This window comes from Eublepharis macularius, chromosome 2 (assembly GCF_028583425.1).
Source record: "Eublepharis macularius isolate TG4126 chromosome 2, MPM_Emac_v1.0, whole genome shotgun sequence".
Lineage (NCBI taxonomy): Eukaryota > Metazoa > Chordata > Lepidosauria > Squamata > Eublepharidae > Eublepharis > Eublepharis macularius.
This window is the reverse complement of record NC_072791.1, coordinates 25,360,212-25,504,390: the sequence shown is the minus strand read 5'-3', so window position 1 is coordinate 25,504,390 and position 144,179 is coordinate 25,360,212. Positions and strand designations below refer to the sequence as shown.

At 45.9% G+C, this 144,179-nt stretch overlaps 1 protein-coding gene across 1 annotated transcript; it reads left to right on the top strand.

Moving 5' to 3' along the window:
- The first annotated feature begins 35,707 nt into the window (after nucleotides 1-35,707).
- LOC129324895 (cholesterol 24-hydroxylase-like) lies at nucleotides 35,708-141,153 on the top strand. Its single transcript, XM_054972337.1, has 16 exons — nucleotides 35,708-35,763; nucleotides 62,309-62,538; nucleotides 64,410-64,487; nucleotides 65,881-65,962; nucleotides 87,582-87,655; nucleotides 89,061-89,147; nucleotides 105,072-105,210; nucleotides 105,872-105,982; nucleotides 110,661-110,817; nucleotides 116,260-116,322; nucleotides 122,234-122,306; nucleotides 123,952-124,036; nucleotides 127,384-127,494; nucleotides 128,211-128,299; nucleotides 136,842-136,908; nucleotides 140,873-141,153. Exons 2-16 carry the CDS (start codon nucleotides 62,387-62,389, stop codon nucleotides 141,023-141,025), a joined length of 1,521 nt encoding a protein of 506 aa, XP_054828312.1. The 5' UTR covers nucleotides 35,708-35,763; nucleotides 62,309-62,386; the 3' UTR covers nucleotides 141,026-141,153.
- Nucleotides 141,154-144,179: the final 3,026 nt, after the last annotated feature.

The following is a 144,179-nucleotide window of genomic DNA, read 5'->3' as shown; positions in this document are numbered from 1 at the left end:
CCCTTTCAAAGATGGCGATTCCCTTCTTCCTGTCATCCGGCAAGGGCTGCTTCTCTCCAGCAACTCTATCACTGTTACGTACTTCCTGTTTCCCGACTTCCCACAGCAGTTCTCGCGATGGTAAAACTTTCTCACAGCCTGATATCTCCTTGTGACCACAGGTATGTAAAACAATAGTCCAATTTCTTTAATAACTCCGTTTAGCTTAGTCCTTTTTCTAATATTATTCTTGCCGGATCCTCCCCTCCTTATAATCAATCTGTTGCAGTTTAAAAGTCTACTTTAATGATTCGTTGCTTTAAGTAATCTGTCCCGTTTCAAGAGATAGTGATCTTTACCTTCTCAAGCACTTTTCACGGGTTGTAATCGCTGTTTCAATCTCAGATTCCCATCAGCTCTTCTTGCCCTTGTTGAAGCTTGGGCATGTAGGTCTTATGCCAACCGCATTGGCTCCAGGACTGCTGCAGAGATTTTAGCCGACCTGTCTTCGGGTGGGACCTCAAGGGACGGGAGAGAGTCGGTTGCGCAGGACCCCCCCTCGCCCGAGATCAAAGCGCCCTGAGGTACTTAAGCGTTCTATGCCTGTTCTCCGCCTGAGAACAGTTGGCCGCGAGCTTATTTTCAGCACTTAGAGCTGCGTTAGACCTGCATGAATCCCAAGCCGGAAGTCAGATCATGTCTATTCTTGATAGTGTGAAATGCCTTGCAGAGTAAAATGTATATTGTCTGTTTTTAGGGTATTGTCTCCTCTCTTCTAAGCGTTCTTGTCCCTTAAGCGTAAAAAACGCCTTTGGCAGTAGTCCTCTTTTTTTGTGAGCGACTTTAGACTGCTTGTCTTCCTCCAAGTTTGTAACTCCATTGAAGTCACCCGCCAAAATTACGTGATCATAGGACAGTTCATCTAGTTGTTTCTCTAAGTCCTTAAAAAAATTTTCTTTTGCACCATTGGGTGCATAAATCCCAATCATCAATATCTTCTTAGAATTCCAAATAATTTCCACTGCTAGATGGCTTCTGCATCTTTTAAAACTAATCTGGCTGCAATTCATCTTTTATATACAGTACAACTCCCCTCTTTTTCTTTTTAGAGGCAGCAACAAATTCTTTTCCCAATTAATTTAACAAATTTCAAATATTTTTCATCTTGCTTTCTAATATGTGTCTCTTGTAGACAGACTATATTGCATTTTTGTTTTGATAGCCAGTGGAAAGTAGCCTTACGTTTACAAGGTGAGTTTAGTCCATTAACATTCCAAGATATAACTTTACACTCCATGATCACTTTCTTGTACTTTTTGGTAAGTCCTTTTCATTTTCCCTAATAAAAGTCTCCATCTCGTGACCAGATCTGATGCTCTTTCTTATTCCACCAAACTCAAATGCCAGTCCTTCTGGTATTTCCCATCTATATCTAATTTTCAGTTCCTTTAGCATCTGTACCAGTTCTCTGTATTTCTTCCGCTCGAATAGCACCGATCTGGGCAGCTCTTTCATAATTCTCACCATTTTTCCATCGACTTCTAATGGATCCTGAAACTGTTTGCTCACAATTAATTCTCTTGTGTTTCTAGTCGTAAATTGCACAATCATGTCCCTTGGGAGTTTCCTCTGGGCTACAAATCTGGAATTGATTCTGTACGCCACGTCCAAAAAAGCTGCAATTTCTTCCTCCTCTTTCCCCAGGTAGTCTGCCAAGATTTCTGTAATCTGGTCTTGGGCTGATTTTCCCTCTACTTCTGGGATCGCACGAAATCTTAGTTGCTTTTCCATCTGTTTACATTCTGCAATGGCCATTCTGTCTCTCATTCCTCTCATTTCAGTCTTTTGTGCATCTGCTAAAGTTTCTACCGTTTCCTCTACTACGTTAACTCTCTGCTGTGTAACTTGTAAGTCATTTTGTATTTTATCCATACCTTTTGTCAGTTCTGCCATTTCCGATTTAAGTGTCTCTTTAAAATCTTTTAGTTCTTTCACCATCTCTTGCATCATGTCCTTAAGCTCTTTATTTCCCTCTGAAACTTTTTTGTCCAGGTTCTCCATCGTAGTTTGCCACTCTTTCTTTGACATCGTGGGGCTGGCTCTGCTTCGCTCCCACGAGTCTGCCCTTTTCCTTAGATCCGTGGTGCTTTTTTAATGCTTTCTATTATTTTTAAAAGTCCAATTCCAGTTTATTTTTGTCAAACACTATTTTAAAGTGTCAAAATGTCGGGCGTTTTTTCTCTATGGTTTTATACTGAAGTACTCGCCCTTACCTTCTTCAAAGATGGCCTATTTCCGTTTTCATTGAAGTCACTAGTTGCCCTGTTCCAAAATGGCGTCGCCCTACTTCCGGCGTTTGAGGAAAGGGCCCTTCTTTCCAGTCTCTTTGTAGTTCTGATGTACTTCCTGTTCCCCTATGTTGCACAGCAGTTCTCACGATTTTTAAACTTTCTCACAGTCCATTATCTCTTCTCCGCCACAGGTATGTAAACAATAATCCAATTTCCCCACTAGCTTCTCTTTACAAAATTACTTTTTCAAATTTTTTCTTGCCGGAATCTTCCCCCTTATGTAACTAGTCTGTTGCAGTTCTTAAATCCACTTTAGCCACTTATTTCTTTTTGTAATCTGTCCCGTACTGAGAGATAGCGATCTTTACCTTCTTAAACGTTTTTCTTGGGTTGTAGTCGCTGCTTCTGTAATCCGATCAAATCCAGTCCCTTTGCTGTTTTACTGAGGCTTGGGCATGTAGGTCTTATGCCAGAATTTGACTCCAGAGCCACTGCAGAGATCTTGGCAACCTTTCTTCGGGTGGGACCTCAAGGGTGGGTGGGAGTTCGTTGTGTAGAACCCCCCCCTCACCCAAGATCAACGCGCCCTCAGGTTCTCGAGCGTTCTCACCTGTTCTCCGCCTGAGAACAGGTGGCTGCAGGCAGCTTGCACCCCTCCAGCCTTCCAAACAGTGGCACGGACAGCTCAACACTTAGAGCTGCGTTAGACCTCCATGGATCCCAAGCCGGAAGTTGGGAGGATCACAAGTAGAGTGATTATAATGACTGAGAAGAGCTTAATGTGAATGGGATATGCATGCGAACAAACAAATGTGTCCTGAGGTGTTGCAAGAGACATCTTAATAATGAGATCAAGGGAAGACACTGCCAAGGGAAGTTCTAAAATTCTCTTGCTTGGATGTTTTTAAAATTGGCCAATCACCTATCAAGGATGAAACTATAGAAAGAAAATGTAGACTATTATGACTGAAGTAAATTAAAAAAACAACAGGAAGATCTGCTGTTGAGACACCAAAGGATATGAATCTCCTGACTGTCTCTCAGCATCAAACGGAGATCTCTGTTGAGTGCTAGTACCTTCTGGTGTATCGCCCCACTTAAAATTATTGTGCCTTCACATGTGATTTCATGTTCTATAGCCCTGTGTTCTTACATAGGATACTTTCTTACTTCACTACAGAGCTTCTTCCTAAGTAATATTTTTTTATTTGTTCAGTTACCTGATAGGGTTAATGGGAATCTTCAATGACAAAGCAGAAGAGCTTATGAAGGTGTTGGAAGAGAAAGCCAATGGAGGGACAAAAGTTGATATAATGAGCCTGCTGAGACGAGTGACTCTTGACATCATTGAAAAGGTGTTGAATCACTTTTTGCTCATAACAAGTGAAACTGTTTACATAAATGGGGAGGGGCCAGGGATCTGTGATACAACATCTACTTTGCATTTGGTATTAGAAATAGTTATATTTTGTTTGGTAGCCGAGTTACCCAGTCAGAAAAGTGTTCACCAACATGCAGTAATTAATTCTCAGGGAATAAAATTGTAGAAAAGATAGAACTTACATTTACTGAGGTAGATTCTATTCACAGAAATTTCTTGCAGAAGAAATAAAGAATTCTAGTCTAAAGCATTATTTTCCCTATAACATTGCCAGCTAGTTCAGCATCGTAGCTGCAGCCAGGTCTGCGGATCAGGCCTTCATGGTAGGAGCTCTGAAAAGGTGCATCTTCCTCCTTGGAAAGTCGTGAGGTAAGAGAGAGAATCTCTTATCAATGGACACAGGAAGAGAGGAAGAGTTAGGAGTAGGGGTGTGCAAGGCCTGTCTGTTTCGTTAAACCTGATTCAGTTTTAACTGAATCAGGAAACCGTTTCGGTATTCAGGGAATACCGAAACAGCAAGCCAATTTGGTATTCGCGTTTCGGCTTGATTCGGCCATTGTTTTCAATGAGAAAACCTTCTCCCGGCTTTCTGGGAGTCTGGGGGGGGGGCATTTTCTGTCCAAATCACACCAAACTTGGTGGAGACCTTCTTCCAGCTCTTGCCTAACTACCCTCCTAGTTTCAGAAAGATTGGACTTTGGGGGGCTATGTTATGCCCCCCAAAACAAGGTGCCCCATCCTCCTACACTCTCCATGGTTCTCTATGGGGAAAACAAGTCATCTTTCTAGGTGGCATGGGGTGGCATTTTGTAAGCAAAATGCAACCAACTTTCCAGGGACTTGCACCCACCTGTCCTCCCACCCTCCACCAAGTTTCAGGTAGATTCCACTTTGGGGGGCCATTTTATGGCCTTCCAAAGATGCTGCTCTTAGCTCCCCCCCTTTCTCCATTATTTCCTATGGGGGAAATAAGACAGGCTTGTCTGGCTAGGGGTGGCATTTTGCATGCAAAATGCCCCCAACCTCCAGGGGCCCATTTGCTACCTGTCCTCCCACCCTCCACCAAGGCCCAAGCTGATCCCACTTTGGGGGGGCCATTTTATGCCCCCCCAAAGGTGGTTCTCTTGCCACACCACTTTGTCTTTCTACTGTGGGGAAGACTTCCACACCACAAAAACACATGGGATTGGGGCTGCCAATGGCCACAGCCACAGTCCATCTGCACCCAAACTGCCAAATACCACACACACCCTCCCCAAAACCTAACCTCCCCTGTCCTGTGGCCAGCCACTTTCTATTGATTCCTGTTATGGGAAAATCTCCCACAGCAGGGGCCCATCTCTCACCTGTCCTCCCTCCCTCCACCAAGGCTCAAGCTGATCCCACTTTGGCAGGCCATTTTATGGCCTCCCAAAGATGCTGCTCTTAGCCCCCCCCCTTTCTCCATTATTTCCTATGGGGGAAATAAGAGAGGCTTGTCTGGCTAGGGGTGGCATTTTGCATGCAAAATGCCCCCAACCTCCAGGGGCCCATTTGCTACCTGTCCTCCCACCCTCCACCAAGGCCCAAGCTGATCCCACTTTGGGGGGGCATTTTATGCCCCCCCAAAGGTGGTTCTCTTGCCACACCACTTTGTCTTTCTACTGTGGGGAAGACTTCCACACCACAGAAACACATGGGATTGGGGCTGCCAATGGCCACAGCCACAGTCCATCTGCACCCAAACTGCCAAATACCACACACACCCTCCCCAAAACCTAACCTCCCCTGTCCTGTGGCCAGCCACTTTCTATTGATTCCTGTTATGGGAAAATCTCCCACAGCAGGAACCCAGGAATGTGGCATCTATGGCCACAGGAACAGTCCCCCTTTTAAATCTCCCCCCACAGCCCCACACTGACCCAAAGACACCCTCCCCAACATTCCCACACCAGCCACTACCCCAGGAGCAGGCTGGCCAGCCATCCCCCATTGTTCCCTGTGATGGGAACTTTTAAACTCTCTTTCCCTGGGCAATTATGCACAGCCCAGGGGTGCCACAATGGTGGGCACACTCCTGAGTGCAAGCTTGTCCCTGTGAAAGAGCACCTGAACCACAGACACCTTCCCCTAAATTCCCCCACCACCTACAGAGATGGCTGGCCAGCCAGGCCCATTGTTCCCTATGATGGGAACCAACTGCACAACAAAAAATAAAACACAAACACACCCTGAATAATGTTTTTTTTAAAAATATTTTCTCACTTTCAAAGTACAAGTAGGCAAAGCATTATGACACATTACACCAGCAGTCCCCCACACAGAAAAATAACACAACTCACTTAACATCAGAGAATCACAAAAACACAATTCCTGTCAAAAACACTTTATTTCTTTAACAGCTGTAGGTTATACAGCAGGGGGGCACACCAAAGGGCATGCCAGCAGTATCTTACACAAAAATAACACATCTCACTTCACATTAAAGAATCACAAAACACGATTCCTGTCAAAAACACTTTATTTCTTGAACAGCTTTAGGTTGCACAGCAGGGGGGCACAACAAAGGGCATGCCAGCAGTATCTTACACAAAAATAACACAACTCACTCCACATTAAAGAATCACCCAAAACACAATTGCTGTCAAAAACACTTTATTTCATTAACTGCTTTAGGTTACACAGTAGGAGGGCACAACAGGGCATGAAAGCAGTCTACTACACAAAGTAACACAACTCACATCACCGTTTTTGACAGCAATTGTGTTTGGGTGATTCTCTGATGTGAAGTGAGTTGTGTTATTTTTGTGTAGTAGACTGCTTTTATGGCCCCCCAAAGTCCAATATTTCTGAAACTTGGAGGGTAATTAGAGGAGAGTTAGGAGAAGGTCTCCACCAAGTTTGGTGTGATTTAGACAGAAAATGCCCCCCCAGACTCCCAGAAAGCTGGGAGAAGCTTTTCTCATTGAAAACAATGGCCGAATCGTTTCAGCAATCTCTGTTTCAGTATTACCAAATTTTTTCAGTATTCAGAAAAAGTTTCAGTAATACTGAAAAAAACCAAAACGGCCCTGATTCGGTATTTTTAACTTAATCAGAATACCGAACTGCACACCCCTAGTTAGGAGATATCCCTACCTTAGACAAAGAGAAGTCACTTGCTTAACAGAAAAGTAACACATACATATAGAGACACATGCAGTGACCCCCAATGTCCAAGGCATGCTGAGTTTTCTATCACAACATACATAAGGTCCTAGGTTCAATCCTTGGCATCTCTGTTTAAAAGATAAGGTAGTAAGTTATGCAAAATGCCTCTGTGACCCCATACACTGCCATCCATCAGAAACCTCTCTGCACAAGTTTGTGATTTCACAGGCAGTTAAGGGCAGTCACACAACACCATTTGTCTAATTTCTATTTATCTGGCAAAGAGACCTGACCAAAGTCCACAAAGGTCTCCTATTCCCAGTGTTTCCACCAAACAAGCAGCCTGTTCATTTATTTACTTCCCCTCACCCAGCTATGGCCCAGGGCTATTGGGGAAAGGGAACTCAGAATTAACTTTCCCTAATATGCTGCCACCATTTATTTAAACATGGCCCATTTGCCATGACCAGAGTGTTTGAGTTTTTTTGTGTGTGTTTTATTTCCCCTCAGCCAACAACTTCAAGCTAGCCAGGATGAAAACAAAAACAAGAATTTTTTTTTTTACAACACAGAACACTGTAATAAGAACATTCAATTTATATACTGCCCTTCAGAACAACTTAACAACCACTCAGAGCAGTTTACAGTGTGTTATTATTATTTTCACAACAACCACCCTGTGAGGTGAGTGGGGCTGAGAGAGCTCTAGAGAGCTGTGACCGACCCAAGGTCACCCAGCTGGCTTCAAGTGGAGGAGTGGGGAATCAAACCTGGTTCTCCAAATTAGACTACTGCCACTCTTAACTACTACACCAAGCTGTAGTGAATGATTTAAAAAAAAACATGGATATATTGTGGATAAACAGGGAGTGATTACTATGTAATAGAAAAGGAGTTAACAGCCAGCTATATTTCTGCTGTGTCAGGTCTGACATATGTTCCTTATGAGATCTAACCAGAGAGACTCCATTTTAATCCTGTCAGTTTTTTAAGCTCTTCTCTTGCAGGTGCCAAGCAGTCCAGCAACAGTTATCTCAGAGAAGAGGAATGTTTTGACTACAACCCTTTCAGCCTTGGGAAAGTTTCAATCTCTTAGCTTCAAGCCGCTTGTTTTGAGAACTGTGGGGGGAGGATGGGATTTGCTGGTCTATGCTATTCTGTACCTTAACCTTTACCTTCATTCGTAACAACATCCATGTACCAGCCAAGATATTGAATCTTGGCCAGTGGACTATAATGGTTGTTTATATTCAGTAAAGTCTTTTGAAACCAATGGACTCATGTCTAATTGCAAGAGATAGTCTGGATTGCAACTTTTAATAAGCCACAGTCTGACATTTTGTTACGAATCACATCTGTTCCAATGCCTAAACCGGGGCAGACGGAATCCAAGGGTGCTCCCAACAGGGACCCTTTGTTTGATCCCTATGCCTCCCCTGGTTCGGAAGGACTGGAACCTACGGGACCCATCCAGGGAGGAACGGAGCCCAGATGTACTGCGCTGATTACCCTTGCACCTGATCGAGCCGAAGGTAGGCCCAGGGCGGTGGCAGAACCTCTGATATCCCTGCCTACACCGAGGCAGTGGGGCTCGAGGCCGCGCGAGATGAGGGAAAGGAGGACAAGTGCAGTGTTTACCAAGTCGCAGATGGACGGAAAACAAAGTATCGGCTCTATACCCGAGCATCCAGGTAGCCAACCGTGGTACCACTGGAATCGAGAAGCCGATCAACTTGAGTGGAACCGAAGAGCTGCAGAAAGTACCCAGATGTGGGAAACCTCCCGTCGCGATGTGATGAGTTGGGATTATGCAGAGAGTACCCTGTGGATGGGGCAACGCAAGCCAACCGAACAGAGTTGGGTACAATTGCAAAGCCGAACTTTGGCGGTTGATGCTGGAATTTCGGCGGTAACTAGTTTGGCCAAAGGAATATTGGCGGGGAGATTGGAAATAGAGCAAGGTAACGGGGCTCAGGGCATGGGAGAAATTCGGCCTTGGCCTCGAGCTACAGCGTCTTACACAGAATATATGGAAACTACACAAGTTCCCAGGGAAACTCCCCAAGAGTATGCTGAATTGGGGGCCACGGCAGCCCCAGAACGGGTACAAATACTAGAAGAAAGACTCTGTACTATGGAGGAGAGCTTAGCACATGCGGTTCATCTACTCTCCGTACTTGTTGTAGGAGGATCCGGGGAAGCCCCAACCCAACTGGAAGGGGCTCCCGGCCGAGTTGTAGAGCAAAATCTGGCTGCCCTGCAAGCTATGGTCCCGAGGGGACAACCGCTAATACCTCTTGATGATCAGCAACAGCCAGTACAACCACCGGATCAACCTCCGGGGCCGGCAGATGAGAGACCGGAGTAACTTCCCCTGGAGGAGCTGAGAGGACCACGAGATGAGGAGGACGAGGAAGAGGCACTGCAGGAACAGCCCCAAGAACAACTGCAGGAGCAGCCCCAAGAGTTGCCGCCGGGGCAACCCCAAGAGCAGCCGCAGGAGCTTCCGGTACGCCCAGTACAGCCGCAAGAGGAGGCTCCGGTACTCCCGCCGCCGCCACGGGGGCAGCCACAGTTTCCAGGGCCTAGACTTCCTCCACCGCTAAGACCGAGAGGTCCGCCTCCACAAGGCCCACCAGCTCCGCGACCGCTGAGGCCTCAGCTGAGACTACAAGCTCCTCCAATACCAAGGCCCCATGGGATCCCGCAGCCAAGACCCCAATTCCCTCCGATGCAACCGCTCCCGCGCCAACCTGACTGGCAGCCAAGGCAGGAATTGGTGCCTGTACCATATCACCCACTCCCAGCACCTGTGGCCAGACCTCAAGAGTTACCAATGGGATGGGTGAAGTTGGAAGCTACTTCCGATGGGGATCCCTCGAAGTTGGGATTTTTTTTAGTACAAGCCCTGCAATTTTTTAATCGCTGGGGACACTTATTCGAAGACGAAGCTAGTCTGATCGAGCATTTGGGATCCTGATTGCAAGGAAAAGCTGCGGAATGGTATGTAGCATTATACAATTTGGGGGCTCCCAAATTAGATTCTCTACAAGGGTTAGTAAATGCACTCCGAGCGCAATACGAAGACCCACTAGAGGAGAGCAGAGCCCGAACGGAATTACAATCGATCAGGCAAGGTAGCATGTCAGCTAGAGACTATGTTACAAAGTTCCGACAGTTAGCTGCCAAATACCCAAGGTGTGAGGAATCCACCAAAATAATCATGTTTAAGCAAGGCATGAATCCCAGACTGTTAGATCGAGCCCTCGTGCAAGATAATCCCCCCACACTCTTGGGTTGGATTCAATTGGCTTGTGAAGTAGAGAACCAGATGCAAGAAGTGCGTCGGGTTGAGCAACAGCAATCGGATGGCAGCCGGCGAACCTCCATAATTGTCAGAGGGGGCAGAGGGGCAGGATACGCAACTAGAGGAGCGAGAGATGCTAGATGGCAACAAGGACTGTGTCTACAGTGTGGTCAAGGCGGCCACGTTGCAGCGCAATGTCCCTTCCAGCCTGTGCAAAGAACTCCGTTCCCGCCAAGGCGTCCAGCCCCTGCCACCCTTCCTCAGCCGTCCCGCCCGACGCCCGCTCCGCGATCTTCGCGTGGGAGAGGTACGTTCAGCAGAAATCCTCCCGAAAAAGGATTAGAGCTGGAGGAAGTTATGGACTTTGTTAGCTTGGCTGTTAGCCAACAGTTTACTGTGCGAAAGGGGGGAATCTTTGATATATCTTCAACTGAATCAGATTTTCCCAAATGAAGAGAGAGCAAGGATACAACACAGGCCTGGACATAAATTTCAGTAAGTTTTATTCAAATCATTCTGCATAGGTTACATAGACTTTAAGTATCATGGTACAGCATGGTCTTAGCATAGCAATAGCTTGATCAACCATACAACAAGAACAAGGCATAGTAAATCATCTTACCAATCCTGGAGATGTCCCAGAGATTCTCGTTGATGGAAAGAATGGGTGAGCATTTGGCCAACCTGAAAAGGAAAAGGTGAGAGATAGCAAGGAGGTATTCCTTCCTTTCTCTCCTCCTAGCTTCTTAGACTCCATGATTTTCTTGCTCATTTTTATACAGTTTTGGCTTACATCAACCCATTCAAATTCACCAATGAGATTCTTCAGAGTCATTCCTGGCACTGGAAATCACCTAAAAATTGCAGCATTTGCAGATTTTGCGCTGAGATCGTGACTAGGGGTGTGCAAGCCAAAAAATTTCAGCTAAAGCCGAAAGCCAAAAGCCGAAAGAAGAATCTCTTTCGAATAAGCCGAAAGCCGAAACGGCCAGCCGTTTCGGCTTTCGGCTTTCAGCTTTCTTTCGGCTTTCTTTCGGCTTTCAGCTTTTCAATGGGAAAATGCCTCCGTCTTCCCGGACGTCTGGGGGAGGCATTTTCCCACCGAATCAGCCCAAACTTGGTGGGGACCTTCCACTAACCCCTCGCTAAAAAACTCCCAAGTTTCAGACCGATTGGACTTTGGGGGGCCATGTTATGGCCCCCCAAAGCAGGTCCCCCTATCCTCCCTTAAGAAAGCGAAGGAGCAGCATATTGTTAGCATGCTGCTGCTCATCTTCTTCATTATTTCCTATGGGGAAAAATGAAGAAGCAGGCTTCCTTTGCCAGGGGTGGCATTTTGCATGCCAAATGCCCCCTTACCCTCAGGGGCCCTTCTCCCACCCTTCCTCCCACCCCCCACCAAGGCTCAGCCTGCTCAAACTTGGGGGGGCCATTTCATGGCCTCCCCAACTAGGTGCTCTGCTCTCATCTCTACCACTGACAGCTGGGGGACGCTTGTCTTGCCAGGGGTGGCATTTTGCATGCAAAATGCCCCCCAGCCCTCAGGGGCCCTCCTCCCACCCCTCCTCCCACCCCCCAGCAAGGCTCAGCCTGCTCCCACTTGGGGGGGGCATTTCATGGCCTCCCCAAGTAGGTGCTCTAATCTCTACCACTGACAGCTGGGGGAGGCTTGTCTTGCCAGGGGTGGCATTTTGCATGCAAAATGCCCCCCAGCCCGCTGGGACCCTTCTCCCACCCTTCCTCCCACCCCCCACCAAGGCTCAGACTGCTCCCACTTGGGGGGGCCATTTCATGGCCTCCCCAACTAGGTGCTCTGCTCTCATCTCTACCACTGACAGCTGGGGGAGGCTTGTCTTGCCAGGGGTGGCATTTTGCATGCAAAATGCCCCCCAGCCCTCTGGGGCCCTTCTCCCACCCCTCCTCCCACTCCCCACCAAGGCTCAGCCTGCTCCCACTTGTGGGGGGGGCATTTCATGGCCTCCCCAAGTAGGTCCTCTCAGCCCCTAAAGTCCACCCCTTACAGCCCCACACAAACCCAATTCCCCCCCAGCTGCCACACACAGACCCAAATCCCCACATTAGCCCCTCACAGACCCAAATCCACCCCCACCTGCCCCACACCCATAACCCCAGGAACAGGCTGGCAAAGGCCAGCCCTCTCCCTTTGTTCCCTATGCTGGGAACTTCTAAACTCTCTTTCCCTGGGCAATTCTGCACAGCCCAGGGGTGCCACAATGGTGGGCACACTTCTGAGTGCCAGCTGGTCCCTGTGAAAGAGCACCTGAACCACAGACAGCCTCCCTCAAATTCCCCCACCACCTACAGAGATGGCTGGCCAGCCAGCCCCATTGTTCCCTATGATGGGAACCAACTGCACAACAAAGAATAAAACACGAACAACACAAAATAAAGTTTTTTAAAAATTATTTTCTCCCTTTCAAAGTACAAGTAGGCAAAGCATTATGACACATTACACCAGCAGTCCCCCACACAGAAAAATTAACACAACTCACTTAACATCAGAGAATCACAAAACACGATTCCTGTCAAAAACACTTTATTTCTTGAACAGCTTTAGGTTACACAGCAGGGGGGCACATCAAAGGGCATGGCAGCAGTATCTTACACAAAAATAACACAACTCACTTAACATCAGAGAATCACAAAAGCACAATTCCTGTCAAAAACACTTTATTTCTTGAACAGCTTTAGGATACACAGCAGGGGGGCGCACCAAAGGGCATGGCAGCAGTATCTTGCACAAAAATAACACAACTCACTTAACATCAGAGAATCACCCCAAAATATTGCTGTCAAAAGCACTTTATTTCCTTAACTGCTTTAGGTTACACAGTAGGAAGGCACAACAGGGCATGAAAGCAGTGTACTACATAAAAATAACACAACTCACTTCACATCAGAGAATCACACAAACACAACTGCTGTCAAAAACGGTGAAGTGGGTTGTATTTTTTTGTGTAGTACACTTCTATCATGCCCTTTGGTGCGCCCCCCTGCTGTGTATCCTAAAGCTGTTCAAGAAATAAAGTGTTTTTGACAGGAATTGTGCTTTTGTGATTCTCTGATGTTAAGTGAGTTGTGTTATTTTTGTGTAAGATACTGCTGCCATGCCCTTTGGTGTGCCCCCCTGCTGTGTAACCTAAAGCTGTTCAAGAAATAAAGTGTTTTTGACAGGAATCGTGTTTTGTGATTCTCTGATGTTAAGTGAGTTGTGTTAATTTTTCTGTGTGGGGGACTGCTGGTGTAATGTGTCATAATGCTTTGCCTACTTGTACTTTGAAAGGGAGAAAATAATTTTTAAAAAACTTTATTTTGTGTTGTTCGTGTTTTATTCTTTGTTGTGCAGTTGGTTCCCATCATAGGGAACAATGGGGCTGGCTGGCCAGCCATCTCTGTAGGTGGTGGGGGAATTTGAGGGAGGCTGTCTGTGGTTCAGGTGCTCTTTCACAGGGACCAGCTGGCACTTAGAAGTGTGCCCACCATTGTGGCACCCCTGGGCTGTGCAGAATTGCCCAGGGAAAGAGAGTTTAGAAGTTCCCAGCATAGGGAACAAAGGGAGAGGGCTGGCCTTTGCCAGCCTGTTCCTGGGGTTATGGGTGTGGGGCAGGTGGGGGTGGATTTGGGTCTGTGAGGGGCTAATGTGAGGATTTGGGTCTGTGTGTGGCGGCTGGGGGGGAATTGGGTTTGTGTGGGGCTGTAAGGGGTGGACTTTAGGGGCTGAGAGGACCTACTTGGGGAGGCCATGAAATGGCCCCCCCAAGTGGGAGCAGGCTGAGCCTTGGTGGGGGGTGGGAGGAGGGGTGGGAGAAGGGCCCCTGAGGGCTGGGGGGCATTTTGCATGCAAAATGCCACCCCTGGCAAGACAAGCCTACCCCAGCTGTCAGTGGTAGAGATTAGAGCACCTACTTGGGGAGGCCATGAAATGCCCCCCCCCAAGTGGGAGCAGTCTGAGCCTTGGTGGGCGGTGGGAGGAAGGGTGGGAGAAGGGCCCCTGAGGGCTGGGGGGCATTTTGCATGCAAAATGCCACCCCTGGCAAGACAAGCCTCCCCCAGCTGTCAGTGGTAGAGATGAGAGCAGAGCACCTACTTGGGGAGGCCATGAAATGCCCCCCCCAAGTGGGAGCAGGCTGAGCCTTGCTGGGGGGTGGGAGGAGGGGTGGGAGAAGGGCCCCTGAGGGCTGGGGGGCATTTTGCATGCAAAATGCCACCCCTGGCAAGACAAGCGTCCCCCAGCTGTCAGTGGTAGAGATGAGAGCAGAGCACCTAGTTGGGGAGGCCATGAAATGCCCCCCCCCAAGTGGGAGCAGGCTGAGCCTTGGTGGGGGGTGGGAGGAAGGGTGGGAGAAGGGCCCCTGAGGGTAAGGGGGCATTTTGCATGCAAAATGCCACCCCTGGCAAAGGAAGCCTGCTTCTTCATTTTTCCCCGTAGGAAATAATGAAGAAGATGAGCAGCAGCATGCTAACAATATGCTGCTCCTTCGCTTTCTTAAGGGAGGATAGGGGGACCTGCTTTGGGGGGCCATAACATGGCCCCCCAAAGTCCAATCGGTCTGAATCTTGGGGGTTTTTTAGCGAGGGGTTAGTGGAAGGTCCCCACCAATTTTGGGCTGATTCGGTGGGAAAATGCCTCCCCCAGACGTCCAGGAAAACGGAGGCATTTTCCCATTGAAAAGCTGAAAGAAAGCCGAAAGAAGCCAAAACGTTTCGGCTTTTTTTCTTTCGGCTAGCCGAAACGTTTCGGCTTTCTCCTAAACGTTTCGGCTAACCCGAAAGGAGCCAAAACACTTTTGTTTCGGCTTTCTTTCGGCATTCAGAAAGCCGAAACGCACATCCCTAATCGTGACATCTGTAAAACGGTCAGGTCATTCTGATCCCTTAGTATTTGCTATCATTACTCATATGAATATCATGTATCAGCAAAAATCCCCTAGATCTTAGTTTATTGCCACGTTTCCATTCAAAGTTCATTTAGACTCCATTTTGTTTGGTTCAGTATATCCTTAGTTCCTTATGATTAAGGCCTATGTGACTGATATATGCATAATGATTGCTGAGTTATTTCATGTAGAGATATAGTGAGATTGATTGAGCTGTGAATATATGGATATATGCATGCATGTATGTGTGTTTCCGGCAATACAATCATGTGGTTAGTGTCAGCGTGATGTTATAGTCAAGGCAGTGTTTCTCAGTCACTTGAACTAGTATTTCTGAATGGTCTGAACTAAATCTGCAATTGGTCAGTCAGTGTTTCCTCCTTTAAAACCAAAAGCTCTTTAAAAGAATCTCTCTTGCTGTGGATTTTCCTCATGTTCTCTCTTTGATTGTGTTCTCATGATTGCTAGTGTGTGCACAGTGTTTTCCTTCTTCTTTAGGCATAAGAGTAGATGTATGAATTACTGTGTTTTAACGTCTTTGAATCTTAAAAGAGAGAAAAGTTATCCGTTTAAAGTAAGCCTCTGAGTTTGTTGTCTGTCAGCCCCTCCTTTTCTGCTAGGTTCCTGTGACACTGAGCATGATCAGGTTCTGGCCGACTGACAAGATACTGACCTGCTATCGATTTTTGCTTCTGTACACTGGCTAATGCAAACAGCAAAAGCAAACACTTTGTCCTTTCCCGTTCAGAATATGTCATATTGGAATTCTTCCCAAATGAGCATAGCTGTGTGTGTCAAGTAAAATAGTCTGGTACTTTCCATACTTAAAATGGATTCCAGGATCTTAGAAAATAGGCCGGTTTCACTTATACAGGAATACAACATCTCCCCCTCTTGATTGGGAATGATAAGGAAGACGTAGGCTTCCAAATTCACAATCACACCACAAACAGACCAACCTGAGCCATCAGGCTGCGTTATCTAGGCACAGGGGTTTTGAATGCTGCTCCCCGACAATGAGAACCCTAGCCCATGTCAAAATCCTTGTAATCGTTTCAGCTTATGCTTGATCCAAATGACAATCACTACCAGGAAAAGGAATAAGAATATTTGACAAAGAAGCAAAACGATAATTGGGTGTGCCACAAACCTTAAAAAGCTTGCTGCGGTTGGACTGAGAACATCAAAGAAAATGGAGGACCACGTTGTGTTCCATTCAGGTTCTCATGAAAACATTCATCTCTTTGCTGAAAATTATAATCTTCACAAATGAAGCCTAAGTTATCATAATACACACATCCTTCCATATTTAGAGTTTCCCATTTACCTTGTTTCATATAGGCCCAAGAGTGATGGTCTGTAGCATACATGACTAAACCTTCTGACACTTGGATTCCCAAAGGTACAATAGGGTATACATCATAGTAATCAGTTTGATATACAGTGAGTACAAATGCTGTGACTTTAGATTGAAGAGGATCATATGTAAAATTTACTAACTTCCACCAATCAACCAAATCCCGTTCTCCTTGGGTTACATTATTCCATAGCAAAGATCTGATTTCTATGGGCAAATTCCCCAATAACCCTTCTCGAATGATTTGCATAACTACCATTTGAGTGAGATCTTGTGCTTGAGTGCAGGCCAAAGCCAGCGCACTACTTATCTGTAATGATGCGAGTCCTTGCACCACAGCTTCCTCATCTTTTTGTTCTACCTGTTGCCAAAAGGGTAAAATACTAGCTATCATCTTCTGTCCTGCGCCTAGCTTAACCAATGATGAAGCAATTGGAGTTCCCATTTTCTTTATATCTGCGGTAGTGTAACTAATCTTGTTAGCTAACACTTCTATGTCCATTGCGTCCAATGCTCCAGCTGCTAATCCTGATGCTCCCAATATTGTGTCCAGTCCTCTGGCAAAACGAGTCTTTGCCCGCTGAGTTGTATACCATAAATCTATCCAGTTTTTCCATCCTTCATGACTTGTTGTAACATATGGAGCACATTCTGGAACTGCTTGAGATATGTTTAATCCTGTCAAATCCAATCTGATTTCCTTCAAAGAACGAACCGGAGTTAGCATTGCTCTCATCTTATCGTCCTTTTTCACGACATGGGGACCCATCAAAGGATGTTTCCGTGGTTTTAACAAATCATTTTCCCCTGCTAATACTTCAAATTGAAGAACTTTCCCTGGTTGTTGCAATCGATAAATACCAGCTTCTGCAGGAACGGATGAAAATTGTCGATGGCACTGATATCGAAATGTTATGAATGGCTGTTGATGGTTACATTGGCTGCCATCTAGTTGTACATCCCATTGCGGCGGACCCCATTCGCCAATCTCAGTAGTATCTAGCTTCCATATCGTCTGTTGGCAAGTTCCATTTATAATAAATTCTCTACCGGATGGAGTCAATAACGTACTGTTGAGAATTTGCCATTTCTCAGCCATCTGAGTTCCATTAAACCCCGTAAGTGTAAAAATAGGAATGTATCCTGTAGCCGTGAATGCAAAAGCGTTAACTTTCAAAACAGCACAATTTGTTTCATTGTTGGAAACCGTGAATTTCCCAAACCTTTCCTTTATAAGTCTCCCTTTGTAATGGTATTCCATGGAACAATCTGCTATTGCATTGGTGTCTTCTGGCTCATCTCCATTCCATATACAGATGTTGTGAGCATACCCTGGCATGTCTCTCAGCATGTGCATATGTATATGCCAAATTCTTCCCGAAATTGTCACCCGTGTTCCAATTAGTTCTTCCCCTGAAATTTCACAATCCATGGCATCATCTTCCCCTCGAGCCATCATCCAAACAATATTCCCTTCCATGGGATCCCATTGTACTAAACTCCTATCACACCAAGCCAATCTGTCAGGACATATTGCTGCTGTTCCTGTCAGAGTGCATAACCCAACTTCTGGTCTTGGAAGAGAAAATCCTTCCTCTCCTCTGTCGTTTCCTGCTGCTGGGAAAACCTTGGTGGTCCCACCAAATGTCTTTCTCCTGGTGCAGGTTCCCCCTCTGTCTGGGTGTGGGTATCTAAATCTTCTCCCAAATCCTCAGATTCCTCAACAACATCTCCCTCTCGTGGAGGATGGATTGCCAAATGTGATGTTGGAGTTGCGGCTGGTTTTCTTGGGGGTGTTGGTACATTTGGTACCGGTGGTCGAAGAATTGCTCTGCCTATGCACTCTTCTATAGGTCCCCCTTCTCCTATTATCTTTATTGTGCATCCCCCTGCATCAGAGCATTGGGCTCTTGATTCCCGTCTGGACCAAATGCAAGTGTATGAATCATTTAAATTGTGTGCTTCAAGAATGATGTTTATGAACAGCAATCCAGCAGTTTCTGAATGAATGAATGGTTTTCCCTCATATGGACATCGCTTTCCAGTCTCACTCACCAGTATCACTCGGGGTCTGGTGGGTATCCAGGAAATCTGATATCTTTTGCAAGTACCTGTGAACAGACCTGTTCCACAGACATCGTCCATGCTGGAAGGGCATCTTTCTGGTTGTCCCTTCTGCACTATATCTGAAACCTTAGTTATCAATTCATGAGCATTTTGTAATGTTTGGAGCACTGGTTGAGCTTGTGGGTTGTTCCTAGGCTCTGAGATTCCTGCACGTGTTTCTCCCAGTAACCATTTGAACACTTCCGCTCTGGAAGCTTCTCTTTCACAACTCACCAGGTTGGTCTCCCAAACACATATTCCCCCTTCTGTCTGTAGTCCAAATAGATAGGGTCCTTCTAGACCTCCATCTAGAAAAACATGGGATGTTTTGGTTGCGGGTATGCGAACGTGACATCTTGTGTCCCCATATCGCATTGAGAGTGTGCATGTGCTGTCGTGTAAAAGAAGGATGTTCATGTCCAGAATTGGTTTGGATGGTTGTGGGCACTGGAATCCCTGAATTGATGTTCTTTTCGTTACTCTACTGATTGTGGCTGCGTTCCACAAGCAGTACCATCCTCTTGGAAGTTCAGCCTGGGGTGACGTCACTCCCCAACCTGTCCCCTCAGAGGTGGGCGACCCTTCAAGTGCTATTGTGGATTCCTTTGTTGAACTGATCTTTTGGAGAATGTCTGGACTCAAAGCAAGGGGTGCTTCATCTTCCTCTTCCCCCTCTGGGTCACATGTCAGCAGGGAAATGTCCCATTCACATGCTCTTTCTTCCCACAGAACTGTCCCCATCAAGACTGGGTCTTGATCTTTTGTTCCTATAAACACATGTTCCATTTCTCCCACTGGGAGAGATATCTGACAATTTCTGGCCTTTTGTTGAATTTGAATGGAACATATGCCCCTGTGATAATGAAATGTTATGCTCACCCATCCTTCGAGGTCTTCCCATAGCTCCTGTGGCGATTCTCCACAATTTATCCCACTCACTCGAGTATCTGGCGTAACTCGTCTCACGCTTTCCGGATTCCAAACACAACTCCATGTATCGGGTAATCGAGACCATTTCAAAGTATACGAAACAAGTGTATCCGTCACTCTGGATCCATTATTCGAATCAGTTTGCTGATCAGGTGCAACGTATGTGTTGCCACTGGAACTTCCGGTGGTGGTACGATCCAAAAGAAGAACAGGGCAAACAGCAAAACAAAAAAGAACAAACAGCAACAACACCTCACGCACATTGTCTCTCATCTGTCTGGTTCAACCTTTTCTGTAGAATCTCCAATCCTGAAAATAAATTGTACAATGCTTCTTGGCTACTATCTCTATATATTCAAGCATAAAATCTCAAACGTATATTACTAAAACAGATTATTCTTATACCATAACATGCAATAACAACATTTTATCATAACAAGTAACATAACATTTTCATGTAGAACTGAGAAAACTGGAAATATGCATCATGGTTCATTCTATGTTCCTTTCCAGGCTTTCAATTGAGATGAATGAAACCATTTCCGTTTCGTGTCTTCATTTGTACCAGATGCTTTCTTTATTTCTACCAAGTAGACTGTAGGTGAAGCTCTATCAACAATGTAACATGGTCCTTTCCAATTTGAAGCTAAAGGATGCTTCCTTTTTGAAAAATCCCAGTACATCACCTTGGATCCTATTTCCCATTCTATGGGATTCTTCACCCATCCCAGATACTTATCCATCCTTTTTATGTTCACTCCCAATTGATTTGCAACGTTCCTGTGAACTTCCTCCAGTCTTTCACTTAGCTGTTGTATCCAGTGGTCTGTTAGCACTTTGGGTTGCCATTCAACAGGTATTTCTGTGTTTAGCCACCATTGCTGTGGAGTATTCATTAGTCTACCTGTCATGACCTCAAAAGGGGTGTAACCATGGGAAGCAGTGGAAGCTCTAATAGCCATTAATATTGTGGGTAACTTCTGGTCCCAATCTTTACCATCTGCTTTCACCAATTTCTTTAGCGCTTCCTTAATCACACGATTTTGACGTTCGATTTGTCCAGAGGATTGCGGATGGGCTGCTATATGAAACCTCTGTTTTATCCCCAAAAGTTGACACATTTCACGCATCACCTGACCCACAAAGTGCGTGCCTAAATCTGAATTCACGCTTTTTGGTATTCCTAATTTTGAAAAGACGTGGTTATATAGGTGTTTAGCGGTGGTTAAAGCTGTGTTGTCTTTTGTAGGGAGTGCCTCCACCCATTTTGAGAAACCATCTACCAGTACCAGGCAGTACTGATTCCCATTCTTAGTTTTTGGGAGTGGGCCTATGAAATCTATCTGTACATCTGACAATACTCCACTTGTCCTCTGGTGTCTCATAGCTCCCTTTTTAACTTTAGTATCTGCATTCACCATAGCACACTTTAAACAATTGAGACACCATCGCTTCACATCCTGTTTTATTTGAGGCCACCATCCTACACCTAGGACTTGCTCTAAGGTTCTTTCCCAACCGAAATGAGCTTGATCGTGCACATATTGAATCAGATCATTTCTAACCTTCCCAGGAACTATCCATGACTTGGACCCCTCTTTCTCTGCCCAAACTATTCCTTCAGTTTTGCAGATAGAGTACTTACCATCAGCACTTCTCCCTTCCTTCAGCAACTTCTGAATCTCTGCATCATCTACTTGCAGCGTTTCTAAATCCAGTATAGGAGGAGGTAGCATCCTAGCCTTTGACCTTGTGGTCACAGCTACCTTTCCTTCCTCCCTTGGAGGTTCTGATCTGGCAATTCGCTTTGCTAATGCGTCTGCCTTGTTATTCCAGTGGGTTTCTTTAGATTTACCTTTCTGATGTGCTTTTACCCACATGACTTTGATTTTTCCTTTCCAATTCTCAATACGTCCAGCAATTTCTCTCCACAAATTGGCATGCGCTACTGGTTTGTCATCTGATGTACGCATGTCACGGGACTTCCAGATAGGTAACCATACTAAGAGCGCTTGTTTTATCCAATCTGAGTCTGTGAAAATTGCAAGGTTCTCAGTGCTAGCTTCTGTATTGAACACCTCTTTTATTGCATTGAGCTCTGCAGCTTGAGCAGAGTGTGGTGTCACTATTCCACCCTTTTCTAGTCCATCATTTACCCTTATGCAGCCGTAGGCTGTCTTTGGGGTTCCCTTCTCATAGAAACAATTCCCGTCTGTGCACCAAACCTGGAAATTCTGTTGTAGGGCTGCTTCCATTGAGATCCCTGATGTCACAGGCCATTCTATATGTTTGTACTCCAGTAGAGGGCAATTGTGTTCTGTCCCTTGAATGATTAATCCATAGGGAGCAGGAGATATCACCTTCCCTTTTTCTATTTGGATGCCTCGATTAATGATTGACAGTGACCAAGAGGCAATTCTGGCATTACTTACGTGGCCGTCTTGGATCTTACCAGAGACTATATACTGTAGGGGGCTGTGAACTGTTTGAACGATGACTTTACTTTCCCCCAGTATGTATTCCCAATGTCCCAGAGCCCAAAAAAGAGCGAGAACTTCTCGTTCACAAAAGGTGTAGTTCTGTTCTGCACCTCTAAGAGGCCTAGATGCATACGCAATAACTCTTTGTTTCCCCTCTTGGGTTTGAATCAGTGTTGCAGCTATTGCCCTATCAGTGGATGCCAACTGTATCTTATATGGCTCCCCCATCTGAGGGTATGCTAAAGCTGGTGCTTGTGCCAAATCTTGCTTTAGCCGATCAAGTGCTTGTGTGTGTTTTGGACCCCATTCCCATCGTCTACCTTTCTTTAATAGAGCCCACAAAACACGTGTCTTATCAGCAAAGCCTTCTATGAACTCTCGAGAAAAGTTTAACATTCCCAAGATGGCTCTAAGAGAGTGAGCGTCATTGGGGAGTGGCAGTTTTCCTAAAGCTTCCACCCTTTGTATATCTGGAGTCCTTCCCTCTTGACCTAAGTGTACTCCCAGATATTTAACCTCTTGTTGTACCAGTTGTGCTTTATCCCAGTTAATTTTGAACCCTGTGTCTTGCAAGAATTGTAGGACCGCCCTAGTTGCATCATGTGTGAACTGCAAACTCTTTCCTGAAATTAAAATGTCGTCCACAAATGAAGTGACTGCCCCTTTGTACTCTGAAGGGAGTTTTTCTAACATCTGTACTACCATCTTGTTGCAGATCGTGGGAGCAGAATGGAGACCTTGTGGGACCCTTGTGTAGGCATATTGTTTCCCTTTGAATGTGAATGCAAACTTGTACCAACATTCCTCAGCCAGTGGGATGGAGTGAAAGCAATTTGCTATGTCAATTACGCTGAAGTACTTTGCTCCTCCTGCTATGGCTGCAATTACCTCTGGGTAATTGGCCACTACTGGAACTGTAGCTGGTGTGACATTGTTCAGAGCACGAAAATCTACTACTAACCTGTAAGTTCCATCCTTTTTCTTTACTGGCCAAATGGGTGCATTGTTAATGCTTTCCATTTGAACTAGAAATCCTTGATTCACTAGAGATTCTATAATCTCTGCAACTGGCTCCTCTGCCTGTTTGGGAAAAGGGTATTGCCTCTGTGGCTTCGGATCCTTTCCCACTATTAACACTTTTGCATCTATTTTTCCACACTCATTTCTGTTTTTGATTCCCAGCTGAGGGAATTCTTTCATCCATTCCTCTTTCCCTTGAGGTTTTACTTCCTGAGGTTCCTTTAAAGCACTTGTTTTCTGTACTGAATAAATGGGAAGAGAGATGTCTCCCCCATCAGGTATCTGCCACAGGCAATCATTGGACAAGTCTACCACCAACTGGTGTTCTCTTAAAAATGGGTTCCCAATGATTCCACATTCCTGATTGTTAGCTACACAAAATTCTATCTCAGTTTGCAAAGATCCTATCTGAATGGGACAAAGATTCATTACTTTAGCAGAAGAATCATGTCCTGCAAATCCAGTCAGCTGTATCTGGTTTATTTCTTTCGCTGACAAACTTTCAGGCACATGTTGACAGATGCTCCCGTATCTAACAAGATAGAAAGAGGCTGTTTCTCCCGCTTCCTCAGTCTTGCCTCCAAAATGGGTCTTCCCCAACAATCATATGTCAAATCTACAATTCGTTTGGGGTACTCCTGGAGAGGGCCCCCCTATTGCTGCTTAGAGGTAGAAGGGATAGAATCCTTGGGCATGGAAGAAAGAGGACACTTACCTGTCAGGACTCTTGCACATGCTTGTGGTGCTGCCTGGTTTTGTGCCAATGCACAAGCTGCATCCTCTTGCTGTTTTATTATTTCTGCCAAACCTTTAATCAGTTCAGTAATGGGTTTCCTGTCCCATTTCTCTCTTGGTTCTCCAGCTTCCATCAATTTTTCCCATATCCCAGATCTAATTCCTTCATTCCAATCCTGTCTAGGTGGTCTTGGAGGGCATTCCCAATTTTGCACCCCTGAATCCTCTTGGTATCTCCTAGGTGGTGTATTTCTTCCCCCTCTAGGACTAACCCATGCGGTGTTAGGTCTGAAGTTACTTCCTGATGTGTTTGTGTAATTGTTTCGAGGTGGACTAGTCCTGAAATTACGTTGCTGTGCATCTGGTGCACGATTCCAAGGTCCATTGTTAGAGAAAGTTACATTATGCAAGACCCCATGTTTGTCTTTTCCTTTTTTGCTTTCTGCCTTTCTGCTTTCCCTAAACAAGTTTCCTGCATTTTTGATCCTTTCCAGGAGTTCTGGATAAGTCATGGGTCCAACAACAATTGGTCCTAGAATCATTTTTGTTTGAACATTCAAGCCATCTACCAATTCCCGTTTAAATTTGACCGTATTAAAGTCGGCTTGACCTTGGGGTAAGCGGACTAGGTCGCTAGCAATTGCCAAAATTTCCTTACGTTGAATGTATATCTCGGGTGATTCATCTGGTTTTTGTTCCTCCTGGTAATATGCCTTTGAGATGCTTCTGCCAGGCATTAATGCTTTTACACAGCTGGCAAGAAATCCTCCAAAACTTTGAACTCCATTAGTTGCATGAAGATCAATAGTTGCCCAAGTCTCCGGGTCTCAGGACTGTCTAGCAATTCGTTTTATGTCCTCTAGGGCAAACTCTGGGTGACGATTGGCCTCAAAAAGCCATGGCAAAACTGTTTCAGCATTTAAAGGGCCAAACTTCTTTGCTGCTGCTTGTAATTCATTAAATTTCATTGGGGCTACCTCGTCTATTTGATCAAATGTGGCTTGGCCACCATTCCGCCGTGTGCGGACTGATCTTCTGATTACAGGCTCTACTGGGTACGGAACTTCAGTATCACAGTCTTCTCCCATCTCTTCTAGCACTGCTTGTGTGTTTTCATTACAAATGCTTTGGACTACTTCCCAGACTTCTTCCTCACAGTCTACAAGATTCGGGTCACATTCAGGGAACGAATCCAACCCTTCTACAACTGCAGAAATCAATCCCCTTTTTGCAGCTAAAGCGTTTTTCAGTTTCTGCATATGTTCCCGGCATTTCTTATGCTCCTGTCCTTCCATAGGTGGCTTGTGTCCTGTGATCACACGAATCGCTGCTTGAGTCTCTGCTATTTTATTTGTTAAGGCAGATACTCTTTTTCCCGCTTGTTCTGCCATTTCTCTCCAGATTTGGCAGTCTGTCTCCTTTTGCCTTAAGGCTGCGGAGTTCTGTAAATTTTGAGCCACTCTATCAAGATATTGGGCTTTGCTTAAATCCTGTTTGTCTTTCAAATCCTCAATTTGGTTCTATTGATCATTTATTTTAGCTTTACACTCTTGAAGTTTATTGTTTTGCTCTTGAAGAGTTAACCACAGTGTCCATACTCCAAATTTGTCTAACTGCTTTTTGTTTTTGGTCAAGCTTTTCAGTTCTTTAAAGGTTAAGCTTGCAACGTCCAAAGTGTTAGCTTGCTTACTAGCCAACATTTTACCGTGCAAAAGGGGGGAATCTTTGATTATCTTCAACTGAATCAGATTTTCCCAAATGAAGAGAGAGCAAGGATACAGCACAGGCCTGGACATAAATTTCAGTAAGTTTTATTCAAATCATTCTGCATAGGTTACATAGACTTTAAGTATCATGGTACCGCATGGTTTTAGCATAGCAATAGCTTGATCAACAATACAACAAGAACAAGGCATAGTAAGTCATCTTACCAATCCTGGAGATGTCCCAGAGATTCTCGTTGATGGAAAGAATGGGTGAGCGTCTGGCCAACCTGAAAAGGAAAAGGAGAGAGATAGCAAGGAGGTATTCCTTCCTTTCTCTCCTCCTAGCTTCTTAGACTCCATGGTTTTCTTGCTCATTTTTATACTGTTTTGGCTTACATCAACCCATTCAAATTCACCAATGAGATTCTTCAGAGTCATTCCTGGCATTGGAAATCACCTAAAAATTGCAGCATTTGCAGATTTTGCGCTATCGTGACATCTGTAAAACGGTCAGGTCATTCTGATCCCTTAGTATTTGCTATCATTACTCATATGAATATCATGTATCAGCAAAAATCCCCTAGATCTTAGCTTATTGCCACGTTTCCATTCAAAGTTCATTTAGACTCAATTTTGTTTGGTTCAGTATATCCTTAGTTCCTTATGATTAAGGCCTATGTGATTGGTATATGCATAGTGATTGCTGAGTTATTTCATGTAGGGATATAGTAAGATTGATTGAGCTGTGAATATATGGATATATGCATGCATGTACGTGTGCTTCCAGCAAAATAATCATGTGGTTAGTGTCAGTGTGATGTTATAGTCAAGGCAGTGTTTCTCAGTCACTTGAACTAGTATTTCTGAATGGTCTGAACTAAGTCTGCAATCGGTCAGTCAGTGTTTCCTCCTTTAAAACCAAAAGCTCTTTAAAAGAATCTCTCTTGTTGTGGATTTTCCCTCTTGTTTCTCTCTTTAATTGTGTTCTCATGATTGCTAGTGTGTGCACAGTGTTTTCCTTCTTTAGGCATAAGAATAGGTGTATGAATTGCTGTGTTTTAACGTCTTTGAATCTTAAAAGAGAGAAAAGTTATCCGTTTAAAATAAGCTTCTGAATTATTGTCTGTCAGCCCTTCCTTTTCTGCTAGGCTCCTGTGACACTGAGCATGATCAGGTTCTGGCTGACTGACAAGATACTGACCTGCTATCGATTTTTGCTTCTGTACACTGGCTAATGCAAACAGCAAAAACAAACACTTTGTCCTTTCCCGTTCAGAATATGTCACTTTGGAATTCGTCCCAAATGAGCATAGCTGTGTGTGTCAAGTAAAATAGTCTGGTACTTTCCATACTTAAAATGGATTCCAGGATCTCAGAAAATAGGCCGGCTTCACTTATACAGGAATACAACATCTCCCCCTCTTGATTGGGAATGATAAGGAAGACGTAGGCTTCCAAATTCACAATCACACCACAAACAGACCAACCTGAGCCGTCAGGCTGCGTTATCTAGGCACAGGGGTTTGGAATGCTGCTCCCCGACAATGAGAACTCTAGCCCATATCAAAATCCTTGTAATTGTTTCAGCTTATGCTTGATCCAAATGACAATCACTACCAGGAAAAGGAATAAGAATATTTGACAAAGAAGCAAAACGATAATAGGGTGTGTCACAAACCTTAAAAAGCTTGCTGCGGTTGGACTGAGAACATCAAAGAAAATGGAGGACCACAAAGATTCTCCTCCTACGGTGGCTATCCTTTCTGCCACTTTTAAGATTCGAGACCCATCATGTTGAACTTCCATTGCTATTGAATCTCCTGTCTGCTTAACTGTTTGTAGGTGTTTTTGCAACTCAGGATGTTGGACTAGCTTTCTTAAAACTTCCAAATCCATTCCTAGTGTTACAGGTTGTATGTTTGTGTACAAGTGTGGATGCTGCTGCATTAATTGAGCTGTCCACTGAGGAATATGATAATGAAAATTACATCCTCTGATTTGTGTTACATAACAATAGAAGCGGCTTATCTGTGGTGATACATAAAATAACTGAAATTCATCCACATGATCTAGAGGACAGTGTGTTCTCACACAAATGCATCCAGAACCAACATATACTACAGAAGATTCCCTTTCAGACATAATTTCAAAAGTACAACGTTGTGTTCCATTCAGGTTCTCATGAAAACATTCGTCTCTTTGCTGAAAATTATAATCTTCACAAATAAAGCCTAAGTTATCATAATACACACATCCTTCCATGTTTAGAGTTTCCCATTTACCTTGTTTCATATAGGCCCAAGAGTGATGGTCTGTAGCATACATGACTAAACCTTCTGACACTTGGATTCCTAAAGGTACAATAGGGTATACATCATAGTAATCAGTTTGATATACAGTGAGTACAAATGCTGTGACTTTAGATTGAAGAGGATCATATGTAAAATTTACTAACTTCCACCAATCAACCAAATCCTGTTCTCCTTGGGTTACATTATTCCATAGCAAAGATCTAATTTCTATGGGCAAATTCCCCAATAACCCTTCTCGAATGATTTGCATAACTACCATTTGAGTGAGATCTTGTGCTTGAGTGCAGGCCAAAGCCAGCGCACTACTTATCTGTAATGATGCGAGTCCTTGCACCACAGCTTCCTCATCTTTCTGTTCTACCTGTTGCCAAAAGGGTAAAATACTAGCTATTATCTTCTGTCCTGCACCTAGCTTAACCAATGATGAAGCAATTGGAGTTCCCATTTTCTTTATATCTGCGGTAGTGTAACTAATCTTGTTAGCTAACACTTCTATGTCCATTGCGTCCAATGCTCCAGCTGCTAATCCTGATGCTCCCAATATTGTGTCCAGTCCTCTGGTAAAACGAGTCTTTGCCCGCTGAGTTGTATACCAGAAATCTATCCAGTTTTTCCATCCTTCATGACTTGTTGTAACATATGGAGCACATTCTGGAACTGCTTGAGATATGTTTAATCCTGTCAAATCCAATCTGATTTCCTTCAAAGAACAAACCGGAGTTAGCATTGCTCTCATCTTATGGTCCTTTTTCACGACATGGGGACCCATCAAAGGATGTTTCCGTGGTTTTAACAAATCATTTTCCCCTGCTAATACTTCAAATTGAAGAACTTTCCCTGGTTGTTGCAATCGATAAATACCAGCTTCTGCAGGAACGGATGAAAATTGTCGATGGCACTGATATCGAAATGTTATGAATGGCTGTTGACGGTTACATTGGCTGCCATCTAGTTGTACATCCCATTGCGGCGGACCCCGTTCGCCAATCTCAGTAGTATCTAGCTTCCATATCGTCTGTTGGCAAGTTCCATTTATAATAAATTCTCTACCGGATGGAGTCAATAACGTACTGTTGAGATTTTGCCATTTCTCAACCATCTGAGTTCCATTAAACCCCGTAAGTGTAAAAATAGGAATGTATCCTGTAGCCGTGAATGTAAAAGCGTTAACTTTCAAAACAACACCATTTGTTTCATTGTTGGAAACCGTGAATTTCCCAAACCTTTCCTTTATAAGTCTCCCTTTGTAATGGTATTCCATGGATGAACTTCCTCCAGTCTTTCACTTAGCTGTTGTATCCAGTGGTCTGTTAGCACTTTGGGTTGCCATTCATCAGGTATTTCTGTGTTTAGCCACCATTGCTGTGGAGTATTCATTAGTCTACCTGTCATGACCTCAAAAGGGGTGTAACCATGGGAAGCAGTGGAAGCTTTAATAGCCATTAATATTGTGGGTAACTTCTGGTCCCAATCTTTACCATCTGCTTTCATCAATTTCTTTAGCGCTTCCTTAATCACGCGATTTTGACGTTCAATTGTCCCCGAGGATTGTGGGTGATTTGCTATACGAAACCTCTGTTTTATCCCCAAAAGTTGGCACATTTCACGCATCACCTGACCCACAAAGTGTGTGCCTTGGTCTGAATTCACGCTTTTTGGTATTCCTAATTTTGAAAAGACGTGGTTGTATAGGTGTTTAGCGGTGGTTAGAGCTGTGTTGTCTTTTGTAGGGAGTGCCTCCACCCATTTTGAGAAACCATCTACCAGTACCAGGCAGTACTGATTCCCATTCTTAGTTTTTGGGAGTGGGCCTATGAAATCTATCTGTACATCTGACCATACTCCACTTGTCCTCTGGTGTCTCATAGCTCCCTTTTTAACTTTAGTATCTGCATTCACCATAGCACACTTTAAACAATTGAGACACCATCGCTTCACATCCTGTTTTATTTGAGGCCACCATCCTACACCTAGGACTTGCTCTAAGGTTCTCTCCCAACCGAAATGAGCTTGATCGTGCACATATTGAATCAGATCATTTCTAACCTTCCCAGGAACTATCCATGATTTGGACCCCTCTTTTTCTGCCCAAACTATTCCTTCAGTTTTGCAGATAGAGTACTTACCATCAGCACTTCTCCCTTCCTTTAGCAACTTCTGAATCTCTGCATCATCTACTTGCAGCGTTTCCAAGTCCAGTATAGGAGGAGGTAGCATCCTAGCCTTTGACCTTGTGGTCACAGCTACCTTTCCTTCCTCCCTTGGAGGTTCTGATCTGGCAATTCGCTTTGCTAATGCATCTGCCTTGTTATTCCAGTGGGTTTCTTTAGATTTACCTTTCTGATGTGCCTTTACCCACATGACTTTGATTTTTCCTTTCCATTTCTCAATGCATCCAGCAATTTCTCTCCACAAATTGGCATGCGCTACTGGTTTGTCATCTGATGTACGCATGTCACGGGACTTCCAGATAGGTAACCATACTAAGAGTGGTTGTTGTGGGTTTTCCGGGCTGTATTGCTGTGGTCTTGGCATTGTAGTTCCTGACGTTTCGCCAGCAGCTGTGGCTGGCATCTTCAGAGGTGTAGCACCAAAAGATAGAGATCTCTCAGTGTCACAGTGTGGAAAAGATGTGGCAGGTCATTTATATCTACTCAGGAGGGGTGGGACTGAGCTGAGTCATCCTGTAGGAGTTTCCCAGGGTGTGGAATGCTAATGGTGGGAGGCTTCACTGTATCCTGAGGAGGTTCTTTTGCATATGGATTGGTGCTTGATGTGCTAATCTTCTCTGCAGGGCTATTGTCGGGTGTGGAGTGTTTTGTTAGCCTGGTGTTTTTCAGAACTGGAAACCATGCTCTGTTCATTCTTAAGGTTTCTTCTTTCCTGTTGAATGGCTACTCCAGAAATGAAATCCGAAGAGCAATCAAACCCAGGATGAATCAAACAACCAAGGAAAAACAGTCTCCTACAGGAAAAGTGTTTTTGCCATATATCAAAGGAATTACTGATCAGATGGGAAAGCTTATGAAAAAGCATAACCTCCAAGCAGTATTCAGACCCACCCGAAAAATACAACAGATGCTACGATCAGCAAAAGACAGTAGAGACCCCCTCACCTCTGCAGGAGTATACCGTATACCCTGCAGCTGTGGACAAGTGTACATCGGGACCACAAAGCGTAGCATCCAGACAAGAATAAAAGAACATGAAAGACACTGCAGACTTGGACAACCTGAAAAATCAGCAGTGGCTGAACATAGCCTAACTCAAACAGGGCACAGTATCTTATTCCAGGACACCAAAATACTGGACAACACTTCCAACTACTTTGTCAGACTGCACAGGGAAGCCATTGAAATTCACAAGCATAAGCAAAACTTCAACAGGAAAGAAGAAACCTTAAGAATGAACAGAGCATGGTTTCCAGTTCTGAAAAACACCAGGCTAACAAAACACTCCACACCCGACAATAGCCCTGCAGAGAAGATTAGCACATCAAGCACCAATCCATATGCAAAAGAACCTCCTCAGGATACAGTGAAGCCTCCCACCATTAGCATTCCACACCCTGGGAAACTCCTACAGGATGACTCAGCTCAGTCCCACCCCTCCTGAGTAGATATAAATGACCTGCCACATCTTTTCCACACTGTGACACTGAGAGATCTCTATCTTTTGGTGCTACACCTCTGAAGATGCCAGCCACAGCTGCTGGCGAAACGTCAGGAACTACAATGCCAAGACCACGGCAATACAGCCCGGAAAACCCACAACAACCATCGTTCTCCGGCCGTGAAAGCCTTCGACAATACATCATACTAAGAGTGCTTGCTTTATCCAGTCTGAGTCTGTGAAAATTGCAAGGTTCTCAGTGCTAGCTTCTGTATTGAACACCTCTTTTATTGCATTGAGCTCTGCAGCTTGAGCAGAGTGTGGTGTCACTATTCCACCCTTTTCTAGTCCATCATTTACCCTTATGCTGCCGTAGGCTGTTTTTGGGGTTCCCTTCTCATAGAAACAAGTCCCATCTGTGCACCAAACCTGGAAATTCTGTTGTAGGGCTGCTTCCATTGAGATCCCTGATGTTACAGGCCATTCTATATGTTTGTACTCCGGTAGAGGACAATCATGTTCCGTCCCTTGAATGATTAATCCATAGGGAGCAGGAGATATCACCTTCCCTTTTTCTATTTGGATGCCTCGATTAATGATTGACAGTGACCAAGAGGCAATTCTGGCATTACTTACGTGGCCATCTTGGATCTTACCAGAGACTATATACTGTAGGGGGCTGTGAACTGTTTGAACGATGACTTTACTTTCCCCCAGTATGTATTCCCAATGTCCCAGAGCCCAAAAAAGAGTGAGAACTTCTCGTTCACAAAAGGTGTAGTTCTGTTCTGCACCTCTAAGAGGCCTAGATGCATAAGCAATAACTCTTTGTTTCCCCTCTTGGGTTTGAATCAGTGTTGCAGCTATTGCCCTACCAGTGGATGCCAACTGTATCTTATATGGCTCCCCCATCCGAGGGTATGCTAAAGCTGGTGCTTGTGCCAAATCTTGCTTTAGCCGGTCAAGTGCTTGTGTGTGTTCTGGACCCCATTCCCATCATCTACCTTTCTTTAATAGAGCCCACAAAACACGTGTCTTATCAGCAAAGCCTTCTATGAACTCTCGAGAAAAGTTTAACATTCCCAAGATGGCTCTAAGAGAGTGAGCGTCATTGGGGAGTGGCAGTTTTCCTAAAGCTTCCACCCTTTGTGTATCTGGAGTCCTTCCCTCTTGACCTAAGTGTACTCCTAGATATTTAACCTCTTGTTGTACCAGTTGTGCTTTATCCCAATTAATTTTGAACCCTGTGTCTTGCAAGAGTTGTAGGACCGCCCTAGTTGCATCATGTGTGAACTGCAGACTCTTTCCTGAAATTAAAATGTCGTCCACAAACGAAATGACCGCCCCTTTGTACTCTAAAGGGAGTTTTTCTAGCATCTGTACCACCATCTTGTTGCAGATCGTGGGAGCAGAATGGAGACCTTGTGGGACCCGCGTGTAGGCATATTGTTTCCCCTTGAATGTGAATGCAAACTTGTACCAACATTCCTCAGCCAGTGGGATGGAGTGAAAGCAATTCGCTATGTCAATTACGCTGAAGTACTTTGCTCCTCCTGCTATGGCTGCAATTACCTCTGGGTAATTGGCCACTACTGGAACTGTAGCTGGTGTGACATTGTTCAGAGCACGAAAATCTACTACTAACCTGTAAGTTCCATCCTTTTTCTTTACTGGCCAAATGGGTGCATTGTTAATGCTTTCCATTTGAACTAGAAATCCTTGATTCACTAGAGATTCTATAATCTCTGCAACTGGCTCCTCTGCCTGTTTGGGAAAAGGGTATTGCCTCTGTGGCTTCGGATTCTTTCCCACTATTAACACTTTTGCATCTATTTTTCCACACTCATTTCTGTTTTTGATTCCCAGCTGAGGGAATTCTTTTATCCATTCCTCTTTCCCTTGAGGTTTTACTTCCTGAGGCTCCTTTAAAGCACTTGTTTTCTGTACTGGATAAACGGGAAGAGAAATGTCCCCCTCATCAGATATCTGCCACAGGCAATCATTGGACAAGTCTACCACCAACTGGTGTTCTTTTAAAAATGGGTTCCCAATGATTCCACATTCCTGATTGTCAGCTACAGAAAATTCTATCTCAGTTTGCAAAGATCCTATCTGAATGGGACAAAGATTCATTACTTTAGCAGAAGAATCATGTCCTGCAAATCCAGTCAGCTGTATCTGGTTTATTTCTTTCGCTGACAAATTTTTAGGCACATGTTCAGGGCTTAAAATGTTGGCAGATGCTCCCGTATCTAACAAAATAGAAAGAGGCTGTTTCCCCCCCCTTCACCAGTCTTGCCTCCAAAATGGGTCTTCCCCAACGATCATATGTCAAGTCTACAATTTGTTTGGGGTACTCCTGGAGAGGGCCCCCCTATTGCTGCTTAGAGGTAGAAGGGATAGAATCCTTGGGCATGGAAGAAAGAGGACTCTTACCTGTCAGGACTCTTGCACATGCTTGCGGTGCTGCCTGATTTTGTGCCAATGCACAAGCTGCATCCTCTTGCTGTTTTATTATTTCTGCCAAACCTTTAATCAATTCAGTAGTGGGTTTCCTGTCCCATTTCTCTCTTGGTTCTCCAGCTTCCATCAATTTTTCCCATATCCCAGATCTAATTCCTTCATTCCAATCCTGTCTAGGTGGTCTTGGAGGGCATTCCCAATTTTGCACCCCTGAATCCTCTTGGTATCTCCTAGGTGGTGTATTTCTTCCCCCTCTAGGACTAACCCATGCGGTGTTAGGTCTGAAGTTACTTCCTGATGTGTTTGTGTAATTGTTTCGAGGTGGACTAGTCCTGAAATTACGTTGCTGTGCATCTGGTGCACGATTCCAAGGTCCATTGTTAGAGAAAGTTACATTATGCAAGACCCCATGTTTGTCTTTTCCTTTTTTGCTTTCTGCCTTTCTGCTTTCCCTAAACAAGTTTCCTGCATTTTTGATCCTTTCCAGGAGCTCTGGATAAGTCATGGGTCCAACAACAATTGGTCCTAGAATCATTTTTGTTTGAACATTCAAGCCATCTACCAATTCCCGTTTAAATTCGACCGTATTAAAGTCGGCTTGACCTTGGGGTAAGCGGACTAGGTCGCTAGCAATTGCCAAAATTTCCTTACGTTGAATGTATATCTCGGGTGATTCATCTGGTTTTTGTTCCTCCTGGTAATATGCCTTTGAGATGCTTCTGCCAGGCATTAATGCTTTTACACAGCTGGCAAGAAATCCTCCAAAACTTTGAACTCCATTAGTTGCATGAAGATCAATAGTTGCCCAAGTCTCTGGGTCTGAGGACTGTCTTGCAATTTGTTTTATGTCCTCTAGGGCAAACTCTGGGTGACGATTGGCCTCAAAAAGCCATGGCAAAACTGTTTCAGCATTTAAAGGGCCAAACTTCTTTGCTGCTGCTTGTAATTCATTAAATTTCATTGGGGCTACCTCGTCTATTTGATCAAATGTGGCTTGGCCACCATTCCGCCGTGTGCGGACTGATCTTCTGATTACAGGCTCTACTGGCTATGGAACTTCAGTATCACAGTCTTCTCCCATCTCTTCTAGCACTGCTTGTGTGTTTTCATTACAAATGCTTTGGACTACTTCCCAGACTTCTTCCTCACAGTCTACAAGATTCGGGTCACATTCAGGGAATGAATCCAACCCTTCTACAACTGCAGAAATCAATCCCCTTTTTGCAGCTAAAGCGTTTTTCAGTTTCTGCATATGTTCCCGGCATTTCTTATGCTCCTGTCCTTCCATAGGTGGCTTGTGTCCTGTGATCACACGAATCGCTGCTTGAGTCTCTGCTATTTTATTTGTTAAGGCAGATACTCTTTTTCCCGCTTGTTCTGCCATTTCTCTCCAGATTTGGCAGTCTGTCTCCTTTTGCCTTAAGGCTGCGGAGTTCTGTAAATTTTGAGCCACTCTATCAAGATATTGGGCTTTGCTTAAATCCTGTTTGTCTTTCAAATCCTCAATTTGGTTCTCTTGATCATTTATTTTAGCTTTACACTCTTGAAGTTTATTGTTTTGCTCTTGAAGAGTTAACCACAGTGTCCATACTCCAAATTTATCTAACTGCTTTTTGTTTTTGGTCAAGCTTTTCAGTTCTTTAAAGGTTAAGCTTGCAGCGTCCAAGGGGTTATCTCCCTGGAACATTTCAGGTTTCAGAATGTCAACTTTCCCTTTTTTCTCTATCCATTTCTGCAGCGGATCGTTTACGTTCTTGCCTTTCTTTCTCCAGATAAACAATTTAGCTTTCTGTGACTCTGGTTCAACAGATGTCTTATTCCCCATGTTGCTCTAATGGTTAAATTTTTACCGTTACACAATTGTTTGCTCTCTTTTCCCCTGGGTTTCTCTGTCAGTTCAAAGATATGCATGCTTTCTCCACCAATCTGTTAGCTTGGCTGTTAGCCAACAGTTTACTGTGCGAAAGGGGGGAATCTTTGATATATCTTCAACTGAATCAGATTTTCCCAAATGAAGAGAGAGCAAGGATACAACACAGGCCTGGACATAAATTTCAGTAAGTTTTATTCAAATCATTCTGCATAGGTTACATAGACTTTAAGTATCATGGTACAGCATGGTCTTAGCATAGCAATAGCTTGATCAACCATACAACAAGAACAAGGCATAGTAAATCATCTTACCAATCCTGGAGATGTCCCAGAGATTCTCGTTGATGGAAAGAATGGGCGAGCATTTGGCCAACCTGAAAAGGAAAAGGAGAGAGATAGCAAGGAGGTATTCCTTCCTTTCTCTCCTCCTAGCTTCTTAGACTCCATGGTTTTCTTGCTCATTTTTATACAGTTTTGGCTTACATCAACCCATTCAAATTCACCAATGAGATTCTTCAGTGTCATTCCTGGCACTGGAAATCACCTAAAAATTGCAGCATTTGCAGATTTTGTGCTGAGATCGTGACATCTGTAAAATGGTCAGGTCATTCTGATCCCTTAGTATTTGCTATCATTACTCATATGAATATCATGAGAAGGGCCCCTGAGGGCTGGGGGGCATTTTGCATGCAAAATGCCACCCCTGGCAAGACAAGCGTCTCCCAGCTGTCAGTGGTAGAGATGAGAGCAGAGCACCTAGTTGGGGAGGCCATGAAATGCCCCCCCCAAGTGGGAGCAGGCTGAGCCTTGGTGGGGGGTGGGAGGAAGGGTGGGAGAAGGGCCCCTGAGGGTAAGGGGGCATTTTGCATGCAAAATGCCACCCCTGGCAAAGGAAGCCTGCTTCTTCATTTTTCCCCATAGGAAATAATGAAGAAGATGAGCAGCAGCATGCTAACAATATGCTGCTCCTTCGCTTTCTTAAGGGAGGATAGGGGGACCTGATTTGGGGGGCCATAACATGGCCCCCCAAAGTCCAATCGGTCTGAATCTTGGGGGTTTTTTAGCGAGGGGTTAGTGGAAGGTCCCCACCAATTTTGGGCTGATTCGGTGGGAAAATGCCTCTCCCAGACGTCCAGGAAGACGGAGGCATTTTCCCATTGAAAAGCTGAAAGAAAGCCGAAAGAAGCCGAAACGTTTCGGCTTTTTTTCTTTCGGCTAGCCGAAACGTTTCGGCTTTCTCCTAAACGTTTCGGCTAACCCGAAAGGAGCCAAAACACTTTTGTTTCGGCTTTCTTTCGGCATTCAGAAAGCCGAAACGCACATCCCTAATCGTGACATCTGTAAAACGGTCAGGTCATTCTGATCCCTTAGTATTTGCTATCATTACTCATATGAATATCATGTATCAGCAAAAATCCCCTAGATCTTAGTTTATTGCCACGTTTCCATTCAAAGTTCATTTAGACTCCATTTTGTTTGGTTCAGTATATCCTTAGTTCCTTATGATTAAGGCCTATGTGACTGATATATGCATAATGATTGCTGAGTTATTTCATGTAGAGATATAGTGAGATTGATTGAGCTGTGAATATATGGATATATGCATGCATGTATGTGTGTTTCCGGCAATACAATCATGTGGTTAGTGTCAGCGTGATGTTATAGTCAAGGCAGTGTTTCTCAGTCACTTGAACTAGTATTTCTGAATGGTCTGAACTAAATCTGCAATTGGTCAGTCAGTGTTTCCTCCTTTAAACCCAAAAGCTCTTTAAAAGAATCTCTCTTGCTGTGGATTTTCCTCATGTTCTCTCTTTGATTGTGTTCTCATGATTGCTAGTGTGTGCACAGTGTTTTCCTTCTTCTTTAGGCATAAGAGTAGATGTATGAATTACTGTGTTTTAACGTCTTTGAATCTTAAAAGAGAGAAAAGTTATCCGTTTAAAGTAAGCCTCTGAGTTTGTTGTCTGTCAGCCCCTCCTTTTCTGCTAGGTTCCTGTGACACTGAGCATGAACAGGTTCTGGCCGACTGACAAGATACTGACCTGCTATCGATTTTTGCTTCTGTACACTGGCTAATGCAAACAGCAAAAGCAAACACTTTGTCCTTTCCCGTTCAGAATATGTCATATTGGAATTCGTCCCAAATGAGCATAGCTGTGTGTGTCAAGTAAAATAGTCTGGTACTTTCCATACTTAAAATGGATTCTAGGATCTTAGAAAATAGGCCGGTTTCACTTATACAGGAATACAACAACTTTGACCCAACCGCTCTAATCGGCGAAGAAGTGCCCGAGAGTCCTAATTCGGGAAATGAGATGGATCTGTCGTAAGCGGACCCAAACGGCAGATCAACACTCAGTCAGTTCCCGTAGTGGATAGACCTCAAGGGTCCATACTATTCATGCCTGTTACATTAGTTAATCCTGAACGAAAGACTCATATTCGGGTGCAAGCGCTCATCGACTCTGAGTGCTCCAGAGACATAATTGCACCAGCCTTAGTGAATGGTTTAGTACTCCCAGTAAGAGAACTTGAAAATCCGGTAATTTTTGAACAAATGGATGGCACTAATATGAATCCAGTTACTACCGAAACAGTACTGGTCATTACAGGCATGGGTCAACACTGGGAGACAAGTTCATTTGTAATTAGCTCTACAGCAAAATACCTGTTAATTTTGGGAAGCAGATGGTTGTGGGATCACAACCCGGACATTAATTGGGCAGCTGGAAGTATCACATTCAAAACGGATATTTGCAAGTCTCATCGTTGGGACCAGAATTGGGGTAATAATCCTACCCTCACAGAGCTCGCACTCCTGACCCAGGAGGAAATTAACCAAATACCCAAACATTACAGAGCCTATTTACAAGCTTTCACCGAAGAAGAGGCCAATACCTTACCTCCCCATAGAAGAACCGATTGTGCAGTGGAACTCATCCCAGGAGCCACCTTACCCAAAGGTAGACTTTATCCCATGAGCTCAAATGAGAGAAAGGAGCTCCGAAAATTCATTGACACTAATCTTCAAAGGGGATTCATCCGACCAGCAAACAGCCCCCATGCTGCACCAGTACTGTTTGTTAAAAAGAAAGATGGGGGACTGAGACTGTGCATGGACTTCAGAGGGCTTAATGCAGTCTCCTCCACAAATGCCTATCCCATTCCTCTCATCAGGGATCTACTCAACGTCGTGGCCCAAGGTAAGATCGTCACAAAATTGGACTTAAAAGATGCTTATTTCCACGTTCGTATACGAGAGGGGGATGAGTGGAAAACCGCGTTCAATACGCCATTGGGACAATATGAATATTTAGTTATGCCTTTTGGCTTGTCTGTGGCCCCTTCGGTTTTCATGTCCATGATCAATGAAGTACTGCACAAATTCTTGTACAAGGGAGTAGTTGTTTACCTAGATGATGTGTTAATTTACTCTGATTCTGAAGAAGAACATGTTCACCTAGTGCAGCAAGTATTGACTACCCTCATGTGTAATAATTTACCCATCAAACTGTCTAAATGTGAGTTCCACAAAACTGAACTTACTTACTTGGGATATTGCATCTCAAAAGATGGGTTAAAAATGGATCCAGGCAAAGTAAAAGCCGTTCAAGACTGGCATACCCCCACAACTCGTAAAGAACTGCAATCCTTCCTGGGGTTTGCCAATTTCTATCGAGAATTCATACAAAACTTTGCCCAAATAACTCTCCCCCTCACTGAACTTCTAAAGACAAAAGACAAAGGGGAGCAAGCTAAAAAACCAAAAGCCAAATTAAATTGGACACCACAATGCCAATTAGCCTTTAATCAATTAAAGCAGCAATTCATATCTGAACCGGTGCTGCAACACGCCGATGAAAATCGCCCGTTTATAGTGCAGGTGGACGCCAGCGATACGGTGATTGGGGGTGTCCTTCTCCAGCGGGGGACTGATAATATCCTCAAACCCTGTGCATACCTTTCACGTAAATTTTCTGAAGCAGAAAGAAATTGGAATGTTTGGGAGAAGGAGGCATTTGCTGTAAAAGCGGCACTCTCCACCTGGATACATTGGCTAGAAGGGGCACACCATCCGTTTGAGGTTTGGACTGATCACAAAAATTTAGAAGCGTTACGCAGCCCTCGGAGACTCAATGCCAAACAATTAAGATGGGCGGAATACTTTTCAAAATTTAACTTCACTCTCCAATTCCTGCCTGGCAAAACTAATTTCCTAGCGGATGCCCTTTCGCATATGCCCCAACATAAAAGCAAGCGGGAGGAGACAATAGACACAGTATTTTCGCCTACCCAACTGGGGTGTGTGGTTACTACGCGCAGTCGCACAACACAACCTCCTCAGACGGACAATGGGTGGAGACAGAAACTGAAAAGCGAAGTCGAAAAGGAGGGGGACAATATGCCCAAAGAGAAATTGGTTCAATCCAAACAAGGGGAATGGCTTTGGGGTAATCGATTTTATGTACCAAAGAGTTTGAGAAAAGAAATGCTGCAACGCTGTCATGATGCCCCAACAGCTGGCCATTATGGATATTTAAAAACACTTCATCTGGTTCAAAGACAATTTTGGTGGCCGGGCATGCGCAGAGACATTTCACAATATGTAGCTTCCTGTCCCATTTGCCTCAGCGCCAAAACCCGAAAGGGAAAACCTCCTGGACTTTTACAACCCCTTGAGACCCCAAGCAGACTGTGGGAAATTATTTCTATGGATTTCATCACAGATCTTCACCCCTCCAAAAATCACACCTGTATTTTAGTAGTGGTGGATCTGTTTTCTAAACAAGCCCACTTCATTTCTTGCACTACTATGCCCTCGGCAAAACGATTGGCGGATATTTTTTCTGAAATACATTGTAAAACTCCATTCTTTTCCATCAAAGGTGATATCCGACCACGGTGGACAATTCGTTGCCAACTTCTGGTGGGAGCTTATGCAACTAATGGGCATTGAGCAAGGTTTAAGCTCCGCACACCATCCGCAAACCGATGGACAGTCGGAAAAAACAAATCAATTATTGTAACAGTTTCTCCGTTGCTATATCAATTTCCAACAAGACAATTGGATTGATTTATTACCCTTAGCAGAATTTTCGTACAACAATAGCGTGCATGCGTCTACAGGAGAAACACCGTTCAAAGTAGTTTATGGATATCATTTTAAGCCGTTTCCTTTTGAAGCTCTTCCCCCCGCTACAGCCTCCAACGATGTTTCAGAATGGTGGGGGGAGGCAGCGCAGCAATGGACTCTTATTCAGCAGCATCTTAACAAAGCCAAGCAAGATTATAAGAAGTACGCTGATCGCCATCGTGTGGCTGACTGGGAATTACACTCAGGGGACCTTGTTTATTTGTCTATGAAAAATTTGAAAGTCGTCCAAACCAGCCGCAAGTTAGCACTGAAATACTTGGGACCATTTCCAATCCGTAAAATCATCAATAACTTGACTGTAGCACTCGATTTGCCAAAGAACCTCCACCACGTCCATCCGACTTTCCACATCAGCTTACTGAAAAGGGTCCCTCCAGCAAACCAGTGGCATACCTGTTCTCCCCCAATACCAAATCTAATTGATGACCAAATCCATTATGAAGTACAACAGATCTTGGACTCTAAAATCAAACGTAATAGGCTGTTTTACCTCATCAGGTGGAAAGACTTTGATTCTGGGTTTGATGAGTGGGTGGAGGATATTCATGTCCATGCTCCTAGATTGGTTAAGTCTTTTCATAACCTCTACCCTCTCAAGCCTGGGGGAAGGACATTTTAGAGGGGGCAGAAATGTCAGGTCTGACATATGTTCCTTATGAGATCTAACCAGAGAGACTCCATTTTAATCCTGTCAGTGTTTTAAGCTCTTCTCTTGCAGGCGCCAAGCAGTCCAGCAACAGTTATCTCAGAGAAGAGGAATGTTTTGACTACAGCCCTTTCAGCCTTGGGAAAGTTTCAATCTCTTAGCTTCAAGCCGCTTGTTTTGAGAACTGTGGGGGGAGGATGGGATTTGCTGGTCTATGCTGTTCTGTACCTTAACCTTTACCTTCATTCGTAACAACATCTGTGTACCAGTCAAGATATTGAATCTTGGCCAGTGGACTATAATGGTTGTTTATATTCAGTAAAGTCTTTTGAAACCAATGGACTCATGTCTAATTGCAAGGGATAGTCTGGATTGCAACTTTTAATAAGCCACAGTCTGACATGCTGCGTCCCTTAGCAGCTTCCAAAACCTTGTCTCTCAATAACTGCCTTTCCAACGGACTTTCAACTGTCACTGGCCCAACATTCCACCAGCTCTCATTGGCTGTTTCCCAGGAGACGCAGAGCTGAAATTATTCCTGTCTGTCACAACCTGTCTGAGATTCTAGAGAGCCACTGCCTGTCAGATTAGACAGTTCTGCCCCTGATAAACAAATAGTCTGACTCTGTATAAGTTAATTCCATGAGTTCATGTCAGACAATGATTGAACAGCCACTAGGGGCACAGGAGATGTAATGAGAAGATTATCCAAGGACACTGGCCCTCAAATTCAGTTTCTACAGAGAATCTGAGCTACCAGCCTACTACCATAATCATTAGATCAGTGTTTCTCAACCTGTGAGTGCTGATCAAAAAAGCAGGTCTCAAACCCTGTAAATGTGGGTCATAGGCTTTTGCAGTTTTATTGATTTGGGCATGCGGTGTTTCTTTTGGTTTTTTTTTTTAAGTGAGTCACAATACCAAGAAAACTGGGGCTTGGGGAGTCATCATACCAAAAAAAGTTGGGAACCCCACTTCGTTAGATGATAATGAGTGATTTTGAAAGGAAGAGGAACTAAGCTTGAGAAGCCGCATACCATAATCTCTAGAAACCCTTTGAAGGCCCAGGTTATGTTGTTGGCATGCTTTCCTCCCTAATAATGAGGGCTAACTCCTATCTATCTATCCATCTTTACCTTTGCAAGAAACTACGTGAGCTGATATTCTTCTTGGCATAAAATTTGCAGATACGTAAACAAAGCAAAGCCAAGTAGTAGAATATATATCAGCCCCTACCTCACCCTACCCCATGAATTCCAATCTCTGAGCAATCTTCTGATTTTTCTCAATATTGTCAGTTGGGTTTTGACTTAGAACTGAACACTCTGTATTTTTATTTATTTATATTTCAATTTATATACCGCCCATCCCCAGGGGCTCTGGGTGGTGAACAGTTAAAAATCGATAAAAACAAGAAAACAACAAAACTAAAATCAATATACAAACAATGAAACAAATTAACAAAGTGCAGTGGTGGGGAGAACCCTCCCCCACCCCAAAGATGGGAGGCCGACATGGCACCGCCCCCTTCAACCACCGAACGCCTGGCAGAACAGCTCCGTCTTACAGGCCCAGCGGAACGATAATATGTCCTGCTGGGCCTGGGTCTCCATTGACAGAGTGTTCCACCAGGCTGGGGCCAGGACTGAAAAGGCCCTGGCCCTGGTTGAAGCGAGGCAGGCTTCCTTAGGGCCGGGGACCACAAGTAAACATTTATTCGCTGATTGAAGCGATCTCCCGGGAACGTACAGGGAGAGGCGGTCATCTCCCTGTACGACCAAACACCTTTCCCACATGAAGTGACTATGATCATGGAAGGAGTTTCAGAGGCACACATCCCTACTTTTGAGGTCAGTGCAGCCTTTCTTCTTATGAATTCTTTCCCTATACAGCTGCTGCATTCTTGTGTGTGTGTTATGTGTCTTTGAGTTGCTTCAAACTTAAGGCAACCCTATGAATTAACGGCCTCCAAAATGGCAGCCTTACAAAGCCATTTAATAAAAAAGAGTCAAATGGAGGGAGGATCACTTTTAATTGGTAAAATGTTAGAAGTGTTTTATGACCCTGACCCAAAGCAAGGTCCTGTGTAGCTGGCATTTCTCTTTAAATACACTGGGGAGAGCCATCCACATTTTCTTTTGCCCTCAGTCTGAGCTGCTTATTGACTGCTCATATCTGTATGCCTGCTTGCCTCCAGTCCACAAGCCTTGGCCTGACGTTGGCCAAGAGTTCATATACAGTACATAACTCTTAACAGGAATGGCAGACCAGAACCAATGGGTTGAAATTAAATCAAAAGAGCTTTAGGCTAAACATTAGGAAGAACTTCCTGACAGAGCAATCCCTCAGTGGAACAGGCTTCCTCAGGAGGTGGTGGGCTCTCCTTCTTTGGGGTTATTTTAAGCAGAAGCTAGATGGCCATCTGACAGCAATGCTGATTCTGTGAATCTAAGCAGATCATGAGAGGGAGGTCAGGAAGGGTTATATCAGTGCTTAGTTCTCGTGGCCCCTTCTTATCTGCCCAGGATAATGCCAATTGCCACTTTGGGGTCAGGAAGCAATTTTCTCCAGGCCAGTTTGGCTAGGGATCCTGACAGAGTTTTGTCATCTTGTGGTCACTGGGGTATGGGGGGAGGTAGTTGTGAATTCCCTGCATTGTGCAGGGGATTGGACTAGATGACCCTGGAGGTCCCTTCCAACTCTGATTCTGAGCTCCTCTGTACACATGCCCTGGATTCTTAAGCTGTATCTGGCAGTGGTCCCATGCCTCATTTCAGGCTGACAGATGTGACATTTCTAGGGGGAAGGGCTGTAGCTCAGTGGGAGAGCATCTGCTTTGCTTGCTGAAGTTCCCAGGTTCAATACCCAGCGTCTCCAGTTAAAAGAAAAGTAAAGAACATGTCTATCCGAGTACAGGCAAACGGGAAGGCTAACAGCTTTCAAAGATAAAACATTTCTTGGAGTGGCAGGGCATTGCCATCCAGAAAAGGGTATTATGCACTTCATTATTTTCTTACAGGGGCACCTAAGTAGTATGGCTCAGATTTGCTCAACCTCTACCATAGTACAATAGTCATCCTAAACTTTTCATTAAAAATCAGCACTATGAACACTTCTAGAAGTATGCCAGTACTTGTAACCAGGGGTCATTCCGTAGAAAAAGAGCTGGAGGAACTCATTAGCATAACTCAGGGGGAAGCTGCTGAAGTCCAGACTGTTGTTTACTGTACCTTAGATAAGTAGAGGTGGTGGTACTACTAGACTTGGCTGAGAAAAACGGCTACCACAAGGAAGTGTGCAGGGAGAGGCAGCCTTTCTGCTATGTGGGCCTCAGGTCATGAACAGCTTTAAAGGTGAGCACCCAGACCTTCCACTGGACCTGGAAACTAATTGGCAGCCATTGCAGGTACCTCAGAATAGGAGTGATGCGGTCCCACCGGCTACCCCAGATAACAAAGGATTGCTGCATTTTGTAGTTTCCAGATCATCTTCAAGATCAACCCCGTGTACAGTATGTTACAGTAACCTCACTTTGAAATTACTGAAGCATGGATCAGCGTGGCCAGATCAGGTTGAAATAATCCAAGCAACAGTGACTTGATGGTGCTAAAACTACCTCTACTGTGGTTAGATTTCCCAGGGCTGCCAGCAGCGAGCAAACTCTGGAGGGTTTGCCCCATTTCCTGCTGATCTGCCAGCAATCAGCAGGAGCTGGCAAGCACCCCAGAGGTTGCCCACCACCAGTAGGCACCCTGGGAACACACACTGCATGCATGCTCCCTGGAGGTGCCATGACATCACTTCCTGAAGGGACGTCAAGCCAGACACAGGTGTGCTCCCATGCTTTGTTTTGGGCTGATTTTGGTGCCAAATGGAAGCGTTCCCGTGGCTGCCACAATCATCACGCAAGTGCCAGGAGCACACATGTGAGGACAGACACATGGAAGGCAAAAGATAAATGCCAGGTCTCCCCCCCCCCCACACACACCACCAGAAGGAGAAGGGGACCCGACAACTCTAACTGTGGTTAACTCAGCATTTAAGCCAGATCTGGTCTGAGAAATTTTAGCGGCAAAGAACCATGAAAAAATATCACAGCTAAATGCCAAATCACTTACATTTAGAGGCTCATTCCTGGGAATTGTCAACTACCTAGCTAATCTAAATAATTGTGCTTGACATGATTTAGCTGATGTAATGGCAGCAGAGAAATAAGATTTCCTAGCTGCCACTAGCTCATGAGCTTTCCAATGGGATCTATACATCCAATCTGATAGGGTGTAATGTTTTCCCTGTAAATAGTTTGTGGATTATATTTCTGCTAGTTAATCTGGGGTTTTGAATGCATGTTGCCATGGTTTAAAATGCAGACCTCTGAAGTAAGGAAGGTGGCTAGATAGGTGAGTGCTGTGCTGTGATTAGATGATAGCTGTACACTCGGGGCAGAGTGAACTGCAGCTTAATCAGAGTGCAGAAGGAAAGGGTCCAGTCAGCCAGCCAATCTGTCTGTGTGGAAGCCAGAGTCTGTTCATGTCTGTGTGGGTGAGAGGAAAGAGTTATTCTGCGAGTAGTTTGTGTGTTTATTTTGTGTATGAAATCAGCTTATATGGCAAGTGAACTTCTGGGAACACAGAATTCTGTGTTCAGCTATTGTGGGGGGGGGGGCAGCCAAAACAGCTGCTCCAGAGGCGAAGCTAAACCCAAAATGGCTTCCACAGTAAGTGAGGCCAAACACAAAATGGCTGACTCAGGATATAGAGGCAAACACTATACCTTCCTCTATGTTTTGCAAAAGAATTGCAGAGGAAGAATAAAAATAAATGAAGAAAAGCCTAGGGGGAGGAAGGGAGAGAGAGAAGGGGGAATTAAAATGAGGAAAGCCTGAAAAGGGACTGGAACCACAAGCCTGGGTGCCTATCTGCCCTCTTGATCCTCCAGTGGCTGCAGCTTCTGTTGCAGCCATGGGGAACTTATTTCCATGAAGGGCGCCAATAAAAATATCTGCCTTACAATGGCCCTACACACTTTCTAAAATGTTTGGCAGGTACCAGGGGGAGTACCAGCAGGCACCATGGTGCCCATGGCTGCCACATTGGGGAATCCTGAAGTAGAGGATATCTAGAGGTGGCCCTGTCTATCATCTGGCAGAGCCTATCATTGCAATATCCCAGCAGTCTTTCCACAGAGTTAGCAACTGGGCTCCCAAAGTCCCTCAGCACTTCTTGGAATCTCATAGTTGTGGGGGAAGACTAACTTAAAAGGTCCACTTGGGATGATCGGTATGCCAAGCAAATGCTGCGTTCTAACAGCACTCTGTGCCCCATCCAGGACATTTCTGTCTTTTAAAAAGCTTGTGTACCTAGCATTGGGATCATGAGACAGGAATGGGATTCTATTGGTATACCACTCATCCCGCTATCTAGCAGTCTTACTACCTGAGTTGGAGGAGGTGGTCTCAGAGGTAGTGTTAAAGATTCCTGGGCTCATCGTCCTGTGGAATTTCAGCGTTCATGCCAATGCTGCCTACCTATTTGGGAGCAGCTCAAGATTTCATAGTCTCTATGATAACCATGGCCTTGTCTTAAGTTACTGATCAACTGATATGGTCAGTGTTCCTGTTAATGCTCTAATTAACCTCTGGGATGAGAAAATGACCAGAGAGATTGATACGATTGCTCCTAAATGCCCTCTCTCAAGTGCTAGAGTAGCTCCCTGGTTTACTGAGCCAGTTTGGTGTAGTGTTTAATAGACATGGGCACAAACAGCATTACGAACGCAAAAAAGCCACGAACAGCCTTTGGTTCCAGGGCTGCTGCCAGGCCCTGGTGCCAAGCTCAGTGGGCACCTCAGCTGAGGGCTCACACTGATTATTATTATTATCAGTGCCTGATCTGGTCAGGTTTCTGGGAGTGCTGGGCTAGGGCTCTAGCCCTTCCCTCTGGTTCCAGGGCTGCTGCCAGGCCCTGGTGCCAAGCTCAGTGTGCACCTCGGCTGAGGGCACACAGTGTTCTCTCCTTTTCTCTCCTCCTCAATTCTTGTTCGTTGGCAGTATGAGGTTTCGGCCGGGGGCAAAGTGTGGTCATGGAGGGGAAGTATAAAGATTGCCCCAGTTGCCCCACGGGAATCAGTACTGGGCAGGGCTTTGGGGCAGCAGAGACTCCCCCTCCCCAAAAATCACCTGTGGGGACTGTGGAAGAGGCCAAAGAGATCTTGCCGCTGGTGGAAGAGGAACTCTTTAAAGGGTTTGAGGAGGAGGAGGGTGAGGGATCCATGGAGGAATGGTTGGGGTTCGATGAAATAGCCAGCTCATCCCCATCTCAAACTCCTGGTGCTGCCCCTGCCTGCAGTCCACCCCTCACTCTGTCTTCCGTTTCCAGCTCCGTGGCGCAGCATGTGACCCTTCGTCCTCCGTCCCCTGGAACAGTTAGTGGGCCATGGTTCAAACTCTCTGTATAGAAGCACTTTCGGGTCCTTCCAAATGACCCCTGTGTGGTGCGATACAGTGTGATGGCCTGGTGGGCAGGGGAAATGACCCGAAGCACCTGTCATCGACGGTCCTGACTAGGTACCTGAAGATTCACCACCCGAGCCTGTGGTCTCCGTCCTCATCCAGAAAAACATCCGACGGGGGAAGACAGAGATCCACCAGCTCCTCTGAGCTGGGATCAGTGGGAGAGTCACCGGAATGCACCCCAAGCAAGAAGCCTTGCCCCGAGGGTGCTGCTGGTGGGAGCGGAACGGTCAGGCAGGCCGCCCTTGGGGAAGTTGTTCCATTGGGGTTGGGGATAGTGCCATTGAAAATGGTGAGGTCAAGGGCTCAGGAGGCGGGCATTCGTGTCGTGGCAGAGACGATTGCCCTGCAAGGATTCCCCCTATCCATCGTGGAGGGTGTGGGCTTCCAAAGGCCCCATGGTTCTCCATGCCATCACGGCACACAGTTGGGCGTCAAGTCCTGTTTGCCCTCTACCAGTCTGTGCGAGACATGGTGCTCATCAGCCGCAAAAGGCCAAACAGTACACTTCATGACAGACCTCTGGAGTGGCTGCCATCATGGCTACCTTGCCATCACCGCCCACTGGTGGCAACCAGAGGACCTCTGCCGTCCCAGGCCAAGAACTGGCACTCGGAAAAATGTGCCATGCTTGACACTGGGCTACAGGGTAGTTCTTCTCCAGACCCGAGGAATGGACAATGTCCATACTGGGAAGAACATCGCCACCACTGTAAAGGCGACTCTGAGGGAGTGGATGGCTGCGGGGGGGGGGGAGGGTTTGTCTGTGGCTTCATGGTGATGGATGTGGGAAGCAATGTTGGCAGCCCTGAAAGAGGCATCCCTCCCGGGCCTGGTGTGCCTGGCGCACAAGATGTACCTGGTGATGAGGGACATTTTCAGGCTGGGGAGCAAGCCAAGGGTCAGCTGGTACAAGGGAATGTTGTGGACGCATAATCTGCTGGACAGCTTCCATCGCATCGCTTACCACTTCTCATGCAGCATCAACTCTTCCCGCAAGCTGTTCCAGAGGCAGGGGAAGGGGGGACCCCGAGCACCAACTCTTTCAGGACCTGCCTACCGACTGGAACTCCACCACCGACATGATATGTCATCTGGTGGACCAGAGGGCCCTGTTGCAGGACATCCTGTCATCTGTGGACATTCTGAGGAGGGGAGAGGAGCTGAGCCTCAGCTCCATGGAATGGAGAGTCCTTGCCCAGATGTTCCAGATGCTGAAACCCTTTAAGGATGCTACTGAGCTCTTGTGCTCGTACAAGGTCAGCCTGGGTCAGGTCATCCCCCTGATCCACGGGCTCAACCAGTTCCTGGCCAAGGAGCTTGAGCACGAGAAAGAGCTGCTCCTCAGGGTCAGGCACTTTGTGAGGAGGATGCAGGCATGTGTGGCCATGTGCTTGCATCCTCTGCATCACGAGGTGCCGTACCAAATGGCCGCCCTCCGTGACCCCTGGATCAAGGGTATCATCGCCTGCAGGCGGGTCAGATGCAGTGCTGGAAAAAGGAGCTCCACACAGCAGTGCTCTGTTTCCAGAAAGAGAAGGCAGGACGGAGGGAACTGGGCAGGGGTGAGAGGCTGGCGGCAGAGAAGGAAGAGGAGGGGGAGGAGGAGGGGGAGGAGGAAAGAAGAGAGCCACACCAGGAGAGACCCACCCAAACGGCCTCACTTGATCTCTGGGCCTCATCGGTGGGCTGTGTGGTTGGACACAGCACAGTGGGCACGTCTTTCACAGTGGAGGACTTGGCCGGGGCCATGTTGCGAGAGTACCTTGCGGAGCCCACTGAGCCCCCCCATTCCAACCCGTTGGAGTATTGGGCAAGTAAATCTGCCGAATGGCTGGACCTGTCCATCGTGACAACCAACATCCTGCCCTGCCCTCCCTCCAGCGTGCAGAGCGAGCAGGTGTTCTCCCACCTAGGAGACTTCCTCCGTCCCCACCACACATGTCTGCACCTGGACCTGGTGGACATGTTGACCTTCATCAAGGTCAACCTCAACCTACTTGGGTATCCCTCCATGGACCTGGACCTACCTGGGCTCTGAGCCACCCCAGTCTACTATGGTTCTAGGCCAAGTTCCTGTGCAGTGGGCTCTAGCCCCCCTCAGTTCTTGGGGCTGATTCCACGGCTGGTAACCCTTTGTCCTTCTCTCCCAGACAAGTTCCCGTTCCCTCTTTCAACCTCTCCCTCTCTGGATGGCACCAATACGACCCTTCCCCACAACTTGTCATGCACATCGTGTCGTCTCCTTGACAAGGTCCTGGAAGTTCCCTCTTTCAACCTCACCTCGTCTGGATGGAACCACTATGACCCTTCCCAATGACCTCTCCTGTCCTGCCCATCCCGTTCTTTCCACGAAGGCAGGTAGGTGGGCGATGTCAGCTGCTGCCGCTCGTGTACACAAGGGACTACCATGGCACTGCTGCTGCCTTTGGGCCTTCCTGGTCCCGCTCTGCAATGCAGCTGGTGACAACCCTTTGTCCTCCTCCCCCTGACAAGTTCCCTCTTTCAACCAAGACGTTCCCTCTTTCAACCTCTCCCTCTCTGGATGGAACCAATATGACCCTTCCCAATGACCTCTCCTGTCCTTCCCATCCCGTCCCTTCTGGTAAGGCAGGAAGGTGGGTGCTGTCAGTTGCCGCCACATTTTGCCATGAGGGACAGCTCAGCTGCTGTTGCACATGTGGTTGTATGATACCGCATGGTGCCCCCTGTCCATGGCACCTTCTTCTGTCCCCTCTGAGCAGGGGGGAATGGGTCCCATGCTGTTACTCACATCCTTTCCGTGAAGGCAGGAAGGTGGGTCATGTCGTCTGCTGCAGCTGCCCCGTGACTCAGTGGGTTTCTCGGCTCATGGCTTGCCAATGAAGGGGTCTTCCTGGTCCTGCTCCACAATGCGGCCGGTAACCATTTGTCCCCCTCTCCCTGACAAGTTCCCTGACGGTTCCTCTTTCAACCTCTTCCTCTCCGGAACCGCTCAGATGCCTGTCAACCTCTCCTGTCTTGCCCATCCCATCCTTTTTGCGAAGGTAGGAAGGTGGGTCATGTCCACTGCCGCCGCTGCCCCACAACTCAGTGGGTTTCTCGGCTCATGGCTCGCTAATGAAGGAGTCTTTCTGGTCCTGCTCCTCGATGCAGCTGGCAACCCTTTGTCCCCCTCTCCCTGACAAGTTCCCAGACAATCCCTCTTTTATACTGTCCTTCTCTGGATGGTACCCAACTGACCCTTCCCCATGTCCTGCCCATCACGTCCTCTCCCTGACAAGTTCCTGGACGGCCCCTCTTTCAACCTCACCCTCTATGGATGGAACCAATATGACCCTTCCCAATGACCTCTCCTGTCCTGACGTTCCCGTCCTTTCCGCGAAGGCAGGAAACTGGGTCATGTCAGCTGCCACCGCTGTCACATGACTCAGTGGGTTTCTTGGTTCACAGCTTGCCTATGAAGGGGCCTTCCCGGTCCTGCTCTTTCAACTCTGTCCTCTCTGGATAGAACCACTACGACCCTTCCCCACAACTTCTCTTGCCCATCTCGCCTTTTCCACGAAGGTGGGAAGGTGGGTTATGTCTGCAGCCGCCAGTTTTGGGCACGAGGGGCAGCTCAAATGCTGTTGCTGATATGGTTGTGCTGCACAGTGCCCCCATTCCATGGCACCTGCTGTCCCCTTTGAGCAGGGGGGGAATGGGTCCATCTTTCCCTTTCCGTGAAGGCAGGAAGGTGTGTGCTGTCTGCTGCTGCTGCTTTTGGACACGAAGGGCAGTTCAGGAGCTGTTGCACATATGGTTGCTCAGCATGGTGCCCCCTATCCATGGCACCTGCTTTCCCTTCTGAGCAGGGGGGAATGGGTCTGACTCTCACCCTTTCCATGAAGGCAGGAAGGTGGGTGGTGTCTGCTGCTGCTGGTTTTGGGCACAAGGGGCAGCTCAGGAGCTGTCATTGATATGGTTGTGCCGCATGGTGCCCTCCATTCCCTGGGACCTGCTGTCCCCTCTGAGCAGGGGGGAATGGGTCCCATGACTCCTGTCCTTTCTGTGAAGGCAGGAAGGTGGGTGCTGTCTGCTGGTGCTGGTTTTGGGCACGGGGCAGCTCAGGAACAGTTGCTGATATGGTTGTGTCGCACAGTGTCCCCATTCCATGGCACCTGCTGTGCCCTGTGAGCAGGGGGGAATGGGTCCCATGACTCCTGTCCTTTCCATGAAGGCAGGAAGGTGGGTGATGCGGGGGGCAGCCTACACTACTTATTAGTAGTGCCTGTACTGCCTGCACAGGTAAGGTGTGGTGTGGTGTGGATTCTGTGGAACTGCCGTCTTCTGTAGGGTGTTGAATAGACTGCCATGTCTGTGACGGCAGGCTGGTGGGTGATGTGTGTGTGGGGGGAGCCCACAGCTCCCTATGTGGGCACCTACCTGTCTGCCCACAATCCCCATTCCTAGGGGAACCTATGCCTCCCCCATGATGGGGGGGGGGGAAGGCATCCTCCACTGCCTCAGTGGCCAGCATATGAGCCTCCACTTCTACATGTTACGAGCAGGCCCCACCTCCCACCCTTGGTTCTTTACTTCCAACTTTCTAATGACTGGATAATGCAAATATTTATGCAATCCATCTGTCTCCATGGTATCTGTCTCTCCTGTCAATCCAATTCAGGTATTCCATGTATCAATGCATCCCTCTATCCTATACACCTATCCCATACAGCTATGCACCTGTCTGTCGAGAAACCTATCTATCCCATGTACCTAAATGTCCAATGGGTGAGAACTGTCTCTGCACCATGCGAGGTGTGGACAACAGTATTGGTCCCAATGCCATGATGTCCCCATCTGGTGGACGTATGTTGGTGTCTCTGACCTCTAAGAACTTTTCAACATGTTCTACATCCAATGTAATATACATTCACATTCTTAAATGCATGTGCACTTTAATGCATATCGGCAGTACCACCCACCCAATCCGCACCCGAATACAAGAGCATCTCTCTAAAGTACGTACTAAAAATAGAGAGGCTCCTCTAACTAAGCACTTTGAATGACATCATAGACACAAAAGAGAATTTCAATTCTCTGTCCTTGAAGTGATGAATCCGTCTGTTAATAACGATAAGATCTTACTACAGTCTGAAGCAAGATGTATTTTTAGAATGAATACTCTGACTCCAGAAGGACTCAATAATGAAACTGATTTTTCAGCATTTTTATAACATCACCGGTTCTTTATAACGTCAATGGTCTTTCAAGAGTCCACGTATATATATTTTGGTGCAATGATTTTTATAATAAGTATTTTTTTACCAAGGATATTTTTCTATATAATGTATTTTTATACAAAATATTGTAAATGGCATATACTATATATTGAATGTATGTATTTATTTATTTTTTTTATAAAATTTTTTTATTGGATTAGACACATATAAAATTTATTACAATCACATTCCCTTAAATTTTCCAATTCTAACCCCCTCCCTTCCCCCCCTTTTGTTGACTTCCAACAGTTTTCCAACCCCTTATCTATTCTCCCTCTACTCATTTCAAACTTATTATGCTTATTGTAATATACTTTCAAACTCTTCTAAGCTTATCTGTAATAACATAGTGCTATCTCTAATTCCCTTCCCAAATGGGTAAAAGTATAACACTCTTAACTTATCTTCTTCAATAATAATAATAATAATAATAATAATCATTTTGATAGTCTGTACTCTATCTTACTCTTTCTAATTACTTCAAAATGGGACAAACAATTTGTCCCTCCTTATGCATAACTTCAAATACTTCTATAAACATTGCATACATTTATTATAAATCAATCAGTTTGACTTATACTCTATATGTTGCTCTTTACTTTCTTTTACATATCTTGTCCATTTTAATTAACTAATTTCTCCATTATAAAACTATCCAACAAAAATAAACAATTCATGTACACGTTCAGCATAAGTCTATCAATTAGACCCACATTCTGTATGCTAATGTATATTCATTCTCCATTGTACAGTTATCTATTAGCATAAAAAATTAATTAAATTCTATCCTTATAATCCTTATGATAATAACACTATTAATACCCAACTATTCATACTAATCAAATAAAATAATTGCTTAGAATTTTTTCACTTAACTCTCTCCCCCCGGTATAGTCACTCCCCTCTCCTTTTGTTATATTTCAGTAATTTTCGAACTGCCACAGTCCTCCCACCTCCCATTTTTTCACCAAATATTGTTTCAGCTTCTCCCAGTCCGTGTTAAACTGTCCTGAGTCAAGGTCTCTCAATTTTCTTGTCATTTTATCCATCTCCGCCATGTATAGCAATTTATAAATCCAGTCCTCAATAGTTGGCACTTCTTGTACTTTCCATTTCTGCGCGTACAAAAGTCTAGCTGCTGCTGTCATGTAAAATAACAATGTCCTGTATTGTGCTGGAATGTCTTCCATTCCCAAGTTCAGTAGCAGGAGTTCTGGGTTCTTATTAACTTGAAATTGTAAAATCTCACTCATTACTCTTATTATTTCCCCCCAGTACTGCCTAGCTACCTCACAAGTCCACCACATGTGATACAAAGATCCCTCATGCTTTTTACATTTCCAGCATTTATTAGACGTATTCAAATTCCCTAGCGCAATTTTCTTTGGTGTCAAATACCAACGGTAAATCATTTTGTAGAGATTCTCTTTGATACTGGTGCATGTCGTAATCTTCAATGTATTTTTCCACAAGTATTCCCACGCCTCCATTGTTATTTCTTTATTAAAGTTTATAGCCCACTTCACCATTTGCACTTTAACTACTTCATCTTCCGTGTACCATTTTAACAACACTTTGTAAATCTTAGAGATTTCCTTTTTATCTTCTTGTAAAATTACTTTCTCTAAGTCTGAATTCTCCATTCTTATCCCTCCCTTCACACAGTCCGAGTAGTAAAGATCTCTAACTTGTCTATATTGAAACCAGTCATAATTTGGAGACAGCTCTTGTTGCGTCTTTATTCTTATTTTAGAAGATTCTATTCGCGTTATCTCCTTATACGTTAAGCACTGTTGTTCATTGTCAACCGTTCTCGGATCTATTACTTCATATGGAACCACCCAGGAGGGAATTCCTTCTTGTAGGTAATCTTTGTACTTCTTCCAAATTGTGAAGAGGCTTCTCCGAATGTAATGGTGCAAAAACATAGAGTCTGCTTTTACTTTGTCGTACCATAGGTATGCATGCCATCCAAATAATTTTTTATATCCCTCTAAGGCCAGCAATTTGCAATTTTTCAGCTTCATCCAATCTTTCAACCATACCAAACAAATTGCATCATAATAAAGTCTCAAATTGGGCAGTTGCATTCCACCTCTTTCTTTTGCATCCTGTAATACTTTCATTTTCACTCGAGGCTTCCTGCCTGCCCACACAAATTCCAATATTTTCCTCTGCCATTTGTCAAACTGCTTAGAGTCCCTAATAATTGGTATTGTCTGTAACAGAAACATCACTCTTGGCAACACATTCATCTTAACTACTGCAATTCTTCCCAACCATGACAGGTTCAATCTATTCCATTTAATCAAATCATGCTCTATTTGAGTCCATAATTTCTCATAATTATTCTTGAATAGATCTATATTTTTTGCAGTCAGTTCAATTCCCAAATATTTCACCTTATTTGTTACTTCACAATCTGTTACTTCCATCATCTTGTAGGAGAGCCAGTTTGGTGTAGTGGTTAAGAGCACGGGACTCTAATCTGGAGAGCCGGGTTTGATTCCCCACTCCTCCACAAAGCCAGCTGGGTGACCTTGGGCGAGTCACAGTTCTCTTGAGCTCTCTTAGCCCCACCCACCTCACAGGGTGATTGTTGTGGGGTAATAATAACACTTTGTAAACCGCTCTGAGTGGGCATTAAAGTTGTCCTGAAGGGCGGTATATAAATCGAATGTTATTATTATGTTATTATTATCAATTGCTGCTGTTTTAACTTAGTCATATTTTTACACAGTATCTTTGATTTCTTTTTGTTTACATAAAAACCTGCCAAATCTCCAAATTCTTTGATTTTTTCTATTACCTTAGGCATATTTTCAATTGGATCTTCCACAATTAACATTATATCATCTGCAAATGCTCTGACCTTATAGGAAAAATCTTTTATCTTTATTCCACGGATTGCATTGTCTTCTCGAATCTGTATCATTAGAATTTCCAAGACCAAAATAAACAACAGTGGAGACAACGGGCAACCTTGTCTAGTACCTTTGCCAATAGTCAGTTTTTTGGTCAACTCGTCATTCACCACAATTGCTGCACTCTGGTCTCTGTAAATTTCTTTCACTGCTCTTATGAATCTTTCTCCCATTTGTAGCTGTTCCATAGTGGCAAACATAAAGTCCCAGTTCAAATTATCAAATGCTTTTTCAGCATCTACAAAGAAGAAACCAACCTCCTTGTCACAACGCCTATCGTAATATTCAATAGCATTTATAACTGTCCTTAGATTGTCTCTGATTTGTCTGTTTGGTAAAAAACCTGCTTGTTCTTCCCCAATAACTTCGGATAACCATCCCTTTAGTCTCTCTGCCAAGACCTTCGCAAAGATCTTGTAGTCATTGTTAAGTAAGGAAATAGGTCTATAGTTTTTAACATTAGTCAAGTCCTGTCCTTCTTTAGGGATCAATGATATATTAGCTTCACTCCAAGTATCTGGAATTCTTTGATCTCTCAAAGCACCATTGATCACTTCTTTTAAAAATGATGCCAGCTCACTGACCATTACCTTGTAAAATTTAGCTGTAAGTCCGTCAGGTCCCGGCGCCTTCCCCAAATTTGTTGACTGTATTGCTTTCCTTATCTCTTCCTCTGTTACTTCACTGTTCAATTTAGCTCTCCAATCATCCGAGATTACTGGAAGCTTAATTTTCCCCAAATATGTCGCTATTGAATCTTTATTCACTTCTTTTTTGTCATACAATTTAGCATAAAATTTGTAGAAAGCTCTACTAATAGCAGTCTGTTCCAGATGCACTTTATTGTCCTCACGTATTTTGTTAATTGTCTTTTTCTCCTTTCTCTTCTTCAGTTGCCATGCCAAATATTTCCCAGGTTTATTTGCACCTTCAAACGACTTTTGATTCATTCTTTTAAGATTCCATTCCAATTCTTTATTATTCATTGCCGTCAACTGCTCTTGAAGGATTTTAATATCTTGATAGATTTTCTTTTTCCCTGGTCTTTTCTTTAATTGTATTTCTTTTGCTTTTATTTTTTCCATAATCTCCTGTCTCTTCTCCTCTCTTTTCTTTCGAGCTCTTCCATTTAAGTCCATTAGTATGCCTCTAATTACTGCTTTATATGTATCCCATACCTTATTGGTTGGTACTTCTCGATTCATATTGTGCTGTATGAAGAACTTAGTTTCCCTTCTCAACATCTCCATATTTTCTCCCTCTTGTAACAAGTCCTCATTTATTCTCCATCCTTTCCTCTTAGTTCTTTTTCCAAACTTCCACATTACTGGGTTATGATCTGAGCCTACCATGGGCATTATTTCTACATCCTTAGTCCAAAGCACTAAGTCCTTTGAGGCCCAGATCATATCAATTCGTGATAGGGTAGAATGCCTTGCGGAGAAAAATGTATAATGTCTACCTGTGGGATTCTGCATTCTCCACACATCTTCCAAAGTTTCCTGTTGCATTAATAGTCCTCTTTTCTTTTGTGCAGTTACTGATTTTTTATCTTGTTCTAAATTTGTAACTCCATTGAAGTCTCCTGCAAGGATTATCTGATCATAAGAAAATTCATCTAATTGCTTCCTTAGATCCTCAAAGAAGCTCTCTTTTGCTCCATTTGGTGCATAAATTCCAATCACCAACACTTTCTTTAAATTCCATGTGCATTCCACTGCTATAAATCTGGCTTCCGCGTCTCTAATCATTAGCTTTGGCTGTAGCTCCTCTCTTATGTATAATACCACTCCCCTTTTTTTCTTTTTTGAGGCCGCTACAAACTCATTGCCCAACTTACCCAATTTAAGATATTTTACATCCTGATTTCTAATATGGGTCTCTTGCAAGCACACAATATCACATTTTTGTTTTAATAGCCAGTGGAAAATACTTTTTCTCTTATTAGGTGAATTAAGTCCATTTACATTCCAAGATAATACTTTACACTCCATATTCATAGCCCTGTTGTTGGTAAGTCTTTTTCATTGTCTCTCATAAACTTTTCCATCTCAAATTCAGATCTGATGAGCTTTTTCACTCCTCTGAATTCAAAGGATATCCCTTCCGGTAATTCCCATCTGTATCTTACTTTCATGTCCTTCAAATTCTGAACTAAGACTTTGTATTTTTTCCGATCAAGCAGCACCGATCTGGGTAACTCTTTCATGATGATAATCGTCTTGCCATCAACTATCAATGGATCTTGAAACTGCTTACACTCTATCATTTCTCTTGAGTTCCTTGTCGTAAATTGCACAATCACATCCCTTGGTAATTTCCTCTGGGTCGCAAATCTGGAATTTATTCGATACACCACATCAAGGATAGCCACAACCTCCTCCTCCTCCTTTCCCAGGTATTCAGCTAACACCTCTATAACCTGTTCTTGTGCTGTCTTTCCATCTATTTCCGGCAAACCTCGAAACCTCAGCTGCTTCTCCATGTACTTGCTCTCCACAACTGCCATCCTTCCCCTCATCGCTCTCATATCCATTCGTTGCGTCTCTGTAAGATTCTCCACCGCCTTCTCAACAACATTAACTTTTTGCTGCGCTGCTTGCAAGTCATTTTGTATTGTTTTCATTCCCTTCTTTACTTCTGCCAATTCATTTTTTACTGTCTCTTTGACATCTTTAACTTCCCTCACCAACTCCTGTTTTGTCTCCTTCAATTCCTTTAACATTTCAAGAAATTTTTTATCCAGGTTCTCAATAGCCGTTTGCCACTCTTTTTTCGACATCGTGGGGCTTGATTTACCTCGCTCCCACGAGTCTGCACGTTTCCTTAACTCCGTGGCGTTTAAGTTTGTGTCCCTTTAAATTAATTTAAATGTCCCGATTCTTAAAAAAAGCAAAAGATGTTTAAAAAATCCAAAATGTCGGGCGTCTTTTCTCTATGGTTTTTCTATAGTCTTTTTGTAATCCAAGATGTCCTACTTCCTCTCCTGTTGAAGTCAAAGTCCTTCCCTTTTCAAAAATGGCGATTCCCTTCTTCCTGTCCTCCAATAAGGGCCGTCTCTCTCCAGCAGCTCTATCACTATGACACACTTCCTGTTTCCCGTTTCTCCACTGCAGCTCTCGCGATGATAGAAATTTTCTCACAGCCTGCTATCACTTTCTGACCACAGGTATGAAAAACAATTGTCCAATTTCTTTAATAACTTCGTTTAACTTAGTCCTTTTTCTAAGCTATTTCTTGCCGAGTCTTCCCCTCATTATATTCCGTCTGTTGCAGTTTAAGATTTCACTTTAAAAGTTCGTTACTTTAAGCAATCCATCCCGATTCGAGAGATAGTGATCTTTACCTTTTCAAGCGTCTTTCTGGGTTGTAATCACTGCTTCGATCTCAAATTCTTTTCCACCTTCTTTTCTCCTGTTGAAGCTTGGGCATGTAGGTCTTATGCCAGCCACACTGGCCCCGGTTCTGCCGCAGAGATTTTAGCCGACCTGTCTTAGGGTGGGACCTCAAGGGACGAGAGAGAGTCCTTAGCGCAGAACCCCCCCTCGCCCGAGATCGACGCGCCCTGAGGTTCTTGAGCGTTCTTTGCCTGTTCTCCGCCTGAGAGCAGGTGGCCGCGGGCTAGTTGTGCCCCACCAGCCGCTGAAATGGCAGCCCGGTCAGCTCTGCACTTAGAGCTGCGTTAGACCTCCATGGATCCCAAACCGGAAGTTGAATGTATGTATTTATTTATTGATTGATAATGGTCTTTCATTTTGACACCGTGGTAACCATATAATTAGACAGGTCACTTTAAAAATTTGTTCTCTGCTCATGAGTCTGGAGATAAATACCCAATTAACTAAAGCAGTGCACCCCACACCGGTAACTGAAATGGTTGAGAAAGTGTCTGGTGAAATGCCGTTGAGTGCAGATCACAGAGGCATGGACCTGCGCCTATGAGCATGGGGTGGGCAAAGGGAGAGAATAAAGCCTCCTGGCACAAGGAGAAAGGTTTCTTTGGCTGACTTGAGCTGGAAGCTGAAGGAGCTGAGAGCTGGCCCCTTGCAGGTGGTGGCCATTGACCACGTGGAGGCTGGAGGCCTGATCCAGGAAAGGTATGAGGACAAGCGGGAACTTTCTAAGACAGAGAGCCTGCCTAAACAGCAGATCTAAGTTAGGCATGTACAGTCTGAGGGATAGAGGAACTGTAAGAACTTTTTACCAGCTTCTTTTTGTTGTTGCCATGCTTAAAGTGAGGGTGAACCTTTTTTATCTTTTCTTCAATTTTTAAAAAATTCTTAAATGCAGGTAGCTCTTCTCTGTATTACATAGACTCCCACTGCTCAACATGCTACCTAAAACAGGTGCCATGAGAAGGGGGTGGTCTGTTGGCAATTGACGGATCCCCCCAGTGGTGCACAAGTGCCGTACACCATCCCTGTGGTAACCAGGTGCTGGAGAGCAGGAGACTGGGCACAAGGCAGGATTCAGAGTGGTAAGCCTGTCCAAGGGAATGGGGAGTTTCTGTCTTGACCCTCCCCACAGGCAATTCCCACAGAGGCCAAGTGGTGGCAGCAGGTGCAAGAGAGAAGGCGCAAAAGCCCCTCTGAGGGTTGGGGGTGGAGACTTGGACTGCCACTGGTGAATTCCAGACACCCCAGTAGGCAAGAAGGGGCAGTGCCCATGGGTCAGTGGAGGTTGACACATCCCGAAAATAAGCGGCCCTGGACAATTTGTTACCCTCACCAACTGAATGTAGGCTACCTGTATAGATAGTTCGGGGGGGGGGGGGCTAATTTATTGTCTTTATATCCCCACTTTTCTCCCCAATGAATGCTCATTCTGCCACTAAAACTCACTGGGTGATCTTGGACCAGTCATTCCCACACAGCCTAACCTACTTCACAGAGTGGCTGTTGTGAGGATAATACGGAGGCCAATGTTATCAGCCTTTTAAGTTTGTTATGCAATGTTCACAATGTGCTTTCACCATGAACTCAATAAATTAAAAATGAGGTACACACCTCAATGAGGTCTTTGAGATGGAATTCTGTGTTCTTGCTAGGTGCCTTGTTTCCCCTTTCTCAGGCATGCAGCAGTGCCAGTTTGGTGTAGTGGGTAGTGTCAGAATAAGATCTGAGAGAGACAATAATAATAATAACATTCAATTTATATACCAGGAGTGGCCGAATTTGCTTAATGTAAAAGCCACATAGAATAAACAGCAGACGTCTGAGAGACACAAGATATGATGCATTGAAGTGACTTCAGATGAGGAGGTGGGTTTGGGGGAGTGTTGTGGAAGTGAGATCATCGGAAGGGGTGGAGCTGGGGAAGAGCCATCACCTGACCTTTTACTTGGAAGTGACATCACAAAAGTCACATCATATCCTTGCTAGGCTTCACCTCCAAAGTCCCCAGATATTTTCTGAGTCAGATCTGGCAACCCCAACATTTTTATTGAAAATATGAAAGACATGGAAAGAAAGGAGGAAAGGGAGGAAAGGAGGGAGGGAAATAAACTAGACTAAAATAAAATGTATGGCCACAGCGATACTCAGAGACCTCTGGGAGTCACACAATATGTCTAGAAGAGCCACATGCAGCTCCCGAGCCACAGTTTGGCCACCCCTGTTATATACCGCCCTTCAGGACAACTTAACACCCACTCAGAGCAGTTTACAAAGTATGTTATTATCATCCCCACAGTAATCATCCTGTGAGGTGAGTGGGGCTGAGAGAGCTCCTAGAAGCTGACTGACCCAAGGTCACCCAGCTGGCTTCAAGAGGAGGAGAGGGGAATCAAACCTGATTCGCCAGATTAGAGTCCTGCTGCTCTTAACGACTACATGGAACTGGCTCTCAAACTAGCCTCCATATAATGAATACTCTAGGAAATGTGCTTAGTCTCTGTGATAAAGACCAAAAAGACTAGAAGAGGCACCCAAAATGACATTGTCCCCGAATTCCACTCTCAGTAAACCAAGTTGCTACTCTAGCACTCTAGCATTTAGGAGCAATCAGGACACTTGAGACTGGCCTATGGTTGTCATAGAGGCCATGCAATAATGCAGTTCCACATTAACTGGATCCTAGTTCCAATTTGCAAATAATAATGAAGGCAGCCTTTCCAGCTACTTTGGAATCCATGCCCTGGATTTAATGAGGCTGAAAACAAGCAGAGACCTTAATGCAGATTTCTCCCTGCCTATCTCCACCCAGTATAAAAGTGCTTTCTCAAGAACTCCACCATGCCAATCTTCTTCTAGGAACCAACAAAACCTGAGAGAAACAGAGACAGACAGACACAGACGGAGACGGACCTTGGCATTGCAGTGGTCAAAGGGATGTTCCTGGCAGTTATGGAAGTACAGGAGGTGATCGGGGGTTTGCTGTACCTCTTGCTTGCTGTGGCCCTCCTGGCTCTTGTGCTTTACTGCTGCTACATAAAATATATCCACATGAAGTATGACTACATCCCTGGCCCTCCAAGGGCAAGGTAAGTAGAGCTGCAGAGTCCAATACTACTGAAAGTTACTGCATAAATATTAGATGAAATGGAGGAAAAAGGAGCCCCATGTATACCACCCTGAGCTCCTTGCAGGAGACTAGAATAAAAATGTGATAGAAGAGTGTAAGCTCAGCCTCTTGTCTCCAATGTATGGATAATAATACTGGCCTACCTTACAGTTCTGTAAAACTTACTAATAATACCACCAGCGCTTGCATGCATGGGTCCAAAGAGCCCTCCAAATGCCTTTCCTGATTAGGGGGTGGTCTGATGCCCTGGTAGTACATATTCTAATTTGTGGCCTGCAGTTTGAGCTATGGTGTTCGCTGAGGTTTGCTGCTTCCTGTAAGGATCCCACAGAAGGATTGCACACTTTATAAATAGCTTGTTTTGGAGCAGAGGCCATCTACCTACTCATAACTTTGGGAGAAAGACCCAGAAGTTGGTGCTGTAAAATAGCTGTTGGAATTGTTTTAGGGCCTCTTGGCAAAAGTTGTGTAATATTAAAATAACCATGTGTGACGGACAGGATTGGATCCATCTCCACCTTTCCTGAGAGGCAGCCAATGGGAATGGGTAGAATGCTGGGTCAATCAGAGTTAAGAGCCTGTTGGAGGGGGAAAGAGGCTCTTGAGAGAGGCTGAGGGAGAAGGGTTTGAGGCGCTGCTAAGAGAGGCAGCAGAAAGATAACTGGCTGTTAATCTGTCCTTTTACTTTGAAGCCTTTCCTGTTCAGCCCCAGTATGTTTGATAGTTTAAAATCTGTTTGTTCCTATATCCCATCATGTAAATAAAGTTTATTTTTATTTTGTTTATTCTTGGATGGCCTGAAGTTGATAGCTGAGGGGAAATAAGACACACACACACACAGCGGTCACATTAAATGGGCCTAGTCTAAATGGTGGCAGCATATATTGAGGGTAGGGATCCCAGGTGCCTACCAGTTTATCAACTTTCCCACTGGTTGCTGGTGACTGGTGGGAGGTTTTGAACCACCTGGAGATTGCTCGCTACTGGCATGCACCCCACGCGCGCTCTCTCCCAGTGGACACAACAATGTCATTTCCAGAAGGGACGTCATCTGCACGAGTGCTCTGACACTTTGTTTGGGGCTGATTTTCAAAGAATCAGCCCTGTGTGGAGTGGAGGAGCACTCCTGTCGATGGCGTGATGACATCACTTCTGGAAGTGATTGTTACATTGGTGTCAGGAGCTTGTGTGTGCAAAGAACACACTCCTGGTAAGTACCATACCCCCCTGCCCGCCTCCGGGAGGGTATAAGACATGGGTATCTTAATTGAGGGAAAGTAACTTCTGAGTTCCCTTTTCCCCATTAGCCCTCAATTGTAGCTGAGTGAGGGGAGGTACATATAGGGAACAGAGTGCTTGTCTGGTCATGCCATGTTAATTTCCTTCATAAGAGGAAACTTGAAAGAACGTTCTAAACTCTATTACAACACCCTGCACATTCCTCCTGAAGTTCAATCTCATGCAATTCAGAATGCACATAATTCTCCTTGTGTTAGTGCTGTTTCGTGTTCTGTGGTTCTTAACTGAGTAGGGTTGCTAACTGTAGCTTGATAAATTCCTGGAGATTTGGGGGCAGTGCCAGGGGAAGCCAGAGTTTGTGGAGGGGAGCTCAGCAGGGGTGTAGTGCCAGAGTCTGCTGTCCAAAGTTGCCATTTCCTTCAGGGTGACTTCTCTCTGTGCTTTGGAGATCAGTTGTAATTCCAGAAGGACTATAAACTCCAGAAGAGCTACATTTTAGTGTAGAATTTTTAAGGGAAAGATGTAAGAGTCCCTGCTGTTTTTGAATGTTTCCTATTGTCATTTACCTTTTAATTTGTTTTTTAACTGCAGCTTTTTCCTTGGTCATATGACAATCCTCTTGAAAATAATTCTAAAGAATGAAGCCTTTCATGAATATTTGCAAGAGTGGTAAGTTATTTTTCATTAATAAAATAGCAATGCCAGTAAAGACACTAACCTTTTCTCTGGTAGGATGCATTAGAAGATTTTTTTAAAGTCAAATATTAGCTTTTTGGTCATGCAAGAATTGGCATGGGAGCTTTTGATTCAGTGTTTGCAGAACAGGATAGGATTGACAGATGTCAGAATTCACTTTGAGTATTCATATCAGGCTGTCTTATATTTTTGGCAATCACAGTATCAATATAGCTATAGTTACCTTTGTTAGCTGGAAGAAAATATTATTTAAAAATATTATTTAAAGTATTTATATGCCCATCTTTCTCCAAGGCATCCTAGGATAAAAGGTGGTTAGGTATGAAATCTAGAAATAACCATTACCCTAGCAGTGCAATCTGAAGAGCACTTTCGAGACAGTAAAAACCACTGAGTAGACTTCAGTAGGATTTTGAGTTGACCAGTTTTAGGATTCCACTGTGTTTTGCTGATGCATACAGTCCCCTTACACTAAGGACAGTGAAGTAAAGAGCCACTGTGCAGTCAGCCAAGGATCTCAGATTGTTTCATGGAACACAGTGAAGTTATCTACTCTCAAGCTACCTCTGCTGCCCTGGGAGAATCAGTAGGGTGTGCTCAGCTACCTCCCCCAGAAGTTGTCTGAAGGTCCGTGGTTTCTACCCCAGAGCTTCAGGTCAGGAGGGAAGCCTTACAGGTCCATGTTTTTTTGTTCAGCTTCTCTTGGGATTTCCCCATCCTTTGAACCCCACCCATATTTAGCTGTCTATTGGTCCAACATTTGCTGTGCTCTTTCAACTGCTCAGGTCTCAGCCAGTTTTCCAGGCAAGTGGTAACAATAGGATGCTTTAGAAGCAGGGCTTTTTTCTGGGAAAAGACGTGGTGGAACTCAGTGGGTTGCCAGCACAGGGGGCAACTCTTTGCGGGAGGTGGTGCCCCTGGTACCACATGTGCGTGCACAAAGTGCACACATGCTCCCAGGGCCAATGACGTCACTTTGGGTCAGCTGGAACAAAGGGGGGAATTTTCAAAAGTTTAAATTGCCCTCAGCGAAAATGGTTATATGGCTGGTGGCCCCGCCCCCTGATCTCCAGACAGAGGGGAGTTTAGATTGCCCTCCATGCCATTCCACTGGTGCGGAGGGCAATCTAAACTCCCCTCTGTCTGGAGATCAGGGGGCGGGGCCACCAGCCATGTGACCATTTTCAAGATGTTCCGGAACTCTGTTCCACTGCATTCCAGCTGGAAAAAAAGCCCTATTTAAAAGAAATGGTGCTCAATCTGATATTGGCCAAGAATGACTTCAGCATGTCTTATGTCTTGTACTTTCTTTGTTTTCTTTTAAAAACAAACCTTTAAAGTATTCTTTGGCTGCTTCTCTTTGCAGGGCTGAAGAATATGGACCAATTGTGCGGCTTAACATTGTACACAGAATTGCAATATGTGTATTGAGTCCTGAGGGTGTAAAGGTATGTTACGAAAAACTGTAGAATAAGATAGCTATAACCTGGATAGCTGAGGCAAACTCAATCTCATGAGATATCCTAAGGTAAGCAGGGTCAGGCTTGGTTAGTAATTGGATGGGAGATCTCTAACAAAGACCAGGGTTGCAAAGGCAGGCAATGGCAAACTACCTCCAGAAAGAGAACTATAGACCTGGGTTCTGTCAGCTTATTAATGACACCCAGTTCCAAATCTATGAATAATTTCTTCTAAGATCTTTTGTGGTAGGGTCTTAAATTCTGTTGAAATAGAAATAGGGTTCTATAAGGCTCAACCAGTGGTCTCTCTTACCCAATCCTCTACCTGACAGACTTAACATGAGTGGTTTCCAAAGAATATAAATTCAGCACTCATGAGGGAAACAGAAAAACAACAATAACAACAATAACATTTGATTTATAAACCAACATTTAGGACAACTTAACATCCACTCAGAGAAATTTACATAGTATGTTATTATTATCCTCACAATAATCATCCTGTGAGGTGGGTTGGGTTGAGAGAGCTCTAAGAGAGCTGTGACTGACCTAAGGTCACCCAGCTGGCTTCAAGTGGAGGAGTGAGGAATCAAACCTGGTTCTCCAGATTAGAGTCCCACTGCTCTTAACCACGACACCAAACAGTACCGTTTATTTGCTCCCAGGGGTAAGGGAACAAAGTGGTTTGGAAAAAAGGACAGAAACTATTAACAGGTGTGACACAGACTTGGTAGGCTCATTTATTTATAAAGATACAGTTGATATTCTAGGAGCAGGTAGCAGCCAAGTTTATATTCTTGAGGTGAGGCTTCTCACAGCTTAAAAGTGAGCTCCTCTCAGAAACCACACACGTTTCACTAGGGACTTTGAGATTACTACTAGGGGTGTGCAACCTAAGCGGGGTAAAAGAATCAGAAATAAACTATTTCCGAAGTGGCAAGCCACTTTGAAAATTGCTTATTGACCTGCTTTGGAATGCTCTGTAAAGATTCAGAACACACTGACAAACTTCATGCCCCGTCACTTATTTCACCCAATAGGAGGGAGACGAGAAGCTTCCCTCCTCCCCATCCCATCTGGTGAGAGGGAGGAGGAGATTCCCTTCTCCCCCACTCATCGGGTGAAATAAATGGTAGGGCATAAGTTTAACCCACACTTTACCCTGCATTGCTTGCTTCAGCTGATAGGCGGGGGAGCCCCCTCCTCCATCTGTCAACTGAAGCAAGCCGCGCAGAGTCTGAAAGTGCGCCTTTTCGCACCTCTGAAAGGGGTGCTTTCACACACCCTGCCATAGTCTTTACCTGAAGCCGACACCGGGCATTCGAAACTGACAGCATCCCTTCTCCTGTCGCTCATTAGCGAAGTAGCCAAAACACAGAGGAAACAGCAACTAGTATCAGTGGCCACCCAACATTTCTGCCCTCCTAGTTTAGAAAATTCTGTATTCTCTTGGCACATTGGTTAATATGTTATCATCCAATATTCTTTGAAAATGGTTTGAAGTCCTCCACTAAAGTGCAAACATAACACCGTAGCAAATTTAGGAATCTAGAAATGCAAGATGATAAAACCTTGCATTTTATGCTTGCTCAGATTCAAATGGAATTCAGGAGTAGACATGGGCACGAACCAACAAAATTTAATGAACCAGCGGTTCGAGGTTCGTTGCCAATGACGAACCTGAGATTGCGAACCACAACGAACATTTTCTGTTGTCGAAATGGTTTGCGGTTTGCGGTTCGTGGGGGGTGGAACGGCCCCCGTTGGCACTTACACAGCCCATATTCCCAGGGAGTCTTTTGCAGGCTCTCCTACAGCCATCACCCAAGTTTGGACAAGATTGCAAAAGGGATCTTGGAGTTATACCCTCTCCAATCCAAGGCCCCAGGAAACTCCCACTCGATACAATTAGAGCAACTGGTTGACGTTGGCCCAGTATACAAAAGGTGGGTTTTGAGGCAGCCGCCAGGCCTGGCAGGCATGGGGAGATGGTGACAAGTTGCCTCCCCTCAGGGGGCGGGGGGTCTGGCCGCTCGCTGGAGGCACCCCCATGTGCCCACCCGCCAGGCCAAAAAGGAGCGCACTGGTATTCCCGGTGCAGGCCAGAAGGTGTGTACTGGGGGTGGCCGCTGGGCCTGGTGGGCATGGGGAGGCAGCATCAAGCTGCCTCCCCTCAGGGGGCGTGGGTCTGGCCGCTCACCGGCGGCACCCCCATGTGCCCACCCACCAGGCCAAAGAAGAGTGCACTGGTATTCCCTGCAACGGCAGGAATGTGGGTGATGACGGCGGCTGCTGGGCCTGGTGGGTACAGGGAGACAGCAATGAGCTGTCTCCCCTCAATGGGCAGGGGGTCTGGCTGCTCGCCGGCGGCACCCCCCGTGTGCCCATCCACCAGGCCAAAGAAGAGCATGCTGGTATTCCCAGAGTGGGTGGGAGGGGACCTGTCATCATGAGGAGTGGGGGGGGAATATCCCCCGCATCTGCAGCTCCTCACCCGAGGGTCCCACCGAGGAACAGTGTGGCAGAGGTAGCCAACAGTACACACCTTCCTGCCTTGCCGGAAAAGATAGAAGGGAGAGGACATGTCATCATGAGGAGGGGGAAGGAGAATATCCCTCAGCATCCGTGGGTCCTCACCCGAGGGTCCCACTGAGGAACAGTGCGGCGGCAGTGGCAGCCAGCAGCTCACACCTTCCTGCCTTGCTGGAAAGGATGGGAGGGAGAGGTAAGTGGGAAGATCCCACCCCAACCTCCAGGACAAAGAAGTGCGCGCTGGTACTCCTGGAGTGGGTGGGAGAGGACGTGTCATTTGGACCAGGGGCCTGATCCCCCAGCCACCAAGGGTCCTCACCCGAGGGTCCCACTGAGGAACAGTGTGGTGGCAGCAGCCAACAGTACACACCTTCCTGCCTTGACAGAAAGCACGGGAGTTTCAGGACACATTCTCACCCAGCTGAAAGAGGTCCCGTCAGTCCCGTTGACAGGGGTGCTGCCACATTGTCAAATGACTGTATCCGTACACAATACAATCGGCTGTGTGAGCGCAACCGAGCTGTGTAGCCAAGGAGGGAGCAGTAACAGGATAGTTCCTTGTGAAGCAGGGGCTGACCTGATCCGCCGTACTGCCTTTGCGGAAAGTCGGGGATGGGCAGGACAGGAGGCATTGTTTGGACGGGTCAGAGTGGTTCCTGAGAGGGGGAGATGGAAACGGGACAGCAGCAGCAGCTGACATCAGCCACCTTCTTGCCTTTGCGGGAAGGACAACAGTCGAGCGACCCATTCCCCCCTGCTCAGAGGGCTCTGTGTTTGCGATGGATGGGGGCACTGTGCGGTTGAACTATATGAGAAACAGTTCCTGAGTTGCTGCACAAGTGCCCAAAGGAGGCTGCCATCAGCAGCATCACCCACCTTTGTGCCTTGCCAGAAAGGATGGGAGGGAGAGGACCTGACGTGGGGGGTAAGTGGGAAGATCCCCCCGTAACTGCCAAGCCAAAGAGAAGTGTGCTGGTATTCCCAGCGTGGGAGGGAGAGGACATTTCATTCAGACCGGGAGCCTGATCCCCCAGCCACCGCGAGTCCTCACCCGAGGGTCCCACTGAGGAACAGTGCGGTGGCAGCCGCCTCCTGAGCTATCAGCCTCGAGGTTGTAAGCGGCGCTGTCCCAGACCCCGAGGGGACAACCTCCGCCAGCGTGGCCTGTTGGAGTGCTCTGCTCTCACCAGCATCACCCTCAGAGCAAAGCGATCCTCCCACTCACCCCCGCTCAGAAGAGCTGGTGGCCCCCTTTCTCCCCCAATGGATGTTTCACAGGGTGAGGAGGGAGACCACAGGCTCGGGTGGTGCCTCTTCAGGTGGCGAGTCAGGGCAGTTGAAGACAGGTGCTTTGGATTTTTGCCCCTGCGCACCAGGACATCACAGGCATGTCACTGCATCACATGGGGGTCATCAGGAAGGGCCCAAAAGTGCCTCCATACGGAGGAATTGTAATGCCGACCACTAAGTGTCCCAGGGGAAGGAGGATGAATGGTTACAGGTTGCGCTGCGGGGCCGGATACAGACGACAGGGTGAGGGGTGGACTGCAGGAGGGGACACCGCCAAGGGTTTGGGATGGGGATGGGAGGGATCTTCCATAACACACATACCATTCCTCCAGGGATCCATCACCCACCCACCTCTCCTCAAAATGTTGAGAGAGATTCTCTCCCCCCTGCGCAAAGACCTCTTGGGCTTCCACAGCCCACACAGGTGAATTGGGGGGAGCAGGAGGACTCCCTGTGGCCCCCAAGCCACACCCAATACTGCTTTCCACAACTGAACCAGGAGGACTGCCATCGCACTTCACCCCACAACCACCCTTGGCAGCCAACACAAGAGGAAGACTCATTGTGCCACCAAACTAGAATTAAGGACGACAGGAAAGGAGATGACTCTGTGTGCCCGCTGCTGCGGTGCCCACTGAGCTTGGCCCCAGGGCCTGGTAGCAGCCCTGGCACCAGAGGGAGGGAGGGACTAGAGCCCTAGGCCACCAGTCCCACAGACCTGAACAGATCAGGCACTAATGTGAGCCTTCAGCCGAGGTACCCACTGAGCTTGGCCCCAGGGCTTGGCAGCAGCCCTGGCACCAGAGGGAGGGAGGGACCTAGCCCACCATGCCCACAGATCTGAACAGAACACGCACTAATAACACTGTGTGAGCCCTCAGCCGAGGTACCCACTGAGCTTAGCCCCAGGGCCTGGCAGCAGCGCTGGAACCAGAGGGAGGGAGGGATTAGAGCTCTAGCCCAAAACGCCCAGAGATCTGAACAGAACAGGCACTAATAACACTGTATGAGCCCTCAGTTGAGGTGCCCACTGAGATTGGCCCCAGGGCCTGGCAGCAGCCCTGGCACCAGAGGGAGGGAGGTACTAGAGCTCTAGCACACCACACCCACAGATCTGAACAGAACAGGCACTAATAACACTGTGTGAGCCCTCAGTTGAGGTGCCCACTGAGCTTGGCCCCAGGGCCTGGCAGCAGCCTGGCAGCACACCAAGATGCCTGGGCAGAACAGGCACAGTGACTAAGAATAATAATAGTAATAATAAGAATCATAATTAAAATGGTTAGGATTGTGATAATAACACGAATCATTTGGTGAGCTCTCAGCTGAGGTACCCACCGAGCTTGGCCCCAGGGCCTGGCAGCAGCCCTGGCACCAGAGGGAGGGAGGGACTAGAGCCCTAGCCCACCACTCCCACAGACCTGAACAGATCAGGCACAAATGTGAGCCCTCAGCTGAGGTGCCCACCGAGCTTGGCCCCAGGTCCTGGCAGCAGCCCTGGCACCAGAGGGAGGGAGGGATTAGAACCCTAGTCCACCACTTCCACAGACCTGAACAGATTAGGCCCTGATCAATAATCAATGTGAGCCCTCAGCCGAGGTGCCCACTGAGCTTGGCCCCAGAGTCAGGCAGCAGCCCTGGAACCAGAGGAGATAGATCCCTATCCCCCAAAACCAAGCTCAATTGTACTCTCAGTATCTGTCCCCAAAGGCTAGCAAGTGGCAAGCAAGAGCTCTGTCCCACTCCACTGCTCGCCGAAAGTGAAACCCAGCCTGGGAGACCATGGCTATTTATAAGCATGGGTCCCATTGAGCAACTCAGTAGGTCTGTGTTTAGCTATCAGAGCTGCCTATCAGGGTTTGCAGGGATGAGATTGGAGTGCCCATGGCTACAGAACACCCTCTTCCCCCCTCCCTCCCCTGGGCGGCTTCTCCCAACTTGTAACCGCTTTGCAGCTCCGTGGTTGGAAGGAAGACCTGCCGATCAAGGAAAGCTGGGCTTCCATTTGGGTTTCCAGGGCAACAGAGGAGCGCAGACAGAGCTCAGGCATTCCCCCAGCTCCGTTGCCAGGGGAATTGATTGCTGGCGCCTGAGTGTCTGGATTCCCGAACCACGGCCTGACGCAATGAATCAGGCCTCTACCGAATGCTGGTTTGTTGGCCATGGCTGGTAACGAACCGCCGGATCGCGATCGCACGATCGCCATTTTCGTGGGTTTTTGAGGTTCGTAATGTGGTTCGTGCCCATCTCTATTCAGGAGCACGCTGGTGCCTTAGTTTGGTTTAAATTACAAACTATCTGACTTCCAAACAGGTACTTATGTACTAATGCTCATTGCCAATAACACTCAACTATTACAAGACTGAAAATCAGGATTGATACCCACATGATGTGTATATTCTAATGGCTTAAGGTAGGCTCTTAAATCAGCAATTTTGGTGCAGTCAAATAAGCTATAGATGTTCAACTCAGAGGCGGGGGGGGGAGGAGGAGAGAGAACAGAAGAAAGTAGAAACTGACAGCACCCCTTCTCTTGCCGCTCGCCAGCATCAGGAGAACAGCGCTTTCAAATGCTCCGTGCTGGCTTCACCCAATACATTAGGTGAAGCCGGTGGTGGAGCATTTGAAACTGACAGCACCCCCTTCTTCTGCCACTGGAGAGCATCAGAAGGAGTGCTTTCAAATGCCCCGCATTTCAAATGCATTGGGTGAAGCCAGTGGTACAGCAGGAGAAGGGGGGCTTTCAAACGCCTCACTGATGGCTTCACCTGAGGTATCAGGTGAAGTCAGCGGCAGGGTGGTTTCAATGAAAGCACCCCTTCTCAGTTCACTTTCAAACTTCCTGCCCTGCCACTTTTTTCCCCCATGGAAGGGAGAGGGGGGAACCCTCTTCCCCCTCCCATTGATGGTAAAAAGCAGGGGGGGGGCGTTGAAAATAAGCAGCACTTTTCTTGCTGTTTGCAATGCTTCCCAAAGCTATATGAATTACTTTGGAAAACTTTGATTTGACATTTCCAGTGCTGGGCCCAATTTGGGAATCCCGAATCTTTCCTAATTGGGCCCGTTTTGGTTTTTTTTTCCAAACTGGAATCCTGAATTGCAAACCCCTGATGACTACAGTCTCTTCAAAGAAGCCTGCTTTATCCCAGAAGACAGGTTCTAAGACCTCCAAAGTCTCCTGAGAAACATTTCCTCCCAACTAACACTCTGGAGATGCAAACCTTATCTTGACATATTTAATTGTTCAGCCTGCTTACATACATGGGAGACTATGAGACAGGATCCCTATGGTCATTTCAACAGCATGGTTTCGAATCTCACCACTACCAGCAACTTGTGACTGGCCTTTTCTTCCAACTGAAGGAACCCACACAACCTCCTATAATTTTGGGAACTATACTTTTTTCAAAATGTAAATTTTCCCCTCAGTTGCTGTATGTTCTTATGGTAGCAAGGGTAAAAGCTTCGAGTTTGCTGCTGTGAGAGATCACTGAAGCAGGAGGTTTATAAAAATAAAGAATATTTATGTGCATTTTTGTTTTTAAATAACAAATCAGCAGTCCAGAAGAAACCCAACCAAGCCTAGTTACAGCTTTAGATTGTAATTTTAATTCCCTTGAAAGCTTTCAAAGAGGCTTTCACTGACTAGCTGTCAGACTGTGGCTTGCTAAAAGTTGTAATCCAGACTACCTCTTGCAATGAGACATGAGTCCATTGGTTTCAAAAGATTTACTGAATATAAACAACCATTATAGTCCACAATCCAAGATACTAGGATCTTGGCTGATACAGCAGTATTGTTACGAATGACAGGCAAAAGCAAAGGTACAGAATAGCAATCCCCTGTAGGCCCCATCCTCCCCCACAGTTCTCAAAACAAACGGCCCGAGGGTGAGAAAGTGAAAGCTTCCCAAGGCTGGAAAAGTTGTAGACATAACATTCTTCTTCTCTCTGTGATGTTTCAGTGAACTGCTTGCCACCTGCAACAGAAGCACTGAAAATACTGACAAGATTAAAATGGAGTCCCTTGGTTTGAAAACATATAAAACTTAGTCAGAACCTGACATTCTGCCCCCTCTAAAACGGTCCTCCCCCAGGTTTAAGAGGATACAAAGTATGGAATGCTGTTAATAATTTAGGAGCATGGACATGAACAGACTCCACCCACTTATCATGCCCAGAGTCAAAGTCCTTCCACCTGATGAGGTAAAACAGCTTATTATGTTTAACTCTAGAGTCCAAAATCTCTTGTACTTCATAATGGATTTGATCATCAATCAAGGTAGGTATGGGAGGAGCACAGGTGTGCCATTGATTTGCTGGAGGAACCTTTTTCAGCAGACTGATGTGGAAGGTAGGATGTACGTGGCGTAAATTCTTTGGCAAATCAAGAGCTACAGTAACTTTGTTGATTACTTTGCGAACAGGGAAAGGTCCCAGAAATTTTAACGCTAATTTACGGCTTGTTTGTGCCACTTTTAAATTCTTTGTGGACAAATATACAAGATCTCCTGGATGCAATTCCCATTCGGCCACACGATGGCGATCAGCGTACTTTTTATAATCCTGCTTGGCTTTGTCAAGATGTTTTTGAATAAGAGTCCACTGTTGCACCGCTTCCCCCCACCATTCTGACACATCTTTAGGAGTTGTCGGAGGGGAAAGAGCTTCAAAAGGAAAGGGTTTAAAATCATAGCCATAAACCACTTTGAAGGGTGTTTCTCCAGTAGAAACATGCACACTGTTGTTGTAGGAAAATTCTGCTAAGGGCAATAAATCAATCCAATTATCTTGTTGAAAATTGATGTAGCATCGGAGGAATTGTTCTAAAAGTTGATTAGTTTTTTCCGATTGCCTGTCGGTTTGCGGATGGTGGGCGGAGCTTAAGCCTTTTTCAACGCCCATAAGTTGAAGAAGCTCCCGCCAGAAGTTGGCAACAAACTGTCCGCCACAGTCAGATATCACCTTCGATGGAAAAGAATGTAGTTTTACAATATGTTTCAGAAAAATGTCTGCTAATCTTTTTGCTGACGGTATAGTGGTACAAGGAATGAAGTGGGCTTGCTTTGAAAATAGATCCACTACGACCAATATACAGGTGTGGTTTCTGGAGGGGGGCAGATCTGTGATGAAGTCCATGGAAATGATTTCCCACGGTCTGCGTGGGGTTTTGAGGGGTTGTAAAAGTCCGGGGGGCTTGCCCTCCCGTGTCTTGGCACTGAGGCAAATGGGGCAGGAAGCCACATATTGGGAGACATCTTTGGGCAAGCCCGGCCACCAAAATTGTCTTTGTACTAAATGGAGAGTTTTTAAATATCCGTAATGGCCTGCAGTTGGAGCATCATGACAGCGTTGCAATACTTCTTTTCTTAAACTAGCTGGTACGTAGAATCGATCACCCCAAAGCCACTCCCCTTGTACAGATTGATTAAGTTTTTCTTTGGGTACATTTTCCCCCTCCTTTTCCAGTTCGCTTTTCAGTTTTTGTCTCCACCCCTGATCTGACTGAGGAGGTTGCGTTGCGCGACTGCGCATCGTAACCACGCCTCCTAGCTGCGTAGGCGAAAATACAGTATCCACTGTCTCCTCCATCCGGCTTCTGAGTTGGGGCATGCACGATAGTGAGTCCACGAGGAAATTCGTTTTACCGAGCAAGAATTTGAGGGTGAAATTGAATTTTGAAAAGTATTCCGCCCATCGTAACTGTTTGGCATTGAGCCTCCTAGGACTACGTAAAGCTTCTAAGTTTTTGTGATCTGTCCAAACTTCGAAAGGATGGTGGGCCCCTTCTAGCCAATGCCTCCAAGAGGAGAGCGCTGCTTTAACTACAAAAGCTTCCTTTTCCCAGACATTCCAATTTCTTTCTGATTCAGAAAATTTTCGAGATAGATAAGCACAAGGTTTGAGACTATTATCCTCTCCCCACTGGAGAAGAACGCCTCCAATCACTGCATCGCTGGCGTCTACCTGTACTATGAATGGGCGATTTTCATTGGGGTGTTGCAGCACTGGTTCAGATATGAATTGCTGCTTTAAGAGATCAAAAGCCAATTGGCATTGTGGTGTCCATGTTAGTTTAGCGGCTGGCTTTTTGGCTTGTTCCCCTTTGTTTTTTGTTTTTAGTAGTTCTGTAAGGGGAAGAGATATTTGGGCAAAGTCTTGTATAAATTCTTTGTAGAAATTAGCAAACCCCAGAAATGATTGCAGTTCTTTACGATTTGTGGGGTTTTGCCATTCTTGCTTTAACTTTGCCTGGATCCATTTTTAGCCCATCTTTCGAAATGCAGTATCCTAAATAACTGAGTTCAGTTTTGTGAAATTCACATTTAGACAATTTGATGGGCAACTTGTTGCACATTAGAGTAGTTAATACTTGTTGAACTAAATGTACATGTTCTTCCTCTGTTTCAGAATAAATTAATACATCATCCAAGTAAACGACTACTCCTTTATATAAAAATTCATGCAATACTTCATTGATCATGGACATGAAAACCGAAGGTGCCCCAGCCAGGCCAAAAGGCATGACTAAATATTCATACTGTCCTAAGGGCGTATTGAACACGGTTTTCCATTCATCCCCCTCTCTTATACGAACGTGGAAGTAAGCATCTTTTAAGTCCAATTTTGTGAAGATCTTACCTTGTGCCATGACGTTGAGTAGGTCTCTGATGAGAGATATGGGATAGGCATTTGTGGAGGAGACTGCATTAAGTCCTCTGAAGTCAGTGCATAGTCTTAATCCTCCATCCTTTTTTTTTTTTTTTTGAAAAATTTTTATTGGGTTAGAATCCATTATTTTTACCTTTACATTCAATTTTCCCCAATTTTTCATCTCTAACCCCCTCCCTTTCCCCCCCTTTTGTTGACTTCCAACAGCTTTCCAACCCTTTGTCCCCTTTCCCTTACTTCTATTAGATTCCTCTATCTAAAACAAATATATATTCTCCATTAATCTAAGCAGTACACCCTTAACTATTTTTAACATTGTATACCCAAACTGTAAGTCTTTGTTTCCATCTTAGATAAACAATTTATCCCATTTTTCAATTTCAAATATTTCTATATATCATAAACCATGTAAATCATACATTCATTTAAATCAAACAATTTGACTTATTCTCTATATATTACTCATTCTATCTTTTTGTAATAATTCTGTATAACTCTCATCACGTAGTCAATCAATTTGACTCATCTGTATCTTCAGACAATCAGTTTGGTACATTTTACAAAACTTACCAAAGAAAGAAAATATTATTAGTTAATCAATCCTTATATTTAGTCCTTATAATTAATTATTTTCTATCTATATTCTGTTTGTTAACCTATATATATCTATATATATGTCAATCTATTAGTCTAACTGCTTATTAATTCACATTTATCTCTTCTCCCCCCGGTAAAGTCTCCCCCCTCTACTTCAGTACTTCAGTAGTTCTCAAACTGCCACAGTTTTCCTCCCACCTCCCATTTCTTCTCCAGGTATTGTTTCAGCTTCTCCCAGTCTATGTTGAACTGCCCTGAGTCCAGATCTCTCAGTTTTCTTGTCATCTTATCCATTTCAGCCATATACAGCAATTTGTAAATCCAATCTTCAATAGTTGGCACTTCTTGTACTTTCCATTTTTGCGCATACAAAAGTCTAGCTGCTGCGGTCATATAAAATATCAACGTCCTGTGTTGGGCTGGAATTCCCTCCATTCCCAAGTTCAGTAGCAGGAGTTCCGGGTTCTTATTGATTTGAAATTGTAAAATTTCACTCATTTCTCTTATTATTTCCCCCCAGTACTGCCTGGCTACCTCACACGACCACCACATATGATAGAGGGAGCCCTCATGCTTCTTACATTTCGCTTTTAGGATATTCTCTCCTCCATACATCTTCAAGAGTCTCTTGTTGAATCAACTCAAAAAAAAGCTTTGGTAATAGTCCTCTTTTCTTTTGTGCCGTTGTAGTCTTTTTATCTAGTTCCAAGTCTGTCACTCCATTGAAGTCTCCAGCAAGAATTATCTGGTCATATGAAAAATCGTCTAAATGCTTCCTCAAGTCCTCAAAGAAGCTTTCTTTTGCACCGTTAGGTGCATAAAGTCCGACTACCAACACTCTCTTTAAATTCCAAATACATTCCACTGCTACAAATCTAGCTTCCACATCTCTCATAACAAATTTTGGCTGTAGCTCCTCTTTTATGTACAGCACCACTCCTCTTTTTTTCTTGTTAGAGGCCGCTACAAATTCTTTGCCCAGTTTTCCAGATTTTAAATATTTTACATCCTGTTTTCTAATATGGGTCTCTTGCAAACAAACAATGTCACATTTTTGTTTTAGTAGCCAGTGAAAAATATTTTTCCTCTTATTCGGTGAATTTAGTCCATTTACATTCCAAGATAATACTTTACACTCCATACTCATAATCTTGTTGGTAAGTCTTTTTCATTGTCCTTAATAAATCGCTCCATCTCTCGCTCAGATCTGATGCGTTTTTTGGCCCCTCCAAACTCAAAGGACACTCCTTCTGGTAACTCCCATCTGTACCTGATTTTCATGTCCTTCAAAATCTGAATTAGCACTTTGTATTTTTTCCGGTCTAATAACACTGATCTGGGCAATTCCTTCATTATAATAATCGTCTTGCCATCAATCTCCAATGGATCTTGAAACTGTTTTGTCACAATCTTCTCTTTCATATTTCGTGTTGTAAACTGCACAATCACATCTCTTGGTAGTTTCCTCTGGGTTGCGATTCTCGAATTCACACGGTATGCCACATCTAGGATAGCCACAACTTCCTCCTCCTCCTTCCCCAGGTATTCAGCCAACACCTCAGTCATCTGTTCTTGCGCTGACTTTCCTTCCACTTCTGGCAAGCCACGAAAACGTAGCTGCTTCTCCATATGCTTAGTTTCTGCAACTGACATTCTCCCCTTCACCAGTCTCATCTCTGTTTGTTGCGTGTCTGCTAAATTCTCCATCGCGTCTTCTACTGTTTTAACTCTCTGCTGCGTTCCTTGTAATTCGCTTCGTATTGTTTCCATACCTTTTTTCACTTCTGACAGCTCCGATTTTACTGTCTGTGTAACCTCTTTAACCTCTTTAATCAGCTCCAATTTCGTGTCCTTAAGTTCTTTAATCACATCTAAAAGTTTTTTGTCCAGGTTTTTATCCAGGTTTTCTATTGCCGATTGCCACTCTTTTTTTAACATCGTGGGGCTTGCTTTAGCTTGCTCCCACGAATCCGCTCTCTTCCTTAACTCCGTGGCGTAAAATTTAACGTTTTTTTATTTTAAATGTCCCGGTCTTCTTGCAAAAATTAAATTTTAAAGAGTCCAAAATGTCGGGCGTCTTTTCTCTATGGTTTCTCTATAATTTTGTAATCCAAGATGGCCTACTTCCTTTTCCGCTGAAGCCGCGACCCTTCCCCTTTCAAAAATGGCGATTCCCTTCTTCCTGCCCTCCAGCAAGGGCCGCTTCTCTCCAGCCGCTCTATTGTTATTACGCACTTCCTGTCTCCCGTCTTCCCACAGCAGATCTCGCGATGGTGTCTTTTTCTCACAGCTCCAAAGCCACAGGTATTCAAAACAATAGTCCGATTTCTTTAATAACTTCTTTAAACTTAGTCTCTTTTCAAATACAACTCCTGCCGAGTCTTCCCCTCCTTTTCGCTAGTCTGTTGCAGTTTAAAAATCTACTTTTTTTCCTCTCTGTTTTTATCAATCTGTCCCGTATCAGAAGATAATGATCTTTACCTTCTCTTCACTTTTCTCGGGTTGTAATCGCTGTTTCGATTTTAAGTTCTCCTCTCAGCTTCTTCCCCCAATCGAAGCTTGGGTATGTAGGTCTTATGCCAGCCGAATTGGCCCCCAAACTGCCGCAGAGATTGTAGCCGACCCGTCGCAAGGTGGGACCTCAAGGATCGGGAGGGAACCCGTTGTGTAGAGCCCCCCCTCGTCCGAGATCTAACTCACCCTGGGGTCTTGAGCGTTCTTTGCCTGCTCTCCGCCTGAGAGCAGTCGGCCGCGGGCTATTTTCACCCCACCGGCCGGTTAAAACGGCAGTCCGGTCAGCTCCGCAAGTGGAGCTGCGTTAGACCTCCATGAATCCCAAACCGGAAGTCCTCCCAAACCGGAAGTCCCCCAAACCGGAAGTCCCATCCTCCATCCTTTTTTTTAACAAACAGTACTGGAGCGGCATGAGGACTATTTGCTGGCTGGATAAATCCTCTTTCTAGATTAGTGTCAATAAATTTGCGGAGCTCCTGTTGTTCTATAGGGCTCATTGGATATAATCTGCCTTTGGGCAAGGCGGCTTCGGGAATGATTTCTACTGCACAATCTGTCCTCCTATGGGGAGGTAAAGTGTTAGCCTCTTCTTCTGTGAAGGCTTGCAGATAAGATCAATATTCTTTAGGTATTTGATTGATTTCTTCCTGAGTTAGAAGTGCTTGTTCCATGAGGGTAGGATTGTTACCCCAATTTTGGTTCCAATGATGATTTTTGCAGCTATCGTGTTTAAAAATAACGCTTCCAGCTGGCCAATCGATGTCTGGGTTGTGGTCCCACAACCACCTGCTCCCCAAAATCAAGGGGTATTTAGCTGTAGAGCTAATCACAAAAGATCTCATCTCCCAATGTTGTCCCATTCCCGAGATCATAGGTATTGTTTCAGTGGTAACTGGGTTCATGTTAGTACCATCCATTTGTTCAAAAATAACCGGAGTCTCTAGTTCTTTCATTGGGAGTACCAGTCCATTTACTCGAGCGGGTGCAATAATGTCTCTGGAGCACCCAGAATCAATGAGAGCTTGCACACGAATATGAGTCTTTCTTTCAGGATTGACTAATGTGACAGGCATGAATAATATGGACCCTCGAGATCTTTCCACTATGGGAACGGACTGCTTTGTGATCTGCCGTTTGGGTCCGTTTATGACAGATCCATTTTGTTTCCCGAACTGGGGCTTTTGGGACCTTCTTCTCCGATTAGAGAGGTTGAATCAAGTTCCATGATTTCTTCAAGCTCTAATCCTTTCTCGGGAGGATTTCTTCGGGAAGAACCTCGCCCTCTCGCAGTTCGTGGAGCTGGCGTTGGGCGGTATGGCGGGGGAAGGGTGGTAGAGGCTGGACACCGTGGTTGGAATGGAGTTCGTTGCACAGGCCTGAGTGGACATTGTGCTGCGTAGTGACCGCTTTGGCCACAATGTAGGCACAGTCCTTGTTGCCATCTAGCTTCTCTCGCTCCCCTGGCTGCGTATCCTGCTCCCCTTCCCCCTCTCACAATTATTGAAGTCCGTCGATGCCCTGACGCTTGCTGTTGCTCCATGAGCCGTACTTCCTGCATTCGGTTTTCTACTTCACATACTAATTGAATCCAGCCCAAAAGTGTGGGGGGATTATCCTGCATAAGAGCTCAATCCAGCAATTTGGGATTCATGCCTTGTTTAAACAAAATTATTTTTGTAGATTCCTCACACCTTGGGCATTTGGCGGCCAGCTGTCAGAATTTAGTAACATAGTCTCTGGCCGACATATTTCCTTGCCTAATGGTTTGTAATTCCATTCGGGCTCTACCCTCTTCCAATGGGTCCTCGTATTGAGCTCGGAGGGCTGCTACCAATCCTTGTAAGGAATCTAATTCTGGGGCCCCCAACTCATACAACGTTATGTACCATTCTGCCGCTTTTCCTTGCAACCGGGATTCCAGGTGTTTGATTTGACTGGCCTCGTCTTCGAACAAATGTCCCCAACGATTAAAAAATTGAAGCGCTTGTACTAAAAAAATCCCAGTTTCGCGGGATCCCCGTCGAACGTAGCTTCCAGCTTCACCCATCCCATCGGTAGCTCTTGAGGTCTGGCAACCGGTGATGGTAGCAGGTAATACTGTAAAGGCGCTGGTCTCTGTTCCGGCCATACATCGGGTCGTCACGGGATGGTTTGCATTGGGGGTTGTTGGGGTCTTGGTTGCGGGGGCCCCCGCGGTCTCGGAGGAGGAAGACCCAGTGGCCTCTGTGGTGGGCCTTGCGGTCTTGGAGCCGGAGGACCCTGCGGTCTCAGAGGTGGAGGACCTTGTGGTGCTGGACCCCTTGGAAGAGGCTGAAGAGGCGGCTGCTCTTGCGGCGGTGGGAGTCCCGGAGGAAGCTCTTGTGGCTGTACAGGTTGTTCTCCTGGGAGGATTGGTGGCTCCTGCGGCTGGAGAGGAGGTTGTTCCAGCAGTCCTTCCCCTCCGTCGTCTCCCGGGGGCCCTGGCAGGGCACCTTGTCAGTCGTCTCCCGGGGGCCCCTCTGGCACCTCGTCTTGAGATTGGTCAGGTGGTGGCACTGGTTCTTGCTGATCATCCACCGGCAAGAGTGGCAGTTGCCCCTCCTGAGGGGGAACCCGACCTGGTGCTGGACGTAATCCAGGTAGAACCCTCTGGAGGGCTGCTACCCCTCGACTGATAGAAACTGTAGGGCGTTCCCCAACTTCTCACGGGGACTCCTCTCCTGGGCCTCCTACCACCAACACTGACAGCAAGTGCACTGTGTGTGCTAAACTCTCCTCCATGCTGCTGATTCTGTCTTCCAATCTTTGTACATGTCTTGGGGCCGAGGTATCGACATCCTCCTCTGGTAATTCCTGGGGCAGTTCAGTTGGAAATTGTGTAGTATCCATATATTCTGCAGAGGAGGCAGCTGCTCGGGGCCAAGGCTGAATCTCTCCCATTCCGGTGGCCCCAGTACTTTCTCCTTCCTCCGATATGCCGGCCAGGATTCCTTTCGCTAGCCCCATTATTGCCAAGATTCCAGCATCCACCGCTAAAGTTCGGCTCTGTAACTGTTGCCAACTGTGATCACTCAATTCTTGCTTCCCCGTCCACGGGGCGACTTCAGCGTAGTCCCAACTCATCAGATTGCGATGGGTAGTTTCCCAAACTTGGGTACTTTCAGAACCTCTTAGGTCCCATTCTAATTGGTCGGACTCTTTATTCCAGTAATACCACGGTTGGCTACTGGATCTCTCCATTGACGAGCCGACAGCCCTTTTCCCATCCACCTGCGATCTGGTAAACACCGTGCTCGCTCTCCTCTCCCTCGTCTCTCTCAGCCTCGAACCCCACTGCCTCGGTGTAGGCAACGATATCAGGGGTTCCGCCATCGCCCTTGGTCGAGCTCCCCACTCCCTCCAGATATCCTGGGTTTGTGCTCTGTCAAGTGCAAGGGTATACAATGTTGCACGGCTTGACTCCATTCCCCCTGAACGGGTTGATTAGTGGGTTCCAGTCCTTCCGTGTTGGAGACATACGGATCAAACAAAGGGTCCCTGTTGGATGCGGCCTTGGTATCTATCTCCTCCGGCCTAGGCATTGGAACAGATGTGATTCGTAACAAAATGTCAGACTGTGGCTTGCTAAAAGTTGTAATCCAGACTACCTCTTGCAATGAGACATGAGTCCATTGGTTTCAAAAGATTTACTGAATATAAACAACCATTATAGTCCACAATCCAAGATACTAGGATCTTGGCTGATACAGCAGTATTGTTACAAATGACAGGCAAAAGCAAAGGTACAGAATAGCAATCCCCTGTAGGCCCCATCCTCCCCCACAGTTCTCAAAACAAACGGCCCGAGGGTGAGAAAGTGAAAGCTTCCCAAGGCTGGAAAAGTTGTAGACTTTCTTCTTCTCTCTGTGATGTTCCAGTGAACTGCTTGCCATCTGTAACAGAAGCACTGAAAATACTGACAAGGGCTGTTTCCAGACAGCTTACCTGGCTCCAGAACATCGCGCCATGTTGCGGGGAAAACGTGAAATATCGCGTTTTCTCACACGAGTTTTGCACGACATTGCGCAAAACTCACGTGAGAAAACGCGATATTTCATGTTTTCCCCGCAACATGGTGCGACGTTCCGGAGCCAGGTAAGCCGTCTGGAAACGACCAAGATTAAAATGGAGTCTCTTTGGTTTGAAAACATATAAAACATAGTCAGATCCTGACACTAGCCACCAGATTGACTCCTCTTACTCATAGAACTCCACCCACACTGCCTTGCTTTCCCAAGAGTCAGACCAAATGGTACAAGGTCTGCTCATCATCAAAGATGGGCTTCACAACTCTGTCCTCTCCCAGAGGTAGAGTCAAACCACTCTGCCATAATAGCAAACAATACTGTCCACTCATTTCCTGAGGTAGCCCTGAACCCTGTCTCAAGGTAGCCTGCTTTATCACTAGGCAAATATTGAAACAGATTTCTCCAGTCTCTCTTTCTCTGAAGTTTCAGACCCTTGTTGAGCTGAGCTGACAGTATAACAACTTTTTCTCTCTCACTTCCTGCTCCCATCTGGCTCCTCCAGCCCTTCCAGGGCTCCTGATTGGCTGCTAGCTGCTCCACTCACACACCAATCAGGACCAAAAGGGATTGGTGTTTTTACTGTCAGGGGCAGGACAGCCTCCTGTCCATCATAGCTTTACATAGAGTTTGTGTTAGAGCCAAAACACACGTTAAGAAATACCTAGGTTCAGCACGTGTTCTCTTACCTCAAGGTTTGCCGGGATCTGTAGGAGTCCTGGAAGCTTAAAGTTTAGCATTTACAGAGCAGCAAAAAGGGGAAGGGAAATACAGGCGCCTGTATTTTAAGCTTTAAGCTTCCAGGACGCCTTTAAGCTTCCAGGACGCTTACAGATCCTTTAAGCTTCCAGGACTTTAAGCTTCCAGGACCCCTACAGATCTTTAAGCTTCCAGGACGCCTACAGATCCCGGCAAACCTTGAGGTAAGAGAACACGTGCTGAACCTAGGTATTTCTTAACGTGTGTTTTGGCTCTTAGAAGAGAAAGACTGAGAGTCTCTATAGACAAGACATCTTACATGAGGATGCTCGAGTGAAGAGAGATGCAATGTTTGCTGAGAAAGGTAAGCAACAGAGTAGAACCGGAGGAGTTAGCCATGTTAGTCTGTAGTAGCAAAATAGTAAAGAGTCCAGTAGCACCCTTTAAGACTAACCAACTTGATTGTAGCATAAGCTTTTGAGAGCCACAGCTCTCAAATGCATCTGACAAAGAGAGCTGTGGCTCTTGAAAGCTTATGCTACAATAAAGTTGGTTAGTCTTAAAGGTGCTGCTGGACTCTAATATTTTGACAGAGTAGAAGGCTTCATCACTTTCACCTCTCTACAAAGAGCCGGGAGATCCCTCCTGAGAGAGTTTATTAATTTCCCCTTCCCCCTTCTCTTCCCTGAATGCTATGTTAATTTCACCTCTGGATCGGGGAGGCAAAGAAGAAATAAATACACCCTCCTAGGAGCGATCTCCCGGATCTTTGTATAGAGGTGAAAGTGACAAAGCCTTCTGCTCTGTTGCCTACGCTTCCTGGCTAACATTGCGTCCATCTTCACTCGGGCATCCTCGTGTAAGATGTTTTGTCTATACAGAATCTCAGCGCTGTCCTTTCCTCAGGTTTCAGAAGGGGACAATAATAACAACAACAACATTCAATTTATATACCACCCTTCAGGACAACTTTAATGCCCACTCAAAACAGTTTACAAAATAGGTCATTATTATCCCCATGATAAACACCCTGTGAGGTGGATAGGACTGAGAGTGCTCCTAGAAGCTGTGACTGACCCATGGTCACCCAGCTGGCTTTAAGTGGGGGAGTGGGGAATCAAACCCGGTTCTCCAGATTAGAGTCCGTGCTCTTAACCACTACACCAAACTGACCAAACAAACCAAAGAGAAAGATAGATTGGTCAGAGCTCTGATTATCCTTTGATATGTAGATTGCTATTCTCAGGACTTCCTCCTCGTGACATCCTCCTTCTCAGTTTTCTATTCCTGGCTTTGTCACAGCCACCATCTCTCCTTCTCCTTCCCTCCATCTTGCAACCATGGATGCAGGACTTGTTCTAGCATCCATGCCCATCCTTAGACTAGATAGATAGATAGGAAAGGAGGATAGATCCTATCAGAATATGGAGTTCCTACAATAAAGAATCTCTTATGTCCTTTCTAAATATAATCAAGTGTATCGATGTATTGTCGAAGGCTTTCACGGCCGGAGAACGATGGCTGTTGTGGGTTTTCCGGGCTGTATTGCCGTGGTCTTGGCATTGTAGTTCCTGACGTTTCACCAGCAGCTGTGGCTGGCATCTTCAGAGGTGTAGCACCAAAAGACAGAGATCTCCCTGTGGAGCCCCATGGGACAAACCCTGCACTGAAGACATCTTATCTCTGATAGCAACTCTTTGAGAATAATGTATAAGGAACCATTTAAACTAGTTCAAAGCACATCCCCTGTTACCTATTTCTGCCTCTAAACATCTCAGTAAGATGCTGCTGTAGCATAGTGGATATATGGCTGGGCTTTGAGCCACCACACTGCTGGTTTGACTCACACTACTACCATGAACTCTGCAGGCAGCCTTGGTAAGCTGCTCCTCTCAGCCTCAGCTCCCCAGCTGTATTGTGGGGGCAATCATAACACTGATTGTTCACTGCTCTGAGAGTGGCACTAATCTGTCCATAAGGATGATATAAAGCACACTGTTGTTGTTGTTGTTGTTGTTGTTCTTATTGTTGTTGTTAAAGAAGTAGTAGTAGTATGTAGCATGAACCACTACAGATAAATCTAGCAGGAGCAACAGAGACCTGGCATTTGTGGGCATTCAGATGCAGATCATTGACTAAGGCCATCAGCAGGGCTTTTTTCTGGGGAAAGAGGTGGTGGAACTCAGCGGGTTGCCCTCGGAGAAAATGGTCATATGACTGGTGGCCCCACCCCTTGATCTCCAGCCAGAGGGGAGTTTAGATTGCCCTCCGTGCTGCTCAGTGGCGCGGAAGGCAATCTAAACTCTCTTCTGGCTGGAGATCAGGGGGCGGGGCCACCAGCCATGTGACCATTTTTAAGAGGTTCCGGAACTCTGTTCCACCGCGTTCCCCCTGAAAAAAAGCCCTGGCCACCAGTAAGATCTCAGTACCATAGCCTGGCCTGAAATTGGACTGAAAAGGGTCCAGAGCACCAGAGTTATCCAAAAAGACACGGAGTTGGCCCTCCAATGGCGTCTCAATGACTTTGCCCAAAAAGGGCAAATTTGAGACAGGGTAATAATTGGCCACCCCTTTTTTTCTATAGTGATTTTTTTAAAAAATAGTGAGTAAATAACTTCCTCTTTAAGTTGCTAAGAGAAGGTACCTTGAGTTAGTGACTGATTGGTCTCATTAATGTGATCCTTAAATGATTTCAACTGCATGGATGGACAAGAATCCCGAGTGCAAATGGTGTCCTTTATAGATAGATCCCATTACAGTAGGTAGGTAAAAGTAGTCCCCAAGCACCAAGTCATTACTGACCCATAGGGGGACATCGCATCACAATGTTTTCTTGGCAGACTTTTTGTTCAGGGGTGGTTTGCCATTGCCTTCCCCAGTCATCTACACTTTACCCCCAGGAAACTGGGTACTCATTTTACTGACCTTGGAAGGATGAAAGGCTGAGTCAGCCTTGAGCCCGCTACCTGAACCCGGCTTCTGTCAGGATCGAACTCAGGTCATGAGCAGAGCTTGGGCTGCAGTACTGCCACTTACCACTCTGCGCCACGGGGGTCTCCCATTAAAGTAACTGGGTCAAAATGGTCCATAAACAGGCCAGACACTGCATTAGGTATATTTTCTAAATTAAATAAATGAATCTTGCTATTCTATTTTAATATCAAAAGCAATCCAGAGTACTTTGTTAGTAGGCCTATAAATAATAACAAACGAACATTAAATATATTTGAATGTAAACTGAGCAGAGGATTTTATTTCAGGAGTTCCTCATGTCACCCCAATATCCAAAGGACCGAATTGTGTATGGTGCTTTTGCTAAAATGTTTGGTATAAGGTAGGTTTATTTAAAGGTAAGGTAGACATGATGTGTGAGATTTTTTTTAAAAAAAATTAAATGTCAATTTTAGGGAAGAGTTAGTGTCCAGGCTAGTTTGGCCCCATGCTACCTTTGTGTGCACGGAACCTTAGATCCAGAATAAAGCACCTGGAGTGTTTGATGTGAAGTACTATTTGGGTCTAACTGCCAGAACCTGACACGTGCATATGATTGCAGCCTGTGCTTTGTAAAACCTAAGGAGCATGCTTGGCTGCACTGTGTTTAAGCTATACTACACTGCTATTGAAGGGTTATGTCTCCACCAACCACTGCGTTCTCAGTTTAGACATCACAACAGCAAGCTATGGCTTGGATCCGCTGAAATGTTTCCACAGATGTAAAGATTTCTGCCCATGGAGCATGACTTCCTTTCACTCCTCTTGCTGTAGCCCCAAATGTCCCCTGAAATGTTTCTCTTGAGAGGCAGGGAACCCTAGGGTTGCCAGGTTCCTAGGGGGCAAAACTGAGGGATGGCAGTAGATTGCAGTGGGGGAGTTCCACAGAGGGGCATTCCTGGCGCAACACTGGGGCATGTGGGAACACGCTTCTTCCCCATCACTGTGTCCCCACATCTCCCCCCCCCCCAGCAAGCCAGGTGAGAGGGACCAGGGGACAGAGACAGGGAGCGGGGGTTGCCCCACCCCACCAGAGGACTGACAAACCTAGGGGACTTCCAAGGAGCAACATTTCAGGGCATCTGCAGAGGGAGAAAGGAGGTGAGAAAGTCACGCTTCATCAATGGAAATTAGGGTCCCAGGGTTTGCCCTGTTGTCTGCTGATCTGCCAGCAATTAGCGGAAGATGGCAAGCCCTCTGGAGGTCGTCTGCCACCCACAGGCACCACAGGAACAGGTGCAGTGCAAAGACATCACAGCTCCCACGCCTGGTGATGATGTCACTTGCGGAAGTGACATCATCACACAAGTGCCAGAGTGCGTGCATGAACATGGAGCACGTGATGGACACGAGGTAAGTGCTAAGTCTCTCCCCCTCCTGTTGGGAGGGTACAGGGACCTAGCAAACCTAGTGGAAATCCATGTCTCCGTGAAACTGCTTCAATAGATCCAAGCCTACGGCTAGAGGAAACCAGGAAATAGCAAAGAGATCAGATTGTAAGAGAGGAAAAGGCAGAACATATGGTTTCTTCACGGTCCTGAGTAGGCCACGATTTGGACTCCTGTTTTATAGTATTGCTTATTGTATGTATACTGCTCTGATTTCATCATTTTTACTTGTGTACTCCACATTTAAATTTTAATGTGAAAGGTAAACTATAAATGAAGTAAGTAAAATAGCTAGATAAGATCGACAATGTAAGGGTTGAATGGTTGCTAGAATAAGGCTGTTTTTTCTCTACTTTTTAGAGTTCTTGGGAATGGTTTGGCAACTGATTGCGATACCAACCATTGGCACAAGCAGAGAAAAATTATGGATTCAGCTTTTAACCGCATGTGAGGCAAAATAGATATTTTAATTGGGCTGTTTTTACAAGAAATTCTGTTGGTTCAGTCTCTTAAAGTCTATTTCTAAAAGTGTTTATTCCTTCTAAGGCACCTTGATTTCTGGAAACTATATTTAGGATTCTAGTCCTCCAAAGATTAACACCATTTGTTTGCTAGATGCATCCCACTTTAGACCATTTTACAGCTATATTGCAGATGGAAACCTATCTACCTTTTTAGTGCTTCTTCTGCATTAATTGAACTAGATTTTTCGACACTTATCACATTGAATTATCTCTCTTATTGAGTGATATTAACTCTCTCCCATACTACTTACTGTCTTCCCTTGTTTCCCTCATTGTATGTAAAAGTAAATGTCTGGACTAGGTGCAAGATTTTCTCTAATCCTCAATATTGAAACAGTTGGAGAATAGGTTTCAATAATGAGGAGGTCTGGCAAGAGGAGATCTATATCCTATTTCCAGACTTGGTTAATGTGTGGATAATGAAGGAGAAAACATAAAAGAGAGAAAGTGAGGTTTTTATTTTGATGTAATTGACATTACTATGGGGAAATATTCCTATGGGGAAATATCCACCCCACCACATTCTTGGTTGTGTTATACAGAAACACTTTCACCATGACATATTGTGCTTGTCCTGTTCTCTAACAGTTACATCTGTTAGCAGGAGCAGAGAAACTCGTAACTCATCACATATGAAACTCACATCTCATTGCATATTGATGGCAATCCTCATACCGAGTCCAAATCCTCATAGAGAGCCAGTTTGCTGTAGTGGTTAAGAGCAGCAGGACTCTAATATGGAGAACCAGGTTTGATTCCCCACTCCTCCGCTTGAAACCAGCTGGGTGGCCTTGGGTCAGTCACAGCTTCTCGGAGCTCTCTCAGCTGCATGCACCTCCTAGGGTGATTGTTGTAAGGATAATGATAATATACTTTGGAAACTGCTGTTAGGCGTTAAGTTGTCCTGAAGGGTGGTATGCAAATAGAATGTTGTTATTTATTATTAATGTGCAGTTCAGTTCATAGCTAGTGCTCAACATGCACAGGTGCGGGGTGTGTGGCTTTAGGGGCTGGGTGTTGGCCCTGTGGCATGATTCACCCCAACTAGAAGTAAACAGCTGGGCCGGAAGTAATGTGATGCCACTGGTGGCAGATCAGGCGCCTCCCACCCTTACCTGAGGATAATGTAAAGTCCTCACCTGAAGTGGTTGGGGCTTCAACTGCAGATGTGGGGCTAAGGGTGAAGGCGTCTGCAGAACTCTGGGCAGCCAGCCTCATCAGCAGTGATGGACAACTGAAGCCATAGAAAGCAGTGAGCTCTGGAAGGTAATAGACTACTGCCTTTGAGGCCAGTGCATGGGAATAAGGCACATGGGAAGAAAGTAAGAGTAAATGATGCAACCCTCCCCCTTAATCAGAGACTATTTCTTTTCATATAAGCGGTGTTAAATGGGATCTTTTTGCCAGGAACATGATCAGCAAACATGGTCAGCGATAATTCAATGTAATTTTATTTTATTTATTATTTATTATTTCATATTTATATTCCGGCCTCCCCGCAAGCAGGCTCAGGGCAGCGAACAACATTTAAAAACAATTTAAAACATCACATCTGTATAAATATTAAAACACCATTTAAACAGCGACATTTTGGATTGTGTGGTGGCAGCATCAAGAAGACATAATATTTTGCATGTAGGGGTGTGCAAAGGCACAGTGGTTCGGCTTTCTCGATTCGGGTATACCTGAATCGAGAAGCCGATTCGGGAATCGCTGTCCCCGAATCGGCAAGCCGATTTGGGAATGGCGATTCGGGACGATTCGGGGTGATTCGGGATAGCTTTTTCAATGGGAAAAAGCCTCCCCATGCTTCTCTGAAGCCTGGGGGAGGCATTTTCTCACTGAATCAAGCCAAAATTGGTGGCAGCCTTCCTCTAACTCTCCTCTAACAACCCCCTCAAGTTTCAGACCGATTGGACTTTGGGGGGCCATGTTATGGCCCCCCAAACCAGGTCCCCCTATCCTCGCCTATAAAAGGGCATAGCTTTAGGTTACTGCTGCTAATCTTCTATTTTGTGCTTGCTGCTGCTGATCTCCATTATTTCCTATGGGGAAAAAATGAAGAGGCAGGCTTCCTTTGCCAGGGGTGGCATTTTGCATGCAAAATGCCCCCCAACCCTCAGGGGCCCTTCTCCCACCTTTCCTCCCACCCACCCCCACCAAGGCGTAGCCAGCTCCCACTTGGGGGGGGGGCATTTCATGGCCTCCCAAAGTAGGTGCTCTCAGCCCCCAAAGTCCACCCCTACAGCCCCACACATACCCAATACCCCCCCAGCTGCCACACAGACCCAAATTCCCACATTAGCTCCTCACAGACCCAAATCCACCCCCAGTAGCCCTACACCCATAACCCCAGGAACAGGCTGGCCAGCCCTCTCCCTTTGTTCCCTATGCTGGGAACTTCTAAACTCTCTTTCCCAGGGCAATTCTGCACAGCCCAGGGGTGCCACAATGGTGGGCACACTTCTGAGTGCCAGCTTGTCCCTGGGAAAGAGCATCTGAACCACAGACACCCTCCCTCAAATTCCCCCACCACCTACAGAGATGGCTGGCCAGCCAGCCCCCATTGTTCCCTATGATGGGAACCAACTGCACAACAAAGAATAAAACACGAACAACACAAAATAAAGTTTTTAAAAAACTATTTTCTCCCTTTCAAAGTACAAGTAGGCAAAGCATTATGACACATTACACCAGCAGTCCCCCACACAGAAAAATTAACACAACTCACTTAACATCAGAGAATCACAAAACCACAATTCCTGTCAAAAACACTTTATTTCTAGAATAGCTTTAGGTTACACAGCAGGGGGGGCACACCAAAGGGCATTCCAGCATTCCACCTCACAAAAATAACACAACTCACTTAACATCAGAGAATCACAAAAACAATTCCTGTCAAAAACACTTTATTTCTTGAACAGCTTTAGGTTACACAGCAGGGGGGCACACCAAAGGGCATGGCAGCAGTATCTTACATAAAAATAACACAACTCACTTCACATTAAAGAATCACCCCAAATATTGCTGTCAAAAGCACTTTATTTCTTTAACTGCTTTAGGTTACACAGTAGGAAGGCACAACAGGGCATGAAAGCAGTGTACTACACAAAAATAACAACTCACTTCACATCAGAGAATCACCCAAACACAATTGCTGTCAAAAACGGTGAAGTGGGTTGTATTATTTTGTATAGTACACTGCTATCATGCCCTGTTATGCCCTCCTACTGTGTAACCTAAAGCAGTTAAAGAAATAAAGTGCTTTTGACAGGAATTGTGGTTTTGTGATTCTCTGATGTTAAGTGAGAGTTGTGTTATTTTTCTGTGTGGGGGACTGCTGGTGTAATGTGTCATAATGCTTTGCCTACTTGTACTTTGAAAGGGAGAAAATAATTTTTAAAAAACTGTATTTTGTGTTGTTCGTGTTTTATTCTTTGTTGTGCAGTTGGTTCCCATCATAGGGAACAATGGGGAGGCTGGGCAGCCATCTCTGTAGGTGGTGGGGGTGTCAGGGGGTGGTTGTCTGTGTGTCAGGTCAGGTGCTCTTTCCCAGGGACAAGTTGGCACTCAGAAGTTTGACCACCATTGTGGCACCCCTGGGCTGTGCGGAATTGCCCTGGGAAAGAGAGTTTAGAAGTTCCCAGCATAGGGAACAAAGGGGGAGGGCTGGCCAGCCTGTTCCTGGGGTTATGGGTGTAGGGCTGCTGGGGGTGGATTTAGGTCTGTGAGGGGCTAATGTGGGGATTTGGGTCTGTGTGTGGCAACTGGGGGGGAATTGGGTTTGTGTGGGGCTGTAGGGGGTGGACGTTGGGGGCTTAGAGCACCTACTTGGGGAGGCCATGAAATGCCCCCCCCAAGTGGAAGCTGGCTGAGCCTTGGTGAGGGTGGGAGGAAAGGTGGGAGAAGGGCCCCTGAGGGTTGGGGTGCATTTTGCATGCAAAATGCCACCCCTGGCAAAACAAGCCTCCCCCAGCTGTAAGTAGTAGAGAAAAGAGCACCTACTTAGGGAGGCCATGAAATGCCCCCCAAGTGGGAGCAGGCTGAGCCTTGGTGGGGGTGGGAGGAAAGGTGGGAGAAGGGCCCCTGAGGGTTGGGGGGCATTTTGCATGCAAAATGCCTCCCCTGGCAAAGGAAGCCTGCCTCTTCATTTTTTCCCCATAGGAAATAATGGAGATCAGCAGCAGCAAGCACAAAATAGAAGGCTGTTGTGGGTTTTCTGGGCTGTATTGCCGTGGTCTTGGACAGCCCAGAAAACCCACAACAGCCATCATTCTCCGGCCGTGAAAGCCTTCGACAACACACAAAATAGAAGATTAGCAGCAGCAACCTAAAGCTATGCCCTTTTATAGGCGAGGATAGGGGGACCTGGTTTGGGGGGCCATAACATGACCCCCCAAAGTCCAATCGGTCTGAAACTTGGGAAGTTGTTAGAGGAGAGTTAGAGGAAGGCTGCCACCAATTTTGGCCTGATTCAGTGGGAAAATGCCTCCCCCAGGCTTCAGAGAAGCTTGGGGAGGCTTTTTCCCATTGAAAAAGCTATCCCGAATCGCCCCGAATGACCCCGAATCAGAATGATTCGGGATTTTTTCGGGATTCAGATTCCCGAACTGCACACCCCTATTTGCATGCATACTGTGGTGGACAGTTTTTCACAGGTGTGTGTGTTCAAGGCTGGATCTACGGTTGCTGGTGCCCAGGGCAACCGAAGTCTGGTCACTCCCATGCGCAGCGTGCATGTGCTCCTGGCACTTCATGGTGACATCACTTCTGTGACATCATCACACAGGGCAGCATGTGCCGCCCCGTGGCAAGCTGGCTGTCTCAGTGTACTGTGGAGCTAGCAGTGGCAGCGCAAGTGGCTGGGAGGCCAACCGCGCCATTCGCCTGCCCCGCAGGACAGGAGGCGGCAGGCTTGCCATGCGCCCCCTGACCTGTGGGGCAGGCGAATGGCATTGGCGGCCTCCCAGCCACCCGTGCTGCCTTTTGCCTGCCCCGCAAGACAGGGGGTGCACGGCAACCCTGCCCCCTGTCCTGCCGCCCAGGCACTCCTGGGGCTGGCAGCTGTGTCCGGCGCCACCTCTTTGGCAGCACCAGGGGCAGACTACCCCCTGCCCCCCCATCGATCCGGCCCTGGGGGTGTGTTCTTCCCCCCCAGGCCAGCGGAGGCCCAACCTTAGCCATGAGCCTGGCAGAACAACTCTGTCTTGCAGGCCCCGCAGAAAGACAATAAATCCTGCCAGGCCCTGGTCTCAAGGGACAGGTAAGAGCCAGGACAGAGAAAGCCCTGGATCTTGTTGTGGCTAGACAGGCCTCTTGGGGACCAGAGACCACTAATAGCTGTTTTTCTCCCAATTGAAGAGTCCTCCGGGGAATGTATGGGGAGAGAAGGTCCCACAGATATGCTGGCCCCAGTCCACATAGGGCCTTATAGGTCAATACCAGAACCTTGAATCTGATCTGGTACTCCACTGGCAACCAATGCACCTCGCGTAGTATCGGTGTTATGTGCGCTCTACTTGGTGTTCTCGTAATAACATGTGCTGCTGTATTTTGCACCAGATGTAATCTCCGGGTCAGGCTCAAGGGCAGTCCCCTGTAGAGCAAGTTACAGTAGTCTAACTTCGAGATGACCATTGCCTGGATCACTGTAGTTAAGTCACAGGTTGACAGGTAAGGGACAAGTTGCTTTCTCTGCCACAGATGGAAAAAGAGGACCTAACAACTGCTGTGACATGTGCCTCCATTTTAAAGGCATCCAGGATCACCCCCAGGCTCTTGACCCTCAGCTGTGCCCCATCGAGGGCTGGGAGCTGGAGTTCTGAACCTAGTCCCCCCACCCCAGCTCAAGTACAGGACCTCCGTCTTAGTCGAATTCAGCTTCAGCAGACTCTGTCTCAACCAACTAGTCACAGCTGCAGACGCATGTTCCAGGGCATGAGTCGGGCCAGCAGTCCATCATCAGGTATATGCACCAGCTGGGCAAGGGGGTGCATATAAACATTGAATAATAATGGGGAAAGTATTGCCCCCTGTGGGACCCTGCACACCAATGGGTGGCAAGATGACAATTTCTCCCCAAGTGCCACCCTCTGTCCCCAAGTGTGGAGAAAAGAGGCAAGCCACTGTAAGGCAATTCCTCGTATCCCCACATTGGTCAGGAAGTGAGTCAAAAGATCATAATCAACTGTATTGAACGCTGCTGACAGATCCAGTAATAGCAGCGCCAAGCCGCCTTGATCCAGGTGTCTGCGAAGGTTGTCTGTAAGGGCAACCTGCAACGTCTCGGTCCCATGCCCTGGATGGAACCCGGACTAGAAGGGGTCTAGGGACAAGTCGTCCTTCAGGAAACACTGTAACTGATTCGGTTTCATTTCCGCGGCCATGTCGGACGCTCCTCTCGGCAGGTCCGAGAAGAAGCGGCCGAGCAGCCTGACCGGGCGGCTGATCTGCAAAGGTTAGCCCCCAGGGCTCCCAGGGAGGGAGTCTGGGTCCGGGACGCGACGGGAAGAGCCCTCTGGCAGATCGAGGCAGGGGGTAAATTGCCCGTTTGTCCCTATGGAGGCCGGCAGACGTGCGTGGCACCTCGTGTGCTGCCAGGGCATGGAAAACAGCAAAGAACAGGACTAGGCAGAAGCCTGTAAGTAAGCGAATCCCTTCTGTTATTACAAGCGCATGTGAAGGAGTGGTGGGATCTGAAGTTTAGAAGATTCGGATTTCCCCCCCCTCGCAGAGTCTCGGAAGATTGGCGGTCCCCCCCCTAAAATGGCAGCAAAAAAGCAGAGTCCTGCTCTGGGCAAGTCAGTTTCGGCTGCCCTGCAGGGAAGAGACGAATCGCTCGAGGAATTGGTGAAAAGATCGGTTATCGAAGCCATAAAACCCTTTGTTGACAAGCTGAATGAAACAGATCAAAGGGTGGGCTTAATTGAGAGCGATGTGAAAGCCATCATAAGAACATAAGAACATAAGCAAAGCCATGTTGGATCAGGCCAGTGGCCCATCCAGTCCAACATTCTGTCACACACAGTGGCTAGAAATCCAGTGCCATCTAAAGGACTGTCAGTGAGGCCAGGACACCAGAAGCCCTCCCACTGCCTTCCTTCCAGCACCAAGACAACAGAGCACCACCTCCCCACAAAGAGAATACCATCTATCTCCTGTGGCTAATAGCCACTGATGGACCTCTGCTCCATATATTTGTCCAGTCCCCTCTTGAAGCTGGCAATGCTTGTAGCTGCCACCACCTCCTGTGGCATCAAGGAAGTAGAGGGGGGGCAGAGAAGTCTGCTCGGGAAAATGCGTCACTTATGAGAGCAACAAACAAGGAGCTAAAGTTGGTGGAAAACCAGCTGATTGGGCTGCAAGTGGAGCGAACACAGACCATTTTGCGTCTCCAGAATGTTAAAGAGGAGGAAAACAAGGATTTAAGGGATCTTGTCTCGGAACTTTTAGCGATACCCGCGAGGGCAACTAAAGAAGAAGTAAAAAGTGCCATTTTGGGAGTCCGTCGGGCATCTTCAAAATATGCAATGAAGCGGCAGCTGCCTCGCGAGATTGTTATTGAGTTTTCATCCAGGAGGGTCCAGGACAATATCCTATATAACTCATATAATGCGGATTTGGACTTTCTGGGAAATAAAGTCAAGATACTGAAGGACGTTCCATTTTTAGTTCGGAAGAGGAGATTTAAATATAAAAAGCTGGTAGCTCTTTTGAGGGAATGTGGCATAAAGTACAAATGGCTTTTTCCGGAAGGAATCGGGTTTAGTTATAAAGATCAAGCTTACAAGATTAATTCGGAAGATCAGCTAAGGGATTTTGTGGACAAAAATCAAGAATTTGGGCCAGACACCAAGCAAAGAGAAGAAGATTCGAAGCCTGAAGGGAGGGGGGAGGCAACGAGCGCTGCGGCTGTAGCTGCTCAGAGAGAACTGCATCCGAGGCCCAGGGGCGGGGGGAAAGATTTAATTTGAATTGTAATTTGTATTTTGTAAGATCAACCATTCCATCATTGCTTTATTAAGCTTTATTTTTAATTATGGCAGTATGAAGGGAAAGCATTGAAGTGTAGTGTTTAGTGTTTGTAAGTTGCCTTCCCCTTTTTTCCACCCCCCTTCCCCCTCTCTTTTCCCCCCCTTCTTTCCCTCCCCTTGTACTATTGTAGTTTTTTGTAGTTTATTGTTTTAGATGTTAAAAATAAAAATTATTATAAAAAAAAAAAGGAAACACTGTAACTGTTCCACCATCGCCTGCTCAATCACCTTTCCCAGAAACGGGAGGTTTGAGACTGAGCATTAATCGACCAGGTCAGTAGGGTCCAGTGATGGCTTCTTTAAGAGAGGTCTCACCATGGCTTCCTTTAATGGCCCGGGAAAAACCCTGGTGCTCAAGGATATGTTAACAATAGCCGCCAACAAGGACCATAGCCCCTCCGTGCTGGCTTTTATCAGCCATGATGAGCATGGGTCCAAGGGGCACATGGTGGGCCTGACTGATTGCAGGGTCCTGTCAATCTACTCCTCAGAGAGTGGGCTGAACTGATCAAATGTTAGCTCCAAAGACAACCAAGGGGTCTCAAGTTCCTTCACTGTATCAATTGTGGCTGGTAAATTGCAGCGGAGAGACAAAATTTTATCAGCAAAAAAGCTCCCAAAAGCCTCACAGCCAATTCTGAATTTGGCAGCCTCCCTCTGAGAGGGAGATCAATGACTAAACCACATTAAACAATTTTGCTGGGCGTGAGCTAGCTGATGCAATGGAGGCTGTATAAAACTCTTTCTTCACAGCCTTCAACACTACCTCATAGGCTTTCATAAACGTCCTATAAGATGAAGCACCTGAGCTGAGGCAAGAGCACATGGTGGAGAGCTGAAGCTAGAAGGTAAGGGTTTGTTGTCTTTCTGCCTTTTGCCTTTCCTAGCTACTGTGTGAGAAGCTGAGGGTGAGTGGTTCTGGGTAGCTTGCTAGAGAGTGGTTCTGGTTAAGTTCTGTGTGAGGCTGTTGGGGGCTGAGTGAATTGCTGTTGTTTGCAGCTGGTTGCTGTTGCTCGTGGTTACAAGCCCCTCCCCCTAGTGTCCTGGGGCCCTGCTGGGCTAGGCAGGAAGGCACCTTTTGAAACAAAAGGCTCCTCCTCGCCAGAGGCGCGAGCTGAAGGGCGAAAGCTAAAGTGCTCTTGCCCTGGGGCTCTTAGCCTGGGGATCTGCCTGGGGGACCTGAAACTCTGCTCATATACTGGTTCTGCTAGTACTCTAGGTACATTTGGAAGGCAATCATGTCTACTGAAGCCCCCTTCGCAGTCACCTGCATGGAGTGTGCCATGTTTGTTTTCCTCCCAGAGGAGAAGACAGAGTTCACTTGCCAGAAGTGTAAGCTGGTCAGAGTTTTGGAAGAAAAGGTTCAGAGCCTGGAGGAAAGGATCGCCACCTTTCAGGAGATCTAGGAGGGAGACAATTTTATTGACAACAGCCTGGGGGCTCCGCACAGCCAAGAAGAGGAAAGTCAAGGAGGAGGGGAAAGAGCCGATCTCCCTTCTGAGCCTCCTGTCAGATCTACAGTACAAACCCAAAGGCATCAACGAAGAAGATGCTCTGGTCCACTTGAGTTCAAGAATCGCTTTCAAGTGCTAGGGATGGAGACAGAGGTGACAGTGGAAGGAGAACCGCAAAGATCTGGAAGAGGGAGTGCAGAAGACATGGGGCCTCATGGAAGTGGAAAAAAATGGAAGGTGGTAGTCGTCGGGGACTCCTTGCTCAGGGGTATGGAACGCCATGTCTCTGGGCCAGATCCCCTATTCCGAGAGATGTGTTGCTTGCCGGGAGCCAGAATTCAGGATATTACCGACCGGCTGCCAAAACTCATCAAGCCTGCTGATAAGTACCCGTTTGTTCTGGTTCATGTGGGAATGAACGACACGGCTTTGAATACTGTTGCAAGAATGAAAGAGGATTACGAAGCCCTTGGAAGGAAATTGAAGACATTGGGGGCTCAGGTGGTATTCTCTTCTATCCTTCCAGTCACAGGAAGAGGAGCACGCTGGGAGCGGACCATACTTGAGGTGAATTGCTGGCTGAGATGGTGGTGCCGGCAGGAGCGCTTTGGGTTCTGGGACCATGGGATAGGTTTTCTTAGAGAAGGCCTTCTAGCACATGATGGGATTCACCTCTCAAGGGTAGGGAAGAAAACTTTTGGAACCAACCTGGAGAACTTCATCAGGAGAGCTTTAAACTGATGCCGCAAGGGGCAGGGGACGATCAACATGGCGACTTCAATGATGAAGTGAACACAGTGGGGACCCACCTGGGTAGGAAAGGTCAAACAAAGGTACAAGGCTACAAGTGTTTATATACCAATGCCCAAAGTATGGGCAATAAGAAATAAGAGCTTGAGCTTCTATTGCAAACAGAGGGCTATGACATAGTAGGAATTACTGAGACTTGGTGGGATGATTCCCATGACTGGAATGTGCTAGTGGAGGGGTATGAGTTGTTCAAGAAAAACCGGAAGAGTAGAGGAGGAGGTGGAGTGGCGTTGTATGTGAGGAGAGGGCTTGATTATCAAGAAGTTATGGAAAATGGGGCGGACAGCCCGGTGGAAAGTATATGGGTAGAAATAAGGGGAGGAAGGACAAAGGGTATTGTTGTTGGAGTCTGCTACAGACCACCCGACCAGCGAGAAGAAATGGATGCTGCCCTCTTTGAACAAGTTGGCAGAGCATCCAGACATCAGAACCTTGTAATTATGGGTGACTTCAACTTCCCTGATGTGTGCTGGGAGACAGGCTCAGCAAAGCATCATGAATCACACAATTTCCTGAACTGCCTGGCCAATAACTTCCTTTTTCAAAAGGTGGAGGAAGCTACAAGGGGTTCGGCCATACGAGACTTGATATTAACCAACAGGGAAGAATTGGTAGATGAGATGAAGGTGGTGGGGACCTTAGGGGGAAGTGACCATGTCCTTCTTGAATTCCAGTTGCTGTGGGGAGCCAAGGAAGTTCGTAGCCAGACTCGTAGGTTAGATTTTCGTAGGGCCAACTTTGATGAACTCAGAGGCTTGATGAGAGTCATTCCGTGGGGGAGTGTGCTGGAAGGAAAAGGAGCGAGTGAAGGGTGGGCCATTCTCAAACATGAGCTTTTGCAAGCTCAAGCCTTCACTATCCCAGCAAGATGGAAACATGGTAAGGGCTCCAAGAAACCGATGTGGATGCACAGAGAGCTCCAGAATAAGCTAAGGGAGAAAAAGGAAATGTTCAGGAAATGGAGAGAAGGACAGACCTCTAAAGAGGAGTATATGAGGGTTACTAGGTACTGCAGATCAGCCATCAGAGAGGCCAAAGCTCAGTACGAGCTGGGTCTGGCCAGGAGGGCTCGCTACAACAAGAAAAACTTCTACAGATATGTGAGAAGCAAATGCAAGGTAAAAGAGGCAATTGGACCGCTGTTGGGAGTAGATGGAGAAACTCTGATGCAGGACAGAGAAAAAGCAGACAGGCTTAATGACTTTTTTGCCTCTGTTTTCTCCCTGAAGAACTCAGGCACATCTAGAGATAGTAGAAAATGTGGCAGGACACCTGAGTGGCTAATTGACATTGACAGAGAGGTAGTGGAGAGGCATCTGGCTGCACTGGATGAATACAAATCCCCTGGGCCAGATGGGGTGCACCCAAGAGTGCTGAAAGAACTTTCCAGAGAACTTGCAGAACCCCTGTCCATCATCTTCAAGGCCTCCTGAAGGACTGGGGATGTGCCACAAGATTGGAGAAGAGCGAATGTTATCCCAATCTTTAAGAAAGGGAGGAAGGATGACCCGGGAAACTACCGGTCAGTCTGATTTCTGTTGCTGGGAAGATATTAGAACAGATTTTAAAGGGATCAATCTGTAAGCATCTGAAGGACTGCTCAGTGATCTGGGGAAGTCAGCATGGTTTTGTTCCTAACAGATCCTGCCAGACCAACCTGGTTTCCTTCTTTGATCGAGTGACCAGCTTACTGGATCGGGGGAACTCTGTTGACGTGATTTATCTGGATTTCAGTAAAGCTTTTGATAAGGTCCCCCATGACATTCTGATGGGCAAACTGGAAGACTGTGGAGTAGACTATAGGACAGTTCGGTGGATAGGGAACTGGTTGGAGGACCGCACTCAGAGTGGTGGTCAACGGCGTTTCATCAGATTGGAGGGAGGTGTCCAGTGGGGTGCCGCAGGGCTCAGTTTTGGGCCCGGTACTTTTCAATATTTTTATCAATGATCTGGATGAAGGAGTGGAAGGGCTGCTCATTATATTTGCTGATGATACCAAATTGGGAGGGGTAGCAAACACCCAAGAAGATAGAATTAAAATTCAACAAGACCTGAATACTCTGGAGAAGTGGGCAGCTGTGAATAGGATGCAATTCAACAAAGACAAGTGCACAGTATTACATCTGGGGCACAAAAATGAGAAGCACAAATACTGGATGGGGGATACACTTCTGGGCAGTAGTATATGTGAAAGGGATCTTGGGGTAAGAGTGGACTGTAAACTGAATATGAGCAGTCAGTGTGATGCGGTGGCAAAAAAGGCCAATTCAATCCTGGGTTGTATCAAAGGGGCCATAGCATCGAAATCGCAGGAGGTCATAGCCCCTCTCTATACTGCCTTGGTCAGGCCACACCTGGAGTACTGTGTGCAGTTCTGGAGGCCTCACTTCAAAAAGGATGTGGACAAAATCGAGAGGGTGCAGAGGAGAGCGACGAGGATGATCAGGGGTCTGGAGACTGAGCCCTACGAGGAAAGGCTGAGGGCCTTGGGAATGTTTAGTTTGGAGAAGAGGAGGTTGAGGGGGGACATGATTGCTCTCTTTAAATATTTGAAAGGCTGTCATTTGGAGGAGGGCAGGGAGCTGTTCCAGTTGGCAGCAGAGGGTAGGACGTGAAGCAATGGGCTAAAACTACATGCACAAAGGTACCGACTGGATATTAGGAAAAACTTTTTCACCGTCAGAGTAGTTCAAAAGTGGAATCAGCTGCCTAGGGAGGTGGTGAGCTCCCCCTCACTGGCAGTTTTCAAGAAGAGGCTGGATGAATACTTGTCAGAGATGCTTTAGGCTGATCCTGCACTGGGCAGGGGGTTGGACTAGATGGTCTGTATGGCCCCTTCCAACTCTATGATTCTATGATCTTGCCTCTTTGACTTGAGATCATCACCACACTTGCTCAAGCCATCTTAGCTCCCGCTTCTTCTGTCAAAGTTCCTCTGTATACCAGGGAGCCCACCTTGCATGGAGCCAAAGAGGGTGATGGGGAGCGATTTCGTCGATGGCTTCGGAGAGCTGGCATTGCCAGTCCTTCACCAGCTCATCTAACAAACTGCTGAGGAGCATAGGATCCCGCAGAGCATTCTGGAATGCAATTGGATCCATAAGTCTCCGCGGGTGAGCATAAATCAGCTCGCCACCCTTGCAAGGAGTGGTGGTATCCCCAGCTGAGCCTTCAGAACCGAGTGGTCTAACCATGGCACTGGTTCTATTGCTTCCAGATCCACATTCAACCCCATCCCAAAGATCAAATCTAGCGTGTGGCCCACTTGATGTGTAGGGGTTGATACAAATTGAGAGAGTCCTAGTGCTGTCATGGAAGCTACCAGGTCTGCAGCCTGCACAGAGGAGGCATCATCAGCATGAATGTTGAATTCCCCTATCACCATCACTCTGGAGTACTCCAAGGCCCACCCCACCACTACTTCCAGCAGGCGTGACAGGGTATCTGCTGGTGCGCTAGGCAGTTGGTACACCAGACAGATAGCCAAACTCTCCTCGGCACCCCACATCAGGCCTACACATTCAATGCTAGAGATCTCAGGCGCGGGGAGCGACCTGAAGGAGAAAGACTTTCGGGCAAGGATTGCCACCCCTCCCCCCCAGCCTCCTATTCGAGACTGATGAAGGACCAAATATCCGGGGGGGGGGGGTCAGTTCTCCCAGGGTGACTGTTTCACCCTCCCTCACCCAAGTTTCAGTCACGCATAAACAAGGAATCTGCCTTATCCCCTTGAGGCTACCCAATACCTATCTCTCAGTGGATGTGCCACAAAAATATCCTCTTTTTTTCTGTTTCTAAATTCCATTATGCCACATGTAAAAGATGAAGGACACACACTGGAAGAGCTGGATAGGTAATGGTAAATATCTTGTACTCTTGCTGGAGAAAGAGTGTCAGTCCTCAAATTAAGCTTAGGTCTCACCAATACGTGCGTGGTTTATTTTACATACAGTATTTATGAACTGTTTAACTGGGGACTGTTCACAAAGTAGCTTATAGCCACTTAAATACAAATATCGATACAAAATAGAGAAAAATAATGCAGTGACTAAATTTTTAAAAACTGTATAAGAATAGTGAGGTCCTTCCTTCAGGTGCAAAGGCTTAATTAGAATTAGAAAGTGTTCTCCCACATCTATGAATAGAGATTGGGAAGGAACAAATGAAGACTTCTTAGAGGAGAATATTCCATCACTTCAGGGCTATGTGAGGCCTTAACTACACATTATGAAGTCCTCATGGTGCAATGGGTGTTTTTTGCATCCCACACCAGCATACCAGCTGCCTTCTGCTTGTGACCGAATCAGATAGGAAGACGCAGCTTTAGCCTGTCCACTCCTGCTATTTTCATATTTGCAAACCACCTGTGGAGCCACTGTTGATTCCATTGTTTAAACCACATTACTTATGTGGCGATGCATAAGTTTCACAACAGAGCCAATAGCTGCTCCACCAGGCAATTTACAAATGCAAAAACAACACATGGTAAGTAGAGGCTAAATTTTGTACTCTCTGCTGTCTTTGGCTGCAAGCAGAAAAAAGCTAGTATGTGTGGGGAAGGCTCCCATTACAAAGTCCTTGTGTTGTTCCCTAGAAAATACAAGGACCTTGTATGTAATGTGTAGATGGATCCTGAGAAAAGTCCCTTCTCCTAGTAGATGACATCCTTCAGCTCCATGACAGAATCTGGGACCTCGCTGGCAAGTCTTGTAAGACCATAGGAGGAGGGGGCTCCCACCACAGACATTTATTTTGGCAACCCATTGTGTCAGTGTCAGAAAGAGCAGGAATATGAACTCCTCTTCAAACTACAGCAATCTGCTTAATTCTCCATTGTCTATTTTAATGTCATGAGAATAGTTTGGATTAACATACTGAGCTGATCCATATGACCAGGACACATGGCCAACAACCACTCTGGGGTTCCTTTTTACCTTTCTTGTCACCATGTCAGTCACTGGGAAAATATGCAGGAGGAGAGCAAAGAAAGTTAGGGAGTTGGGGGCAGGAACGGGAGAAGAAAGTGTAATGTGTATGGGGCCTACCCAGGTATTCCTACCTATAGCACAGGGAGAAGAGCAATGGGAAACTTGCTAGCCCCATCCTGTTCACCAGACCTGTGTTTGTGTGTAATGGTTAGTGTATATGCATTTGTGCTTGAGTGTTTTCTCATGTGTATATAAGTATGTGAGATTTTATGCACACTTATATGTGTACGTGTGTGTCTTTTGTTCATATTGGGGTGGATGTGTCTTCCAAGGAGCCTTCCTCCTGTCTAAGGAGACTCCCTCCAGCTTAAGGGGCTCTTCCTCCAGCAGAAGAGAAACCTAAGTTGGAGGAAGTGTCCCTTAGGCTAGAGGAAGTCTTTGGACTTTGCTCTGTGTAGTGAGAGGATAGGGGTAAGATCCACCCCATTGGATGGACTTATTGTGCCTGTCTTTTATAATTACATAATATATAAGAACCTCTTTTTCACACATATAATAACTAAAGAGAATACCTAGTCCAAATGCAAAGTTCTTTCTTCAGTGACTTTTATTAATTGCCCAGTTACCTAAGCAGCTTGATGGGAGTCTTTAATGACAAAGCAGAAGACCTTATGAAGGTGTTGGAAGGAAAAGCCAATGGAGAGACAGAAGTGAATATGATGGACCTCCTGAAACGGGTAGTTCTTGACATCATTGCAAAGGTACTAAGTAGATGAATGTCTTGTTTCCACTAACACTAAGGAGTAAGAGACGTCTGTCTGTTTGTCTCTCAAAAGCTTATACCTGAAACTGTCTGTCATTACGTTTATATCTTCTACAAGGAGTTGAGGGTGGCCTACATGGCTGAGTGGTGGTTTGAACCCATATCTCCCCATCCTAGTCCATCATGTTAAGCACTACATCACACTGGCCACAGGGAAAGCCATAGCATATGGCCACTGGGCCACAGCAAAAGGGCAGCACACTGCATATATGTGGGAACCAGGGGGGAAGGGGCTGGGGTCCTTCATGCTCACCACACTGTTGAGATTTGCACATTTGGTACATTACAATAGTGTCTCTGAGGACTCTGAACGGGTGGCAGACATGCTTGGAGAACTGCAGACCTTGAGCATTGGAAGCCTCTTTGAAGGCCCCTGTTCAGCAAACAGTATCTTAAAGCTTTCCTTCTTCCTTTACACTGAAAGTTCTCAAGAGGTCAGATTGCATGTTAGATCATGTTATTTACACAGATGCATAAAATATTGAAAGCCCAGATCACGTAGCAGTCCCCATGAATAACATTGTATAACTACCACCTTACCTTCACCTCTGGCATTTGGTTGCTTTGATCCATCTCTACATTTTTCACAATTTTACCAGGCAGCTTTTGGACTGGAACTGAATACTGTGTGGGGTAACCAGACCACTTTATTACATGCAGTGTCTGGGGCCGTGAAAGCGCTACACGTCGCACGGATTCCTTTCTTTCAGGTCAGTGCCATAAACACTTGTTGTGACAACTCCCTCCCTCCCTAACCAAAGCGCAAAAGTGTATGTATGGCATGGTGGGAAAGATAAGGTCCAACAAACCTGGAAGCAGCTGGATGCATAGATAGGGAAGCAAAGGTTAAGGAGAAAGAAAAGGAAGCCCAGAAAAAATAGTTTCCCTGGCTAATCATTGGGTGAACTGGGGTGGATTTGCTAAACACTTGCTAAACTTGCTAAACAATAATTGTTAGGCTTAGGAAAGGGAGGAAGTATCTTTCCTTGCTGGGAACAACCATATAAGGGGGACTGAGTCCAAGGAGACTATATAGCCATCTCATTCATCACCAGTAATCACATTTCTCAAATACCAAAGTAGTAAGTGCAATTATATGTATGTATAATTGCACTTACTACTTTGGTATTTGAGAAATGTGATTATTGGTGATGAATGAGATGGCTATATAGTCTCCTTGGACTCAGTCCCCCTTGTAGGGGAACTAGGGTTGCCATTCCCCTTCCTGGGATGGGGGATCCCCTGATCCCACCCTTTCTCCCCACACCCACTTACTTGGCTGGTGGAGGGGCACCCTCCCTGGGGCACCCCCTCCCTGGGCAGTGCAGCACGCCCCCAGGCAGGAGGGCCCGCTCCAGCACTGTGAGAGCGGGCAGTGGAGAGAGCAGGTGGCGGCAGCAAGAGCAGGCTCCTCTCGCTGCCACCACTGCCGCCCGATCTCGCTGCCACTGCCGCCACCCGCTCTCAATGCCACCGCCACCCGCTCTCGCTGCCACTGCCACCCACTTTCGCTGCTGTGTCCCCTGTGCACCAAACGAGAGTGGTCTGCGGTTGCGGCAAGAGCAAGCGGTGGCAGTGAGGGCAAGGGACCCCTTTGACCTGGGGTGCCCTTTGACCCCGCATGATGATGTCATTCCTGGAAGTGACATCAGCGCACATACAGAAGGAAGCCGGTGTAAGTACCAGCTCCCAATCTCCTGCCAGGAGAGTCCAGGGACCTGCGGGTCCCCTGTCAAGGGGCTCCAGGTCCCTGGCAACCCTAAGGGAAACATGCCTCCTGGGGTGCATTCCTGGGCAGCACAGCATGCTCCTGCACACTGCAGCAATCCATTCCAGGCCAAAATGGCCCAAATCAAGCCTGAATCGACCCAGATGGGGCTGCTGCAGAGCACAGCAGCACTCCCATGCTCTGCAACAGCCCAATACAGCCTGAATTGGGCCAAATTGGGGCTGAATTGGCCCAAATCAGGCTGCTGCAGAACACAGTAGCACTCCCACACTCGGTAGTGGCTCAATCCAGGCCCAATTGCGTTCCCAGAGTGGCACATGGCTTACGTGATGATATCTCTTCCCAGAAGTGACATCATCACACAGGCGTACACACGTATGCAAGAACAGGTAAGTGCCAGGCCCTACAACCTTCCACCTGGGAGGGGGGCGGGGTAGAGGGACCTGGAAACCTTAAGCCAGCCTCCTCGATGCGATTGACTAATCTACCCAATCCCAAGCAAAACTCAATTTCTGATGTCAGAAACTATTTCCACCAAGCAAGATCCCACCATTTTATTGGTTCTGCACTAACATGACAAAAAGGGAATCTGGCCCAGGCCAGTTGCCCTTTGTCAAAAAAGGTTTAAGTTGGCCAGGTAGTCCTAATTTGGAACGGAGTATAAAGCATTATTCTCATGTCAGCTCCAGGGGCCCAAGAATCCAGACTCTCTAGGCAGCACTAATCTTAGGGTTCTGTCACAATTTTTGACACAAACTATTTCCATATAGAACTATTTCCACATGAGTGATTTGCCTTGTATTCAATGCTGATGGGAAGTGGGGCTTTTTTCTGTGCACCACCTGGATTTTCCTTGATCTTTTTGCAATCTTTCTCAAATCTGCTTTGCTCTAATGTTTTATGAAAGATTACAGCACACCCAGGATGGCTCTCGTGTGGGTGGGAAAGGCTGGATTTTCCTACTCCTGTCCACATTGGTACTATTTTCCCTGTCCCTGTCCACACGCCATTATATACCTGGGAGCTTCTTGACTTTGTTTTTAATTGACAATTGGTATATCAATATAATGGTATTAATGGTATCCTAACAAAATAGAAGTGTAATTGGTGTGGGGGGAGCTTGACCCAGAAATTAGGACAACTTCTGTTCTGGATAGAGTTGCACTCCCCTTAAAAGAGCAGGTTCGTATCTTGGGGCTGCTGCTGGATCTAGGCCTCCTGATTGGAGAAGCAGGTGGCAGCTGTTGCCAGGGGTGCCTTTCACCAGCTTTGACTGGTAAGCCAGCTGTGAGCCCTTCCGGGACAGAAAAGATCTTGCTGCTGGAGTGCATGCCCTGGTAACATGTAGACTGGTCTGCTGCAATGCACTCCATGTGGGATTTTCCCTAAACAATGTGTAGAAGCAGCAGTTGGTACAGAATGCTGCAACCAGAATGTTAACTGGAGTAGATTGTAGAAACCCTTTCATTCCAGTCTTGATCCTCCTAAACAGGTTTTCAGTTTGTGTCCAGGCCCAATTCCAGTTGCCGATATTGGCCTTTAAAGCCATATAAGGCTTTTAGCCAGCAAACCTAAGGCCCGCCCACTACCATCTGCATGTACTCAGGTTATCTTCAGAGGCCCTGCATCAGGTAGCCCGGTCATCTGAGGCTAGAGAAACCTGAGAAAGGCCTTCTTAGTTGTGGCACCAATATTCTGGATTTTCCTCCCCAGGAAATCCCACCCCACCCCAAGTATCATTGTCTTTCACTCCCACAGGAGAAGACTTTTTTGTTTTGCTTGACATTCCCTCACTAACTCTCATTTGTCCATCTTCAATGTTCTTGCGTGTGTGTGTCTGTGTGTTTATGTTGGGTAGAAAAATAGCATACAAATGTTGTAAATAAAATAAATATATTGGTTATGTCCATTGCCTTTTTTAAAAGAACACAGAAAGAGCACCTCCTCATAGCGCTGGGGGGGGGGGAGGGTATGGCTGCCATGGAGACTGGGGCAGGGTATGGAGAAAGCTGCCGTCTGGAAACCCAGCTGCCACTCCACTGGACTGGCAGCTGCAGCGACACTGGGGCTTCCATGGGGAAGTGTTGCCATGTAGAAAAGGCCACAGAGCAGTCTTCAGTATAATTGCACATTCCCAAATCCAGTGGTTTTAGAGAGGTGTAACTCTGCTCAGGGTGGCAAATATATACCTTTTCCCTGCTAAATTCCCTAAGGACCACTGATCAATGTGTTAGTATAGCAACTAGATGTTATGCTGTCCCCAGGGACAATGCAGGGATGCTGCTGCCATTTTAAACCCATGTGGGACATTTAAAAATGCTGCAAGGGCCCAGGCACCTTGGTTTCCCTCTCCCCTTGTACCTTTTCATGTGGCAAAACAGCCCCTTGCATCCATGGAAAGGGGTGGGGAACAATATATTTAAATGGTTTGCATTTGGGTCTAAAATGGTGGTGGGGGCCTGTCAGTCTATGGATGACAGGATACTGCAGACAGATCTCTGGCCCATTTGCAGTAAGACATCCGTACTTATCAAATGGATTTTATTCAGAAATCAGTTCATTTCAATATACAGTTCCATAGGTCTACTTAAGAGTAAGATAAACATCTAAGCAGCTCGACTAGAGGTTGACCAGAATGATGACACGAGAAAGAAACAGTTCCTTTCTAGTTCACGCTTCTCCTCCCCCTCCCAGTTATCAACAAATTTCCCCCTCTTTCTCTGTGAGAACATTTTACATATTTGTGCTATTACATTGCGTTGCCAAGGAGAAAGACATATCATAGTCTGAGAGGGAACCCAAGGTCATAACAGCAGAGCCCAGTAGATAGTCACCCGTAAAGCTTGAGAAATGGTTATAACACTAACAAAGAGCAAATCAAAGTACATTAAGGCTCTGTTTACAAATACTGGCATCAAGCATCAAGCACCAAGCACTGAGCAGTAGAAGCAAAATTGGCATGGATGGCTGGGCAGAGACATCCATGACTGGTCCCTGGGTTATCCCCAGGGGCATTGTAATGTCTAGTTGTGCTCTAAGAAAGCAAGAATGTAGAGTAAGGATGTCTTAAGCACAACTGATGTTGTGCTTAAAAGAATGTTGAAAATGCACTTTTGCTTAGCAACCTAAGTAGGGTTTCCAATTCCTGATTGGGAAATTCCTGGGGATTTGGGGGGTGGAACCTGGACAGGGTGGGGTTTGGGAGGGGGAGGGACTTCAGCTGGCTATAATGCCATAGAGTCCACCTTCCAAAACAGCCATTTTCTCCATGGGAACTGATCTCTGTCACCACCTGGAAGGGGTGACAGAGAAGTGCCTTTTTAGATTAGTCAGCACAGCAACCTTTATTGGCATAAATAATACAGACGAAACAGAAGAAATGTTGTGGAATAAATTCATAGGGCAGCACAATCAGGTCCCCCGACAGCAAAATTATTAGTCCAAGGAGCACCTAGTTCCACATTCTTTGCAAAATGCCTAGCAACTAGCAGGTAGTCTCGTCCCTTTGAAATTGGCTAGCAGTTCACCAGTCACCTACCTTCTGCTCTGCTCCATCTTTGCAGAAAGGCTATGGCTCTGCCACATCCATGCTCTCCATAGTTGTAGAGGTTTGATTTTATGCTGCCATGCTCATAGCAACCCCAATATCTTTTTTTTAGTTCATTCCAGGAAACAGAAAAGTTGTGAAAGAGATTCAAGAAGGTGTGAGGCTATTACGTCAAACTGCGAAGGAGTGTATTGAAGAGAGGCTCAGGGCTCTCAGAAACGGAGAGGAAACCCCTTCGGATATTCTCATGAAAATACTGGAGAATGCAGGTAAGAGAATCTTTTTTTTAGGACGGCAGCTTGATCATTTGAATGGGTCGCTTCACAGACAGCTTTAAGAATATAAGGCACTTAAAGAACTGAATAGCCCTGGGTCTCGATGGTGCCAATGGAACAATTTAATCACTATCAACGCATATGTCATCACTTTCTCTTTTTACCAACTGCAGTCAATGTGGTATAACAATAGACCTCCGTTTGTTCCTTATCTTTACTGAGGATATCTAGCTAGCTCCACACAGACAACAAAGCCAGAAAACCACAAATTTTTAAATTAAAAATTCCGGTGCACATTACATCTGGGGAAGGGGGACATACAGTAACATTCAAGAACAGTGTGTTTCTATAGATGCAGAGGAGTTAGCTGTGTTAGTCTGTAGTAGCAAAATCAAAAAGAGTCCAGTAGCACCTTTAAGACTCTTTGTCAGATGCATGCATCTGACGAAGAGAACTGTGATTCTCGAAAGCTTATGCTACAATAAAGTTGGTTAGTCTTAAAGGTGCTACTGGGCTCTTTTTGAGTGTGTTTCTATGCATTTCAAGACAGATTAGAGAAGCTCCAGACAGACAACAAAGCCAGCAAAATACACCGGGGGTGGGGAGGGAAGATATACTCACCTCAGTTTGTTCCTTATCTTTACTGAGGATCTCTAGCTAGCTATTCCATTTGCCCTTCCTCCGAGGAGTACAAGACAGTGCTAATTTCTCCTCCATTTTGCCCTCATGGCAGCTTGGCTTTGAACCCAGGTTGTACCCCCCAAACCAAGGGACCCTCTGCCACTACTTTTGCACTCTCTCTCAAATGGAACCCTCTCCCAAAAGCGCATCAACGATATGTATTTGAAAGGGCCCTTTTGCCCACTCATTGGTGAAACTAGAAGTGATCTTTTGTATTCATGAATGACCACCAAGGTAGCAGGCAATTGCTTGACAAAATAAAAGGAGGTACCAGTCCAGGGAACAATGGGATCCCAGTTTACTACCACAGTCATCTCAAAATTTATTTTTAAATTCTCTTATGCAAGGTGATCAGAGCCCAGAAAAATCTTATCTGTCTCATCAGCTCAGATTCTTCCTCTGCTGCTAAACTTCATTTGAGGGTTACCTTTGCAGGATAGGAATACATCCTTACCAAGCTGAAAAGAGTGCGGGCTTTCAGCCTTGCTCCACTTTTTCTTTTTGAAAGAACCATATGCAGCTCCTACCACTTTTCCAGGGTTCAGCCCAGACTGGGGGGGGGGGGGAGTGTTTAAACTGAATGCAGTGAGGGTACTTCTAAATCTCCTCAACTTTTTTTTTCTTGTGGCAAGTTTTATTCAGATGTAAGGTACCTCTAAACAGAAAGGTTCTAGTTAGTCATCTTGGCTTATAGTACTTGATAAATTTGGCCTTCAACTCCCCTTTAAAAAGCCATCTTGAGATATAAATGTTGTTGTTGTTGTTATGGATATGGATAGGTAAAAAGGTAAAGGTGGTCCCCTGTGCCAGCACCAAGTCATTACTGACCCATGGGGAGGACGTCGCATCATGTTTTCTTGGCAGACTTTTTGTTACAGGGTGGTTTGTCATTGCCTGCCATTACCTTCCCCAGTCATCTATACTTTACCCCCAGGAAACTGGGTACTCATTTTACCGACCTTGGAAGGATGGAAGGCTGAGTCAACCTTGAGCCAGCTACCTGAACTCAGCTTCTGCCAGGATAGAATTCAGGTCATGAGCAGAGCTTGAGCTTACCCAGGGGTCATTTAGTAGAAAAAGAGCTGGAGGAACTCATTAGGACAATTCATTAGCATATGCCATGCCCCTTGACATCACTGGAAATGTGTCGTTGGCGTAACTGATTTGCATATGCCACACCCCCTGACATCACCTATCCTGGCTGTTTTGGATCCAATCCTGGCCATTCAGGGCTGAAAAGGGGCCCCAAATGGTCAGGATCGGGCTGCTGCTAAACAAGAGACTGATCCACCATCCGTCAGAGGCCCAATCCAGGACGAAACGGGCCCCAAATGGCTGAGAGTCAGGTGGGCAGGGACACCTGACATATGACCTCTTTGGGGAACTTCCGGAAATGTGTTCCGGTGCGCTCCCCCTCAAAATGAGCCCTGAGCTTACCACTCTGCGCCATGGGGCTCGATATGGATATGGATATGGATAATATACATGTATAAAGTGTTTTTGAAAGAGTTCAAAGCACTTGACCTCTCAGTCACTGTTTTCACCTACAAGCTTGCCTCCTGCATTTACAACTCTGCTAGGTCCAAATTTTAAAGAAAGAAGAAAAAGAATGACATTTTCCCTTGCATTTTTTAAAAAATATTTTTTAACAAAAACTTCAGCTTTTTCTACTTAGGAGGGAACAGAAGATGATCTGAGGGGGGCACAATTTCAAGAGAGATGAGAGAGAAGGAACAAACGGGCCTCTTTGAATTTGTGTTCAAGCATAAATAGTAGATCATACACTGAACAGTGTAGTAGATCATACACTGAACATGAGTCAGCAACGTGATGTGGTAGCTTAAAAAGGCAAATGTAATTTTGGACTGTTTCAACAGAAATAGTATCAAGATAACACGAAGTGATGGTATGTCCCGATGCAGACTCACACTGGCAGCAGGCAAGGGAAAACTCCCAAGTTGTCCAAGCAGGGCAGCACCCAGTTCCAAGGTTCAGGCACCAATTGGGCACACTCACGGCTTCAAGTCCAAAGGGGGCTTCCAGAAACACACCCACAGGAACAGGCCAAGGTCAGGGACAAGAGAATCAGTTCAAAACACAGCAGCAAGGTCAATAGTAAGCAGACTCATTGCTTCCACGGAGCCACTCCCTCTTTGGCTGCTTTTAACCCTCACAGTGCTCAGCTGCCTGTGCTACAGCAAGCACCTGCCAGCTGTCTCAGTCCTGCTCCTGCGAGCACTCATCATCACTAACGATGCTGGGCCGGTGCTGTGCTGCTAGCCTGGCACTGCGCCTTCTGGCTTGGAGGGCTCTTCTAGCCCTCCTCTGGCAGCGTTCCCGAGGCTCTGGTGAGGAAGGGGGAGAGCTGGCCTGCACCTGGCTTTCTGTTGCCAGCCCAGGGCTGGGAAGCTGAGGAACCGATGTGCTGGGACCTGGCTGTGGATCAGTATCTGAGCCTTCAGGGCCTGCCTCCTCCTGCAGTGCCTCTGCCACTGGCTGTGGATCTGGGTCAGGTTCACCAGCTGCCTCTTCCTCAGAAGAGTCCTCTGAGTCTCTCTGCTCTGCTGGGCCAGGTTGGTCCATGACATGGTATCACTTTGCTCTGGTTTGACCTCATTTGGAGTACTGTGTTCAGTTTTGGGCACCACAGTTTAAGAAGGATGTTGACAAGGTGAAGTGTGTCCAAAGGAGAGCAAAAAGATGGTGAGGGGTCTGAAGTAGAGATGGGCACGGAGCGAAATACGAACCAAAATTAAGCACAAACCAGGCTGGTTCGTGGTTCGCGAACCACAGTTTGTCAGATCCCATTTCTGATGAACCACCACGAACTTTTAGGCTGCTTCATTTGGTTCGTTTTTTGGTTCGTCGCTGTAGACAGCCTGGTGCCAATCAATCAGTTTCCTAGGCAACAGGGGATGGACTTCCTGCAGACCTTCTGTTGACCTGGAAGTGAACTTCTGCTGGCCCAGAAGTGATCTTCTGCTGACCTGGAAGTGACAATTTTCTGACCCAGAAGCAACGTTTTCATGAACCAAATGAACCGGTTCGCGAACCAGGGGCAGGTTCATGAAAGTTCGTGGTTCATGGTTCGTGAAATTTGATGAACCACGAACCACATGGTTCGGTTTTTTTCCAGTTCGTGCCCATCTCTAGTCTGAAGACCAAGTCCTATGAGGAAAGGTTGAAGGAGCTGGAAGTGTTTAGCCTGGAGATGAGGTGATCGAGAGGTGATATGATAGCCGTCTCCAAGTATTTGAAGGGCCGTCACATTAAGAACGGAACAGAGTTGTTTTCAGTTGCCCCAGAGGATGAGACAAGAACTAACAGGTTAACATTAATTTCAGCTAAACATTGGGAAGAACTTTCTGACAGTAGAAGCAGTTTGTCAATAGAGCAAGCCTCCTTGGGGTGGGGGGGTGGGGTCTCCTCTTCTGGAGATTTTTAAGCAGAAGCTATATGGCCATCTGACAGTAGGGTTGCCAGTCCCCTGCTGGGGGTGGGGGATCTCCCGTTTGCACCCTCCATCTCCTCCCCCACTTACCTGGTTGGTGGAGGGAAATCCAAGAGAATGCAGCTCCTGGGGTGTGGTCCCAGGCAGTGCGGCACACACCTGCACTCTGCAGTGGGCTAATTTGAGTCCCAAACAGGCCAAATTGGGCCCATTTGGGGCCTAAATTGGCCTGCTGAGAAGTTCAGGAGCTCACCAGGGCCCTCCTGGCAGCACTCCCGCGCTCCGCAGCAGGCCAATTTTGGCTCCAAATGGGCCTAATTTGGCTGCTGCAGAGAATGGAAGCACTTATGGGAGGATCCTAGAGAACTCCTGTGCTTCACAGCAGGCCAATTTAGGTCCCAGATGGGCCAGATCCAGCCCCAAATGGGCTGAAATTGGCCCACTGTGGAGCGTGGGAGCACTCCCAGGGGCAGCATGAGGCCCTGCACAATGACATCACTTCCCACAAGTGACATCATCTCTAAGCCTGGGAGTGGGCGCACAAAGACATCAAAAGAGGTGAGTGCCAGTCCTCCTGCCTCCCACCCGGAGGGTGAGAGGACCTGTCAACCAGGGCTATATTAACCTAAGGCCGGGCCCCTAGGCCTCCAGGTGTTTTGGGCCCCCTTCAGCACTTCAATCTTTCACCTCACTACAGCTGACAACCTGACCCTGATAGGGTAGGTACTAGACTGCAGTACATAGCCGTATATCCATTTTGAGGGTCTCCTGAAGAATTCTATTCATATTTTTAAAATATTTTTATTGCACGAGTGGAACTCTTCAGGAAAGTACATTTTGGGGGTATAATTGTTCAATACTGTAATGTGAATAATTTTTTTATTATTTATTAAAATATATAAGGTATGGATAATTGTTTTAATATAAGAGACCATTTGGAAGCAGTTAATGGAGGTTATATAAGAGAATCAATTTGTTGTAATTTGTGGGAGTGTGCCTCAGCAAAAATAATTGACGAGCCCCTAGGCTTCAGCTTAGTCAGCCTTATGAATAATACAGCCCTGCTGGCAACCCTATCTGACAGTAGTTAATTCTATGGCTCATAATGAATTTGAGCAGATGAGCTTGGCACCCTCAGTTTTGGGGACCTTAATTAACTGGGCTGTTTCTTAGGCGCTTCTGGGGGTTCTCCTTTGTTTTGTCCTGGAGGCATTTCTCTGACCAGCACAGCTCCTCAGCTGCCTGATACTTTTGTCCCCTTTGCGTGGAATGCCAACCTTGTTCTTTGTTTCTTATTTTAACAGTACAGGAGGGGCAGTATGATGAAGAAAACATGCTGGACAATTTTTTGACCTTCTTCGTTGCAGGTTTGTAGGTCTAGTAGTCCTTTAAGATACTCCAACACACAATAGAAGATCTTATTAAAGAAATGGGCTTCTGTGGTTTCAGCTGATGCAGACATACACTGAAATATTCATCTGCTGGCATATTAAGGTGGAGCATTGCAGCTAAGGGCCAAATTGCATGTGACAACGGGTGTAATATGCAGCCTCCACTTTATGCCATTTCCCCATCCCAAAATGGCCCCGAGGGTGCTATTTTCCCTGTTGGAGGTACTGTGCCTCTAGATAGCCCATCCGTGTAGCCCTAGTGGGGCAAATAGTGCCCCCTTGAGCCATCACTGGTTAGGAACACAGTGTGTGTGGGTGGGTGTGGGGGGGGGGGAGGCTGAATCCTCTTTTCTCCTGTGCTGCAGTCCCAATTCCTTCAAATCTGATGTCAAAATCAGGTTGGTGGAACTCACACTGCATGTTGCAAACAGCAATGTGTAGTTTGCCTTCCTGACCTGTGATTTGGAAGACTTTTGTCTCAAATGCTGGCTTGTCATCATCGCTAGATGCGTCCAATAAACCGCTCTTTCATAACTTCAGTCTTCCGTTTGCAACATGACCCTAATAATTGGAACTCAAGCTGCCTACAGACTGGTTAACAAATCAGGAGCCAGCCTCTGAAATGTTTGCCCCATCCCTGCTCTCCTCCAATATTGGCAGTAGTTTCACTCTCTCCGTTCTCTTCCCAGCATTAATCATGTTTTCAGCTAAATGTGAATTATAGCTGAGCTCTTAGTGCCAATTATTGCCTCCCATCTCCACATTACACGTACAGGAGTTACCACAAACAAATATGCATAGAAATCTTCGAAGCAGCCATATGGCACACTATCAGTTAGGCAGGGGTTAAATGATTTGCATGTCATCATAGTTAGTCATTGTGGATTTAATTAATGCACCTGTGTACATTTCTGAAGAGATGTTGCAGGGCATAAGAGTGTGGGTCTGGAGTCCAAATGGTTTTGGGGAGACTGGGGAAATGGCATATAATGAATGCTTCACTTACTAAAATGGGAGTTTCCTAAGTTACATCTGCTTGCAAGCAAATCACGCCTCCCAACCAAGAAATGTAACCCCCTAAAACTAGATAGGGAGATGTGCATAGTTACTGAGTAGTGAGTGGAAAGGATCTCCACTTGCACAGATTGTTGACAGTCACTGCATGCAGAGAAGAGAATATTCTTGACTAAAATTTATTTACTGCCTCCCAAAGACCATTTTCCCTCTATAGTGAGAGGTGAGAAGGCTTAAGGCTGCTTGGATATACATCAGTGCCACCCTCATCCCATTGGCCTCCCACACTTAAGTACTTCTTGTTCTTCAAAGAGTGCTTCCGGAGTTTAAACCTACCAGAGCATTATGCTTTGTCACTCCTAATGCCAAATGTGGAGGGAGGTGAGGTGGGAACTTAACAGCGGTTATTTATTGGTGAACAAAAGGCATTCTGCCCATTCTCGATGCCAGTTTGGTGTAGAGGTTAAGAGCATCAGGACTGTAATCTGGAGAACCAGTTTGATCCCCCACTCCTCTGCTTGAAGCTAGCTGGGTGACCTTGGGTCAGTCACAGCTTCTAGGAGCTCTCTCAGCCCCACCCACCTCATAGGGTGTTTGTTCTGAGGATAATAATGACATACTTTTGTTGCCAAGTAGGCCCCCTCTCCTGCTTTAAGGCCTGCCATGAACTGTGTTAAAGTTTCCTGCATTGCTGTTTCACTGCTACACCAAGATTGCCCTGCACGTGTGCGTTCTGGTACACGTGTCAGTTTCCTGCCTACCTGTTAATTACCTTGCTGCTGCAATAGACTGTGTAGTTTACTGACTCCATGTTTGGATAACTGCACAAAGGACTCTTTTTCCTGGGCAACCCTGCTCTGACCTGTATCTGGACTTCCCAGTGTGTGTTTGGACTTTATTACAAGTGTGCCCCGTGCCTGCATTGCCATCTGCCACGGACCGTGCCTGTTCCCTGCTTTGGACTGTGTTTTAAGCGATGTTTCCCCTGCCTCCATGGAAGCCTGCCTCATATGGGCCCAAGCCGCTGCTAGCAGCCGGGTGCCTGCTGGGGAAACCTCCAGCGAGCCTGGCTAGGCGCTCCCTGGTCAGTTCCCGCCTGGAGCCTCCCGCGGGTCGGTCCCCGAGCTTGCCCTCGCTACCGGGCAGCCTACAAACCAGCCCCAGCCATGCCCAGCCGGCATCCATGTTCTTAGGCAGCCAGAAGACCCAGGGAAGAAGACTGCTTTGAGAAGCCATTTCGGCGAAGCGGGCACACCACGTCTGCAGGAAGAGTACCTCGCCCCGCTCTGCATATCTTAGGAGCCGCCCCGGAGAAGGAACTAAGTGCCGACCATCCCAAGCACTTAGAGAATACATCTCAAAGAAACCTCCGCATTCCAGAGCTGATGACATCAGGACAAGCCCTGTCCACTGGAACATCCTTTCAGCCCGCTTGGATTTCCCCCTCCCTCTTTTGTCTCCTGTTCCTGAGGTGTCACTTATCACAATCAGATTACTAAAGTGGCCCATCTAAGCCATTCAGTAACCCATTAGAACCTTTGTTTTACGTTTTGGGGTATTTAAGCCAGTCTCCCAGACCGCATGGTGCACGTGCCATCCTATCCAGAACCCCTCGCTGTCCGTCTGTGGTCCCAATGCTGGCATTGGGCCACCTCGCTGTTGTGTCTCTGCTTCGCTTCAGGATTGTGAGTATTCCCCACCATCGTTGGGAACCTGCTAATGCGAAAGTCTCTGCATTTCCTACTCTGTATTTCTTAGATCTTGTGTGTTCTCTTGTATGCTTGTGCAAGTTTAGGCTTACGCCACATTGTTAGTAAATACACGTGATTGAAACTATTTGTAGTCTGCCTCTTTTTCACTAGAGTGTCTGGAATCGGGACCTCCGTAAACATAGGTTAAGATCCGCGCTAATTTTAAGTTACAGACTGCTAAAGCCATTTTAGCAGTCAAATAGAGCAGTTCTGGTAACACTGGTCAAATAGAGTTCTGGTAACACTGGTCAAATAGAGCAGTTCTGGTAACACTTTGTAAACTGCTCTGAGTGGGCATTAAGTTGTCCTAATGGGTGGTAGATAAATTGAATGTTATTATTATTACTAGCAACAAAGCCTGTTGTGGGAAAAATACAGCGGGCTCTAGAAAGGGGAGGACAGGCATGCGGACATTCCCTGCTCCTTTGCCACAGATCCCAGCCGAATGAAGGCAGGGGGGTGGGCATGGCCACCCCTTCTGCCCCAATCCTGGCCGAATGAAGGAGGGATGGACTGTCAGTCCCTGGAAGTTATGTTCCTCAAGCCCTCCACAGTTAACACGCAGCTGTTCCAGTTGAAGTAGCTTTATTGAGATCCATACAGTACAGGTGTTCACCCGAAGAAGCAAGTTGGCAGAAGTGACAATTCAAACAAAGGCATTACTGTTTATAGGGAAATTTCCCGCCCTCCTTGTGTCCGTTGACATTCTGGCACGAAACCCCAAAGAGGTCACATGGGAACAGATTAGTTTAGACTACATGAAGTACAAAGGAAAATATCCCAGTCTCTGGAAAAGTTAGTGTTTGCCGCTAGCAGCTCCCTTCAAGGACACTTGCTGGAAAAAGTGAAAGTACATATTTCAAAAGATAATGGAGGGGCCCACTGTCTCTTCTGCAATTAATACCAGAAGTTAAGACACTCTCAGATGATCTACACAGATCTAGCATATAATTCTGGCAAACAGCATTGGCCACTACAAAACAGCATTGACCATTAGAAAATGTAGAATACAATCAGGGCAAGTATGCTCGCATATATGACACGGACATTACCTCCTGCTCCGATCCTGATCCCAGCTGGGTGATGGTGGAGGTGGGCATTGCCATCTACTGTGCTCCTGATCCCAATTGGGTGAAGGCGGAGGGGGGATATTGCCCCTCTTCCACACCTGATCCCAGCTGGGTAAAGGGTGGGAGGGCATTGCCACCTGCTCCACTCCTGATCCCAGCTGGGTGAAGGCAGGGGAGGGGCATTACCACCTGCTTTGCTCTTCATTCCTGCTTGGTGAAGGCAGAGGGCAGGCATTGCCACCTGCTCCACTCCGGATCCTAGCTGGGTGGTGAGGGGGTGGGCATTGCCACCAGCTTTGCTCCTGATTCCTTCTGGGTGAAGGCAGGGCTTGGGCATTGCCACCTGCTCCACTCCTGAACCCGAAAAAACAGACCAACATCCCCGTATATTGAACCAATAGTGAAAGTTCACAACTTATACACCATTTATCTGCCTAAGAAATTAGGCGTCAATAATTATATAACAAAAAAGATTTCCAAAAAGGAACAAAGGAGCTGAACAAAATAATTGGCTCCTTACAATACACTGGAGCCCACACAATGATTCCTATTGTAATTGCTAAAGAAGTCCAGACCAGAGCTTTGAAATACACTGTGACTCCTAGTCATGAATATGAAAAGAGTCCATATGATGATGGTGATATGTTGCCAAAGACGTGAATAGCCAGTAATTTTCCCAACAGGATTCCGGGTATCCTCCTGTTTCAAAGTTTCTTGATCACGGGAATTAACTGCAAAAAATCACATACATGATATGGCAACCTCTATATTTTCATAAACTATTGCATTCTTGCCCCCAAAGATACTCACTCCTTTACAGCTTGACAAAAGTTCCCGACCGCATTCCCTGCTTGGTCAACAGCTGTTAACAAGTATCCTAATTGCAGAGTATTTAAGGATCCCATGCTATGAAGTCTTTGGCACGTCTTTGGCAACATATCACCATCATCATATGGACTCTTTTCATATTCATGACCAGGAGTCACAGTGTATTTCAAAGCTCTGGTCTGGACTTCTTTAGCAATTACAATAGGAATCATTGTGTAGGCTCTAGTGTATTGTCAGGAGCCAATTATTTTGTTCAGCTCCTTTGTTCCTTTTTGGAAATCTTTTTTGTTATATAATTATTGACGCCTAATTTCTTAGGCAGATAAATGGTGTATAAGTTGTGAACTTTCACTATTGGTTCAATATATGGGGACGTTGGTCTATTTTTTCTTGTCATACCCATATCAGCCCTTTGCTGGTTGCCACTCCTGAACCCACCTGGGTGAAGGCAGGGTGTGGGCATTGCTCCCTCTCTGCTCCTGATTCCAGCTGGCTGAAGATGGGAAGCGGGCATTGCCACCTGCTTTGCCTCTGATCCCAGCTGGGTGAAGGCAGAGGGCAGGCATTATCACCTGCTCTGCTCCTGATCCCAGCTGGGTGAAGGCGAGGACAGGCATTGCCACCTTCTCCGCTACTGATCCTAGCTGGGTGAAGGCGAGGGGTGGGCATTGCCACCTGCTCTGCTCCTGATGCAAGCTGGTTGAAGGCGGGAGGGTGGGCATTACCACCTGCTCTGTTCCCAATCCCAGGAGGGTGAAGGCGGGAGCCAGGTATTGCCACCTGTTCCACACCTAATCCCGGCCTGGGCTTCCCACAGTGGCGTGCTCTCTGGGGGTCTGACTGCCTCATCTGGGCTTCCCTCCACAGCAGCACCCTCTGGAGGCACACCAGACTAGGAAGTGAGTTGTCTTGAATACGCTTAGCCTTTTATACAGTTAGATAGAGGAAGAAAAGAATGAAACCTCATCTAGATGGAAGCCAGACTTGCTTTCTCCCTGCAAAACCATCAGCAGAATCGCTGGGCTATACCATCTTCAGGAATCAGTGTTGAGGGGGGAAAGTACAAAGTTTCCTGTGCTGATTTTTGTTGTTGGCTCTTTTTGTTGCCCCTCAAATATTTTAAGCTTGATATTTTTTGGGGGGGGGGGGATGACTATGTCCAAGAAGTCTCCAGTTTGTTGCTGTGCTTTTTGACGCCCTAAATGATATTCTCTAACCTTCCAGGTCATGAAACCTCTGCCTACCTGTTGGCTTTTACTATAATGGAACTGGGACGGCAACCTGAAGTATTAGCAAAGTCAGTGAGCTGGGGACCATTTTCTACTCACTCTGTTAACTTGTTTGTTAACTAGTTTGTGGCTATAAATTCCTCTGATTACATCATGTCATGTTTTAAAAATGTACAGCTGAAGGGGCCACATGAAGCTGCCTTATACCGAGTCAGACCTTTGGTCTCCCAAGGTCAGTATTATCTCGTCAGGCCGGCAGCAGCTCTCCAGGCTCTCAGGTGGGATCTTTCACATACCTATTTCCTTATGCCTTTTGAACTGGAGATGCCGGGCACTGAACCTGGGACCTTCCTCATGCCAAGTGGATGCTCTGCCACTGAGCCATGGCCTCACCCCACAGCCATGTCACACAATGCTTTATTGTACACACAAGCAGTCATGATCATCTTCTTGTTCACGTGGATGAACCTAACAAGGTCAGCCTACCAGTCTTGCATGTAGTCATCAACAATGACTGCAACCTTTGTGGCACTTTTTCTTGATTGTGTAATCAGAGGTGTGGCTATTAAGTAGGTTTTCTGGGATTGGCTCATTGACACATTTGTATGTTTGTTCCTATGAATTTATGTCCAGGGATAAAACAGAAGTCTAGTGGTACCTTAAAGATGAATTCCATGTCTTCCAGCCTGAGCTTTTGTGACTGAGAGCTCACCTCTTCAGATGAAGAAGCTGTACTACTATTTTTCTTTCCAAGGAAAGCTCTATTCCTTATCACATCTGAAGGAGTGAACTCTGACTCACAAAAACTCATGCTGAAATAAATGGTGATACTCTTCTGTTTTGTTCTGCTACAGCACACTAACATGGCTACCCTTCTGGAATTATCCAAGGAAAATCAGGATGGTTTCTGTGAACGGAACGATAATCTATGAACTTGACATCTATGACAATCATAATCTTCCAACACACTGGGTAGGGTTGACAGCACATCTGGAGCAAAATGTCCAGTCCCTTCAGCAGAGGCTTAATGTGCAAAATGAGCAGCTGAAGCTTTTCATGGCATGGAAGTAAATAACATCACCTGGTAAATAACATTACATTAAGTCTCAGTTAAAGGGACAGGACGTTCTTTTCTTCAGGGAGTTGGCAACCCAACATACTGACCCCCAGTCCGGCACCCAGTTATGCAGCTGAAGCCTAAAATTTCAGTGGCCTTTAGAATGAAGATAGGTGTCATATATAAAGGGAAGACAAAGCTGGATCTTCACCTGCGGTACAAACTCTGCATCTCTGAATTTACATTTTGCATGGCAGATGTACGTTATAGGCTATCTCAAGCCTTGCTCCACTTCCATTTTCCAAGAACCCTGGCTGCTTTTTAATTTCTTTTTAAAGAGCCACATGCAGATTTTTGCATGATGCAGAAAAAATAAGCATGGCATCAACACGATGAAGGTGCTTCCAAAACTGCTCCACTGCTATAAATGTTACATCTGTCTTCAACTTAGGTTGCTTAACTGTTTGTCAGATTATAACCAAGGGGTATGTGGACTCAAATCTTGGTCCCTTGACAACAGAAGCACTGAATATTTGCCTGTATAAGGAAATTACAGTCCTAAGAAAGTAAACCTAGATATTCCAAATATAGAAGTATGCATCTCACTTTAAAGTCCGTGGGCAATTGATTGAAGTGTATCTGTCTTCTGTTCTTAGACTTCAGGCTGAAGTAGACATGGTGGTTGGTGTGAAGAGAGACATTAACTGTGATGATCTTGGCAATCTCCACTATTTATCACAGGTACAGCTGAAAAATGAGATCCCAGGTAACTCAGAACTAGGGGTGTGCACCCCAAAAATATTCGGGTTTCCTGCTTCGGGTTTACCCAAAGCAAGAAAATTTGAGATAACCCAAATACCAAAGTGCTTCGGGATTTGGGTGTCTAAATGCTTTGGTATGCTCTATAAAGATTCAGGAATCTTTACAGGAATCTTTACAGAGCACACTGACACTCAAAGCAGCACTTTTCTTACCATTTGCAAATGTCAAGAAAAGTGTTGCTTTTCAAATGCCTGCAAATGGTGAAAATTGGAAAATTGATGACTAGTATGGAGTGGTAGCTGCATGAACCTTTGACAACTGTGTTCTTTGAGAAAGAGCTTGGAAACGGATTCAATGGTGATCTGGACCTTCCATTAGAATACTGATGTCACAGAATTATCAATGTACACCTAAAGAATACACGCAAAGGTCTACTTGTAATCTGTGAACTACACAGCTTATTGGAACTAAATCTTGGACTATACCCAATTCCAGTTGGAATACAAGGCGAGCTTGAATGATAGAATTAGGGTGTACATGGTGCTAGGAAGCATTTGCACTTTAATACCTGTTGCAATATTAATAGAGCACTTGAAGCACTGGACACTTTATGTAGTAACTTTGGAGCATATATGATGCCTGTAAAATAATTTTTCCTAGGACTGGTTACATGTGGTATAGTTTTCTGTTAAATTATGCAACTAATGTAAATAAAATAGGGAGACATTGTTATTGCACGGGAATTGTGTTTTGTTGCTGCTATACTTACCGTGTTGCTCTATATTTTGTGCTGCCACTTTACAGCCAACAATAGGGGGATTCCCCTCTCATCAGCTGAAAAAAGCCCTTTAAAGGCAGGCTGCTTTTTCCAGCTACAGCAAGGAAGAAAAAAGGGGGGAAACCCCACAAACTCAACCCAAACAAGTAGGGGAACAAAAAGGGTTAAGTAACAACCTAAAAGTATTTATTATAGATGTGCACCAATTTGAATAAAAACAAGTTTAAAACATAAGGCCTGAATGGCAGGCTACTATATATATTAAAGGGCTGTTTTCAGCTGATGAGAGGGGAATTCAAAACACTGGCCACTTTACAGCTGATGGGAGGAGATTCCCCTCTCATCTGCAGAAAAAAGCCCTTTAAATGCTGGCTGCTTTTTTCAGCCCACAGGAGGAGGAATCCCCTCCCATCAGCTGTAAAGTGGCCAGTGTTTTGAAAGCCAGTGTTTTGAAAGCAACAAGCGGCAAGAAAACTTCCCGAAGCAATATAAATCGCTTTGGAAAGCTTTGCTTCAAGATTCCTGAATCAGATCAGCAATGCTGGGGCTGATTTGGGAACCCCAAATCTTTCCAAATGGGGCCCAATTCAGGTTAAAAATCTGAATCGGAAACCCGAAGTGCACATCCCTACTCAGAGCTGCTCTTCCAGACGTAGCAACTACAGCTATGCCTTCTTCATCAAAAGGAAGGCAGACCAAGTGTAGGCACTATGCCAGTCACAGCCCTTGAACATGGACTACTGTTTTCATGAGGAGGCAACAGCCACAAGGACAGTGTAGGGGTCGCATGATGTGAACCAGGTATGTCATGTGACAGGGACTTTCGCAAGGGCTTCATTTTCCCAAGCACACACACACCCTTTGTTGCATGAGATCTTATAGGCACATTATATCATTGGTACCTCTTCACTGTAAAAAATAGTGCATTTTTGCAAATGTTTAGAATTTCAGTTTTTAAAAATCAGTCCTGCATTACATGATTTCTATCTGCTTTGCCTCTCCTTCCCTGTAACTGTAGAACAACATGGCCAATCCCTCCCATCGTTGTTACATGTACAAAAACTCCTTGTGTGTTAAAAGTGGCTTACATAATTCCCCTGTCCTCTATTTTATCCCCACAACAGCACTGTGAGGTAGGTTGGGCTGGAAGCGTGTGACTGGCCCTCGGTCACCCAGTGAGCTTTGGAAGAGTCACACGCTCTCAGCCTGACCTACCTCACAGAGTTGGTGTGAGGATGTAATGGAGATGAGAAGAATGATGTAAGACACTTTGGTCCCCATTGGGGTGAAAGAGGAGGTGTAAATGAAGTAAACAGACATTCAAAGAAGCAAATAAATAAATACAGTTGTGTGTGTGCCTTGGGTGAAATAATGTGCTTTTGGTACATTTTTGACATTCTGAAATTAACTTGGTCCATTAATCCTTATTGGGGAAACTTTCAGGGGGGTGCAGGGGGTGTTTTGGGAGCAAATGGTACCAAAATTGCAGAGGGGTGAGGGCTGCTTGTCCTCTAAAAGTTGCAGCAGCTTGTTTTTAATTGCTTTGCCTCTTTCTCAGGCAAAAAAAAGGGACAGGAGAGGCAAGTGACTTTCAGAGGTGAATGGAATCACATGTTAGGGAGAGCTCAACTGCCTGTCCAAGCATAATAATTCTCTCATAGATCACATAAGAGATGCATTATGGTTGGACAGACAGTTGAGCTCTCCCTAACATGTGATTCCATTCACCTCTGAGAATTGCCTCCCCACTATCCTTTTTGCCTGTAAAACCTGCAAAGCGGGGGGGGGGGGGGAGGGCAGAACTGCTGCAATCTGCCAGTCCCCTTTATTTTCAAATATTTTCAGGATTAATTGGGACCAGAAATAGTAGCATATCCAAATATCACAATATCAATCAGGATTTTTAGACTGGGTATATCAAATTGCATGCCCCTAATTTGAAATGCTGCTCCTGGGGGAGGTCTGTAGCAGGAGGGGGCAATCAATGAAAATTGCTTCCTGTTCCATCAGTGGAGATTGGCTAGAAGATCCATGCAACTTCCCATGGTAGTCTTGTTTCTGTGGTGGGATATGACATTTTGTAAGTTCTCCTAGAACAATATTTTGAATTTGGAGAAAATATTTGGAGAAAATATAGTATTTGCTCCACATGGCACACCTGTTGATTTCATGAAGTTTTGTGAATGTCATGGGATGGGAGAATATTGAATCCCTCTAAAGACAACTCTCCCTTCTCTCTTGAAGCCTGCAAAATCTTGTGAACTTCTGCCTGACTTCTTCACAGTTTTGAAAGCAACACAGAATTTGGTCCTCCTTCTGCATTGTTATGTATGGAGCAACATCTGCATGCAGCAATCAGATGTGACAGACCCCTGCTGGGGAATTAATGCTGCGATGTTTTACTAAAAACCATCCCATACATTCACAGCTGGCCTAGAGTTTTAACTAAGGTGTTCCACATGCAGGTCCGTGTCATCTCATGCTAGATGTTAAAGAAAGACATGGCTTCTCTGTCTAAACTGAGTTAAATTGATCTTCACTATCTCAGGTTTTCAAAGAAGTCCTACGATTGTACCCACCGGTTCCAAACTTTGTACGCTGGACAGGAACTGAAACCATCATCGAAGGAGTCAAAATTCCAGCAAATTCTGTCCTGATTGTATGTTGAATGGGCTGCTGTTTCTGGTTATCTGTCAGAGTCTCATAAACATCAAACTGCAAGTAGTCCTGTTTCAGGGCTCAGGGAAACTGGCTGTCAAGCCAGTGGAGCCAGTGGTGAGAAGTATTGTCCAGGACAAGCAAGGGTCACATTTTCTATGGCTGCTTACCACTGTTCGACAGCAGTCCCTCCCCCATTCAGAGTAGAATGCAGCAGACTTTGATCCAGTCACACACCCTCATCCTAATCTACCTCACAGAGTTATTGTGAGGATAATATGGAGACAAGGAGAGTGATGTACACTGCTTTGGGTCCCCATTGTGGAGAAAGGCAGTATATCAATGAGATAAATGAATAAATACAGGTGAAGATGGTGAGCAGATAAAAGGTAAGGTTTGAAGAACAGAAGGATATAGGGAAAGATGGAGGTGGCCAGGAGGAGGGAAACAGGAAACGTTGTGAGGGAGGCGATACAAGGAAAAGTGACGTACCTCCTCAAGTCCTTGTAAGTTCTGGGCCTGGCTCAGCCAGCACCACACAACTGGGCCAGAGATGAGAGACAAGGGAGCAGACAAAAGGGGGTAGGAAGGGGAGAAGAAAGCAGGAAAATGGGGAAAGGCAATTGGGAGCAGGGAAGGGGAAGAGGACGTGGTGGGGGAGATCCTTGTGGGTCCCCCAATTGCATATGCTAATGCCAATTACTTTTCTTTTGGCAGTTCAGCACATCTACCATGGGACGCATGGGAAAGTTTTTCCAGAACCCACTCATATTTGATCCTGATCGATTTAGGAAAGACCAACCAAGGTGAGTATGTTGTAATGTATGTAAAGCATGTAAGAAGTGAAGTACGTTGTCCCTTGTCTCTGGTTGCAAAGGGGAACATACTATAGAGGTAGAGAGATAGAGAGGTGAGGACATGTGCATGTCACCTCTCTGCTCTATTGATGCTGTCCGTTTGATCTGCAGATTGCTACTCTCAGGGAACATCCTGTTTGCACGCACACACACTCTCTCCATCTTACCCCTGTGGAAGATGCAGAACTTGCCTCCTACATCCACTAGTATCCTAGCTGAGATAGATTAGACTTAGGGTTACCAGGTCCCCTTACCCTCCTGGTGGGAGAGGGACCTGGCCCTTACCTTTTCTGCACTCTTTGCGTGCTCCTGCACCTGCACAACGATGTCACTTCCAGGAAATGACATAACTGCATGGGGGTGCATTCATTCTTCTCAGTGGGCTGATTTGGGCCCCAAACGAGTTCAATTCAGGGCCAAAATTTGGGGCCAAAATTGGCCTGCTGAGAAGCGTGTGCTTTCGGGGTATTGCAATGGCATCACTTTCCTGGAGGTGACATCGTTGCACCACCCCAGGAGTGCACCTGGGAGGCCTGTTCCCTTGCCTTCTCCCCCCATCGACCAGGTGAGTGGTGACGGGGTGGTGGTGGAGAGTAGAAGCAGAGGATTCCCCCCATACACCGGGGGACCTGGTATCCATAATTAAACTGTTTCAAACCACCTTTGTGGAGGCAAAGATATTGTTAGATAAGGAAAAATGTATGCCGTAAAGGAGCCAAGGTGGAACAAAAAAACAAGTACAGAAAAGTTGATATATGTAAGAAACTCAGCGGATATTTACTGGACTCCAGTGCAACCTTAAAAACCTAACATTTCTTTTTCTTTTCAATGTAAACTTTTGTGAACTGGAGTCTACTTCATGAAAGTTTATGGTGAAATAAAATGTTGTTACTCTTTAAGATGCCACACAACTCCTGTCTGTCTTTGCTGTAAGACACTATCAGAAGAGCACCACTGTACTCTTGACATTTCCTGTACTTCTTAAAATTTGGGGAGGCTCAATAGTTTTGTGTTGCAAGGCTTGTTTAAATTGTGGTTGTTGGGGGTTTTCCGGGCTGTATTGCCGTGGTCTTGGCATTGTAGTTCCTGACGTTTCGCCAGCAGCTGTGGCTGGCATCTTCAGAGGTGTAGCACCAAAAGACAGAGATCTCTCAGTGTCACAGTGTGGAAAAGATGTAGGTCATTTGTATCTACTCAGGAGGGGTGGGGTTGAGCTGAGTCATTCTGTAAGAGTTTCCCAGGGTGTGGAATGCTAATGGCGGGAGGCTTCACTGTATCCTGAGGAGGTTCTTTTGCATATGGATTGGTGCTTGATGTGCTAATCTTCTCTGCAGGGCTATTGTCGGGTGTGGAGTGTTTTGTTGGCCTGGTGTTTTTCAGAACTGGAGCCCATGCTCTGTTCATTCTTAAGGTTTCTTCTTTCCTGTTGAAGTTTTGCTTATGCTTGTGAATTTCAATGGCTTCCCTGTGCAGTCTGACAAAGTAGTTGGAAGTGTTGTCCAGTATTTTGGTGTCCTGGAATAAGATACTGTGCCCTGTTTGAGTTAGGCTATGTTCAGCCACTGCTGATTTTTCAGGCTGTCCAAGTCTGCAGTGTCAGGAACTACAATGCCAAGACCACGGCAATACAGCCCGGAAAACCCCCAACAACCATCGTTCTCCGGCCGTGAAAGCCTTCGACAATACATCTTGTTTAAATTGCTTTCTGTAGCCCCTTTTATGAATAAATGATGGAAATCAAGATGTTTACTGAAAGTGCCCAGCAGGCTTTGAAATTTACTGCTAAATGTTAGCATTTGCTTTCTGACATTTCCCTCTGAAGTAAAAAATTATTTTATTTTATTTATAGTCCACCTTTCTCACTGAAACTCAAGGCAAGTTACTCACTGTGAGTTAGTGTAGTCAGTTTCAAGGACATTTCAATAAACAATGTAATAGCATATATAAATGCAAATTTGCCAGGATTTAAAACCAGAAGAAATCCAATAGAATTGAAGAAATGCTGAAAAAGAGCATAAGTAATTCTAAGACTGACGTATGAAACAACATAGGACTACCGAGTAGGATCAGACTTAAAGCAACAGATAGTAAATAGTAGCACATAGTAGTAAAGTCCATGGTCCCTGTTTCTTTACTGATGCATCTCTTTGAGATCACTTCCTTACAGTATAGAATCCTAGAATTGGAAGGGGCCTTACAGACCCTCCAGTCCAACCCCCTGCCCAATGCAGGAACAGCCTAAAGCATCCCTGACAGTATTTGTTCAGCCGCTCCTTGAAGACTGCCAATGAAGAGGAACCCACCACATCCCTAGGCAGCCAATTCCACTGCTGAATTACTGTTAATATGAAGTTTTTCCTAATGTCCTAACGTACCAGTGTCTAAGTGACAGCCTTTTCAATACTTAAAGAGAGCAATCGTGTCTCCCCTCAACCTTCTCTTCTCCAGACTGAATGTTCCCAAGTCCTTCAGTGTCTCCTTGTAGGGCTTGGACTCCGGGCCCCTGATCATCCTGGTTGTCCTCCTCTGCATCTGTTCCACCTTGTCCACATCCTTCTTGAAGTGAGGCCTCCAGTACTGCACACAATACTTCAGGTGGGACCTGACCAATGTGGTATAGAGTGAGACAATGACATCTAGTGATTTGGATGTTATACCTTTGTTGATACCACTCCAATATTGCATTCAACCTTTTTGCTGCTGCATCACACTGACTGCTCATATTTAGCTTCCCATCCACCTGTACCCCGAGATCTTGTTCACACACATTGCTACCCAGAAGTGTATTCCTCATCCACTATGCATGCTTTGTATTTCTGTTACTCAGGTGCAGAACCTGGCACTTATCCATGTTAAATTGCATCTTATTCAGATCTGCCCACTTTTCCAGTGTGTAGAAATCACTTTGAATTCTGTCTCTGTCTTCAAGGGTGTTTGCTACTCCTCCCACTTTGATGTCATCTGCAAATTTAATTAGTAATCCTTTCACACTCTCATCTAGATAATTTATAATAAATATTGAAAATCACTGGGCCCAGAATTGAGCCTTGAGGCACTCCACTGGACCTCACCCTTCAATCAGACCTGGTGCCACTGACAACTATTCTTTGACTGTCATTATCCAGCCAGTTCCCCATCCATCTAATCATCCTAGAGTCCAGTCCACAGTCCTCCTGTTTACCCATCAGAACATCATGAGGAACCTTGTCAGAAGCTTTACTGAAATCCAGATAAACTACACCAACAGCATTCCCGCGATCCACTAAGCCTATCATTCGGTCATAGGATTGGTCTGTCAGGACCTGCTGGGGACAAATCTGTCCTGACTTTCTCATGTCACCATAATGTCTGCCAGATGTTTGCAGATTGATGCTCTAATGTCTTCCCTAGGACAGAGGTCAGGCTGCCTGGCCTCTAGTTCCCAAGATCATGCTTTTTCCCCTTTCTTGAAGACTGGAATAACATTAAGAACATAAGCATAAGAACATAAGCAAAGCCATGTTGGATCAGGCCAGTGGCCCATCCAGTCCAACATTCTGTCACACACAGTGGCTAGAAATCCAGTGCCATCTAAAGGACTGTCAGTGAGGCCAGGACACCAGAAGCCCTCCCACTGCCTTCCTTCCAGCACCAAGACAACAGAGCACCACCTCCCCACAAAGAGAATACCATCTATCTCCTGTGGCTAATAGCCACTGATGGACCTCTGCTCCATATATTTGTCCAGTCCCCTCTTGAAGCTGGCAATGCTTGTAGCTGCCACCACCTCCTGTGGCAACGAATTCCATGTGTTTATCACCCTTTGTGTAAAGTAGTATTTTCTTCTATCTGTTCTAACCCGACTGCTCAATAATTTCATAGAGTGCCCACGAGTTCTTGTATTGTGAGAAAGGGAGAAAAACACATCTTTCTCGACCTTCTCTAACCCGTGCATTATCTTGTAAACCTCTATCATGTCTCCCCTCAGTCGTCTTTTCTCCAGGCTAAAGAGCCCCAAGCGCCTCAATCTTTCCTCATAGGGAAAGTGTTCCAACCCTTTAATCATTTTAGTTGCCCTTCTCTGTACTTTTTCCAGTGCTATGATATCTTTTTTAAGGTGTGGCGACCAGAACTGTACACAGTACTCCAAATGAGGCCTCACCATCGATTTATACAGAGGCATTATGATACCGGCTGATTTGTTTTCAATCCCTTTCCTAATAACCCCTAGCATAGCATTAGCTTTTTTTATGGCAGTCGCACACTGTGCTGACGTTTTTAGTGAGTTATCTATCATGACTCCAAGATCTCTCTCTTGGTCAGTCTCCGCCAGTTCAGACCCCATCAACTTGTATTTATATTTTGGATTTTTGGTTCCAATGTGCATTACTTTGCACTTGGCTACATTGAACCTCATTTGCCACATGGATGCCCACTCTTCTAGCCTCGACAGATCCCTTTGGAGTGCCTCACAATCCTCTCTGGCTTTCACCACCCTGAACAATTTCGTGTCATCTGCAAATTTAGCCACTTCACTGCTTAATCCCAATTCCAAATCATTAATAAACAAGTTAAAAAGCATTGGACCCAATACCGACCCCTGTGGCACCCCACTGCTCACCACCCTCCACTGTGAGAAGTGCCCGTTTATGCTCACTCTCTGTTTCCTATTAATTAGCCAGTTTTCGATCCACAAGAGGACTTGGCCCTTTATCCCATAGCTACTGAGCTTAATTTGCCCTCCTCAATACATTTGCCCTCCTCCAGTCATCTGGCACATCAACTGCCCTCCAAGATGGATGATGATCAACAAAGAGTCTGCAAGCTCTTTTGAAAGTTCTTTAAGCAACCTTGGGTGGCCCAAGGGATTTGTACACATCCAGTGCAGCAAGGTGCTTCTCAACAACTTCTCTACCCATGTCAACCAGCATCCCCAATGCCGTGCCTCGCCTACTATTATCTCTAGGTGGGCCTGCTCTCTCCTTCAGGGAGAAAAATGAGGCAAAATAGGCATTGAGCTTTTCTGCCTTCTCTCTGTCCTCTGTCAGAGTGTTTCCATTCTCACCTTGAAAAGGGGGTATCATCCTCTTTACCTTCTGTTTGCTCTTCACACATCTGAAGAACGTCTCAGCTCATTCTGAGCTTTGGCCTCTCTGATGACTGCTCTACAATGCCTAACTACCCCTAGATACTCTTTTTTAGATGCATTTCCTTCCCTCCATTTCTTGAGCAACTCCTTTTTCTCCCTTAGCACATTGCAGAGCTCTCTGTTCATCCACACTGGCTTCTTAGATCCTCTACTGCATTTTCATCTTACTGGAATGGTGATGGCTTAAGAATGCAAGAGCAGTTCTTTTAGGAGAGCCCACCCTTCACTTGCTCCTTTCCTGTCCGACATTTCTGTTCATGGAATAACTCTCATCCCTATGTTTATTAAAGTTTGCCCTACTAAAATCTAACACGCACTCTTGGCTACAAACTCTCTTGGTACCCCATAGCAAAAGGAATTCTAGGAGGACATGATCACTTCTCCCTAAGGTTCCCATTCTTTCTTGTTGGTTAGTATCAAGTCCCGTATGGCCAAGCCCCTCATCACTTCCTCTACCATTTGAGAAAAGACATTGTCAGCCAGGCAGGTCAAAAAGTTGCGTGGCCCTAGGCACATAGCAGAGTCTCCCAGAACACATCAGGGAAGTTGAAATCTCCCATAACTCCCATAATAGTCCTCCCATCTGAGTAACAAGCGCTCTTGAATAATTCAGATTTTCATTGTTTGTAGAAAGTCAGGAGACAGTAGGAGCTTTTTTGACCTCTTCAGGTAGGCCATTCCATAAGGTGGGGGCTACCACAGAGAATGCATGTGTACAGGAAGCTGTTGATTTTGCCCATGTGCAAGGAGACACTTGCACAAGGCCCTGTTCAGATGAGCAAAGCTGCCATGGTGAAACATAGGGAGAGAGGCAGTCCCATAGATATGCTGGACCAAGGCCATGAAGACTATGTATGTGATAGCCAATACCTTGAATTGAACCTGGTCACTGATAGGTAGCAGGTAGCCAGTGGAATGGCTGCAGAATGGGAGTAATATTCATGCTCTTGCTGGCTCCCAATAATAACTAAGCTGTAGCATTCTGCAATAACTGAAGTCTCCAAGTTGACTTAAAGGGGAGACCTATGTAGAGTGCATTACAGTAGTCAAGTCTCAATGCTACCATGACATGAATTGGCCACCTCTAGGTAGGGGAACATCTTAGAGGCTACACTGAGGTTGTAGAAGCTGCTTTAATTTGCTTTTCTAGTAGAAGCAATGGATCCAGTATAACCCTTAAATGCTTAACGGAGTCTGCGAAGGGTCAGATAAACGCCATCAAAAGTGGGGAGTGCAATGTTCTTCAAGATCTCTGCCTTTCCCACTAGCATCACGTCCATCTTGTCTGGGTTCAATTTCAATTTCTTTGCTTTCAGCTGTTTGGCCACAGCTGTCATATTTCTATGACATCTGTGGTGATTTGGACAGTAAGATATAGAGTTGGGTGCCCTCTGCATATTGATGACTCCCAATTCCGTAGCTACAAATGTGTTCTCCTAAAGGCTTTTCATAAAGATTGAATAATGTGGGAGATAAGATTCCTACCCTGGGGAATGTCACAAGATAATTCTCACTCTGGAGATAGCTGGTCTCCAACAGTGACCCTTGCATGAGAAATAATTTAAACCAGTCCCACTTCTGCCTCCAAATGCCTCAACAATATGGCATGATCTACTGTATCAAAGGCTGCAGATAGATCCAGGAGGAGCAATAACCAAGCAGGGCCTTTGTCTATATTCTGGCCAAGATCATCCACTAACGCTACTAGTGCTGTCTCTGTCCCATGGCCTGGCCTGAATCCAGACTGAAAGGAGTCCAAAGCACTGGAGTTATCTAAGAAGCCCAGGAAATGGTCAGCTACAGCTTTCCCAATCGCTTTGCCTAGAAAAGTCAGATTACAGACTGGGTGATAATTGGCCACATCATTTTTGTCTAGGGGTGTTTTTTTTAATTCGCAGGCACATAACCACCTATTTGAGTGGCGAGGGGAAGGTGCCCTGCATTAGTGATTGATTTACAGTAGACTTCAATGGCTCGTTTGTATGGTCTTACTTAATTTTAACAGCCAAGATGGGCAAGGATCCAGAGCACAAATAGTGGTTTTCATGGATGCCAGAATCCTGTCAAGATCCTTCACTGTGACTGGTCCAAAGTGGTCCATATGTGAAACAGACACTGTATTAAGCATTTCTTCCATCTCATCTATATTACAGCTGGCATCCAGATCCAAGCATATTTGTGCTAGTTTATATCAGTAAAAAAGTTTACAAAGGCCTCGCAGAGAATTGTCTGTTCTTGAAACTTTATTAGAACATTTTTACTCCATTTTTCTACCCAGTTCAGACCCTCAAGGCAGTGAAAAAGCATTAAAAAGATGCATAAATATATAGAAAACAATTAAAAACATAAGAAGGGTTAATAAGGGAATGCCAAAGGAACAAAAAGGTCTTTAACCACTGGTGGAAGATTATGATAGAAAGGGTGAGACAAATCTTTACTCAGGTAAAGATGTATTGTATTGTAGGGAGGGGGTCTCAGATGCTTTGCTATTGAGTTAAGGACCATAGACTTCACCACTTGTTGCCTTGCATATTATCTGTTGCTTTGAATATGTACTTCTATATACTACCTGTGCTTCATGTTGCCTAATGTCAGTCCTAGAATTGATTATGTTCTGTTTCAGCATTTCTTCAGCTCCGTACTGGATCCTTGCTAATGTTATGTCTTTGTAAACTTGTATTTATTTACCCTATGACATTGTTTATGGAAATGTCCTTGCCACTGTATGGAAATGTCCTTGATACTGATTGTACTAATCTCACATGATGTAATCTGCCTTGAGTTTCAGGGAGAAAGGCGGACTATAAATGACATAAACTAACAAATGCCAATACTCAGCAGGATTGCAAGCTTTTAAACGGGACCATCTAGCTGTCCCTTTAGTGTCAGTTTTGATCTGCAGCCAATACCAGGGGGGTGTTATTTACCTTGGTGCTATAAAAAGCTCTGATGGCCCATTCTCACACATTAAAGCCTCCGTTAAAAGGACAGGGCATTTTTCTCCAGAAAGAAACTTGGCCGAGCCTGCTCTTAGGGCTTTAACAGCACCTTCGTCTGTAGAAATCAGCAGGGGAAGGTTTTTAGCAGTGTGGATATAAAGGTTATCATCACCTACTAAAAAGCAGGAGATGGTGAGCAAAACAGGTTCTGCTTAGCTCTTGGGGACCGGAGAAGGGAATGATGGCTATTGGTGATCCTCATTGTACAGGAAGAGGAAATGAAGCATCGCTTTTGGGAGACCAAATTCCTGGCCAGCTGCAATACATGCCTGGGTTGTAAACTGATTGCTTAGGAGGAAGCCTATCCATTTTGGACCAAGCCAAGTAAATGACTGAATGTCTTTCTTGATTTTTCTTCCTTTAGGCCATACTTTTCCTTTTTCCCATTTGCTCTGGGACCCCGTTCCTGTATTGGGCAGACATTTGCACTGGTAAGGCAGCTACTCTTGGGTCTCCCCAGGTATTCCTGGGAGCTGAAGTATAGCAATGTCTTGTGTACAAAGAAGAAGATCCTGCATGGAGCAGCAAGCTCTAGTTAGACAGGCCTGTAGGAGGAGTACTTTCTTTCAGGGGTCATTTCGTAGAAAAAGAGCTGGAGGAACTCATTAGCATAACTCATTAGCATATGCCATGCCCCTTGCCATCACCGGAAGTGTGTCATTCGCATAACTGATTTGCATATACCACACCCCCTGACATCACCTATCCTGGCTGTTTTGGACCCAATCCTGGCCTTTCAGGACCGAAATTGGCAAAAAGGGGCTGAAAATGGCCGAAAAGGAGCCCAAAATGGTCAAGATTGGGCCGCTGCTGAGTGGGAGAGTGATCCACCACCCGTCAGAGGCCCGATCCAGGCTGTTTCGGCCCCAATCCAAGCTGAAACGGGCCCAAAATAGCCAAGAGTCAGGTGGGCGGGGCCACCTGATATGTGACCTCTTTGGGGAACTGCTGGAACTGCGTTTCTGCGTGTTCTCCCTTGAAATGAGCCCTGCTTTCTTTCTAAGAGGTTTCCTCTCTGCCTGCCTGAAGAATGTTACTGTCTCAGGGCAACCGTTTCTTTTGTTCTGAGAACTTTCTACAACTCTTTCAACTAGCAATGCAGCTTAATTTATTTCCTCTCTTTCCTATCTTGTTTGTTAGTTCTGTAAATAAAGCTTTTGTTACTCTTAAGCAGTTCAGTGTCCTGGCTGCTACATAAGCACTCTGCCAACACATAGTCCTCCAATAATAATAATAACTACGCTTATATACCATTCTTCTAGACAGATTAGTGCCCCACTTAGGGCAGTGAACAATGTCAGTGTTATTATTATCCCCACAATAGAGCTGGGACTGAAAGAGTGGTTTACTCAAGAGTCTACCTACTGAGCTCCTGCCAGTAGTGGGATCTGAACCATCAGAGTGCTGATTCACATTCCAACCACTTAACCAGTATGCTACAGCAGCTTTAAAAACCTGAGGCACTGAGAGAAGATGTTGTTCTTGCACTGCCCTCTAGATTTCTCCTCAGATTCTTTTGTGCTTGTTATGAGGCAAAAACAGACACTTCTTGTTATAGTTGGTGTGGGGGTCAGGAGGGGGTCACAGAGGGGCTGGTGGAACACCAAGGCAGGAGATACTGTGGCTTTACAGACGGCGCCTCAGAGCTTGTCGTGGGAAAGGAGTCAACTTCTAGCTGCCCCCACCATCGTCTTCAGTATTGGGACAGTCCTGAGAAATGAAGAGACAGCTTGTTTCTGCATAATCTAATCTGGAAAACCAGGTTTGATTCCCCACTCCTCCGCTTGAAGCCAGCTGGGTGACCTTGGGTCAGTCACAGCTCTCTCAGAGCGCTCTCAGCCTCACCCACCTCACAGGGTAATTTATGAGGATAATAATAACATACTTTGTAAGCCGCTCTGAGTGGGTGTTAAGTTGTCCTCAAGGGCAGTATATAAATTGAATGTTGTTGTTGCTGCTGTTGTTCTATGAATGGAATCTGTGGCTTCTGTGGCCTGTTAAGCCTGAAAATGGGTAAAAAAGCTTCAAAGAAATAAATTATAAGTCAGATATGGCTGTAATTAATAAAATGGTGGCAAAAAGCAAGAACATGAAAAAGAAGATCGATAGGGTTTATGTACATGCTGAATAGAAACTGTGGGAAGAAGATTTTGATTACACAATTAGCAATAATACTATCTGATGAAGGAAGTTTTACTCTCGAAAGCTTATACTCTGGAAATCTTGTTGGCCTTTAAAGTGCTACTGTGGTCATATCTAGCAATAATTCTAAAATACATTGGAGGGAAGTATGTACATTGTGATCAAAAAGAGTATAATTCATCTCCAAATGCAACCTCTAATGTTCCAAATAAATATTAGAAATACATAAAAACTTCACGATGCTGACAGCAAAGTTTCTAGAATCAGGAAAAGCTTTCAATAGACTTGAACAGGAAACGTTATCTTAGATTAGCGATTGTCAATCTTTACAGACAGTTACAGAAATGTTTTAAATTAATAAACACATTTTTGCTTGTTCTTTGAAGCCCAACACAGATAAGCAAGAAATGCCTAGGAACAAAAGGAAATAGCTAACACTAATCAAACACACAAACAAATCAAGGAGACAGAAGAAATGACAGAATATCCACCTTAAAGAACATGAAAGATGCATCTTAAATAAGATTAAGTAGAGGAGAAAAAAAACATGGAATGATGCATTTGAGACAAAGCAACTAAAAGAACAAACCTGTAGCATGGTGGCAAAATGGCTATATTACGGTGAATGGCAAATGACATTCTTTTTCCTCCTGCTGATCTAGTTAAGAAGTTGGCATTGGATGAACCAAACTCACCTTTCTAAATTCCAGCTTCCTGGCAATTCATAGCTCCTTGTCCAGCTAAGGAGTAAAGTTGTCTAATTCAATAGCTTGGTCACTGTGTAGACAGGAGTCAACAATGCTCAAAAGAAATACTGGAGAATAAAACAGTGGGTGAGAAAGAACCACACAAATGTTAATGTAACAAGAGAACAGATAAAAGTGCAGGGAGGGAGAGAAAATTATACTCTAACACTTTTAATACCAAAACAAATGTGACATTTATCAATGGTTCTGTCCTACATGCTTGAATTCTGCTTACTGTGGGATAATTCTTCTCACACAATAAAAGACAAAGGGAATATTATGCTGTAACTGCAGTAAATAGACATCCCACCAAATAGGCCTTTCTTGCTCACTTTAAAGATACATCAGAGATGGCTTTTCCCACCTAGCTAGAGGGATAGAGCAGATGGGTGACTGTGGAAAAGAATCGAGTTTAGATATGGGAAGAAACAGAGACGAGGAGAGTGTACTTTTAGTTAGCTGAAAGACCTGGAGAGGAGAGTGCAGGATCTCTCAACAATACTTGTCTCTCCAGTTTTGGGGAAGGACTCACTAGTGATATAAGAATGCCTGCAACATACTGACATCATTCTATTTGTGCCCAGAAGTGATGTCAGTTCTATGACCATAGAGTTTTGCCCAAATGCTAATGTTCCCAGCAAAGTGCTGATGTCACTTCTGGGTGTACACTGGGTGATGGTAGCATGTTGGGATGGTGCCCAGCCCCCCCCCTCCATTTTCCTTCCACCTGCCAGCTAAGTGGTGGTGGGGAAGGCCTGCTGGTGTCAGGGGATTCCCCTGCCACCAGAGGGAACAGGGTAAGCCTAGTGTAGCATTTCAGATGCAGTAATGCTTCTGTTCACTCAGTTATATGCAATCATTATTGTGAGCCCCCTCAAGCAGGTTTGAAGGGGGGGCTACAAATTTTCTAAAGAAATAATCTTTCTTGGGGTAATGTGTTTGTAAAGAAATGTTTCATGTTTTTATTTTTTTTAAAGGTATATAAGAACATTTTGTTCCTTATAATGTCTGTTCAGCATGTCCCTTGGCCCTGGCATAGGAACTTTCTCCTGCTTCCACTTTATGATTCCTAGGTCATTGGATCGTTCTGGGGAGATGCTGCAACTTCCTTTTGCCTTCTCCAAACAGACTGAATTTCTCAGTGCAATGCTGTTGGGGCATCAAGCCAGCATTGAGAGATGGCTTTTGGGACTCTTTCTTGCTTAAAGCTAAATTTATCATAGTCCCAACTCTGGCAGATTCATAGGCGTTTTTCAAGGTCACCCAGCAATATTCTTTAGAGTTCAACTCGAACAAAGTAACAAAAAAAATCATGACATGTGATTGACATTTTTTCTGCTCTCACAAATTCAAATCACCCTACGAGGAATTTTTAAAGAGACTAACCTGAGTTTTACCTCATATTCTGAATGATGGTGAATAAGTACACAGATTTTATGTAGAACTTCTGTTGCATGTCAGAAACTGTTACCACCAACTCACCAGTTTATTTTTGCTTTTGTAACAGATGAAGACTAAAGTGCTGATGGCCAAATTTCTGCAGAGGTTTGAATTCCAACTGGTTCCACCACAAAGCTTTAAAATGTATGACGTGGGGATGTTAAGGCCATTGGACGACGTAGTATGCAGACTGATGCCACACCAACCCTCTTGCATTTGAAGAAAGTTAAACCGAATGTGGATATTGGGGAACTGTGCATTGTGTTCTAGGATTGCCTTTGGAACATACTGAAGTCCATTTAATGGTTGTGGAATTTGGATGATTTAACTGATGCTATTAAAATTATAAATTCCAGTGAAGCAGTTAACGCCAGTCTGTTGCAGTTCAAACGAAAAAAGACACCAGACTTGGGGCACCTTAAACACAAACAGACATGTGGAAGTATAAAGCTTTTGAGGACTGGACCTACCTTAATGAGATGAGTGTTTGAATATATTACCTCCTGTTGGTCACCAGCAGTCGGTGAATAGAGGCTACAATAACTGGGAGATTGCCCATCATCAAGAGGAACCTGATTTGATTTGATTTATTAGACTTTTAATGGGCATCCCCGCAAGCAGGCTCAGGGCGGGTCACACAACTAGACATGGGCGCGAATCAAAAAAATTTAATGAACCAGCGGTTCACTGTTCGGTGCTGACGACGATCCTGAGATCGCGAACCTCAATGAACATTATCCGTTGCAAAACCGGTTCGCGGTTTGCAGTTTGTGGTTCGTTGGGCACGGAACGGCCCCCGTGGCACTTACACAGCCCATATTCCCAGGGAGTCTTTTGCAGGCTCTCCTACAGCCATCACCCAAGTTTGGACAAGATTGCAAAAGGGATCTTGGAGTTATACCCTCTCCAATCCAAGGCCCCAGGAAACTCCCACTCGATACAATTAAAGCAACTGGTTGACGTTGGCCCAGTGTACAAAAGGTGGGTGCTGATGGTGGCCTCTGGGCCTGGCGGCCATGGGGAGGCAACTACAAACCACCTCCCCTCAGGGGACGGGGGGTCTGGAAGCTTGCCGGTGGCACCCCCCATGTACCCGCCCGCCAGGCCAAGGAGGAGCACGCTGGTATTCCCGGCATGGGTGGGAGAGGACATGACATTCGGACAGGGGCCTGATCCCCCAGCAACTGTGGGTCCTCACCTCAGGGTCCCACTAAGGAAAATTTCAACAGTAACCGACAGTACCCACCTTCCTGCCTTGCTGGAAAGGATGGGAGGGAGAGGACCTGTCATGTGGGGGGTAAGTGGGAAGATCCCTGCCGCAACCTCCAAGGCAAAGAGGAGCACACAAGTATTCCTGGAGTGGGTGGGAGAGGACCTGTCATCATGAGGAGTTGGAGGGGAAATATCCCCCAGCATCCATGGGTCCTCACCCGAGGGTCCCACTGAGGAACAGTGCGGTGGCAGCAGTCAACAGTACATACCTTCCTGCCTTGCTGGAAAGGATGGGAGGAAGAGGACCTGTCATGTGGGGGGGTAAGTGGGAAGACCCCTCCCCCAACCTCCAGGCCAAAGAAGAGCACGCTGGTATTCCCAGTACGGAGGGGCCGGGAATCTCTATCTGTCTCTACATACAGTTCTCCAACCATATACCATTCTTTAACTGTAACATTCATTCTCTAATGTTTGTGCATACATTCTAGTGTCTTTTGCATTATACTGATATATTCTGTACTGTTTGTCTCCTCAGTTTTTGATTTTCAATCCTTTTCTCCATGGATGTGGAGTGTTCTGTTCGATTCTATATCTCCTTGATGCATTCACATTCTGTTTCTACTTCTAGAACGGTTGATATATGTGTGCCCCTTTCTATCTGTTTCTCTGTTTCTTCCTCTCACTGTCTATTTGCAACTTTCTATCTCTCTCTCTGTCTCTTCCTATGTGATTCCACCACTATTTATCTGAATCTATCTCTTTCTACGTATATATCTGTGCTTTATTATTTCTTTCCATCTCTAGCTGTCTTTTTTTCTCTTTCAATAACTATGTTCATTTCTATTTTCCTTTCTCTATCATCATCCATATGTAGGCTTGTGTGTCCATCTTTTTCCAATGGTTTTGTTGTTGTTTTTCAATACATCTTTCTATCTGTCTCTCTGTCTTGTGCTGTCCGACATGAGGAGGGGGAGGGGGAAGATCCCCCAGCAGCTGCGGGTCCTCAACCGAGGGTACCAGTGAGGAGTAATACGGTGGCAGCCGACAGTACCCACCTTCCTGCCTTGACGGAAAGGACGGGAGTTGTGGGACACATTCCCACCCAGCTGAAAGAGGTCCCATCAGTCCCGTTGACAGGAGTGCTGCCACATTGTCAACTGACTGTATCCGTACACAATACAATCAGCTGTGCGAGCGCAACTGAGCTGTGTAACCAAGGAGGGAGCAGTAACAGGATAGTCCCTCATGAAGAAGGGACTGACCTGATCCACCGTCCTGCCTTTGCAGAAAGTCGGGGATGGGCAGGACAGGAGGCATTGTTTGGACGGGACAGAGTGGTTCCTGAGAGGGGGAGATGGAAACGGGACAGCAGCAGCAGCAGCAGCTGACATCGGCCACTTTCCTGCCTTTGCAGGAAGGACATCAGTCGAGTGACCCATTCCCCCCTGCTCAGAGGGCTCTGCGTTTGCGATGGATGGGGGCACCATGTGGCTGAACTATATGTGAAACAGTTCCTGAGCTGCTGCGCAAGTGCCCAAAGGAGGCTGCCATCAGCAGTATCACCCAACTTCGTGCCTTGCCAGAAAGGATGGGAAGGAGAGGACCTGTCATGTGGGGAGTAAGTGGGAAGATCCCCCCGCAACTGCCAGGCCAAAGAGGAGCGCGCTGGTGGGAGGGAGAGGATGTGTTATTTGGACCGGGGGCCTGATCCCCAGCCACCGTGGGTCCTCACCCGAGAGTCCCACTGAGGAACAGTGCAGTGGCAGCCGCCTCCTGAGCCATCAGCCTCGAGGTTGTAAGCGGCGGTGTCCCAGACCCCGAGGGGACAACCTCTGCCAGTGCGGCCTGTTGGAGTGCTCTGCTCTCACCAGCATCACTCTCAGGGCAAAGCGATCCTCCCACGGACCCCCCGCTCAGAAGGGCTGGTGGCCCCCTTTCTCCCCCCAATGAATGTTTCACTGGGTGAGGAGGGAGACAGGCTCGGGTGGTGCCTCTTCAGGTGCCGAGTCAGGGCCGTCAAAGACAGGTGCTTTGGGTTTTTGCCCCTGAGCACCAGGACATCACAGGCATGGCACTGCATTACATGGGGGTCATTAAGAAGGGCCCGAAAGTGCCTCCATACGGAGGCGTTGTAACATCGACCACTAAGTGTCCCAGGAGAA

Coding starts and splice junctions, on each gene's coding strand:
- LOC129324895 (XM_054972337.1), top strand. CDS start 62,387: ATGTTCCTGGCAGTTATGGAAGTACAGGAGGTGATCGGGGGTTTGCTG. Junction 110,818..116,259: donor GAAAATACTGGAGAATGCAG/GTAAGAGAATCT, acceptor TTATTTTAACAG/TACAGGAGGGGCAGTATGAT. Junction 124,037..127,383: donor ATCTCCACTATTTATCACAG/GTACAGCTGAAA, acceptor TCACTATCTCAG/GTTTTCAAAGAAGTCCTACG.